At 51.5% G+C, this 139099-nt stretch overlaps 6 protein-coding genes, 1 long non-coding RNA gene and 1 pseudogene across 12 annotated transcripts; 2 read left to right on the top strand and 6 right to left on the bottom strand.

Annotated features, from left to right (window-relative positions):
* Nucleotides 1-13928: 13928 nt before the first annotated feature.
* Nucleotides 13929-17403, bottom strand: SOST (sclerostin). The gene is made up of 2 exons (XM_032849084.1): nucleotides 17104-17403; nucleotides 13929-14350 (listed from the first exon to the last, which is right to left on the bottom strand). Exons 1-2 carry the CDS (start codon nucleotides 17321-17323, stop codon nucleotides 13929-13931), a joined length of 642 nt encoding a protein of 213 aa, XP_032704975.1. The 5' UTR covers nucleotides 17324-17403.
* An 11102-nt stretch (nucleotides 17404-28505) lies between these two features.
* On the bottom strand, nucleotides 28506-39557 carry DUSP3 (dual specificity phosphatase 3). Its single transcript, XM_032849110.1, has 4 exons — nucleotides 39464-39557; nucleotides 38749-38908; nucleotides 35950-36176; nucleotides 28506-30160 (listed from the first exon to the last, which is right to left on the bottom strand). Exons 2-4 carry the CDS (start codon nucleotides 38871-38873, stop codon nucleotides 29955-29957), a joined length of 558 nt encoding a protein of 185 aa, XP_032705001.1. The 5' UTR covers nucleotides 38874-38908; nucleotides 39464-39557; the 3' UTR covers nucleotides 28506-29954.
* Nucleotides 39558-40364, bottom strand: LOC116862049. Its single transcript, XR_004381585.1, has 3 exons — nucleotides 40248-40364; nucleotides 39991-40042; nucleotides 39558-39588 (listed from the first exon to the last, which is right to left on the bottom strand). It is a non-coding gene; the product is annotated as an uncharacterized LOC116862049 (long non-coding RNA).
* An 84-nt stretch (nucleotides 40365-40448) lies between these two features.
* On the top strand, nucleotides 40449-53329 carry CFAP97D1 (CFAP97 domain containing 1). The gene is made up of 7 exons (XM_032849111.1): nucleotides 40449-40627; nucleotides 41143-41213; nucleotides 41485-41603; nucleotides 41985-42108; nucleotides 42871-42927; nucleotides 43430-43558; nucleotides 53162-53329. Exons 1-5 carry the CDS (start codon nucleotides 40504-40506, stop codon nucleotides 42925-42927), a joined length of 495 nt encoding a protein of 164 aa, XP_032705002.1. The 5' UTR covers nucleotides 40449-40503; the 3' UTR covers nucleotides 43430-43558; nucleotides 53162-53329.
* Nucleotides 47333-47739, bottom strand: LOC116862044 (annotated as a pseudogene).
* MPP3 (membrane palmitoylated protein 3) lies at nucleotides 50967-75913 on the bottom strand. The gene is made up of 20 exons (XM_032849109.1): nucleotides 75839-75913; nucleotides 75450-75526; nucleotides 74521-74583; nucleotides 74208-74326; nucleotides 73878-73955; nucleotides 72462-72542; nucleotides 72082-72219; nucleotides 68361-68442; nucleotides 67111-67196; nucleotides 65654-65728; nucleotides 62623-62819; nucleotides 60551-60615; nucleotides 59173-59193; nucleotides 58639-58680; nucleotides 57176-57340; nucleotides 56992-57072; nucleotides 54541-54634; nucleotides 54249-54357; nucleotides 52628-52750; nucleotides 50967-51278 (listed from the first exon to the last, which is right to left on the bottom strand). Exons 3-20 carry the CDS (start codon nucleotides 74543-74545, stop codon nucleotides 51102-51104), a joined length of 1758 nt encoding a protein of 585 aa, XP_032705000.1. The 5' UTR covers nucleotides 74546-74583; nucleotides 75450-75526; nucleotides 75839-75913; the 3' UTR covers nucleotides 50967-51101.
* A 13796-nt stretch (nucleotides 75914-89709) lies between these two features.
* CD300LG (CD300 molecule like family member g) lies at nucleotides 89710-101376 on the top strand. Of its 4 annotated transcripts, none has more exons than XM_032849067.1 (8): nucleotides 89710-89823; nucleotides 90768-91103; nucleotides 93758-93859; nucleotides 94756-94840; nucleotides 95535-95647; nucleotides 97330-97382; nucleotides 100495-100584; nucleotides 101097-101376. In XM_032849067.1, the coding sequence occupies exons 1-8, from the start codon at nucleotides 89781-89783 to the stop codon at nucleotides 101208-101210; spliced, it is 936 nt and encodes a 311-aa protein (XP_032704958.1). In that variant the 5' UTR covers nucleotides 89710-89780; the 3' UTR covers nucleotides 101211-101376. The 4 variants fall into 4 exon arrangements, with proteins under 4 accessions (XP_032704958.1, XP_032704955.1, XP_032704957.1 ...); XM_032849064.1 differs by having other exon boundaries at nucleotides 94585-94840; XM_032849066.1 differs by lacking the exon at nucleotides 93758-93859 and having other exon boundaries at nucleotides 94585-94840.
* A 10004-nt stretch (nucleotides 101377-111380) lies between these two features.
* Nucleotides 111381-137137, bottom strand: MPP2 (membrane palmitoylated protein 2). Of its 3 annotated transcripts, none has more exons than XM_032849025.1 (13): nucleotides 137018-137137; nucleotides 134481-134544; nucleotides 129398-129516; nucleotides 119305-119457; nucleotides 119025-119174; nucleotides 118447-118674; nucleotides 117595-117726; nucleotides 117375-117480; nucleotides 117223-117291; nucleotides 116835-116996; nucleotides 115757-115959; nucleotides 115242-115370; nucleotides 111381-113951 (listed from the first exon to the last, which is right to left on the bottom strand). In XM_032849025.1, the coding sequence occupies exons 2-13, from the start codon at nucleotides 134509-134511 to the stop codon at nucleotides 113775-113777; spliced, it is 1659 nt and encodes a 552-aa protein (XP_032704916.1). In that variant the 5' UTR covers nucleotides 134512-134544; nucleotides 137018-137137; the 3' UTR covers nucleotides 111381-113774. The 3 variants fall into 3 exon arrangements, with proteins under 3 accessions (XP_032704916.1, XP_032704918.1, XP_032704915.1); XM_032849027.1 differs by lacking the exon at nucleotides 137018-137137 and adding an exon at nucleotides 135430-135467; XM_032849024.1 differs by lacking the exons at nucleotides 134481-134544; nucleotides 137018-137137 and adding an exon at nucleotides 131076-131173.
* Between the last annotated feature and the right edge of the window lie 1962 nt (nucleotides 137138-139099).

Here is a 139099-nt window from a genome sequence, read left to right as displayed (position 1 = left end):
TATAGCCCTCTTTTGGCATCTCTTCATTGCATGATATTCTAGGAGTCTCAAAAATGGTAGGTAAATCAGGTTTTTCCAGTCTTTGAGAAGGCATCTTCTAAGTTGTGAGATCTGAGGGGTGAGTGCGATCCTCAGACCGGAAGACAAAGCACAAGGTCTGCAGCCATGAGGACTCAGGAAGAGGTCAGGGAGGAAGGGACAGGATTGAGAACACCAGGACTTGGGATTTGAACAGGACTGGGTACACTGAGTGGGGGCCTGGCCCCAGGATAGGACACAGTGCACTAAGGGGCAGGGGGCAGAAGACCACAGCCAAACCTTAAGGAAACCATGGCCCATCAGCTCAGTGGCCCAGGCAACTGTTAGGAATAATGGTTAGGAAGCCCCCGCAGCAACATGAAAAATGCTTTTAGGGGCACCTGGTTGGCTCAGTGGGCTAAAGCCTCTGCCCTCAGCTCAGATCATGATCTCAGGGTCCTGGGATCAAGCCCTGCGTCGGGCTCTCTGCTCGGTGGGAAGCCTGCCTCCCCCCTCTCTCTCTGTCTGCCTCTCTGCCTACTTGTGATCTCTGTCAAAAAAATAAAATAAAATATTAAAGAAAAAGAAAAATGCTTTTGTTATTATGCATAAGGCATCACTTTGTGGATTTCCAACACATGTGCACGGAGGAAGCAAGACTAGAGAGTTACACCTAAGTGCAAGCCATGCTTGTGTTGACTGGGAGGAGTGGAGTTGTGGCTGGGTTTATTTGCTCAGTATTTTAAAATAAAATAATGGCACAAATCAGGAATCACTGAGTCCCAATCTCATCCAGCAGCGCTCGGACCCGTTGGGAGAAGCCCAGGGCATGCCAAATACCCACAACACGGCTGAGAAGGCCTGGGAGGGCTGAGGGTCTCTCTCTCTCTCTCTCTTCCTCTCCTGGGGCCCTGAGCCACCTTCCGTGGGGGACCAGGCAGGGATTAGGGACAGATGTTGAAGCTGGCAAGGCCCGCCTGTGTGTATACCAGCTCATTCTGGCTCCTGTCCCGGTTCTAGTACCTTCGAGGTCCATCTGAAGCAGCCTTGAAGAGGGTCGCACCCACCCCACACGTGCCCAGTTCCCCAGCCAATCAGGCCCAAAGGGCCTCCAGGAAAGTGTCTTCCTCACTGCTGTGCTGGGGAAGGAATCTGCTTCTTGCTCTAGCGGCTCTGGAGACTGGCACAGAAGGTCCTCAGAGCACGGGCTGCTATGCCGCCCCATGCGTGGGCCTGAGCCCACCAACCACCCACTTAGCTCTTCTAAGCATTCCTGGGAAGGTAAGGAGACTTTCTCGAGGTCGAGGCATTGCTGGGCCTCCGTGTCCAGACCAGGCTCCTGGCAGGGCTCCACACCTCATCTCTACACTTATGCCCACAGCCTCCTCCCTGGCGGTCCGCCTTCAGCCCTTCAGGGAATGTGGGAACATTTAAATCCCCTAGGATTTAAAAGCCCCTTGAGGGCTTTCAGTGAAAGTAACATATGACCTATAGGGACTTACAGATATTTTGACAGTAATTATTGTTAATAGATGATGCAAATGTCACTGATTTTTCTGTTAGAAGAAACAGAGGTTTCTTCTATTAAAGAATCCAATTTAAGCTATAAAAAACAGATTCGGGCCGGTCAGAGTCAACCTGGTATGGTGGACTGCCTGAGTCAGAATCACTCGAGGCGGTTGGTTAGAAAAATGCAGATTCCTGGGCTCCGCCCCAGAGCCACCAAACCAGAATCTCAGGGAGGCGAGGACTGGGAACCTGAAATTTTAACAAAGTTCCCAAGGTCATTCTGGAGGACAGAAGTTGAGTGGCTTCTGGACCTGGCTCCCTGGCCAAGGCCCCGCACCCCGAGCCAGCAGGCACGTCCTTGTCCCCAAGAGACTCTGAGATCTGGGGATGCAGAAGACACAGCAGGCAACGGGGGCTGCATTATGGGTTTGTGCCAAGTCCTCTAGGAGCACAGGGTTGGAGGGGGGTGTAAATCGTTCAGGGTCAGGGCAGGGGTAGGGGGCCGAGCAGAGGAGGCTGAGGAGCTGGGTGGAGGAGGCTCTGTGCCCTGGTTCCCTTAAACTGAGAAAAAACACTTCCCAGAACCCCCTTCTCCACAGGGGCCTGCAGCAGAGCTGCTCAGAAGAGGAACTTCCAGAAGATTTGGAAAAGAGAAGAGAGGCAGCACCACGGCTCTCAGAAGGTTATCTTCCATGGGTACTGCCAGAGACAGAGGCGGGGGTGTCCCGCTATGCCCGCTTGTCCTTGTGCTCCTCTGCTCCCTGTCCTGCCACGGGCCTTGCTGAGCAACTGCTGCCACAGCCTCTCCATCGGCTCCCTTCCCGCCGCCTTGGCCAGCGGGACACGCTTGGCTTCTCAAATTTCTCGGCGAGCTCCAACTTGTCACTCATGGCAAGACTTTCTCTGATTGCCCCAGTCTCCTTTCAGAAACATCACCGATTTCAGCTCATCCCACATTTGGGTAAGGTCTAATGCCTGTAATAATTCCTTTATTCCCATATGCGTGGCTGCCCTGGCTGGACCCTTTCCAGTCCTTATCACGAATCCCTTTTCAAGAGCAGAAAAACCTTCTTTGTAACCATGTCTCCCAAACACACACACACACACACACACACACACACACACACACACACACACGCAGCTTACCTGGGGCAGATCTCTTAATAGCCAGGGCTGAAGAAGGAGAGGTCCCTCTCACCCCCACATGTTAGGACAGCTGTGCCCTCTTTCGGGCCGCCTGCCAGGAGGAGGGGGAGGTGACCCGGTCCTTCCGTGAGGCACTTCCTCGGCTTCAGGTCCTCTCCAGGAGTCCTGGGGGGCTGTTCTCTGGTTTGGACTTCTGGAAAGCCATCAGGCCTGCTCGAAGACAAGATCGGACATCAGGTTGTCTAGGGCTCCTCTTTTCCCCCAGGGGCCTCTCAACTCAAAGCAGTTTCCCTCCAGGGAGATCAGATCTTCCCCGGTGGAAGATGGTTCAATTCATATCCTTCAAGTCTGGCTGCGCCTACGAGTCCCAAGTCACAGGATTTTCAAATCAGGGTCTTTCTTCTCCGCAGTCCTGAGCGTGACAGCCAGCCCTCATCCTTGGGATTTGGCAATGAAAGAGCACCGGCCGTAGCAAGAGCAAACTGAGGGAAACTACAACCCACCGTGAGAATACCACGGCGGCGGGGCGTGGGGGAGGGGTGGTGGTGTTGCGGTGGGCGGGGGAGGGGGGGTGCTCGGAGGGGGCTTCCAGGAGGACGTGATGCAAACAGAGGCGAGAGCAGCAGGTGAGGCAGGAGAGACTTTCAGGTGAGGGGCGAGCGGCATGAGAGCGGGAGGTGGGAGACAGCTGGGGCTTCGGGGAACAGAATGGGGCCCGGTGAAGCACCTGGGAGGTGTCCAGGCAGCGGGAAGAGAAGGAGCAGGAAAGCTGGGAGGTCTGATCGGGTCTACCCCAGGGCCTGGCCAAGGTGAGGGCTCACCATTCTGGGACCACAGTGTTAAGCAGTGGAGGAGCAGAATCAGATTCTGCTAGAAGACTGGCTTGGAGGAGGTGAGACCAGAGGCCAGAGAACCCTAGAAGCCAGGATAAGGGCAACGTGGCTGAAGCAGGGAGAGGCACTGGAGAGAAATGAGGGCATTTGAGGGACATTAGGCAGCTGGAAGGAGGGAGAAACCACGTACATACATGGTGATTGGTGGGTTGGATGCAGGGGTCATGGGGGGGCAGGAGGAGTCATGGGATCTGGCTGGAGTCCCTGAAGGGTTGCAGGTACCCAACTGGTCAACCCTGAGAGCAGAAGCTTCAGTGTGAACAGTATCGTTAGTAGAATCAAGTCTTTAGGGAAGGCACGATCATCAGAAAAAAGGGAGAAGGCGGTGATTGAGGGAAGGGAAGCATCTCATGCACCAAGAGACTAAGAACAAGAGAAAAGTTCAAAAGAATTTTCCAGGTCTCGGTTCTCTCACCCCTGCTCCAGGAAGGGGGCCACGTGGGCCAACAGACGTGATATTTCAGTGACACCTGCCCCGGTGGCTTAACCGTGTAGCAGGGCTGGTGGCCGCTTCCCCTTGCTGGTTCACGAACTCGGTAAACATTTATGAAGCGCTTGCTGTGTGCAGGGCTCTGTGGCCTCAGCACTGGGCACACCGTGGGGAGAAGGTCCTCAGCCCCCGCCTGACAGAGCTTTTGATGGGGCAGCAGAAGCAGACACGACATGACACTAATACAAAGTGACAAATCACGAGAAGCGTTGGGAAAGAGAATAGCGGGGTCCTGTTTCAGAGGGGGAGAGGTCAGAGGCAACGTCTGAGCCAAGGTTGGAAGGCAGAGAATTCAGGCAGAGTGTCCCAGGTGGTGGGAAGAGTCTCGCCCTACGGGTGGTGCTTTCGAGGAATGGCAAGAGAGGCAGTGTGGGTGGAGGAGGGCCAGGGCTGGGTGGGAGCTGGGGACTCCGACAGTGGGAGACCGGCTGGAGAGGAGGTGGGGGCTCACTGTGCAGGGTTTGGGATGTTTTAGCAAAGTCGGGACCAAATGGTATCTCGGGGTCCTTGTCACTCCAGGTTTCAAGGACATTGTTCCTGTTCCCACCCCTCCCCCCGCCGTCATAGCAAGCTCTGGAGTCCACTGAGAAGAGGGGGCACTCGGACTCCTAAAACAGGTGACCCAGAAGATGCCCCTCGGTGCCCTGCACACCATCTAGTAACAGTTGTAGAAAAGTTCCCCCTTTTAAATTCAACTTCTCTTCACCAAGCTGACCAGGGAAAAATTAGTCCCTACAAATAAGGGAGAGTCATTATCTTAAATTGAGGCTGGTTTCTAAGAAAAAAGAAAAAACCCAAATGCCACTGGCCAAAACCTCACCCCCACCCACCCCCAGCACATACGTGAGGACAGTGGCTCACCGCCCTCCTTGCAAGTCCAGGGCTCAACACGGGCCCCTGTGTAAAGGGAAGGAAACAGGCAGAGGAAGGAAGGCCAGAGATTAGAGAAGCTGACAGATGTACATAGCCTCAGAGGAGCCACGCTGTCCCGGTGCTCCTCCCCAGGGAGCCTTTCGTACCAAGGAATCTGGTTGCCTGAATGAAAAATGATATCATTTATTTCTTTAGTCAGAGCTGAGCTGTTTCCTTCAAACATAGAAATAACTTAACACTGCAACACCAAATTGTTGGCCAAGTGATAGAGATATCTGTAATTTGGGCATTTGGTAACAACCTAGGTAAACAGCCAGGGACTTGGTTTCTTGGGAGGGGCCCTGTTCCCTGCAACAATGAGACAAAGCTCAGAGGGACTCAGACAGAAGGAAAGCTTTTGGAAAAGATGTTCCAGAGCTCTTGCTTGCTGCCGAGCTCCAAGGAAGCTGGACTTTTCCTTCCTGCTGCTCAAAGCATGCTTCACTGACCAAATGCCCGTTAATTCAACAGATATTTATGGAGCACTGACTGGTGCGACCTGTGCAAAGGCACTGGGGCTACAGATGTGCAAAAGCTGGGGCCCTGCCCTCAAGAGACTCAATCCAGAGGGAAGGCAGCCAAGTTCAGCCCATGTGGCAGCCACTATGAGGAAGTATTCCCTTGGCACAGCAACATTTGACTTGACTTGGAAATGAAGAGGACTTTCCAGGCCAGAGAAGTGGAAGGAGGGTGTCCTAGATGGAATGAACAGCAGGTGCAAAAGCACAGAGGCTTCAAAACTACTTAGACTCTTTGGAAATTAAAAGAAATACACTATTGCAGGGAATAAAGTGCTATAGACCACTGGCGGTCAACGGTGTGACTGGACAGGTAGGCAGGAACTAGATCACACCTCTGTGAGCTACGGTGTTCAGAGTTTATCCTTTAGGTAATAGGGAGCCAAAGAGGAACCTTGAGCAGGGAAGTGATATGATTAGATTTTTGTATTAGAACACTCACTCCTTTCTGTTCTGAAAAAACTCTACCATACATCATATTAGGAAACTAATGCATGCAACTTCTTTACAGCATTGTTGGTGACAGTGAAAAAGCAGAAAACAAAATAAACATCCAGAGGTAGAAAAATGGATAAACAAATCATGGTGGAATCATACAATTTAATAGGACTCAATAGTTAAAATGATCCGCATGGCCAGATCTTAAAAGCATAATTTTGAGGGATGCCTGGGGGCTCAGTCCGTTAAGCACCTACCTTCAGCGCAGGTCATGATCCCAGGGTCCTGGGATCAAGCCCCGGAATCTGGCTCCCTGTTCATCGGGGAGTCTGCTTCTCCCTCTCTGTGATATCTGTGATATCTCTGTGATATCTCTCCCTCTTGCTCTCTCCCAAATAAGTAAAAATAAAATCTTTTTTTTAAAGCATGATTTTGAGTAGAAAAAAAGGTGAATTTTAGAATATGTATGGTATGGTAAAATGTGTATAAAATTTAAAACCACATGTCTATATATTGTTATAAATAATATATATATAGGAAAGCATAGAAACATGGATTTTGCTTCTGAAGAGTGAGGGAAAGGCATGAGGAAGGGGAGAAATACAAAGAGAAATTTATCCAGAATATTCTATTTGTTTTTACGAGAAAAGAAATAATGGAGCAACAACGCTAAAACAGTAAATTCCCTGCATTTAAAAAAACTTGAACTTTGTTTTTTTTCAAAACCAAAGATCCATCTGGAGGTGCTATCAAGGATAGGGGAGAGACTGAGAAGGGACCTAAGCCAATCTTGTTGCCTCCAGCCAGCTCTCCTGATTGGAGGAGAGTTGGGGGTCAGATCCCAGGAGCCCCCAAGAACAACGCACAAGGAAACATTTCCACCCCCACCCTTGGTCACTTCTAGCCTCTGGGCAGAGCTGATGTGCAGTTCTGGCCTCTTGTCTGGTGTCTCTGGAAGACGTGGGGCTCGTTCTTGTCCAGACCTGGCCACCATTCTGATCTGATGTGAAGCACGGTTCACAGTCCCCGGATGCCAGTACTGTTCTTGGACACCTGCTAACCAAGGGGGCAGAAACAGGAGGCGCTTAGAATACCTGGGAATATTTGACATTGTATGCTCAGAGTAGAGATAGTGTGTGTGTACATGCGTGTGTGTGTGCATGTATACATGTGTGACTGCATGTGCAAAACCGAGGAGCAGGGTGAAAGCAAACCTTCTAGAAAGGGGTTTGCAGTGCATTCTGGGACTTGATGGGAATGTTCTTATACAGTTCAGAAATGTAAGAATGAATCTTTCCAGAAGGAATTCACTTTTAGACAACTCCTTACCATTCAGATCTCCATCCCCTGACCTAGTGGGAATACAACAAACACGTCTATGCATCCACACACATTTATGTGTCTGGGCTAGAGCTGTGCCAGAAAAGAAGAATTGATACATTTATGTTCCTGCTTTCCTGGGCCAAGCTAATCCTTGCTTCCTCCCCAGCCTGGATTTTGTGGGCATCCAGTAAAGAAAACTGTGACTTTTCTGCAATTACGTATAAATTTCATGACTTAGGTGTATCCTAGAAGGAATACATCTGCCGGATGCCCACAGCCTCACTTAAACGAATCTATCATGCTTTTTTAAAAAAGTTAATTTATTTGACAGAAATCACAAGTAGGCAGAGAGGCAGGCAGAAAGAGAGAAGGGGAAGCACTGCTCCATCCCAGGACCCTGAGATCATGACCTGAGCCGAAGGCAGAGGCTTTAACCCACTGAGCCACCCAGGTGCCCCTATCATGCTTTTGAAGAACAAAGGCATCCATAGCTACATAATGAACAATATGCAAATCATTCTTCTCTGGGAACCATCCCTTCATCTTTAATATACAGAGCCAGGAGAACATACAAAGAGAGACTCACTCTCTTGTACACACACACACACACACACACACATACCCACACACATGCACGCACACCCTTCCCCACTATAATTATAATTATCATGCTGGTTTCCAGATCAGGGGTTAATAGCCTTAGCCTGGAGACGCCTGAAAGGCACCCAAGGCAATTAGCGGTGTCCCTTCTTCACCCCCTACAGACTGTCAGAGCCTTTGCACTCGCTGTCTGCTTTCTAGCCCATGCATCCCCAGGTCCCTCTGTGGCTCACTCTCTCCCTGAATTTCGGTCTCAGCTCAAGTCCTACCTCCTCAGGGAGGCCTGGCCTGGCCACCTCCAAAACTCTCTCTCCGCTTACCAGCTGTATTTTTTTTTCCCCCGGAACTTTTCACTCTTGGGATTACGCTGTGCCTTTCTTTGTTATTCAGCATATGTCTCCCTGCCGGTCCTAGACCACGAACTTCATGAGTCCCATTCATCATAGCCATGTGCCCAGAGCCTAGGGCGGTGCCTGGCGCACAGCGGGCATTCTGTCCATACAGATGGATGGATGAATGAGCACACCCTCTTTTCCTCTCCATGCCTACCTTCTCCTTCACCAACTTCCTCTCTGGCCCCATCTCTCCTGCCTCCATCTTAAGCCTGCTGGCAGGATCAGCCCTTGGGAAGCTGTAGGGCTGGTGAGATCCGCTTGCTCCTCTCCTCCTGTCTGCGGCCCACCCTCCCTGTGAGTATCTCTCTCCCACCTGCAGCTGCCACCACCAAGCTCAGGCACCTCAGATGATTGTAGGGAAACTGGAGAGTGGGGGGAGGGGGAAGGAAGATTGTACCAAAAGCAGGGCTGCCAGGTCACAGGGTAGAAGGTCATTCGGGTCATCCTTTAGCACCCAGCACCCAGCTTCTTGCTTTTTCCATAGGAGTCAGCACTGCCCTAGTAGGGATTCAGTCCCCTTCTCGAGCTACCGGAAGCCTCCTCCCTCCTGCCCCGATTGACAGTGTCTGACCCCATCCCAGCCGCCGCCTCTCTCTCCTTCCAGGCTTCTGCTTCTTTGTGCAATAAACTTGGAGCGGGAGAGCCAGCTATGTGCCAGGTCCCAGGCCAGCCTCGCCCCAGCCCACCGGGTGTGCATCGCCTTGCTTCTTTTCCTCCACTGCCTCTCCTCCCTGCCCCTCCTCACCGGGCAGCCTGCGAAGCGCAGCTCAGCCGGACCCTACCCCCACCACTACCTGGTTCCCCAGAAGCCCCCCCCCCCCCGCCTCAGGTCTCTACCGCTCTGGTAGAGCCAAATGACCACATGCTCCACAACGGTATTTTCCACCTGACTCCCCAGCAAGGTTACAAACTGCTGGAGGGGAGGAGCTGTGTCTTACCCTCAGAGACCCAACCTACAAGGACCCAGGCGAACCACTGCTTTTGCTAGAAGCCGGATAGTCCCCTCCCTCTTCCCACCTTCGTCCACGCGTCCCAGTCCATTCCATCCACCTAATCCCAGAGCAGAAGAAATCCGGAATACATTGAACACCGATGCAATCACAATGCGCCTTAGACACGTACTGTATGCTGGGTACTGGGGGTACCCTGGTGAGCGGCCACAGACCCAGAGTCCCTGTTTTTCGGCGTCTCAGAGTTGGGGTGAGGGGAGAGATTTATCGAACACTTACAAGAATGAGTCTATCCCTGCGTGCCTATGAAGGTGAACTCTCTGGAGGGACAGAGCCTTGCTCAGAAAAGATGAAGCATGGTTTGGCTGGTCAGGGGAAGTTGACACTTGGCTGAGACCTGGAGGATGAACAATAGACCTCGAGGAGGCATGCAGGGGACATCCCAAAAGGGCCAGCACCTGAGTCCCAGCCATTCCACAGAGAGCTGTATCTCTTACACCTGCAGCTATAAAAGTCATGTAACTGACTGATCGAACAGGGTATTTTTGAGAGTAAAAGCAGGAGTTATTAATAACTTCGATGGGCCAATAGGTGTCGGTGTCTGGACAAATCGGGCGCCTGGTTGCATGAATTAAGAGTGACATTCTCCCTGCTTCCTGCCACTCTAGCGATGGAAGGCACTTCAACCCTGGTCAGAGCTTCTAGAAGCCTGAGTTTTTGCCTGCCCTGGGACAAGGGAGAAGGTCCCAGAGCTAGAACCAGTGATCAGGAACGATCTGCCCCTGCCAGGGAACAGGTGGGAGGTGGGCGGGTGGCACCAGTTTCTAGCGGCATTGACTCTGAGCTTGGTGTGTGAGCTCCCCCAACTCCCTGGTGGCCCAAGTCCTTCCCACTTTAGGACAGGCATGGACCTTTGGGTCCCTGTGGTTTCTTCGAATTTCTTCTGCTCTACCTCCTTAAGCAAAGGTGGCCTGATTGGTACTTGGTATATAGGGAGAGCCTGATGCAGTGTGTGTGTGTGTGTGTGTGTGTGTGTGTGTGTGTGTGTGTGTGTAAGAGAGACAGAGCCCTGTTTCCCTCTGCCCCTCCGTCTGTCTGACTCTCAAGACTATTAATACAAACCCCATGTCTGGCTGAGCCACGAGAACATGAGCTCCCCACAGCAGAATGCCACCCCTCCCGGCTGAGCCTGTTGTCTGTTCCGTTTCTGATCGGCGCCAGGCTCATAGACCCCATGTAGGTAGAATATAACTTTCCATAAATAACCCTTAGCCCGACCTACAATTTAGGCTTTGGTTTTTTTTTTCCCCCTACGTGGTAATGGGATTATAGGCTGGGCTGATCCCTCCTGGGTCTCGGGGTCCCAGAAAGCAGACCCTAGGTGTACCTGGGATTGGGCATTGCTTGGGATTCCCAGTTTCCTCCCCATGCTGCCTGGCCCATGGTGAGGACTCAGTACATGTTGAGGAATGTGGCAGATCAAGTCTCATGCCCTCACGAAGACAGCCATGCACCTTCAGCCCCAGTGCCTTTGCTCGGGCCACGCCCCCCACTCAGAACCCTGTGCCACCTTCTCCACTGGCCAAACCTCTAAGCAGCTCCCACCTCTGTGAAACCTTCCTGAAGTGTTTCCCCTCATTCCTACCACAACGTGGATTCCTCCTATGCTTGATCCCATAACACTCTGTACAATGTGGCCTGATGACTTGCCCATGTGCCCACCAGGTTGGGGAGGCTTGAATGAGCGTCTGAGCAGGAATGGAGCCCACATCAGGCTGTGGGCAAATGCTTAACCCCTAGATGTCCCAGTTGCCTTAGACCCAAACACAAGCCTGGCTCCAGAGCCCGTGTCTCCATCCACTGGACCACAGGGCGTCTGGGGGCTAGACTGTGTATCCATTTCCTACCTGTTCTCACTCCCAGCTCTGAGACACTCCTCTCAGTGCGTGGATTCCCTGCAGGCTCTCGCTGGGGCGTCCTCGGGCTCTAGAGACAAGACACCCATTGCCAATGGGGCGTCCTCGGGGTCTAGAGACAAGACACCCTTTGCCAACTATCAGAAACTTGCTGGTGATGATAAGGAATTGAGGAGGGATCATTGGGAGTTAAAGTGAAAAGCCCTTGGGGCTGGGGGGAGTGCTTTGGGGTGGGGTTACCCCAAGAGGGGCTGGACTGGATTCAAAGCTTTGATTCATCTCTCCCTGTAGTGACTGAAGAGTAGCTCTTGTGTGTCAGGCAGTGTCCAGCGCTGTGAGACACCTTGGTTACACAAGACCGAGGGAAGGACAAGCTGCTGTCCCTGCTCGTGATCTTCCATTCTCACCAGGGAGGCATACAATTCATGCTTGAGAAAACACTTGACAGAGCCCCCCGGGGAGCTGGAACCGAGTTGTATGTGGCTTGTGTCGCTCTCAGCACTAAGCAGGGCTTGGCTAGGTGAGAAATATGATCGGTGAACCAGTATCAAATGGAAGACATAGAATCAGAAACTGAAGTCATGGCAGGGACAAAGGGCCTGGGGCATCTGAGGAGAGCTCAGCCGGGTTTGCAACATCCCTGGAAGGTTCAGATTCAAAGGTGTCAAGGAATATGAACCCTAAAACTAAAACAAGGAGTCATTGGGGTGGTCTTTAGAGGTGGGGGTAAACTAAGGCAGAGATGAGTGTAGCAGCGGAGTGTGGCCACTTGGGAGTCGGAAGGAAGTTTGGTAGAGCAGGGTGGGGGTGGGGAAGGGGACTCAGGCAGGGAAAGGCCTCTCCAGTCAGGCTGAGAAGCCGGAACTCAATCCTGGGCAAGGAGGAGCTATGGAAGGATTGTGAGTAGGGGTGTGGCGCAATGAGAACGGTGTTTCTGGAAGACAGTGTGGAGGGCAGGCTGCTTGAGGGAGACCAAACTGAAGTTATGACAATGGTTGCGGTGAAGGAATGAGGTCTAGGTTTGGAAAGGAAGGGACAGACATGACTTTTCAAAGGGAGGACATAATTGCCACAAGGGCCCCCGTGGCACAGTCAAAGGTGCCTCCAAGGTTGAAGTCCTAGTGACCAGGAGGAGAAGGATGTTAACTTTGACTAAATGACTGTGTGTGGCTGACAAAATGAGACCACATCCTCTCTGAAATGATTCATTGTCTTTATTAACAATGCCTCTGGATTCGGAGAGAACAGACTGGTATTTCATAAAGCAATATTAACATGGTCATTTCTCTACAAGAAAAACTTTTGCATAAATAACTTAAGTGCGAAAATAAATACGTAACTTAACTCTTTTTAAGAACCACGACTCTCATTCTTGTGGACAAATCCCACATGAAAGGATTGCAAAAAACGACCAGCCCAGCAGGCTCTCACATGGTCTGTGCTTCTGTTTAAAAAAAAAAAAAAAAAAAAAAAAAAAATTTAAACAATGAAAAACTACACAGAAAGTAAGAGGTGTCTGGAAATGACTTTCAGAAAGATTTTTGGATGACAGCTAACGGGCTTTGCGGGTTTTTTTTTTCAGCATATGTACAGCGCTTGTAATTTTTCCCCAAGTAATATTATTTTAATGTAAGATGCGCCACCACCGGTAACAGTAGTAAGAAGCTACTTGCTAGACAGAATCATGTCTGTGAGTGCTAGGCGGGAGGAGACACCTCCAAAGGGATCTGCTGGTCTTTGAATGGGGGGCTGGCTGTTCCTTGGGCCTGGCAAGCCCAGTGTCCTGGGACTTCAAGCTTCTCTGCAGAAGGTGACTTTAAAACATGGCCATGGTGGGAGATGCTGTTCTTTCGGAATAGGGGATTGATTCCTGGCTGCGCTCCCCCCGCCCTCCCCAGCCTTGGGACCTTCTCCTTCTCTACCCCAATTGCTGGTATCTTTTCTGCATCCTTTGGGGTGGAGTGGTGGAGGTAGGCAAACATCTGGGGAGCCCAGGCTGGAAAGAACGAGCTTCTTCCAGGAGCTTGTCAGCCCTAAAAAGGACTCCCCCCACCACCCTTGTTTGGCTGTCAGATCAGAGGATTACAGCTCTGAATTCTAGCCATGACCATGACCATGGCAGTAATCCAATCCAATCCCTCTCTCTCTCCTTTGCCCATTCAAACGGCACCCAAGGCCTTGGAATCATGTGACAGTAGATTCCTCGAGATACAAATCCCAGGCCCACCTTCATTTTCCAAAGAGGAAATTGAGGACAGACTCTGGACAGAAAGGGAAGAGTGTGGTCCAAGGTCATCCAGCAAGTTAGTGGCGGAGTCCAGACTGGAAATCCTATCTACGGACCCCAGTCCTGGGTTCTTGGCACAACAAAGCACTAAAGGCTTTAGGAGGGGGCAAAGAAGTGGAGGAGGAATCTTAGCGAACTTTCTTAACCAGTCCCCGGACTCTCATCCCCCCCATCGCTCCCTTAGAAACCCTGGGCGGCGAAATGCTTGCTTTTCTGCCGTCCTCTGAAGTGGGACCAGCAAAGGTGGGCGGCCCCGGTAGGCGGGGCTGCGTGGCTCAGTGTGTGTGACTCTCAGCGCCGTCCCCTGCCCTGCGGGATCCCCCCTGGGACGCAGGGGAGTGGGGGTGGGGAGGCTCTGCTGGCCCCCCTCCCCGAGATCCGCAGGGCCTGGCTCCCTCCTGCCGGAGCCCGGAAGGTCTCCGCCCCCTGCCCCGGGCTGCAGACATTTACAAGGAGATACAAACAGACCGCGCGCAGAGGGCAGAAACCCCGACGCCCGGCTTAGGGCGCGGGTCGGGGAGCGCGGGCGGCCTCTAATAGGCGTTCTCCAGCTCCGCCTGGTTGGCTTTGGCGCCCCGGGCGCGGGGCCGCGGCTTTCGGCCCTTCTGCGGCCGCGCGGCCTCGGGCCCGAAGTCCTTGAGCTCGGACTGGTTGTGGAAGCGGGTGAGGCGCTTGCACTTGCAGGAGGCCACCAGGCGCACTTTGCGCGCGCGCGGCGCCGCACCCCCGGGGCACAGCAGCTGCACCCGCTGCGCGCGGTAGCGGTCGGGGATGCAGCGGAAGTCGGGCCCGCTCGGGCGCCACCACTTGCCGCGGCCGATGGCGTTGGGCAGCAGGCGCGCGGGGCCGCACTGGCCGGAGCACACCAGCTCGGTGACCGGCTTGGCGCTGCGGCAGGGCCCGTCCGTCACGTAGCGGGTGAAATGCAGCTCGCGGCAGCTGTACTCGGACGCGTCTGCGGAGAGAGGGCGCGTCAGGCCAGGCGGCCTCCTGCACGCCACCCACCCCGCCCAACCCGCCTTTTCCAAACCTGCCACTTTCCAGCTGCGTTTGCCCAGGTATTCTGGGGCTGGTGGAAAGACCTCTGGCCCACCCTTTCCCCCTAAAACTTTGGAGCCAAGTGTCTGTTGGGGTTCAAATACCAGCTCCAACGCTGTGTGATCTTGGGCAAGTCATTTAACCTCTCTGTGCTTCCTATCTGTAAAATGGGTTTGTCCTGAGCGGTTAGGGAGTGAATCTATGGCGTATATAACGCAGGGGCCGCGGTGAGTATGTGTCAAGAGCTGGAAGTACTGGCTTTTATTATGTGTTCTTCTCCAAAGGGGTCTTTTTCTTCCCCTATAAGTCACACCGTGACGCAGAGTGCCTGGTCTAGGCAGAGCAGGTGCTAGCCACACCCTCTGCATGATGGCCTTGGCTTCTCCTAAATTCTTTTTCCAGCCACTTGGGAGGGTTGGTGAGGGAATGGAGAAAGGAGTAGGGGTTAATTGAAGGGAATAAATCAGGGCAGCTGCTGCGGAGGAGAGAGATGGAAGAGGAGGTGGGGAGAAGTCATTAGACTTGAAAAGAGCCAAAGACTGCTTGTCCAGCCCCCTCATCATCACAGAGGACCAGGAAGCCTAGAGAGGGAAAGGTCCTTGCCCAAAAGGCAGAGCTGGGTGTCCTCACTGCACTTTCCTGGGGCCCTGGCCCCTCTGGGTTCCTATAAGAGTGGAAGCTGTGTGTCTGAGCACCCACGTGGGAGGTTGGGGTGGGGGCGGGGCACAGGGCTGCCTCTCACTACAGTTACTTCTCTATCAGAGGGGATGGAGCTCTGTCTGAAAACCTATAGGTTCAGCTGCTGCAAACACTTACTAAGCACCTCCTGTGTACTAGGCATGCTGCTGGGCACATCTCTTTTTTTGTGCCATTTTAATGAATCTCTGATGGTGGCCCAGCCTTGCTCCTGGGTTGGGGTAGGGACGGGGGATGGGGAAGATTGTGCTCTAAGGTCGGGCTTGGTCCCCCGAAGACACTTTAATCAACTCTCCTACTGTGGGCTTAGACAGATGGGAGCTTTTTAAACAGCTGGTCCTCATATGAACATCTGTCTGTCACCCAAGGGGATGAAAAACAGTCCTGGGACCAAAAGCAGAGAGAAGGCCAAGAAGGCCAGGCCTCCACTCCCCAGGCCCCGGAGAACTAGCAGAGCAGGGGAGAAGTGGGTCTGCCTTCCTCCACTGGCTGACCTTCTGGTTTCTGGGCTGGCTTTCTACTCTCACCCTTGCTCCCAGGCTGCAGGGGGAGTGTGTGGGGGTGGCCTGTTTGCCAAGGGAAGGAGGCTCTTTGGGCTTTCCAAGAATAGTACCCCACATCAGGCACTTCTATAGAAGGTGACTTTGTTTTGAGCTTACAGCTTCCTTGGGGGCCTGCGGCCTCTCCTGGGAGTCCAGGGAGGTGGGTATTTTGTATTTGGACTCCATAGAGCCCAGGAAGCAGTCCCTTAAGCTTAATCGACCTTGCCTGGGGCGGGGGGTGGGGGAGTGGCAGGGTGGTATGCTCCTGCCCTCCCTTTTGAAGACCTGAGGCCTTCAAGTCTTCAGGCGCCCGGTGAGGCTGCCCCCTTGGCAGAGCCCCACATTCCCAGCTGGCTGTGGGACAGGGAGAGATGAGATGAGGGGGTCTGGGCAGTGGACTCCTCTCCCACCCAGACAATGACTGGAGGGCAGTGAGGCCCTCCCCAAGAAGTGTCATTCCGGCCCCACCCCCAGCTGCTCCTGCCAGCTGCTCCAGCCAGCTGTGCACACGGCCCCCTAGGCTTGTGCGTGCAGACCTGACCAGAAGCCCAGATGTGCCCTCCACGAGAGCCCTTGCCTTGTCACAAGGGTCAGGCTCCCTCCCTAGTAACGAGGCAAGGCTTGGACCTGGGGACAGATGGGGTTACCTGCATCCACTGCCCGCACAGAGGATGCTACCTTCCCTCCAGGGCCTGGACAAGCTGCTACCCAGGTCAGACTCTGCCTACAACTTCCCGTTCCTTCAAGGGCCAGCTCACTGGGAAGACTCGGGGAGGCAGGAGTGTCCTCTTCCCATTGCTTTGTGGGGACTTGCTCTGGCTCTCTGTCCCCAGCAGCCCCCTCCAACCCCACCCCCCGTCTCCCACCAGGGCTATCTTGGCATGGGATCAGGCTGGGGCCAAATCTCAGCTCTTCTATTCCCTACCAAGTTCACATCTGGAGCTTTTGTTTCTTCACTTTCCAATTGGGGGTTCACCTCCGGGGGCTCCCCTGCGGTGGATCCCCAAGGTAGGGTTTAAGTACAACCTGGGTAGAGCGTCTACCTCCAGCAGGTGCTCACGGATGGGAGGCTTCCTTGCCTGGTTCCCCGTCCAGGGATGCCAGCGGCCAGACCCTTCTCCTGTCTTCTCAGGAGGGGATTCTTGGAAACTGTCTGCCTTCGGAGGCTCTGAGCCGGTCCCAGAGTTATATTCTCACCACCTCAGCATCCTTCCTGCCCCAGGCTCCTGTTGCCAGCTGCCCCCACCCCAGCCTCATGCCTCCTGAGCTGGAACACCAAGGCTATGCTGGCTTGCCACCCTCCCCCTGCCTCCAGGCAAGGCTGTCCCTCCATTAGTGCTGACAACGGGGCGGAAGGTCTACCCCAGGCTTCAAAACCTTCCAGAGAGCCACCCGTCATGTGAAAAATGCTCTCCTCTACCCCCATGCATACCTTTGGTCTCAAAGGGATGGTGAGGGGGCCTCCCTCCGTTCTCCGCCCGGTTCATGGTCTTGTTGTTCTCCAGCTCTGGTGGGGGCTCCGGGTACTCGCCAAGCTCAGGGATGATTTCTGTGGCATCATTCTTGAAGGCCCGCCAGCCCTGGCCCTCCACCACTCGGAAGGCCTCATGCACCAGCAGGCAGACGAGACACAGAGCGAGAGAGAGCTGCATGGTGCCAGCCAGAGGAGGGCAGCCTGCCTTCCAGTAGCACAGGCTCTGTTCCCTAGCCTGGGACACGTTTGCCTTTTTAAAGCCCCTTCTGCCTGATGCCAACCAATGAGGACAGGCTGGGGCAGGGCTGGTCCCACATTTCTCTCAGCCCAGTGGGAGGGAACAGGGTGTGCTCACAGCAACCCCTCCCCAAAGACTTCCCAGGCACAGCAAACTCCCACATTGCTCTGGTGCTCCTAGGTGACCTAGAGAGAGGGGTGTGTGAAGCGAGCCTGCCCTCCAGCACCTCCCACGTGCAGGCAGCTGCGGTTTTCAGATATCAAAATGAGCTCCAGCTCGTAATCTTTACCTCCTTGGTCCTCTTGGGCTTTCTCAAAAACAAACTGTGGACCAGCATCACAAAGAAAACGATGGCTCTGAGCCCTCCACAGAGCTAAGCCTCGCCAAGTCCCTTTCTCAGGCCAAGTTCATTTGTTACCCCAACAACAAATGGCCCAAGGTCTCTATCTTTGGCCTCCACAGACCGAGGCAGAGGCAGAAGGAGGCTTTTTAAGAAATCTCACTGGTCCCAATTCCATGAGGTTCAGCATTGGTTATCCTGACCAAGAAAGCCCCTTATTGGCAACCCTCTGGAAGGCAAGAGAGAAAACTGGAAAGCCATGAGGAGGGGAGGGCGTCTGCTTGCTCGAGGAGGCGGGATTCTGGTTACAAGTCCAGGATGAGCAAATCAGCGGGCACTGGTGATGGAGCCCAAGAAGATCTTGGGGCTTCCGCGCACGGTGACAGGCACTTCTTGGCCAAGACACTCACTCCTGCTTGCAGACGCATGTACCAAAGGCAGTCATTTCCCTGGCCAGGCTGTGGTTAGGAATGGAGAGCACAAAATCCCTTTTCTTAGCAAAAGCCAAGGCCAGAATTTTTACTGCTGATTCTTCATCTCCTCTTTTTTTTCTCTGGTCTCTAGTCCATTAAGACTAGGGTCTCTAGTCCTCAAAAAGAGCTTTGAGTCTTATATAGAAAACCTTGCTGGTGTATGCTTGGGACGCATTCCACGAAGCCATCCCAGGTCCGGCTAGCCACAAAGAAACCAAAAGGAACTACCACCTTGGCCCCGGAGCAGAGCGAGGGGAGGGGTAGAGGTACCGGGGAGGAAGGTTCACACCCGAGGTGCAGGAAAAGAAAGGAGAGCCATCAGAAGATTTCACTGCCGGTGAAGGAGGAGGGGCACCGGACTCCTGGACCTAAAGGAGGCAGGGAAGAGGGCTGTGGCCCAGGTCCCCTTGGTATTTCCACTGGGCAATGAATCAGCACGCCCCACCTGCAGAGCCTCGCGGAGGCCTTTGCCACCTGCCTTGACTTGTAAGCCGCTGTGTCCATCTGAAGCCGTCTGTCCCTCCTTTCCACCATCCATCACTCCACACATAAATGCAGCTGCTCTGACAGTTTTACAAGCCAGACAGAAGTCCCTGCAGGAAGGGCCCTCTCTGATACCTGCTTCCTAAGTCAGCTTCCTTCGGGGCAGACAAAAACAGCTGTGCCCATTGTTGGACGTGATCTATCTCTCCCAACAGAGCCCGTGGGTGTTGTGAGAAGCTGGCCCTCTGCGCCCCCTCCCCTTGTCTCTGACCCTCCAGCCCCCTTTTCCCTTGCTCTGGAATGTGGACCATTAACCCGATCATGGCCGGACAACTGCCTTCTTGCCTCAGATTTGGGAAAAGTGCAATTCCGAGGCCGGAGACTTTGAGCGGCCGCGATCTGGACGCTGAAGCCCCACCTGCTGGTGGAAGGGACAGACCCAACCGCCTGAACCGGAGCCTGTGGGGCCCATCCCCGAAGCGCTGCTGCCCTCTGCTGGAGACATAAGGAAGAGCCAGCGGGGGGAGGATGGTGAAGGGTTTTATTTCATTTCATTGTTTTATTTGGAACTGAGGTCTTTGTTAAAAGAAAAAAGAGAAGAATCCAGTGGGTTTGAACCCATGAAGTGTGTCCATCCTTTTGAATTATTCTCTGCCAAGGTATAGCCCTGCTCTTCCCAGAACGGCTCACAGAGAACCTGCTAGGATATCATCTGCTTTTTCACTTCATGCTAATCCAGTTTTATGTTTACTCAGTTTGAGAGCTTGTCATCGTTCAGAGTTAAACCCCCGGGGTTTTAGCTGACATCTGTTGCGGGTACGTTAGGTTATTTCCAATGCTTGCCTAGCCTCAGTAGGGATGCTATGAATGGATTCCTTGTACAAAGTAATTTTTTGAGTTAAACTTTTGAGATCATTGTAAATTCACATGTACTTGCAAAGAATAAAACAGGAAAATTTCATGTACCCTTGGCCCAGTTACTCTCAACGGTAACATCTTGCAAAACTGTAGTACAATATAACCAGGATATTGACGTTGGAACAACCCACCAATATGCATGTACACATGCGTGTGTGTGTGTGTGTTTCAGTCTATGTCACTTTATTACATGTGTAAGTTCTAGTATCCAATCACAGCCAAGATAAAGAACAACTCTGTGACCATGAAGATTACTCTTGTTTTCTTTTGATAATGGTATCTACCTTCTTCCCATGCCCCCTGCATCTTCTCCCTTCACCCATGATACCACTAATCTGTCATTTCAGAAATGTCATATAAATGGAATCAAATAGTATGTAACCTTGTAGGTCTGGCTTTTTTCGCTTCACATGAAGCCCTCGAGATTCATCTTAGTTATTTCATGTATCAACGATTTGTTCCTTTTTACTGCTGGATAATATTCCACCAAATAATTAAAAAAAAAAAGTTAGGGTTATTTCCAGAAGTGAACAATGGGTTTGGGAGGGTGAACAGTTGGCCGTGGTTTGCAGGGTTGTCTCCCAGAAAGCTCAGCCAGGTCCCTGGTCCCACCAGTGACATACAGGTAGACGTGTGCCTAAGTTGGCTGGGGCTGCCAAAACCAAGTACCTCAAACTGGGTGGCTGGAAGGACAAAATTGCATCATCTCATAGTTCTGGAGGGCGGAGCAGTGAGATCCGAGTGCTGGCAGGGTAGGCTCTTTGTGCTCTCTGTGTTTCATGCCTCTGCCCTCGCTGCTGGTAGCTTTACTGGCAATCTTTGGCATTCCTTGACTTCTAGAAGCTTCCCCCAATCTCTGCCTTCATCTTCACAGGGCATCTTCACTTGTCTATGCCTTCATTCCCCCTTTTTTTTATAAGGACCTCAGTCATATTCAGTTAGGGCCCACCCTAATGACGTTGTCTTATCTAATTATATCTGCTACAACCTTACTTCCAAATAAGGTCCTGTTCTGATGTACTAGACGTTAGGATTCAAGATATGAATTTTGGAGGGGCACAATTAGCCCATAGTGGTATGTGCCTCCACGTGGCCAACGCTGGGTTTGGGCTAGAAATCTTTAAATTGCATTTAATAATTTAACAGTTGTACCTAGCAAGGTTGCTGTTCTACATGATGATTTGCTGGTTCTCCTTTCTACCAAGCTGCCTGTTCATATGTCCATTTGCTAAACATTTCATGAAGCGAGACCCCAGCCCCTCCCACCAGGAGCTGTGAACTGATTCGCGCTCCCCCTCCAGGAACTCCTGTACTGGGAAAGAAAACAATTCTTCAGCGAAGAAAGGGGTTAGTGCCACTGAGGAAAGGTTCAGTTGCATTTTTTTTTTTTTTTTTAAGGGACAGGGTGTTATGCGCCTTCAGAAAGGAGAGCAGTGTCTTCTGCCTGGGGTGGATCTGGGGCTCTGACAGGAAGATATGGCGTTAGGACCACACTTTGAAGGACAGGTCAAGTTTGGAAAGGAAGTTATGCTCCTTTGAACCCTTGGGATTCTAGAATCTTTGATCTCTAAGAAGCCTCCAGGGGCATCTCTCTACTTGCTTCTCAAGCCATCTGTCTGTAGTTCATGGGAACAGAGGGCTCCCCTTATGGGCTACATTTCTACACACACTTTGCTCCCACAGGTCAGGGTAAAAGGGAGTATCCGGATTTGGAGGGCGATCTGTTTATAAGCAGTTGTCTGCGATAAGGGACATCCAAATCACCCTGTCTTTTTTTTTTTTTTTTAAGATTTTATTTATTTATTTGACAGAGAGAGCACAAGAAGGGGGAGCGGGAAAGGGAGAGGGAGAAGCAGGTTCCCCGCTGAGCAGAGAGCCCAATATGGGGCTTGATCCCAGGACCCCCTGGCATCCTGACCTGAGCACCTGATCGATCCGAAGGCAGATGCTTAACCAACTGAGCCACCCAGGCGCCCCAATTCAGCCTGTCTTTGTTCAGAATTGAGAGCTTGTTCCATGGAGAGTGTTAGTGTCTTGGCACAGGTGGAAAGTGGAACTCTTCCACTTGTTCATTCAGCAGCTTCTGGGACAAAGCAAAGAGTCTCAAAGAGCACTGTCTCTCTCACACACACACACACACACACACACACACACACACACGCTTAGAATGGGCTAATGGTTCCCCCAGCCCTAGCAAAATTGTGCTTCCATGTCCTTTCCGGTAACCAAGCCCTCTGAGGTGGGTCCCAGCTCATCCCCAACCGTCATTCAAGCTACCACCCTCTGCCTGGAGGGCCCGTGTCTGCAAACCCGAAATAAAAAAGTATTCGTGAGACTTGTTAAAAATGGTAAAGATGAGGGGCGCCTGGGTGGCTCAGTGGGTTAAAGCCTCTGCCTTCGGCTCCTGTCATGATCCCAGGGTCCTGGGATCGAGCCCTGCATCGGGCTCTCTGCTCAGCAGGGAGCCTGCTTCCTCCTCTCTCTCTGCCTGCTTCTCTGCCTACTTGTGATCTCCGTCTGTCAAATAAATAAATAAAATCTTTAAAAAAACAAAAAAGGTAAAGATGGGCACATAATAATTCTAAATTCTAAATACAATCATTCTAAAGATACTTTGTTCTTAATGCATCAAATTTAGATGATGTGATTGGTTTCATATTATTTGACTTTAATGACAATGTTCTACTTTATTTGTCCCATATCTTAGGTTGTCCTATCTTTTTGCTGGTTTATGTCATATATGTCAGTGATTAAGCCAACTAATTCTCCATAACTTGTAGGCATCTTTGATATGGTATCTTAATTCTTTTGTAGATATGGAGATGTGTATAGAACTATATTCTAAAGCTCTACAGTGAGGACAAATGGATGGACAAAGAATAGTATTGTTTAGTTTATTAGGTCATAGTTCTTGATTAATTTTTTTAAATTAAAGATAGCATATGAGTAAGTATAAGTATCTCTTTCTACCAAAGAGATACTTATTTTGATATTAGAAAAATATTTTTATTTTTTCTAATATTTTATATATAAAAATATATTTATATATATAAAATTTTATTTTATATAAAAATAAAATAAAATAAATTTAAAATTTTATTTTATATAAAAATATATTATATATTTTTATTTTTCTAATATTTTATATATAAAAATATTTCTATGTGTCTGAAATTGAAAATTTCAATTTTCAAAATATACAAAAATAAACATGTTCAAAGCAAAAAAAAAATGGTAAAGATGGGGTGCCTGGGTGGCTCAGTGGGTTAAAGCCTCTGCCTTTGGCTCAGGTCATGATCTCAGGGTCCTGGGATCGAGCCCTGCACCGGGCTCTCTGCTCAGCAGGGAGCCTGCTTCCCTTCCTCTCTCTCTTCCCCGCCTCTCTGCCTACTTGTGATCTCTGTCAAATAAATAAATAAAATCTTTTTAAAAAATGGTAAAGATGACTTTGCTCAAGGGGGGCCTCTGGGGATAGGAACCTCTGCACTGGGGTCTTGCACTGGCGGAGAGAGACCCGGCTCAGCTCCAACCACAACAGGAAAGTGGGAATCTGTAGCCCAGGAGCAGGGTAGGGTCAGTGGCCAGAAAACTCCTAAGAGGAGCAGGGAAGGTGGAATAAACCAATCCAACCTGATGCCTGCCGAAGGCAGCCCCTGGCCCTCAGACTTCACCTGCAGGATGGTGGGGGTGAAGAACCCGATTTGATATTGAGGATGATCAGATGTGGAAGTTGGGGGGATTCTGGCTTAAATGGGACAAAAAGGACACAAACACAGAAGTCCAAATGTCGGGGCCCAATTGAAAAAAAGAGAATGAGTAAAGTCTGGCCAAAGAAAGGCTCTGTCTCCCTGTGTGTTTGCAGACTGACTTCCCTCTTCCAAGCCCAGCTGTGCCTGCCCTCTGCTCTCCATTCTCCTTTTCAACTCTTCTCTTCTTTCTGCCCTCCTGCCTTTCAGGGAGGCTGCCCCAGTGCTCCGTGCACCGGGAACGTTCCACTGGAAGGCCGTCCTATTCATGGGCTTTCAGACTAGGTTTCTTAGAACTCCACATTTCCACACGGATGTCTTATGGTTTTAAAAAGATGGGGCGCCTGGGGACACCTGGGTGGCTCAGTGGGTTAAAGCCTCTGCCTTCGGCTCTGGTCATGATCCCAGAGTCCTGGGATCGAGCCCCGCATCGAGCCCGCATCAGCCTCTCTGCTCAGCAGGGAGCCTCCTTCCCTCTCTCTCTCCGTCTGCCTCTGTGCCTACTTGTGATCTCTGTCAAATAAATAAAAATCTTTAAAAAAAAATATATGGGGTGCCTGGGCGGCTCAGTCCATGAAGCATCCGACTCTTGATTTCAGCTCAGGTCATCATCTCAGGGTTGTGGGATCGAGCCCTCTGCTGGGCTCTGCCCTCAGTGGAGTCTGCTTGAGATCCTCTCTCCCTCTCCTTCTGCCCCTCCCCCTGCTCGTGTGCATGCTCTCTCTAAAATAAATAAAATCTTTTAAAAATGAATAAAAATATATTAAAATACGTACATTTCCATTACTTAAAAATATAATAAAGGAAAGAAAGGAGAGAGGAAAACAAACCACAAGAGACTCTTAGTGAGAGAGTTCATGGAGGGAGGTGCTTGGGGATGGGCTAAATGGGTGATGGGTAGTAAGGAGGGCACTTGCTATGATGAGCACTGACTGTCGTATCTAAGTGATGAATCACTGAATTCTACTCAGAAACCAATATTGTACAGTATGTTAACTAAGTAAAATTTGTTTTTTAAAAGATTTTATTTATTTGAGAGAGAGAGAGAGAACACAAGCAGGGGGAACAGGAGAAGAAGAAGCAGACTCCCCACTGAGCAAGACCTTGGAATCATGACCCGAACCAAAGACAGTTAGATGCTTAGCCGACTGAGCCACCCAGGCACCCCCAAAGTAAAAGTTAAATAAAAATAAATAAAAATATACACACACACACACACATTAATTAAATGTGGTGTGTTTCCAATTTTAATGAAACGGAGACCACCCATTCATTGCGTTGCCTCTAAGTTAACCCATTTTAGTGTAGACTTCGAAAACAGAATCTCTGTGCATTTGAACTTCTTATAAATGGGTCATCGATTCAGAAGGCCATGGCTCAGGGACTCTTTCTAAAAATTAGGCTTGGGCAAGCCACCCCTATAAAATTATATATATATATTTTAAAGTCATCTCTACACCCCAGCGTGGGGCTCAAACTCAAGACCCAGAGATCAAGAGTTCCACACTCCCACTGAGCCAGCCAGGCAGGGCCCCCCTACCCTCCACCCCCATAAAATTATACAAGAAGCACAGAACAATCCTCCTTAGATTTGAGTACTGGGATGTATTTGACACGGTGCCATCATAGTAGACAACAAAAATTAAGAGGATATTAAGCAGACAAACTGCAACTGTTATTCCTAAGTGTCATTTCGACATTCTGTGCTCATTAGAGCAGCCTGGACCTCTGAAATTAGAGTATACAGAAATCACAGCACACCATACACAACGGAATGCTAAGTAGCTAGTGAAATGAAGGGTACTTTAAGAAATAACTATCTGTTGGGCACCTGAGTGGTGCCCAGTTAATTAAGAAATAATTAAGTTATTAAGTTAATTAAGAAATAACTATTTGGATTTTTTTTAAATTTATTTGACAGAGAGAAAGAGAGCACAAATAGGCAGAGAGGCAGGCAGAGAGAGAGGGGGAAGCAGGCTCCCTGCTCAGCAGAGAGCCCGTTGTGGGGCTTGATCCCAGGACCCTGAGATCATGACCCGAGCAGAAGGCAGAGGCCCAACCCACTGAGCCACTCAAGCACCCCGAGAAATAACTATTTGTTAAGCACAAAAGCAAAGTGCAGAACGTTTTCCATGGAGATCTCTAAATGCACACGTTCACGAATGGGTACTTACGTATGCGTGGAATTTTTCTTCTTTTTTTTTTTTTAAGATTTTATGTATTTGTCAAAGAGAGAGACACAGAGAGAGCATGAGCAGTGGGGAGCAACAGACAGAGGGAGAAGCAGGCTCCCTGCTGAGCAAGGAGCCCGATGCGGTGCTCAATCCCAGGACCCTGAAATCATGACCTGAGCTGAGCAAGGAGCCAGATGCGGTGCTCAATCCCAGGACCCTGAAATCATGACCTGAGCTGAAGGCAGACACTTAACCGACTGAGCCACCCAGGCACCCCAGACAGAGTTATTTCTGTCGGGGAGAAAAGGCACCCAACTCTCTTGAGATTTTTTTATCAGAGAAAAAAAGCCAATGCTTATCATAAGGGAGATAAATGCTAACAGCAGAACTGAAGGCATCTGGGGGCAGGGCTGTGTTTGGGGGCTGCCCATTTGTAGGACCATTCAAACCCCAAATGCCACCTAAGGGCCCACCCAAGGGCCACCCAGTCTCCTACTTTCTTAGGAACGTAAATCTACCTCCCTCATTTAGGATGGGCCTCTCTAGTCAAGATTATTCCAGTCAATTATCCCTCAAAAAAGCTGCAATCTTTTAGAAATTAAATAAATAAGAAGATTATTCCCATCACGGGAAATTTCTGGTAGTGGCAAGATGTTTAGCCAACATCTATTGCGTAAAACTAATCATCACAGGACTGAGAATGAACTCGGAAGGGCTAATTTTTAGATGATACTTATTTTTGAAAGTTAGAAAAAAGCAAACATAAGAGCATCAGAGAAAATCAGCAGAGATAAGAAAGACCCAAAAAAGACCATTTCTATGTACTGTAAGACATTTATTTTGGTTACAGTTAGTGTTTTAACACTGATTTGTGATACAACAGACGTTAAACTCACTTTCCTTTAAAATCAATGTTAATACCTGCCCCTTTTCTGTCCAGGAAACTCACACTTTCACAGTCAAATTACCCTGAAAGCTGACAGGAGATAAATCAAGCTTCCAACCACTCTGCTCTCTCAAGCGGAGAGGGCCTCTACTTCCAATCAGGATAAAGTCTTAACTTGGTAAGACCAACACTGTTGGCTCTTCAGTGGTTCTTGATACTGCCTTTATGGCAGAAATCTCCTGCGAGGAAAGTGCATATCTTCCTATTTTAAGATCAGTGCTTATTTGGATTAAAACATTAGCATCTTAACATTAACTTGTGACACAAAAGGCACCAACATTCCCTTTCAAACCATCCATCACCATGGGTGGAACACAGCGCCACCTGCTGGTCACCGTATTATTACATACCCTATAATTCCCAGGTGGTGGTAAATTCCAGGTGGGGATTCTCAGAGAACCCTATACAGTGTCAGAGCCAAAGGGACCTTAGAGGTCTTCTAGATGAGTCCCCTTGTTTTGACAGATGGTGGTTTCTGCTCTCCAGATAACTCAGAGTGGCAGAGAAACAGACCAGCCTGTGGAAAGTGTACTGCTTTTAGATTTGAGAAGAAAACCATCTGGTGCTCTAATTTGACCGAGGTGGGGGTCTGCTAGTCAAAGAAAGGGATCAGGTCACGGGGGAGGGTAAGGGCACCCTGAGTTCCTATTCCATCACTTCCCAGGGGTAGAAAGCCGTCCAGAAAGCAACCATGGGCAGCTGGGCACGTGCTGGCTCTTACACCATAGAATTTTATTTTACTCAAAAATTAGGAGCTAAATCTCATGACGTAAAAATAGGGTTTCTGGGACCAAAGACTACCAAGAAATCCCCGTTATCAGCATAAAAGTAAGTGCCCAAGTAAAGGCAGTAATTTTCCCAGTGGCCTTTTCTCCCTCAGGCCCCCACCAAAAAGCCTTCAAGAGGTCCTGATTAAAGGAGCCTGAGTAGCTAGCTGCCCCGTCCCATGGGGAGACCACTGCAGAAGGGCAGGAGGAGGCGCCCTTCCCCCCAGTCCCAGAGCCTCTTCCAGAAGCAGAAGGGAAAGCTCCAACTTAGGGATGCTATGTGCTTCCTGGAGTAAGAGGCACACCTTCTAACCAAATCAGGGACCCAGGCTTCTTGCTTCCTGTTCCTGGAGCGGGGATGGGCTTGTATCAAATCCCTCCCACCCTCTTCCAGACCCCCGCCCCCCCCATGGCACCCCAGCTTGAATGGTTGTACTCCGTCCACAAAACTGGCTCCTAGGCACACCGGCTGGGTCAAGGGCGTATGCCTGGCCCTGGACACTCCGAGGGGGCTCCTTTCTTGATGGGGAGCCTAGTATGGGACAAAAGATTCAGTTTCAGGAAGCAGCAAACCTGAAATCTTGCCTCGGCTCTTCCTCAGAGCTGGGAAGGCCTGGGCGCCCTGCCCTCGGTCAGTCTGAACCCCAGTTCCTTTTTCTTCAAAGGTCACAATACACGAAGAAGCTCTGCCAACTGGATAGGGTTATTGGAAAGATCAAGTTAGATCAAGTGGGATGGTTCTCGGGAAACTGGAAGGTGAGGTACACGGGTTAGAGGATGGCCATTTCACTGAGGTGGGTTTCTGTGGGCGGTCCGGTCTCTGGGAGAGACCACAGCTCCTAGTTTGTTCGATGCGGCTGAGGTCACAGAGGAAAGTGACCGTCCAGACCCCGCGCTCTGGACCTGTGGCGGGAGAGGCCACGACACCTGGGAGTGAGGCCCTGCGGCACCCTGCTTCTCCTCGTCTAGCCCGACGCCCCTGGTCAACTCTGAAAAAGGCACATTCCCCACCTCGACAGGTGAACGCTGCCTGAATTTCCATTTACAACGGAATTTTGAAGACTCGACAAAAGTCCTTGCTTTTTCACTCTGGTAAGACTCCTGCAAATCCTTGCAAGGGATCCTACCACAAATTCAGGTTTCTGGGAGCTTGACACACCCGCCAGAACATCACCCTGCATGGGTCTGGGTCTCAGAAACAATAAGAAAAAGTTAAATTCTGCAAACTTTTCTAAATCTCTGTGTGCAAGGAGCTGGGGGAGGGCAGGTGGGTGGGTATGGCTGAGGACCACCTCTCTGCTGTTGGGGAACCTGAAGACGACAGGAATGCATCCCTTTCCATGGCAACAATCACTCAAAATCCTAACACGACTGTTTTCAAAACAAAACTCCTATATTCTGACACATGTGTGCACATGAGGGACCATCATCCTTATGGATGACTAACGTCATCCTTAAATTAGTCCTTAAAAAAAGGTGGCTCTGGTTTGTTTGTTTGCTCTACCACCAGTAAAGTCTCCAGTTGGAGGCTCCGCTGTGTTTCATTTTGGCCCGGCTGAGTCACTTTTGCTCCAAGGGCTCCGGGATTGTTCTTGGCACCACAGAGCCCTAAGACCCACCTAGAAGTGGGCGGGGTGAAAGCCTGCTCCTCCATCCTCTGGCTGTGTTTCTGAGACACACACTCCCCCTCCACACCCACACACGCACCCTCTAATTGGCCAACTTCCTCCTTCTGTCCTTGGAATAGCAACAGAGACAAAAAGCAGTTGGCATGAGCGGCTCGAGCTCGCCCACACTATAATTCAGGACAAAACCTTTGTAATTCTTCAAATGGTGGGGGTTTTAAATAGGCTGGAACTTCAACACCCTGTTTTCTCAAAAACTAATAATAATAATATAAAATAAAACCATGCCCAAGGCATCACTCTTCTAACAATCCAAGTGACTGAGAGCAGCGGTCCGAGAGAAATATTCCAAAGCAGCGGATTCTGAATGCAAGCCTTCCAAAGATTCTCGCATTCTAGATACTGTGGACTGACTGGAGTCCTCCGGAGGAATGTCTGCCCACCTGACGGCCTCTTTGTTTGGGTATCTTTAATCCTACTGAAATACTTAAAATGCAGTCTCTTCATGGGAATTTCCACCCACTAACAACTGCTGGCCGGGGGGCCAGCTTCAGCCCTCAAAATGCGAGCCTCTGCCTATGAACAGCTGGGATGAGCGGGGAGGAGGCAGGCAGGGTGGGGAGAGGGGGGCCTGTGTTTGCATAGTTCCCTTACAGGGCTCGAGGTGCTGAGGTCCCCACTCAGGAGAGGACCCAGGGTGCATGGTAGGGAGCCGGGGAGGGAGGCAGGGGGCAACAGAGGTCAGGAAGGGCCCCTGGGGGCATCTCGAGCCTTTCACTGCCACAGACCTCCTGCCTTGGGTCATCCAGGAGAAGCATGCATGTCACAGACCTTCCCCCTCTGCGCCCCCACCTCAGGGAGAGGACATCATAAACTACAGGCACAGGACACACCAGGGAGCGACAATGCCTTCTTTAGCAAGCTTGTTTATGTGCTCCCCAGGGGGAAAGTGGCCCAGGGCTGTGTTGGGACAGACTTGTGGGCAAGTGCCTGGTGATGCTGGGAGCAGGGTACACTGTGTTTCCTAAACATGGCGGCTGCGGACACCTCGACCAGGGCCTCCCCGGCCTGCCTCTAGAGAAGAGGCCGAGGGGGTGCCCTAGAGTTTCAACTTCCCCTCCTTGACTAGTTTGTCATTGAGCTGGCACAGCTGGGCCAGGAAACCATCGTTGGGGCCAATCTCACGATTCTGCCTCACGATGCTCAGGGCAGACTTGACGTCCATCTTCTGACGCATCATGAGGTAGGCGATAACTAGGGTTGGGGAGCGGCTGTAACCTTCCCGGCAGTGGACGAGGACCCGGCCTGGAAGAGAAACAGGGGCTCGTGAGCTGGAGCTGGGGGCTGTCTGCACACAGCCTGACTCAAGTCCCAACTCTTCTGGGGGAGCACTGATGAGTACCCAAGACGCCATTGTGCTGTGGGGCGGGGAGATACGTACATAAGCACATCACCCTGGCAAACTGTGGGGCAGTATGTACTCAAGTGGGACACACGCAACCCCTACGGCCCAGCGGGGATGTACACACGTGCCACAAAAGACACGCACCCAAATATTCTGAGGGAGGCGCTGTTCCTAACAGCTGGCAGCTCCCAGAGGCCCATCAATGGCAGGACAGATCGCTAACAAGAAGGAGGGTGCCTGGGCCACCCAAGCGCCCCTGGCTTTGATATTTCAATCAAAACCAAAACACATGGGACACCTGGGTGGCCCAGTTGGTGAAGTATCTGCCTTTGGCTCAGGTCATGATCTCAGGGTCCTGGGATCGAGCCCCAAGTCAGGCTCCCCCACTCAGCAGGGAGTCTCTGTTCTCCCTTTGCTCCTATCCACTCCGCTCATGCTCTCTCTCTCCCTTGATCAAGTAATTAAATAAAATCTTAAAAAAAAAAAAAGAAGAAAACACAGAAATGACCCAAAGGTCCACCAGCAGGTAAACGGACAAACTGGGAAGACTCGTCAGCATTCAACGGGAAAGGCCACACGGATGGAACCCCCAGTGACGACGAACACGGGGCGGGGCTGAGAAAGCGAACCCGCCGTGTCGTTCCATTTATACAAAAGTCTACAAAAAGTACACTCATGTCTGGTGACAGAAAGCAGAGCAGTGGTTGCTTGGGAATGGAAGGCAGAGGGAGCAGACGGGAGAGGTCACTGAGGCGCCTGAGGAATCGCCAGGGGTTGGGGGCACGACAGGCAAGCTCACTGTCGCCCTTGAGGTGCTGGTTTCACAGGTGTATGCATATGTAAAAACGTCAAATCATGGGTTTGAATATATGCGATTTGTTGAATGTCAATTATACCGCAACAAAGCGGTTTCAAAAACATAAAAGGAATATCTGTATCAAATACAAACACAGGGACAGAAAATCAAAACACACAAACAGAAACACCCTCTCACGCCCCCCCTCCCGCCATGGCCCATGAGGCCCGACGCAGTCCGGCCCCCCTTCTGCCATCATCTCCTCCTCTCCCTCTGTCCCTCCAGCCAGCTGGCCTCTCAGCCTGCAAAGCTCTTTTCCCAGGTGTCTGCTCCCCCAGTCCTCTCTACAGGCATAACGCCCTCCCCAGCCCTTCTCCTCCTCCCTGTTCTAGTGCGCCACCCTCCCCGCCGCCCCCCCAACAGGCCGGAAATCTTCTTCACTTGTTTGCTGTCCCCTCCCCTAAAATGGGGAAGCTCCACAAGGCAGGGCTGTCCATCCGTTTTGCTCCCCGCTGTATCCCCAGCACTTGGTGAAAGGAAGCATCAACCAGTCCCACCACATTGCATTTCCACTGGGGGGGTCCCTGGGAGCCCCAAGCCTTGGCTTCTCTCTGCGACCACAGAGCCTTAGTTCACCACCCCTCCCACCACAGAGCCTTAGTTCAGGTCCTCATCACCCTCACCACAGCCCCCTCCACACCTCCAAACCCAGCTCTCCCTCTACCCCCATCACCAGCAACCCACACTCCACCCAGCAGCTGGAAGGGGCTTTCTAAAATTCAAATACAACCTGTCACCCTTTTCAGGGCTTCTAGTCTCTAACGCATGGCTTATAAGGCCAAGTGCCCATGGCCCAGATACCTTCCCATGCTTTTCCCCACCCCTGTGCCTCTGCACATGTCATTCCCTCTACCTGGAATATATTCTCTCTCTTGGCCACCTGGCAAACTTCTACTCATTCCTTAAAACCCCAGTTCAGGGGACGCCTGGGTGGCTCAGTGGGTTAAGCCTCTGCCTTTGACTCAGGTCATGATCTCAGGTTCCTGGGATCCAGCCCTACATCTGGCTCTCTGCTCAGCAGGGAGCCTGCTTCCCCCTCTCTCTCCGCCTGCCTCTCTGCCTACTTGTGATCTCTCTCTCTGTATCAAGTGAAAAAAATAAAATCTTAAAAAAAAAAAAATACCCAGTTCAAATATTTCCTTTGTCAGCACAGGGATTTAGAACCAAAACCTTTGGGGCACCTGAGTGGCTCAGTTGGTTGAGGGTCTGATTTAATTTGGGTTCATGTCTGAGGGTCATGAGACCAAGCCCTGCGCTGAGCCCTCCCCCTACCCCCACCCCGGGGGCACATGTGCACACAACTCTTTCTTTCTCTCTCAAGTAAATAAATAAATACAACTTTTTTTGAGAGAGAGAGAACACTTGAAAGCCGGTGGTGGGCGGGGGAAGTGGCGGGGGAAGAGGAAGGGGACAGAGAGAATGGGAGAGGGGAAGCGGGACTCCTTGCTGAGCTCAGAGCCAGAGGCAGGATTCAATCTCCAGAACCCGAGATCATCATAACCTGAACCGAAACCAAGACTGGGACACTCAATGGACTGAGCTACCCAGCTGCCCCAATAAATAAATCTAAAAAAACAAAAAACAAAAAAGAAGAAAAAGGGGCGCCTGGGTGGCTCAGTGGGTTAAAGCCTCTGCCTTCGGCTCCGGTCATGATCCCAGGGTCCTGGGACAGAGCCCCACATCGGGCTCTCTGCTCAGCAGGGAGCCTGCTTCCTCCTCTCTCTCTGCCTGCTTCTCTGCCTACTTGTGATCTTTATCTGTCAAATAAATAAATAAAATCTTTAAAAAAAAAAAAGGAAAGAAAAGAAAGAAAAAAAAAACCTTGAAGTCATGTGAATGTGGGTTTAAATGTTAACTTGCTGGTTGCGATGGTTACAGGTGTCAACTCAGCCTGTCTATGATGCCCAGCCGTCTGGTCCAGCACTGGTCTAGAAGGTATTTCGTGGATGTAATTAACACCAACTATCAATAACTATCAGTTTCCTTCAGTAAAGGAGACTGCCCTTGATCATGTGGCTGGGCCGCATCCAATCAGTTAAAGATCTTAAGAGCAAAAAGTGAGGTTCGCTGGAGATGAGCTTCTGCCTCGAGGCCGTAATAAAGAAGGCCCGCCCGAGTCTGCAGCCTCCCAGGCCACCCTCCAGATTTCAGACCTGCCAGATCCTACAACCGTGTGAGCCAATTCCTTAAAATAAATAATATCTATTCTTCTCTAGGTTCTATCTTGCTGGCCGGTACACTGCTTATGAACTCTACGACCCACTACCCCCCACACGCCTCCACTTCCTCATCTGTGGTCATAGTACCCATTGCGCAGTGTTGTTGGGGGATTGAAGGAAACGTCCTATAAAGTCCTTAGACCAGCGCCCAGCATACAAACTAACTCCTAGCCAGCAAAAGGAGTTGTCTGGCGGAGCCCAGTACTTTCTAGGACAGCAGCCTGGCTCTGGGTCCCTCCCGGCCACGCACGGATCTACCCTCCTCCACCAGACCGCACGTGCCTTAAGGGCAGACTGTGTGGGGTACTGATTTTTGGATATCCTACAACTTCTAGTATGCACTTGGTGCTCAATAAATGTTGGCTGATTAGCCAAGTGGTTGAGTGTCCACCCATGCTTCTATCCTGCCATTATTTTGAAGGAAATCTGGTGGCCCAGAGTCAAACAGAGTTTCTTCTGTTCCTATCACCCTCTGCTCAAAACATGACTCAATTCTCCCCATGCCTCCCATGCAGGAAGGAGGACCTCGCCCGCCCCTCCCCTGCCCATTCTCTCTCTAGCCAGCATACCCAAAGGGTGTGGAGAGAGGCTTTCCCTGCCCAAGCTGTGGTGAGAGAATCCTTGCGGAGCCACTGCCTCACCACCCGGAACATACTCAGCAGCCCAGGACTCCCAGAGCCGATCAGGAAGGGGAAGGTTCGATTTCCAGCCTTCCAGGCCCCACCCAGACGCCCTTCCTCCCTAGAGGCCTCCCTTGATCCCAACTGGAAGTGACTGCTTCCTCCTCTGGGCACTCCTGGCTCTTCCCACTTCTCCAAAGTGATGGGGGGCTGGCTCCCCCGAGCAATGCAGCCTGTGGGAGGCCGCTGTGTTTCTGTTGGATTCACTTGGCCAGTCAATCTTAGAAGCATTTACACTTGGCTTGACAGCCCATGGAATTCATTTTTGTCACTCCCTCAGTAATTATCTGCAGCGTGTCTGCTATGGCCCCAAAGCTACCTTACGTGCTGGAGGGACAGACAGGAACCCCGTGGATCCAGCCAGAGGGCAGGTCTCACACAAGAGAGTTTGCCAGAAGACAAGGTAGGGAGAGGCAGAGAGAACTTTCCAGACAGCCAACTCAGCCCACGCTGCCTCCCGCTAAGCCGGGAGGTCACAAAAATTCAAGGTCTGTTCCTAGTGGGATGGAAAGGGGAAACAGAGTCGGAAAGCTCTAAGTTTCCCGAGTGGCTGACCAACCCATGTACAAGAAGAGCAAAATCCATCCCCTTAACTGGGACCCTCGTTCCCATCTACATGGGGACTCCGTACAGCCGGAACAGAGGGGGTGACGTACATGAGACCATGAAGGACCACAAAGGGCCTGACAGTAAAGCCTACAGATGCCCCAGGTGATCACACCTCCCTCCTGAGCCCCAGACACACGATAACCAACATCTAGTACATGCTGTTCACTGGGAATCATTCGAAGGGGAGGCTGCTGGGCCCAGGAAGCAGAGACAGGCTGGGAGCAAGGGGACACGGGGCTCACCTCCCCTGCAAAGGTTGCGGGTGGGGGAGGAAGAGGCTGGGAGAGGCAGCTTGAAGGTAAAGGCAGTCCTTGAGAGGAACAAGCTATAAGCAGAAAGGGCAGGTGGCCAGGGCTGGTCAACTGATATCTGCCCTCTGCATTCTAGGGTTTGCCCCCCAGGGACGGCCTGCCTGACTGCCAGTGCCTCAGCAGTTCCCCCTCAGTCGCAGATGTGGGAGCCCCAGGAAGCGTTTAGAAAGTGGCTGGAAGATGTGGCCTATGGGCCATCGCCTGCTGAGCACCAGCCTAAGCCCAGCCATGGCGGCCCCATTCTCCTGGCCAGGCATTCCATGTAAGCCAACTCCAGCCAGTGAGATCTGAGGGGGAACCCCACTGAGGATTTCTGAGGGCCCTTCTACTTGATGTTCATTTTTATTTATTTACTTATTTTTAAGATATTATGTATTTATTTGAGATAGAAAAAGCACAAACCGGGCCAACGAGCCGAGGGAGAGGGTAAAGCAGACTCCCTCTGCCAATCAGGGAGCCTGACATGGGGCTGGATCCCAGGACCCTGGGATCATGACCTGAGGCGAAGGCAGACGCTTAACTGATTAAGCCACCCAGGCACCCTCCTACATGCTCTTTAAGAAAGGGAAGAAACATGGGGACGAGATGGCTGCCTGGTCTTTTGCCGTACTTTGTCCTGCTGGGATGTGGTGACTGGGTCTGCCACCACCATCTTGGGACCATGAGGGGAGAGCCCAGAGGGTAGCAGAGGGAGGGAGGGGGAAGCACCTTGTCCTGACACGGCCACTGAATCAACCAGCCCCAGAGCTCCTTTACCTCAGCACTTCTCATCACAGAAGATAAATTGTTACTGCTGAACCTATTTTGGGGGCACAGCGGGGAGTGGGTAGAAATGAACTCTCAGCCAAAGTCCACTCAAACACCAGGACCCCAAGGCTGCCGCTGTGAGAAACGTTTATACATCTTGGGTAACGTGGGGCCTCTTGACAGAGAGGAAGCCAGTAGCAGGCCTGTTTTCTAGAGAAGTCCGGTCAAAGCTGCCTTGCCTTGTTTCCTGGCCCGCAGGTGCCTTACCATTCTTTTGAGCCAAGGCCTGGTCGATGAAGTCTGCAGCCCTTTCAAAGTAGGCGCTGAGATTGAACTCCTGCGTGTCGTTGGCCTTGATGCCCAGGTAGGTGATGCCGGAGTCCTTGTAGAAGTTGGCATTGGTGTTGACATGCATGAAGGACCTGCCCTCCGCGGCATTCAGCACGTGCGTGATACCTAGTTTCTGCAGCTTGGGGATGTCTTGAGCCACAGACCTGGACAAGAGACAGCGGCAGGGGATGACTCACTCACCAGCTGGCAGCCCAGGGGGAGGAAGATGGAGAAGATTCTAAGTCTCCCGGCAAAGCGAGGAACCCTTGGTGCTCGGCCCCTGCCAGCTTCCCCTCATCTTATGAGCCACCTCCCTCCCTCCAGCCGTATCTAATTACCAGCAGCTTCCCCAAATAGCCGGGGCGGTTTCATGCCCATGTCGTTCCCTCTCTTTGAAATGCCCTTCTCGAGCTTCTCCGTGGACAGACACCCTCTCATTTTTCACCACCCTCTGCAATGTATCCTCATCTCCCCTCCACCCCCAGTGTGGCATCTGGCTTCCTACCCTGTGGTGGGGGGGGTAGCCTAGTGGGCTCAAAATGGGCTCTAGAGCCAGACTGCCTGCGTTTGAATCCAACCCTCAGACCTACCATCCAGGTAACCTTGAGCAAGCCACTTAACCTTCTGGGGACTCAGTTTCCCTGTCTGTCAAATGGGGAGGCTACCCCTTGGGGTGGCCTGTGTTACACGAGTGGTCCTATAGACAGAGCCCAACACTGTAGTCCGTGCTCTTCTAATGCCTAACTGTACTTCTTTGTTCTGAGCCCCTCAAGTGAGTAACCCACTCCACTGCCCAGCACCTGCTATCAGCATCCGGTACTTAGTAGGCGTCAACTGACTACGTAGTGAATCCAAGAAAAAGGAAATCAGCACATCTGAGGCAGCCTCCTTCCTTGGATCATAAAATACGGCAGCCCCTCCAGTCCCCCAGAGGGACCCTTTCTGACACGGAGCACCAGCCACATCTCTGAGGCTCTCCTGGGTGAGTAAGCACTTGGGGACCCAGTGGCGCCAACTCTGGGGGTTATAAAACATTTGATCTCAATAGTCAAAGGGCTCCTTTATGTCATCTCCCAACAACGTCCCAATTCAGACAGCAGTTTATACTTTACAAAATGCCTTCTCTGACAGGAGATCTCGTCTGCCTGAAGCAAGCCCTGGCCTTGAATTCTGGTCCCACTGGACAGCGGAAGGATGAGCTGCGGGCTCACGCAGACAGCCGAGCGGCGAGCTGGGAGAAGGCCCAACGCCAGCCCTGTTCTGTCTCCCCCTCACTCTGCCTGTCATGTTCACATCAACTGCATATCCTGAGTTCTAGAAAATGAGGCTCATACAGGCTCCTCTCTGCCGTGTGAGCCCTGATTTGATTCAGGGGTTCCCAACAGGCAGGGAGCATGAGGCGCTCCATGCTGAGCGCACCCCCTCCCCAAACACACACCCCTGGCCAGGTCAAAGCCAGATTCGTTAATTGGCCAGGGGACGTGTTTTTCTATAGTGGCCATCGGCACGGGCCACTCTGGCTGCCACCAGACATTCACAAGCTCAGTTTCCACTCAGGAAGTGGAGGCAGCTCAATGTGCCCAAGTGCCCTGGAGAGCAGGGTCTCCGAGGGAGCCAAGGCCACTTGCTGCTTCGGTGTCAGGACAGGGCGCTATCCTCAGAACTTTGCAATTTCCTGGGCCCTTTGGCTGAGGCTCTGGGACTGTTTTAGCTGTCCCTGCTCACCAGGCTGCACATGGTTGTAGAGCAGTGATCGATTCTCTGAAGGTGAGCTCCCATTCGCCTCCCTTCTCCATTACACATTCAACAAATGCACCATTACCATTACTATCACCGTGAATGCACACTCAAGTGCCTGACACACAGTAGGTGCTCAATATGGTGAATGAATGGACGGAGTAGATGAGATTGTCCCCCATGACAGTGGGACCTGCTTTAGAGGCCCTATTTAGCCCCACGATGACCCCCATTTTTGTGGCACCCTTTAGCAGGATAAGGAAGCAACAGGTACAGGATAGGGGATACAGACATGAACGAGACATTGACCCTGTCCTCACGGTCCCTCAACCACCCTGTGCCACCATGTCCTCCAGGGTAAAAGGAGAGAGGGGAGTTAATTCTGGGTTTCCAAAATGCAGACCCTGGCCCATACAGCTTAGGGCCTTGGTAAATCAAACCCTATCTGTTAGGCAGGAGAAGGAGCGAGGAAACCCCAGCCCTGCCCTCCGGATCCCTCATCTGGAGTACTTCGATTCCCTGATCTGGTCTGCCCAGCCGGGGAAAGTTCCACGCCCGATTTGTGACGTCAGCCGGTTGCCATGGCAGCGAGGGCAGACATTCCGCGGTGACCTCACTGCAGAACCAGGCAGCTGTCACATGACGCGCGGGCTGGAGACCGGCCGGGTGACAGAGGGCCACCTGTTAGGTGATCACGGTGGCCCGACCCCGCCCAAGGCCGAGCCCCTAGCGGGTGGCGGCTTCGGGCGGACGCCAGGCTGGCCGAGCGCCCCGGAATCCGGGCCCCCCGCGAGGGGGAGGACCGCGCGGGGCCGGGGCGGGGTCTAGCCCCTCCGCCTCCCCCCGCGCGGGGGCGGGCGGCGACTCCAGCCCCTGCCCGGCCCCCACGGTGTTCCCGGAGGTCGACCACGCCCCACAAACCGCCCCCCCCAACCCCGTACGCCCGCGACGCCCCCACCCCGGCTTTCGGGTGGGCGGGGCGCCCCAGCGGCGACTCACGCGTTGCCCACGTAGATCCTGGGGGTGACCTCGTTGCAAGGCTGGCTCGGTAGGCTGTAGCAGCCGCTGCCATCCGACAGCAGGTCGTTGAGATCCTGCACCGAGAGCTCGAACGGGCCCGACATGGCGGCGGCCGGGCCCTGCACGCCCGGGCAGCAGCCTGCGAGGGGAGAGCCGCCGGGTCAGCTGGGCGGGGGCTCCGGAGCCGGGACCCGCCCCGTCCCGCCCCGGAGGCGGGCCCGCCGGGCGCGGGAAAAGGCGGAGCGCGGACCGCCGGCGAGCTCAGCTCCCCGCAGGGAGGCGCGCCGCCGGGGCCCGAGAGGACGCTCCGGGGACCCCGGGCCTGCCCCCCCTGCCGGCGGAGGTGGCGCCACCCCGGTGTTTTAGGGGGTCCTCGGTCCACCCCCAGCTAAGGGCTTTTCTGCATCATTATAAACGGGGAAGTTCTGTAACAACTTTGGATTAAACGCAGAGCGACATTAAATGTTCCAAATGAACGGGGTACGCACAGGTTTAGCTGTTTTTGCAGTTTTAGCGGGACACCCGGATTCCGCTTGTGAGCTGACTCTGCCTGCTGCGGACCAGCGGCATTGACATCCCGGGGAGCTCGTCAGAAACGCGAAGTCTCTGCCCCAGCCCCGCCATGCTGAATGAGAATGTGCATCTTACAGCCCGCCCTCCCGCCCCCCCCGCCGCCTCCCCCCGCGATCCTTACAAAGGTTCAAGTTTGGGAAGTCCAACTCTGAGGCACATTTCTTCCAACATTTATCCAGCTTCAAAGCTTGGACTCTGTGCAACCAGGCTTCGCGTTCTGACCCTGGCAAATCAGCCTCTTTGAGCCTGTTTGTTGGGGGAGGAGAATAAATGGGGATACTAGTAGCACCTAACTCCTAGGGTTGTTTGAAAGATTAAATGTGACACCAAGGAAATCGCCCAGCACTGTATAGTGAGCACCCAGTAGGTTTCTGCCTCTACATCAGCCAATGCCGTGAGCGCCCACTAGGTGCTACTCCACCTGTACTGGCCTGGAAACCATCAGGCTCCTTCGCAGCCCTTCCAGGAGCAGCTACCAGCCCACCATGAGCCGTGATCGCGTTGGCAACCCCTCATTTGCTGAAATCCCACTAAAAGCAGAAGACAGACTCCGTCTTTCCCCAGTGCGGATGGCAGACTCCCGCCCCAAAATGCAAATGTCCCGGGAGTTTAGGAAACCCCCCACCCTAGCCCAGCCGCAACACGAACTTGGTTCTTGAGCAGCCGAGCAGCCTGTTGCTTTGAAGTTCAGATTCTTCATCTGCAAAACGAAGAAATTGCATGAGCTTCTCACTAAGGCCATCTTTCACCTGCCCCCATAAGCTTGGGGTCTCCCACCTCCAGAAGATCCATTGTGGTGGAGACTCCTGAGCTTACAGCTGAAGGTGTGTGAAGGAGCCTGGACTTCTCCATCCCCACCCCCACTTCCCACCGGGAGCCTTCCTGCCCCTCCCAGCACACCACACCTTTTCCCCCTGCTGTTGGGGGCATCCACATGCCAGGCAGGTTCTGAGTCTTGTCCCCCATCTTGATCTGGACCTGTGTTAGCCTTCAAACAGAAGTCCAGGGATAGCCAGGCACGCTCTGTCGCTCCTCTTCCTTCTCCAAGACCTGTCCCTGATGTCATAACGGGGTAACTATGACAGCCTGTCGTGGGGACAGCTAACTACCTCACAGAGGAGCCTGGGTGCCTCATTTCTGAAGTGAGACTAGGAAGAGAAGATGAACAATTCCCTGGATTATCTAGCCTACCCTGTAATCGTCTCTAATCACAGACAGAGCACAACCTTCAGGAAGAAACTGGACTTTGGCCACTATGTATTTCATAAGAATAGAATACAAATAGGTATGTGGACAGTTGGCGGGGGGACATCTGCGATTAGGGGTTCTGGAACGCTTGGCCTCAGAGAGATTGGCAGTAAACCAGACCACTACTGGCTTTGGGATGATATGGCCTTATCAGTTGGCTTGGGTCAAGAGGGCATCGGCATCAGTGACATTTATCTCCCAGCAGGAGTTCAGTGGTTGGAAACGCTCACTTAAACTCTTAAAGCCGGAGTAAGCTAGAAAGAGGCTAGGACTCCAGCTCCCAAAAGGCTAGTCATACTGGGAAAGGACGCAAAGGATATTTATCTCTGTTTTACTTGTTCTGGCCCTCACGTTCTGTTATTTGTGCTACAAACTCTTCAAAGATGTCCGTTTGGGAAATTAAACTAACAGAAAATCCCTAAACTGGAGTAAGGTCAGAATTCAACATCGTCCTGTTTACTAATGGGGGGCAGTTGTCTAGAACGGGAGCGGGTTTTCAAGGCGGCTAGGAGGACCCCTCAGCAGTAACGTGGCTCTCTTTTACCCTCTTAGTGAAGGCGACCGTCGACACAAAACCTCCAATGGCACACACACATCACATTTTGAAACTCAGCAAACTACAGGTATTGGCTCTTACTGTCTGTGGATGTACTTTATTGATTTTTTATCTATGTCCCGAAGAGGTCCGGTTTCCCAGAGCCTCGTAAATACCCTCCTCATCCAGAGATTTGCTAAGACTCCCTGCCCTTTGCGCACCAGCCGTCCCTGCGCGCTCCTCCCAGTCTCCACTGCAGCCCTCGATTTGCCCCTTTCCCACCATCCCAGAGGAGGGTAATGCAGAGTGCCGGGGTGTTGGCTGCTGTCACCACGGAGGGGGGCGCGGTTTCTTACCAGGGTGAACAGAAGCGAATTGACAAAATTGAGTATGAAAACAAACAACTGTGTCAGAAGATTGCAAATGCCCATCGTGGTCCTGCCAAGGTGGATTGCTGGAACGAGTATCTTTCCAAGAGGTAGTGTTCTTTCTCCTCCCCTGTGTTTGGGAAGTCAGTCGACTTTCCCCCTAGTCGGGTTTTAGTGCGAGATTCTCCTGAGCAGGAGGTGTCCTAGAGAGAAGGCATCTTGATGGGAGACCAGGTTAGGGAGAATGAGAACTCTCCAAAACAAGGTCCGAGCTGCACCCAGACCAATAGAGTAGAACATCAGGGTTGAGAACCACTGATAGGAACCTGCCAGTGTTGTGTACAGACCCCAGAGTGTCGTCTAGTTCAACAGGTGTAGGGGGTCTCAGGGCTCAGCGGGAAGCCCTTAGGCAGCCTGGGTTTATGACCTCACGACTTCATCCAAGAGGGGAATTTTTTTCTCCAGCCATCTCAGGATCTTGTGTTTTTCAGCTTAAACAGAGAAACAAGGAACCGGGAACTCGTGAGAATCACCGTGGAAAACCAGGGCATTCTGAAGAGGCTTGGTGATCGCAAACCCTACTATGACCGCAGGTTGTCCGAGATGGACTGGCAGGCACGTGGCTGCTCTGTGCGCCTCCCTTGCGCCTGCACAGTGCATCTGTGTTCAGAGTAGAGTCAGTCTCAGAAGGCATTCCCTAAGCAGCTAAAGGAGAAGTCATGCAAAATGCAGCAACTGGTAAAAGAGAAACCACCCAGAGCAAACAAAGCTAAGGACAGGAGGGGCGCCTGGGTGGCTCAGTGGGTTGAAGCCTCTGCCTTTGGCTCAGGTCATGGTCCCAGGGTCCTGGGATTGGGCCCCACCTCGGGCTGTCTGCTCAGCAGGGAGCCTGCTTCCCCCTCTCTCTGCCTGCCTCTCTGCCTGCTTGAGATCTGTCAAATAAATAAATAAAATCTTTAAAAAAAAAAAAAAAAAGCTAAGGACAGGAGCAAACCATCCAGGAGCTAATCCATTTGCTCCCTGGGTAGCAAAGCTGCCATGTATCAGTTTCAAAAACTATCTAGTGGCATCTTCCCTCAAGCTTTAATTCATTAAAAAAAGAATGTACAAGCAAGGAGGAGGAAGGGTACATGATTCAGTGTGCAGTTGATTTCCTTCATTTAGGAACCAACTTTCAAGAAGGAAAAAAAAAAAGGAAAAAGCCTTCTGTGGTGTTTTTTTTTTCTTTAAAAAAACAACAAACAAACAAACAAACAAAACCCACTCCCTGACTTTTGTCTGTAAGCCTTCTCTAAGCCAGCCTTAGGAGCTAGACCTCCAACTTTAGCCCCAGCCCCGTGGCATTGACAAAAATCTTTCTGATTTTTCTCCTTCAAGAATTCAAGGCGCTATATCAAAAATACAACAAGATATCTTCTCTCCCGAGATGAATAGGTATGTCTTAACATGGCTGCTTCTAACTGGGAAATAACAGTGATCACGTTTGATAGCAAAGCCCTAAGAGCCATACAGATGGAGCACAAGGGACCCAGTTTTAAGGGGATGGATTTTTGCCCTTCTGTAATATAACAGAACTTAGAGCCCTCTGTTTCCTCTCTCCAAAAGAGTAGGAAATGGCTGGCTTTTGTCATCAGCCTTGAGTCTTTCCATGAGTCTAAGGGGAAGTGATTTGTTCCAGTAAAATATAAACAGGAGGTCTCGTGATTTTCATATTGGGCGAAAGTTACATTACAGGTCTCTGTCACTATTCACGTACTATTATGTTAGCATTTTGTATTATTTAACATTATTAGGAATGACTAAGTTGTGTGTGTGTGAGTGAGTGTGTGTTTTGCCCCTGGGGAGAAAGATAAATGGACACTCAGGCTCTCCAAAGTATAGTTCCATATAACTGATGTTTCTCCATTTCTCTCCCTCTTTTCTCCCTGAAAACAGGGTTACTCACCATGGAAAAGATACAAAAGAAAGCCCTAGGATTTCTTAGCTGCTTAGAATTTCAAGACACTCCTAAGTGGCTGAATGCTTAATCTTAGGATGCTACAATAAAGCTTGGAACATAAAATGAGTAAGTTACATTGAAAGTATGTAGCCAAAGGCGTTAAGTCCCATCCCAAAATGGAGACAGAGTCGGGCAGGCAGAAGGCAGGATGCAACAAGCATTTTTATTTGGGGCTATAAAAAGGAGTTTCTATGAGAGCGTAAGAGAGAGAAATACCTTTTTAAAACACACGCCATCGTCAGCATCCTAGAGGGGAGGAAGGTGGGGTAAGATGACCCAGCCCTAAGTACAGCTCTGTCAAAACGGAAAACAGAAGCACGTGATAAGATTAAGGTTCAGACAACACAGAGAACAAATGCCATTAGTCTCTCTGTGAATACACAGCATTGGAAAAGAATGCTTCATTGAAGTTTCCGTGTACTCTGTTCATTTATAGGGAGCAGCAACAGTGAAAGTGTCAAACACATCTCAAAACATAGGCAAGACAACACAGCTTGAGGGTTGTGACTGGTTGTGCTGGGTTTGAGCCTGACATTTTAAACTTTTTATGGAGAGAGGGTAGACCTTAAGTGTTCTCATCACAGATAAACTTTTTATTTTAAAATAATTAGATTCACAGGAAGTTGCAAATAAATGTTCGGGGGTGGGCATGGGGGTGGGGGACTTCTGCACCCTTCACCCAGCCTCCCGCAAAGTTAGCACCTGGTATAACTGTAATATGATATCAAACCAGGAAGCTGACATTGGTGCAATCCATAGAGTGTATACAAATTTCACCAGTTATGCATGCACTGGTGTGTGTGTGTAGCTCTCTGTAGTTTTATCAGATGTGTAGCTTTGGGTAACTAGAGTCACATTCAAGGTACATAGTTGACTGTACCATCATCAAAAGACTTCATGGTACCACCCCCCCTTTATTTTTTTAATTTGACAGACAGAGATCACAAGTAGGCAGAGAGGCAGGCAGAGAGTGGCAGTGGGCGGGGCGGGGGGAGAAGGAAGCAGGCTCCCTGCTGAGCAGAAAGCGGGGATGTGGTGCTGGATCCCAGGACCCTGGGGTCATGACCTGAGCAGAAGGCAGAGGCTTTAACACACTGAGCCACCCAGGCGCCCCATGTACCACCCCTTTTAATGACAGCTCCCCCTTCCTCCCATTCCTAACCCCCGGCAGTCACTAATCTGTTTTCCATCTCTGTAATTATGTTATTTCATGAGTCTTACATAAATGGGATCATGTGGTAAGTATCCATTCTTTTGAGCCTGGCTTTCTTAAATTCCATCTAATTTCCTTGCGATTCATCCAAGTTGTGTACATCAAAAGTTCATTCCATTTTTACTGCTGCGTAGTATCCCATGGCATAAATGTACCAGGTGTTTTGGAACCATTTAACTGTTGGAGGACATTGGGGTAGTTTCTAGCTTTTTTGACTCTTATGAATAAAGCAGCCATGAATATTTGTTACAAGATTCTGCCTGAAAATAAGTTTCATTTCTCTGAGAGAAACACTTGAGAGTATAATCTGGGATGAACCCTTGAGAGTTGTATGGTAAGCCCATTTTATTTTATTTTTAAAGATTTTGTTTATTTATTTGACAGAGAGAGAGATCACAAGTAGGCAGAGAGGCAGGCAGAGAGAGAGGGAGGAAGCAGGCTCCCTGCTGAGCAGAGAGCCCAATGATGGACTCGATCCCAGGACCCTGGGATCATGACCCAAGCCGAAGGCAGAGGCTCAACCCACTGAGCCACCCAGGTGCCCCTGGTAATCCCCTTTTAAAAGGAACCACAAATCTGTTTCCTGAGTGGCTGTACCATTTACATTTCCACAGTGGATGAGTGATTCCATTTCTCCACATCCTCACCAGCATTTGATAGTTTTCATTTTAGCCATTCCGATATGTGCATGGTGACATTTCCTATGGCCCTAATTTGCAATTCTCTGGTGATTAATGAAGTTGAACATCTTTCATAGGCTTACTTGTCATCTGGATATCCTCTTGTGTGAAATGTCTGTGAATGTCATTTGCCCATTTCCTAACTAGACTGTTCATTTTTTTAAATATTGAATTTTGAGAGTTCTTTATATATTCTAGACCAAATCCTCCGTTGGATATAGGACCTGCAAAACATTTCCTCCAAGTCTGTAATTTGTTTTTCCTTCCTCTTAACAGAGTCTTTTGTAGAGCAAAGTATTATTTTTATGTCATCCAGTTTATCAGTGATGAAACTGTTCTGTGTTTTGACCATATCGATAATCAATATCCTGGTGACACTGTGTCATAATTTTGCCATGTGCTACCCCTGGGGAAATGGGGTAAAGGGCACACAGGATCTCTCTCTATGTTATTTCTTACACCCATGTAAATCTCCAATTATCTCAAAAAGTTTAAAGAATAAACATATGTCTGATTATAAATTCATTATTCACTGGTTCCAGTTGATCTCAGTTTGAGGAATCACCTTCATCTAGATTCTTCTCTAGAGATACAGGTTAGAAACCTGGGAGTCATCCTTTACTTTGCTCTCTCTTTCTCCTTCTCCCTGAGTACATAATTTCTTTTTTTTTTTTTAAATTTTTAAAAGATTTTATTTATTTGAGAGAGCATGAGCAGGGAGAGGGGTAGTGGGAGAAGCAGACGCCCCCCTGAGCAGGGAGCCGGATGCAGAACTCAATCCCAGGACCCCAAGATTATGACCTGAGCCAAAGTCAGACAATTAACTGGCTGAGCCACCTGCGCGCTCCAGCTCTGCCTACACATTTTCAACCCAGCACTCGTACCACTAAGTGTCTGCATATGCTATTGTTAATTATCCCTCATCTGAGAATGTCTTCACTTCCCTTTCGTTCCTTAAGGGTAATTTCATCGCATATAGAATTCAAGATTGACGGTTCTTTGCTCTCAGCACTCTATAAATGTTGCGTGACTTCTGTCTGCCTCCATAGTTTCCTTTATAAGAAATACTGAAATAGAACTCAAATTGGTGTTCCTTCCTGGTTGTTTCTCCCTGTTTTTCAGATTTTTTCTCAGTCTTTAGTTTTCAGAAGATTAGTTATGATGTGTCTTCTTTGGTCTTAACCTACTTGGAGTTTATTGGCTTCTTAAATCTGTAGGTTTCTATCTTTCACCAAATTTGGGGAGTTTTCAGCCTAAAAAGTATTCTTTGAGTACTTTTCAGTTCCACATTTCCCCTCTCCCAGGATTCCGATTTTTCAAACATTGGTCTTTTGTTATTGTCCCTGATCCTTGTCTTTTTTTTTTTTTTTCCCTTCCAGTCTGTTGTTCAGATTGAGTAAATTCTATTGATCCGTCCTTAAGCACTCTGCTTTGATCTTCTGTCATTTCCATTCTACTACTGAGTTCATCCAAGTTTTACCTTTCACAATAATTTTTCATTTCTATAATTTCCATTTGGTTCCTTCTCGTAACTTCTATTTCTTTGCTAAGATTTTCCAATTCAAGAGAATTTGCAATTGCCTATTGAAGCATTTTTATTACAACTGCTTTAAAATCCTTGAGATAAATTGTAACATCTGAGATAAATTCTAACATATCAGTATTGGTATCAGTTGATTGTTTTTTCCTTACATTGTTGTTTTTCTGGTTTGGGGTATGATGAGAGATTTTCTATTGTATCCTGGACTTTTGGGTTATTATGTTAGGGATCTTTTAATTTTATTTACATCTTCTAGTTTAGCAAGTAGGAGACCTGCTTAGGTGTAGTGCATTGTTTTTGATTTTTTTATGGGCTTTAGTTCCAAGGGAAGTTCATTTCTCTCTCCTCTTTCTTTTTTTTTAGTTTTATGGTTTTATAAACACAAACACGATATGCATATAAGCTGTCTATGCGTTTTCTTCACTGTGCCACCAGGCATTGGGATTGGCATCTCTGATGGCCAGCTGGGCTGTTCTTTCCACCACGGCTTTGCAGTTCTTGGAGGAGACATCATGACCAATCTCTGCACAGTGAGATTTATTGCCCATCAGCAGCATTTCAGTCTCCTTGATGATGTGGACTAGGGACTTCCAGAAGCCACTGGGCAGCATGTGTTCTGTTTCCCTGTTGCTCCTGTAACCAATGCTGGGCATCAAGATCTGGTCCTTGAATCTTCTGGGCACCATACTGTCAATGTCTCTGGGCTTCCGCTGGTTGCGCTTAATTTTGACGTGCCAGTCTGACAGGTGCCGAAGAACTTCTTGGTCCTCTTGTTAAGCACCTCAGGCTTCACCAGAGGTCTGAGGGCAGCCATGATGCCGAGTAAGATGGCTGCCACCAAGCCAGGCAGCCCTGAGGAGGAGACGGCAGTGCGATTTTCGGACCCCTGGCAATATTGTTCTGGCCTGTGTTGTTCTGTGGGTGCTGCTAGGGTTCCCGCTCAGTCCCTGCTGGTGTCTTCTGTGGTGTCAGAAGGTGCTTCCTTGGATTGCATGGTATTGCTGAGCCGCCTTCTGGAGAGGGGCAGGGAGACACCGGGCTTTGCTGCTGCTGGGAATGAATTGGGCCACTTGCTGGGACCCTGGTGTGAAACTAGGGTGGGGGCTCCCCATAGGTCTCCACTGGGCTCCCTGTCCTTTGGCAAAGAAAGTAAGCTTTCCTTTGTTTTTTTCCTTTTTTCTTGTTTCTCCCCCACCTTTCTTGTCTATGTCTATTGGTGGTTCTGGGTTGCAGGCCCTTCAGAGCTTAGTCCAGGGTATATGACAGATGAAAAGAAAACCCAGGAAACTCCCCACATTGTTGTCCCTCAAGTCCTGAGGTCCCTAGCCAGCCCACCATCGTCTTTCTGTCTTTTTTTTCTTTTTTAATATTTTATATATTTATTTGGGACAGAGGGTACACAAGCTGGGGCAGGGGAAGGAACAGAGAAGCAGGCTCCCCGCTGAGCACAGATCCCAACACAGGACTCAACACAGGGCTCGCTCTTAGGACCACAAGACCATGACCCAAGCCAGACACTTAACCTACCGAGCCACCCAGCGTCCTCCCCCACCCCCCGCCACACACACACACCAAACCATCAAGCTTTCAGGGTCCTTTTATCATTGTTTTTAAACTTCCAAGGTTTTCAGTGGTACTTAGAGAAGAAGGAAAATGTGATTCTACACCATCTTGTTCTGAAACCACAAGCTTGACTTTTAAAGGAAGCAATAGATTGAGACTATATTCAAAGGGCAGGGGAAAAAAAGTAGAGGAAGAAATTGCCCCCCATCAACTCCTCCAGAAAAATGCTGCTTATTGGTTCTGACCTGGATGACTCACGACGTGGCTTTGGGCTTGTGCTGGTGTATTGTCATTAACTAAATCACCGAGGGCTGTCGCCTCAGTGTGCATAATCCCTGTGACTGGGGCGGGGGCATCGGTGATGGGACACTGGGTAAATGGATGTAAAATTGTGAAAGGCTACACTCTTGATGTATGTATTCAAACATGCAAGGATAAAAGCACGATTGGTTGACGTTGATCCTCGCTAAGCACTACCTGAAGGATGGATGGTTGTAACTTTCTTAAAGCCCCCTCTTGCAGAGATTGGAAGGGATGGCAGGGGAACTTACAAATTGCTGGATCAAGGATGGCAAACAAGATTAATTCACTTGCTCATTCTGCCCAGTTGATAACTGGATAACTTTGTCCTGAGAGATCCCAAAGCCGTGCCTCGATTCAGCAGGCGTGTCATGTTCAATGAGTCCCATCGGCCACGGATATGAGAATGGGCGGTGGCAGCAGATATGCCCCACCCACTGAACATCCCCAATCTAGAAGAGTCCTCTAGAGCCCACATTCTTCTTGTAGACACAGAGCTTACCCGAGTTTAAAGGCCCATGGGGGGAAGAAAGCTGTATCTTGAGGGGGTGTGTAATAAAGAGATTTCTTGGTGTGGAGCCCCAGAGCTTTTGCCAAGATTTTGCCCAGGGGTTCAGAATGTATGTAGTTCTAGCTGAAATGGGACTGGGTGTATCATTTACACACACCCCACCACTATCTATGTGTAAACAAGTGTGTGTGTGCGTGTGTTTTTTAACAAGACTTTTCCGCTTTTTACAAACAGTATAAATACTTTACAAACAACCTCTGTCTCTGGGGCCCTACCCACTCTACTGTCGCAGACGAACAGCAGGTAACAGCTTATCTCAGGGGCAAGGAAGTTACTTGGATGGGAAGTGAGGCAGGCATCCCACTTCCATGCCCTGCTTCGTGATATGCACGAAGAGAATTATTACCATTTTATCTGACGATTGCGTAAAAATATTACAAAGCCAAAAACACCTGTTGAGTAAAATGACAAAGGGAAAAAAAAAAAAGCCAACTGGTGTTCAACACCTCTGTTCGTACACTGGAGGAAAACCCACCCTAATGGGATTTTGCTAAGAGTCGGTTAGTATCTCTCAAGAGTCATTTTGACTTAATTGTTTTCAGCCTCAGATCCTGACTTTAGATCCTGGCTCTCCCATATAATACACACAACTTTGTACGTGCCCTTCACACTTTAGGGCAGTTGTCCCAACCCCCACACCCCCCCCCCACCTCCACCCCCACTGCTATTTGGGAAAACTCGAGACTCATTTCACTTGAGGATTTATGCGTGGTCAGTGCAAAGAAGTCCTTATCCTTTTGCTAGAAAGATCTGAAGAAAGAGATCCTGGCAGGTGGACCTACCAGGTTAGTGAGCTAGAAAGTTGCAAAGGTGGCTTTGGGTGAGGATACAAAATGGAAATTCCTAAAGAGGCAGCACATCTTCTTCCTGGCACTTTGCCCTGAACCTGCCCCCCTTTACTTCTCATGAGGGAAAGAGCTTAGCATGTGTAAGCAGCTTCTTGGCAGTCTCAGAAGTTACTGCCACGCTGAATTTTATTGTAAATTCAAGCTATGGTGAGAAGGGCGAGAGGGACAAGGGATGGAATGGAAAAAAGCAAAGCCAGGGCTTAAGGTTAGAAGTCTGAGGGGATCTAGAAAGGGGACAAGCAGCCTCACATTCCTCCAGAGTCCCTGAAAACACCACCGTTATCATACAACAGCACAGAAATTCACGATAATGAAGTGTGCCTTAATCTTCAAGAAAAAGTTTGTGTGTGTTTGCTATTTAAGAAGGCAGAGAACCAAGTTTCCTACTGCCAAGCAAACATGATCACAAAGGTTAAAACCAACATTTTAGTGCTCGAGGGCAAGGGAGCTTTGGTTGCAAGGAAAAATCTCCGTGGGTAAGGATAACTCCATTTCTAGTAAAGCTGAATCAGTGAAGCATCCCTCTGTTTATCATCTATGCAAATCCGTACCTTGTAAATCCGTCCCCCCAAAAGACAGTGGCTACATAACTTCTATATAACTTCCAGGCAAAGAATCAGGGTCAACTTGCTTCTGACACTTGAGTGAATGAAATGTTACTTTGTGATACATCTCTCTTCAATTCACATTCTCTGCTCCAAAGGGATGCAATGAAAAACAACAGACAAAACCAGTAACGGACCAGACTCCACACACATATTCTTCTGCACAAGGACGTTTATGGAAAATTCTGCTCCTCTCCACACTTCAGATTCCTTGATGGTAGCATGGGGGAGGGCTGGACGAGGGGGTCCTCCTCCAGCTCCTCTCCAACCCAGATGTTCTAGCATACAGTTACCTGACCCAACTAATAGGCACCCAGTGAGTGTCCTTGCCCAGCTTCTCCAAGAGCGCTCTGAGCTGGCTGTGGGCGCTCTGGAGGTCCTCCTTCACCAGCACGCTGTCCACCAGATGCCCGTAGTGCTGCTCTATGAAGGCGGCGGAGGCGGCCATCTCTTGCTGCTCCTCGTCCTGCAAGGAAAGGGGCCGTCATGGAGCCACTGGGTCGTCCTCCCTCAAAACAAGAAACCTCCAGTCTTTTTCTTGGGCGGTGTTCTCAGGTCTTGCTTTTAATGATGGGTGGGTGACTTGGGCCCGTGAATAACCCGTGGCATACACAAGGAACAGAGAGTGGTGATAACACCCGATCACACGTCCGATAATGTGGCCAGGAAGTAGACACAATCCTTGTTTGTCTTCTCAAAATATCTACTGTTAGCTTTTAGGACCTGTTAACCTCACCCATGACATGGGCTTTGGGTGGACGCTAATTCTACATCTGTGTGTACAAATAATGTCAGTATCACACTGGAAGGTATTTCCAGAAAAGGGGGTACCCTTGTGTTGCGTGTCAAGGCGGTTAAGTCATTATGGCAAAGAACTACAAATACTATTAACTATAAGCAAAGCAAGTATTTCTGGAATCAGCGAGGGGGAAAAGAAGGAGGATAAGTAACTCTCATGCCCTCTGAATTCAGACTCCTAAATTCATCACGTAGAACTTAATTCTTCTTGCCATTTCCTCATACCAGAGCCCATTATGAGCAAAGTAGCTAGAGTGGAGTTCTTTACAAAAGTGCTGGGACAATCCTGACCAAACACCATTTCCCTGGGGTCCCTGACTTCCTTCATCAGACTGCTTTCCTGGCCCCTAACACTGAGGGACAGGTAGCTGGCGAACCCTCCTTTGCACGGCCTGCATAGGGTTTGCTTCTTTATTCAAAAACACCTCGAAGACGCAGAACCTCAAGCAGGTAGTTGACTGACGGTTAGCTTCTGCCTTCTCTCTTGTGCTCACAGAAATTCAGTGCTCTCACAGTGTGGGGGAGCCGTCCTCCCCCCAAAAGACCCACATTCCAAAATATTCCCTCCTCCTCCTCCTCTTCTCTCTGTTGCCATCAGCCCCAGGTCCCAACTTCAGCAAGAGCACTTGTGGGGTCAGAATATAGGTTCTAAAGGCCTAGGAAAGGGTTGGGCATGCTGCCACAGAGATGGGAGAGACTGGATGTGAAGCTGGTGTTTCAATTAAGAACGACTGGGGTGTGGCCTGGGAATTGAACAGATCAGTGTGATCGAGTCTTTGACAGATGTCCCCTATTTTCTGGGAGGATCCTTCTGTGAAGGAGTGAAGGGTGGGGAGTGATCCCTGTCTAAAGCGGGAGGAACTTTCAGCTGCCCTACTTGGGCTTTCCAGTGACCCGACCATCTAAGTCTGGCCAATAGGCAAACGGAAAGACAGTCCCGTGCAGAAGGTACGAGGACCCTTAGGCAGCTGTCATGAGCCCTTTCAGGCCTTCAGAAATGATCCACTTTAAACTTACAAGTGGGGCTGCTGTGTCCTCACAAGCAGGGGACATGGGTGGTATCTTCCTCTTCTCCTGAATCGCAGGCTTGACAAATATAACATAGGGCTTGAACTCTGAGGTCCTCAGTTGTTGCAGTGCCTGAGAAAGAAAGTTCAAAAATATTACACATTTGAGAAATATTTTATTATGAAACACTTTCTGAATGCTCCGTAAGGGTGTGCTGTATCTCAGAACCTCAGGGGCAAGGGTCCTGATCGCATGGTCTAGTGACAATGGACTTCCACTGGGCAGACCAGCTGCTCATTTTCCCGTCCTCCACTTTGACACTGGACTTGGCCAGGTCCCAGAGGCCCGCTTGCTGAGAAGGAACGTTCTGAAGCCCCGGTTCCAGGTGTTGCCGTCTCTCTTAGCTCTGACCCCACAAGCTCTGATTAACCTACATATGCCCTTCTCCACGTGCCCCGTCCTGATAGAAGATTTAATGTGCAACTCTTATTAGTCAAACGTCAGTTTGGACTACACTAATTCAAAATATGTGTTATCACACAGGCCTCCTTATGATATTCAGAGAAGAAAAGGTTTGCTAAGCAAATGAAGAGACTAAGAAACCATTTGAAACAAATGGTACAGACATTAGAAGCTTTTCAATATGCAAATCATCCTGTTAGCGCCCATGACCTATAACGTTAAGTGCCTCAGTTTGGAAACACTGGCATTAAACGTATATGTACACTCTGCAGCCCCCCATTCAATAAAATCACTTTTCAGATAAAATTTTGCAATTCAGACTTTTAATTTTGATGATCAACACTCAGCAAGTCCAAATGCGAGAGGGTTTTTCCTTCATAAACATAATGTGCTTTTTGGACTCTGTCTCAAGCCAACTCCTGTTAAATAAAACCTACACCTTCTAGCATAAAATCAGAGCTCCATTTCTATAGAGGAAAAAAAGAAAAACCCAGAGTGAGTTCAAAGCTTTGCAGTTTTTGTCAAAGACAAGGTTAAAAAGATGCTTGAGCCCCCGTCAAACACACGGTAGGCAGGGCACGCAGAACTGGAAACAGGTTGGAAGCCCTTCACAGGGTCACGTCTCCTTCCCTTTTCCCTTTCAAACGGCTCTCTGGGTCGCCTCTCTCTCAGTGATTCCCTGAGCCGCTGACTTGACTTGTCCTTGGGGGCACAGGGGCGGTATCCTGGTACAGGGAGCTGGGCCCCGGCACCCACCCGTGCCCTGGCATCTAACTCCGTCCTATCGTCAGAGACCAGTGGTGCCCATGCTACTGCCTGGTCCCCTCCACGCAGAGGCCACGACCCCAGGTCTGCAGGCCACTAGGGGGTCTTGGAGCATCCTCCAACGAATGCCATTTTGTGTATACATGTGCACGTTTCAGGCTGCAAAGCTTTCCTTAGAAACTCAAAGAGAGACCTAAGGAAATTTTAACATCCGGTCCCTTGGACTAAAAAAACCTTAGATGGAGGTCAAATGTTCTGTGTAATATACAGCTCCCTCATCTCACGATCCCACGACCCTGAGATAGGACCAGAGCTGAAATCAAGAGTCAGACTCTCAACCGATTGAGCCCCCTCATGGATATATTCTGCCAACAGAAAACGCCCAACTGGCTCAGAAACTCACGTCCGGCTCCACGTCCACCAAACACACTTTGTTTTTGGCCATCACCTCCTGAATGGCGTCCAGACTGGTTCCATAGAGGTTTTCCTTATATTCGCCATGCTCCAGAAACCTAAAACACCACCAACAGGCCTTCAGCTCCTGAGTTTGCCTAAATTAGCAGGCAAAGCTGGATGGACTTTCCACCACCACTCCTCTCCCGCATCCCCTGCCTTCCCAAAACCGCTCCCAGAAGGCCAGGCGGAACACCAGCCGGGGGCCCCCGAGGGCCAGCTGGGCCATCAGGCCCACGCACCTGCTGTGATGTAAGTCGGCCTCGAACGCTTGCTTAGAGACGAAGTGATATTCCAACCCCTCCTTCTCATGGCTCTTTCGGGGCCTGGTGGTATCTTTGAAAGAAAGGAAAAGGGAAACAGGGCAAAGAGATGTCACCTCTCAGTGCATGAGAACAGCAGCGAGCCTGGGTCTCCCCTTCCCCTCCAGAGCTCATTGCTGTTTTGTGAAGGAAACCAGCACACCCGTTTCTCAGTGTCGCTGGGGGGCAGGCACACTCCGCGATGTGGGAAACGAGGCCTCTCACTTTGCAGGGGAGGACAACTGAGATGGAGGGAGATCAAGCCCAAGCTGGGGTGTGAGCTCTGTCCCATGCCAAGTGTTTGCCCCTAGTGGCCCCGCTAGATGGCCTGGCCAAAGTGGTGTTGGTCGTTAAGAAATGCAGGAGGGATCTCTAGCCCTAACTGTTGATTTCCTCCTCGTTTTCCTTTCTGCGAGCCATGGGGCCCCTGCTGGCGGCCTTTAAATCCTTATTCAGTGACTTCTCATTTCGAGAGCAGAGATGTGAAGACAGACAGTCCCGTGACGGACAAGATGCGGTTTAGCAAATCTGGCTTTCATACAACTTAGCGCAAATCAGGCAGCACTTCTCCACTGGTTTCTGTGATAGAACTGAGACGTGTACTTCGGGGGAAAACTAGGTCCTTCCCAGAAGGAGAGCACGCATGAAGGATCACGTTGCTCTTTTCTAGAGCATTCCACAAGAAACGATGGGGGTCCTGAAGGACAGAATCTTCATGACCTTGGGGACCAACCCGGGACACTCTGTGCTCAACATGTGGCATCTCTGTCCCACGCTGGGGAGAGCTGCTAGGGTCACTTTTCTGATCATGTCATTCACTTGCTTAAAAACATTTTATTCACCACCGATAACATTCTAAAGACCTTAGATGAGTATCTCCTCCCACATGATCCACACTAGCCACCCCCCACCCCGTCCCTAACGCTGCGACCCTGGGTCACACCTCCATCCCTTTGCACAACCGGATCCCTCTGTATACAGAACTATTCCTTTCTTCCCTGCCTGGAAAACTCCTATTTATGCTTCAAAACCCAGGATTAAAGTCATTGCCTCTCTGAAGTGGGAAGCCTTGGGAAGCCTTCCTCGACTCTTTCAGGTCCTAAAAGCAAGGGGCGGGGGGACGTTCACCTATCTGTGGGGTGCCTGAAGCGGGTAGGCCTGACCAGCCATGTACCCCTGCCCCGGGGGATGGATCTGGAGGTTCTGAAAGATGCACATATGAGCAGCTTCCACAGATCCTGCAGGTTTCAGTCCACCCTGGAAGGCAGTGGCCCTCGGAAGCCTACCTCCCAGGTGCATCAGAGGTGTGTCGCTAGAATGGCTTCTGGAGCCCTGCTGCCTCCTGCCCATCCCTGCCATTTTAGATAGGGCTCCGAAAGACAACTCTGACAACCCACAGACTGGGGTATGGGCCCTGAGGCCCAGGGGTCTGGTAAAAGAAAGGATTGGTAGCTGCCCTTAAAACACTCTGGAAAGGTCTCATTGCTGCCACCAGAGCCTTCCCTTTCGGTGACTACCAGGTGCCCACACTGCATCCCTCTGAGGCCAGAAGGACTAAGGGCTCCAGAAAGGGAAAGGACAGCCAAGGACAGGAGTGGCAGGCTTTGTGCGGTCTCATCAAGGATGTGACTGGACAGGCTGCCTGGGTCTGAATCTTGGCCCCACTACTTCCCAACTGTGTGACACTGGGCAAGTTACTTAACCTTTCTGAGCCCCAGCATCTTCCTCTGCAGTATAAGATGGTGATCAACCTTCTCCTCAAGGGTATGGGGAGGGCTGCCCAAGCCCCTGCCCAAGCCACTGTCCATAGAAGCTCCCAGACCCTTCGTTCCCCTCTTCTGCATCACATCCAGAACCAGGGCCTCCTGCCCCTCAGTCTCAGCTTCCACAGCTGCTCCTAGCCTCAAGAACTGGCAGGGGTATGAGCACTTTGGAGGGCACCCAGCCACTCTGATGGCCCAGAAGCCGGCTACAAGGGAGTGCACGAGCAGTCTCAGAACTCACCAGGCTCCCAGCTTCTCTGTCCTACTCTCTTACTCAAACAGAGGGCGGGGGCTGTCAGAGTCAGAGTCACTGTGAAGAGGAAGCTGGATCGTCCCCTTGGTGCCCAAGGTTGCTACTTTACCTGCAGTGTGCTCTAGAGCTATTTCCCATTCCAGGAAGGAACGGAGAAGATGGTCCTCCAGCTTCTGACTCAGAGGGTCCTAGTGGACCCCTGGAAGTGGGTTTCTTATCATGCCTAGGTCCCATGATCTGCCCACAGCAGGCAGTGCCCATCGGCCCCTCAGACCCGAAGTAAGGATTAGGATGGATTTGGGGAGTCAAGTCCCTATGAACTCTTCACACACGGGTGTGCACACACAACCTCCCCCCCACCGTGGGCCTCCTTACGTGGAACGGCGACGCCAAAGTGCTGTGGGTTCTCTGCCACCACCTTCTGCTTCAGCTCATGCAGTTGGGCTCCTAGAGATCCTGGGAAATGAAAGGAAGGCTGACCAGGGTCCCTGCTGAGCTCCCTCCCCACCAGTCCAGGAGGAAACCCGCCCACTCCTTGGAAATGCAGGCCCTCACCTACCAATCAGAACCACCAAGCGGGGCCGTTCACCAGGCTGGTGCTGGTACCTGGTTACCTCCTCGTAGGTCAGCAGCTCTGGAGACTCCGCTCCTGCACACCCCTTTCCTTCCTGGGGGCTTCCCGGTCTTTCCCTTCGGCCCAGCCGGAAGCTTCTCCGAAGACCAGCTTTGCAGGAAGGGCGGGGAGAACTGTGGCATCTTTCCCAGGATCTCCCAGTAAAGACTTTCTCTACCTGGCCACACCTCGAAGGGGGTGCTGAGTCCCACTGGCCTCTCCCAACCACCTCCTGCTACAGGAAGGGGCTGATCAGGATGTCTAGTAAGATGAAGAAAGGGTGACCATCTGGCCTCCAAATTTAGGGTTCAAGGTCACTGTTTTATTTAAAGATGTTTATTTGTAGAGAACACAGGGGGAGGAGCAGAGGGAGAAAGAATCTTAAGCAGACTCCACGCTGAGTGTGGGGCCTGGCACAGGACTCGATCCCACGACCCTGAGATCAGGACCTGAGCCGAAACCAAGAGTCGGACACTCAACTGACCACGCTACCCAGGCATCCCAATCCCTGTTTTATTTAGCACGTGGCTGACTTTGGCTGGGTCATCACCTCTCTGAGCCTCAATTTCCATATCCATGAAATGGGAATACAAATCTACAAGGGCAACATGTGGTCCTGGTTGGCGGGAGGCGGGGGGGTCCTGGATCCGGGAAAATGCTCTACAGGGTATTACTGCGGCAACTGGCCAAATTTTAATATGAACAATGTATTAGATGATGGAACTGCTTGCATGTTAAACTTCCAGAATTTTAATAACTCCCCTGGGACTGTAAGAGAATGTTTCTGTCCCTAGGGAATATATACTGAGGCATTTGGGGGTGAAGGGACATGATGGCTACAGCCCGAGTCACAGAACTCAGGAAGAAACCGTGTACGTGTGATAAAGGGGATGACAAGCAAATAGGGCAAAGAGTTCTGGGTATAATTCTTGCACCTTTTTGGTAAGTTTGAAATTACTTCAAAATGAAAGGTAAAAAAAATCTCTGCCGGTCTCTAAGGCCTTTAAAAAGACCAAGCAATATAAAAGCAGCAAAGGACCTTTGGAGACTGGTAAAAGGCTGGTAGAAGGCTCCGTCACTGAGTGGTGGTGGTGGTGGTGGCACACACGGACTAGACCGTGGCTGAGACTGTGATGATAAGAGATCGGTGGTAACGGAGTGCTCCACGTCCCTTCCCTGACAGAGCTCTGCTCCCAGAGGGCTGGGTGGAAGTTGGGGAGATCCCAAAGCCTGGGCTGGTCAGCCCCCCTCCCCTGGCTGACAGAGATGAAGGGGAATGTGGGTCCCCCAGGCTTGGCTGCTCTTGGAGCTCAGATCACCCTGCCTCTGTCTTCCCCTAGTCCAGGAGCCCACGGTTGGCTTTGCATAGGCAGGGCATGGGGAGCTTGGGGACGAGGCCCGATACTTACCCACATAGTGTCCTTTGAGGTACCCTTCACAGTCACAGGTCTCTGGGAACCAAACAGAGAGAGGCAGACAGTGAGCCTTGCTGGACACATATTCTGACCCAAAGGGACCCGGCTCCTAGGTGGCCACGAGGAGGCCACTGGGATGATGTCTCGTGGGGGGCGGGAGAAATGCCACGTCCTGGCTCTCCAGGAAACCAAGTCCTTCTGTTTCACTCAATTCTCCATGCTTAGGCCCCGAACAGACTTTGCAGGACCCGGCAGGAGTTCTGGGCCAGCAGGCCCCTCTGGATTAGGCTCAGTGTGCAGGAGGAGGGGACAGTCACTCGCCCTGTCCCCCCTTCCTATCTCCTGCCTCCCACCCAGTCAGCATCCGGTGGGGGCGAGGGGGCTATGTGCCGGGTGGGCAGGGAGGAGCTCTGTTCCCTGCAGCTCTTTACACCTCAGGGCACGGGGGGTGGGGAGGAAAAGAAGCCCCTCTAGCTCCAGACAGTCTACACTCTTGTCCGGGTGCACAGGGGATAAACACCAGCCTACCTTTGTCACAAGGCTGATCATCTTCGGTTTGCACAAAAGACAGATGGAAGAGCGTTAGTGGAGGGGAACCAGGAGGCTCCATGGCTGAGAGGCAGCCGTGGCCTCGTGTGCACAAGGAGCCCTCCATCTGTCCCCTCTTTCTTTCCTCCAGCAAACCTGTGATCCGAGCTGTGGTGCATTATGAAACCGAGCCTAGCTCTCATTAGTCTCCCCGTGTGTGTCTCATTAGTGGCCCAAAGCAAGCCGGTGCAGCACTGGCGTGAACAGCTCCAAGACCGATTTACTCAGCAGCCCTCCTGCCTTGAGAGCTGGTCTGGAAGACTGGCCGTGGGCAGTGGCCTCCAGCCAGGGAGCAGCTCACCCCAGGATGCCTGCCATGGGGCCGGGACCTGCTCTCTCTTTTCCGGGGCTTGAGACGGGCCTGGTCAAACTCAGGTGCCGGAGGATGGAGCGGTGCAGAGCTGGGCGGTGCAGAGCTGGGCTCCCAGCCAGCTCTGCTCTGGTCACCTGACACCCCTCTGGGCCACTCATTTGGTTCCGAGTCCCCCCTCCCCGCCCCTGCCTGAGCCTGAGAGGCCGTATCGTGGGCAGCTTCGTCTCTATACAGGGCTCTAACCTGGAGGTTGAGGGCACAGGCCCTCTGAAAACCTGACCCCAGCCCCGCTCCCTTGACCTCATGAGCCTCCATTTTCCCACGTTGGAAAAGAGGATGTCCTGACTCCACTCCTTCACATTATGATGACTGAAAGGCAAGGTGGTAGGTGAGTGTGTCTTCTGAAGGTAGGGGCTGCACAGGATAGGGGGGCCAGATAAAACAGAGGACCCTCAGTTAATTCTGAATTTCAGATACACAACAAATAATTTCTTAGCATAAGTATGTCCCAAATATTGCATGGGCTATACTTATACTAGAAACCCATTTATTATGTATCTGAAATGCAAATTTAACTGGGCATCCTTTATTTTTATTTGCCAAATTAGGTGCTAACATGGGATCACTCGCAGCCTTCTCCACTCCTGTCCAGCATCAGTGGTTCTAAAACTGTCAGGATCAGAGAGCCGCTCGGTAGTGGACACTCTCCCAGAGAGAGAGAGACACACACACATGCACGCATACATACACACAGACATGTCTGCACGCTATTTTGGAAGAGGTATTTAACATGCCCCCGCGTATCATCTATGGGTCCCAAATACAGTAGCTCCTCCTCAGAGAATAGCTCCCCCCTCCCTGACCTACTCCAGTTTCCCCTCCTGCCCCTGGAGGCCTGCCCAGCTCAGATGGGACCCCTGGTGCCCTCTCCAGTCCAGTGCTTGTTTCTTCGGGGCACAAAGCCCCTGAGTCCTAACCCCAGCCCATTGCTGCCCATCTACTCACAGGGAGGCTTCCTGAGGCTCTGGGGGCTTGGCAGGGTGCCGGTGGCTCTCCGGTAGCTTAGTCGCCTATGGGGACACAAGGAGATGGGCAGGCCCATGAGCTCAGCCACAAAACCAGTCAGAGAGAACCTTCTGGAAAACTCAGAGAAACCAAGGCCTGGATTGCACAGGTGGGTGCATCCTGGCATTCCAAGGGCCTCCCTCCACAGTCAGTGGCCATGAAGAGAGACACTTTCACAGAAGCTCGTTGGTTCACAAGCTGGAAGAAAGCAAATCTCCTGCTCTAGAAGTTCCTCCAGCCCAAGACGGTCACACACGGGGATGGGGCCCACGCCACACCAGTGATTGGTGGTTGCTTTCCTAGGGCTGATTCTCAAGGAAGGGAGGCCTCTCGTTCACTCTCACCCAGCCTCCCTAGCTCTGGGGACGCTGGGAGATAGCACAGCAACTCCCAGGAGAGTTGAGGGCGAGAGTTACCCTAATTTAGCCCCCTCCTCCCCGTCATCGGGGAGCTCAGCCAGACACATTACCCAATTTGATCATCAGTGGCCAGGCAATCACCAAGGCCTCACCTCGGATCTGAGAAAACACCCAGGGCTCTTGGAGGGGTCTAGAGTCCCACATTTAAATGCAGCTAAAGAGCTCTCCCCCGAAGACCCAGGAAGCCCAAGATGCAAGTGGGTCTGAGGTTCCTGAGGAAAGAGGGCAAGGGTTCTCCAACTTCAGCACCTTGGAACCATCTCTGTTGGAACACGGAGCTCAGGGCCGGCCCCTAGAGTTTCCGATTCAGCAGGTCTGGGGAAGGGCTCAAGGGTTTGCATTTCTAGCCAGGTCCTAGGGGATGCTGACACGCCTGACCTAGGGACCGTGTACGGGGGTTGGGGGCAATGAGGCAGATGACCCCTGACATCTGTCGCTGCAGCATTCCACACCCCAAAAGATGGAAGAAGGCTACAAGAGAGGCCATGCAGGCCGCCCCACCCTCCGGGCCAGCATTTACACTTCTGGAAATCTATCCAGAGGAAACCATTTGAAATAGGAGGAAGAGTCTCCTGAGCAAGGTGATGACTGCGGTCTCGTCGCAGCGGAATGGTGCAGACAGCTTAAAAGTACAGCCACGGGGAAGGAGCGAAGTCACCCAGAGACGCCTCTGCGCACACCCAGGTGAGGCCAAACCCTCCCAAGATGCAACGTCACAGAGCCCAGCGCCCTCCTCCCCCAGAACCCATCACATTTCCAGAAAGCGTCTGAACCACGTGTGACTTTCAGGCTACACTCGTCAGCTCCTCGGTGGGGCGGGGCACAGAAACCATCCTCGCTGCCCGAGAGTGCACGGTCTACTTTTTGATGGAATATCATAGAGCTATTAAAAACCACACAATAAAGACGAGGTAATAATGTGGGAAATGCTAAAGGCACCATGTGAAGGGACACGGGACACATGCCCCCCCACCCTGCCCTGGCCAAAAGCATGACTTCCCATTCTTTCTGCGTCTCTCCCATAAAAAGCACACAAAGGGGGCGCCTGGGTGGCTCAGTGGGTTAAAGCCTCTGCCTTCGACTCAGGTCATGATCTCAGCATCCTGGGCTCGAGTCCCGCATCGGGCTCTCTGCTCATCGGGAAGCCTGCTTCCTCCTCTCTCTCTGCCTGCCTCTCTGACTACTTGTGATCTCTGTCTGTCAAATAAATAAATAAAATCTTAAAAAAAAAAAAAAAGCACACGAAGGACATCTATCATGATGCCTCGATGGTGGCGAGGCTTCGGGGACTTTGTTTTCCCTCCTCCTCCTCTTCTGTAATTTTATATTTTATTTTTCGACTTTCTCTAAGTACGTACTATAAAACATACCCGCGTTCAGTGACATCATAGATTTCCATACATGTATTTAAATTGCCAACGGCCGTCAGCGCTGGTTAGAACACAAGAAGACCGACCACAAGGGGGATGGGTACTTAACCTAGGCCACGACACACCGCTCGCACCTCTGGCTGGCGCTCCGGCCAGGTACCCACGCCTCTAGCCACGCCACAGCTGCACCCCCGCCCGTCCCGACAACACACCCCAGACCCACCTTTCCTGGAACTGCTTGGAGGGGATGAGGCCAGCTCGAAGGTTGGTGTCCCCTACTCGCTTGGCCTGCCACCACGTGGGATCGTCCTGGCTGACCACCTCCAGAACCTGCCTCCGCTGGAAGGGCAGGCCCGCCTCCTGGCAGGGGATGGCCCGGTCCTCCCGGGGGTCATAGTGGAAGAGCGCCCGCATGAACACCTGTGGGGGGCGTGAACACAGGTGTGTCTCTGCCGCATCAAAGGCCGGAGGACACCTCTCATGGGCCAGCAGGACGGGCAAGCAGCCTCGAGGACAGAAGGCCAATGGTTTCCTCTTGTTCTTCAAACCTTTTTGAATATTATAGTCGGGAAATCCATCCAGGTTCAGAAAATTAAGAGATGGGCCCCTCTATCTGAATTTCTCTTTCCAGCCTAAGTACTTCTTTATTTACCCAGTCTGCTGTTCTTGGAGCAGCCTCTTAGCATTACACAAAGCAACAGCTAGGCCTAGGAACCAGCATGATTTTAACAAAAATTTTATTTTTTGATATGCTGACTGTCCCTAATGAAGTCAGTGGCCATCTGTTAAATACGTGATCTAGACGCTTTGATGAGAGCACGGATACCAACAGCATGACTGTGACTGACTTCTCGTCACCACTCTGCAGTGGGCGACTGATGTCTACTTTTTTTTTTACAGCTCACCCTGCCTCATCTACCCCATCCTCGGCCACCCCCAGCTCTTCCCTTTACACTGAAGTCACCCCTCTAGAGAAGATGGAATTTGTCACACTTTCTTGTCCTATAATTCAGTGGATGGATTTATTTTATTTATCTCTATGACCAGACCACTAGGGCCCAATTACTTTAACAAACAGGAAAAAAAATAAAAAGAGTTTTCTGAGACAGATCTAAGTCATATTCTTTTATGTGTCAACCAGAAAAAAGATTCAGTTAGGGGCACCTGGGTGGTTCAGTAGGTTAAGCGTCTGCCTTCAGCTCAGGTCATGATCCCAGGGTCTTGGGATCGAGCCCCAAAAAGGGCTCCCTGCTCAGTGGGGAGTCTGCTTCTCCGTCCCCCAATACCCCTCCCCCTGATTGTGCACACGTGCGCGCTCTTTCTCTGTCAAATAAATAAACAAAAATCTTTTAAAAAGAAAAGAGTCAGTTAGATAAGGTAAGAACTTTCTGGCCAGATATTCTGAGAACAGACGTTCTCACCCAGCCACAGATGTTATCAGGGTCCCAGGCACTTGGATGAGGGTATAATCTTATGTGGCCATCCCAGCTCAAGCTTCTGGATCAAGAAGAAATATTTAGGGAGGATGCGCTAAGGGACAGGTTACCCATTTTCTCCAGGAAAACCATGTTTTCTCCCTGTGCCAAATTAGAACCTGCACAAGCTGTCTATGGAGATCATATTAGCATATCCAAGAAAGAACCAGCTTCCATCAGGTAAGAGTCTATACTAGGCAAGCCCTAGGGTTCAATCTAAGTGAGCAAAGAAGAAACAGCCACACAGAGATGATGTCTTTGTTTGCTGTCAAAATCTGATATCCGAGACATTGCCCATTATTGATCCCCAATCACCAAAACACTTGTCGACATCTACTCTGTGCCAAGTGCTGTGATGTCCCTTCTCTTCCTGCATTCCGGGCCCAGAGGCAGAGGCTGGGAATCATCTTTCTTTAAAGAAATGGGCATGCTTCCTTCCATCTGTTGAGGAAAAGTATGTCCTGCCTTTCCTCTCCTTTCTGCCCTGGTTGCTAGTTCAGATCCCAATTTATTTGAAATCAAAGCAATGCCCTCTCTTGTCCTCTCTCCCACCACCTCCACTCGGGTCAGAATAATCTCTCCCAGAGGCATTTTACAAGAGCCTCCCTAGCAGGTCTCCCTGCCTCCTGTCTCTACCCATTCCAACCCCACCCCTGCCACATGGTCACCTGGGAGCTCCCACATACCCCAGGGTCTCACCATTTCAGTGTCCCCCCAGCCAGACCTCCAGCAGCCAGCCCTGGTGTCTCTCTGGCCAAGGGCTTTCTCTGGCCACTGCTCTACTCTAATGCAGCCAGCAGGGAATGCTGGGAATCCATACCCGGATACAGCCTGGCAGGAGTGGGTGCCCAGATTTCTCCAGCTCCCCTGGCTCTTGGGTGGGAAGACACATGTCTATGTGGGATCCCCGAGTTCCCACCGGGATGACGCACACTTTGTTGCACTCACTGCCTTCCCTTCCCTGGGGGGTTTCCCGGGGTTACCTCCAAATGAACTACTTGCACTCGGAATCTTCATCTCGGGGCTGGCCTCTGAGACCTCAAACCAGGCCGGGATTATGCCAGCACCCTTAGGAAAGCATTCAAGGCCATTCAGAAGATAGCCTTAACCTACCTCCCAGCACAACACCTCCAGAGCCCGACTACGGTGCTCTCACCAACCCCCCGAATGTACTCCTCTCCGCACCTCTGAGCCTCGGTAGATGCAGACCTCTGAGCGCGAACTTTCCGCCTCCTCTTCTTCACCATCAATGTCCTACTCACCTTCACCTGTCTCAAGCCTCACTTCCAGTACCCCTACTACCCAATCCCTTCCACAGTGTCCGTGACTCTGCTCGGAACCTTTCTGAAACACTAGCACTAATCACATAGCAATGAAACACCTGCTCCCCGGCCTCCCTCTCTGAACCAGGAGTCCTCAAGGCTACCAACTGTCCCTGTCTCCAGCATCTGGCAGAGCGCCCGGCACAGAGGAAGTGACCAAAAAAGGTAGGCTCACCAAAGAATTAAGCAAATGGCAGTTACTTAATTGGTCCTGAATCCAGCACATTTGGTACTTTCTCCTCTTCGTGGCCTTGATTTTCTATTTCAATTAAAATAACCTTGTCTTTTATTAGTAAGCCACGTCAAATCCTGTTTAGAAAGAGGCAGGTACAAATAAATGAATCACAGTGTGACTGAGTTCCTGTTCTCTACTGAGTGCATGTTTGGAGAACCAGACATGTGATCTCTTCCAGAACGACTGCTTCAAGGCCCTCCCCCACCTCCAACCCCTCCATACCTTGCTGTCCTTTAAACGGTCCTCCTCCTGGGTGGCTGGAATGATTTTCAGGGTAATGGATCCTTGGGACTGAGCCTGAGAGGAGAGAGTTTGAAGCTTGCCACCTCCCACGTCTAACCCTCACCCTCAGTGAGTTCAAGTCTTCCTGCCCTGATCTGGAAACTCACGTTCAGAAGGAAGTCAGACACACCGCCTCCCCTGTGGGCCACCCTCCCAAGGCGGCTCCCATGAATTAACTAAAGCAAAACTCGAAACCCAGTATCCGCCTTGTCATGGGACAAAGGGACGTGGAACTCTGAATGAGCACCAAGGACAGTGCACACACTGAATTCAGCCTTTCCTTCCCTCCTGACTTCTAGAGCCCACAGGCCACCCTTCCTTTCTCTTTTCTCAGGGTTTTTTCATAACCAAGTTCAGTTTCACTTCTCTCCTTTGCTCCCATCTTCCCCATCAGGCTCTCCAACCTCAGGTTACCCCTACCTTGCCAGGGTTTCCCCTTCCCTCTATCTGACACAGACCCTGCATCTCCATGGGGGGTGGGGGGCACAAGGCAGAATGTGGTCCGCCCATGAGAGCACATCTGGCCCAACAGTCTCCCCGAACCAGCACTGCCCTAAAACACAAGGAGCCCGGGGCCTCGAACCAGGGAAAGGGCAGGGGGCAGGGGCAGGAAGACCAAAGGAGCCTGCCTGCAACCAGGGGTCACAAACAGTGGGGTTCCCTCTCTTCAGATCGGCCTATTTCTGCCCCCTCCTGAACCACCAGAAACTAGCAGAGAGGGTCGTGTTGAGGGAGAAGGATAAAGAAGTGTTGTGCCTGAGGATAAAGACAAAACTGTGACTGGATTGACAACTGCAACTTAAACTAGTAGAATGGGTTCTGGAGGTTGTTTGCGTCCCAGCACTTAAGACAGAATCCCCTCACAGACAGGAAGTGCTGTATCCTTTTCCTGATGTTTACATCCTGATCACAACCACACACTGGAGGAGGTACGCTCCTCCCTGTTCCTACTTTCCAGGAAAGGAAAGTGGAACCCAGGGGGACCTAATGGGAGGCCCAAGGCGGCCCAGCTGGAAAGTAGTGGAGGCAGGATTTGAACCTAGGACCAGCTGACCCCCAAAGCCCTTGTTCTTGGTCCTTCCTATACCGCAGCTTCTTTTTCCATATTCCTCAGCCCATCGGAAGAGGAGGCCCTTTTGAGGGCATGTCGCAGAAGGGGCCTCGGGAAAGGGAGTGGGGCTATGCTGAAGAGGTCTGAGAGGCAGGTGGCCTGGGAATGCCACTCTTCCTGTCTCCCACCCCAACCCTGGGCGTACTGCAAAGCCACTTTGCCTGCAACCTCCTCATGAACACAGAGACTGAGGCAGAATCCTCCCTGGCTCCTAGAAGTACCTTGTTTGGGTCTCCAAAGACCACCCCCCACTTCCCCGCTGCCCTGGGACACATGCAGCACGGACCAGAATCTGGCTGATCTCATCAGGGCGCTTATGCAGGACTGTGATTCCATTCACTTCTCGGAGCTCATCTCCAACGTGGACCAGACCTAGGAGACACAGGGGCTGCCCATCAGCACAGGAAGGGGCCCCAGGCTTGGGGCACCACTGGAACCCGCAGGAGGAGCCCACCACACGCACGGCAGACTCAAGGTGTGAAGACAACCGGCAGGCCCGGATCTGGCTGAGTCCTACTGTGCGCAGGGTGCCCCACTCAGCATTGCAGCCTCCGAACTCCCCAGGGAAATCCCTGGTCTGCAAGCAGCCAGCTGAGACCCAGAGCGAGTACGCCACTTGCCCAAGGCCACTCTGCTAAGATATAATGGAACCTATGTCCAAACACACTTATTTTGGCATCGAAAGCCTGATTCTTTCCGTTATAACCTCTGTTTCTTTAAAAATATCATTAACTCTTCACCTTCCTGGGTTAACAGACATACTCTTAGAACGTCTTTCTCAAATCCCAAGAAAACTTAAAGGTGTCGTCGAGAGTATTAAACACACATGTCCACTGGCCTCTGCTCTAACAACTGTCTCTGCCCACGAGGCCATAATTGCTCGTCAAAGAGAAGGCCGGCAGCATGGGCAGCCCCCGGAAGGCGGTCAGGTGTGCAGGATCTCAGGGGTGGCCCCTACACCTGCTGAATCCGAATCTGCATTTTAACAAGGTGCTGGGGGGAGGGTCGGTGTTTGTTAGTGTTTGAGAAGCACTGGTCTCCACAGGAGTGATCCCGGGGCTTTTGGGGTAACACCTCTCCCCACCAGGAGGTTTGCCTCCCAACCGAGTAGTTGTTTCACACAACAATGATTCTCCACCTGTTTTCCACCCAAACAAATCTGGGGCATGAACACCCTTTCCTCCATAAGAGTGACAACCGGGGTGGCGGGGATGGGTGTCCCTGCTCCGCAGTCAGGAAACCCGTTAAGCCTGTGCTGTGGGTTCAGCGACCCCAGTCCTCAGCGAGGCCAGTGCAGGAGCCCAACTGACCAACCCTAGCATTCTCCGTGCCTGAAGTATGTTCAAACAATTATAATTTCTACCAGGCTCGGGAGGGAGGAAGAGAATTCCAGGCCCACTCCCGAAGAGCAAAGCACATCCTAAACAGAGGACCAGAGAGGAGAAGCAAAGGAGACTCATGGCCTTGGGGCGGGGTGGGGGAAGGCTGGGGCACACTGGCTGTCGCCTCCACCAGGCCACCAGGGATGTCACTCACCGCTGCGGTCTGCCGCGCCCCCTCGCATGATTCTGGCCACCACGACAGCCCCGGAGTGCTCATCCCGCCGGATGGTGGCGCCCTGCATCGGAGACAGAGCAGGCAGGCTCTTCAGAGGCAGCCCCAAACCTCAGACCCTCCCCGTCTCTGGACCCCATAGAGCCTCCCCGTCTCTCCATCACCCCAAAGGGCACATTAAGGACAGCCCTTTCCAGCGCTGAGGACGCACGAAACCAGCCTCTCATGTTGATACAGCACAGCGATCCCCACATCTCATTTTGGGGATGAAGGACAGGGGGTCGGTGAAGGTCAGCATCCCCAAGGTCGCCCAGCTGCGAAGGCATGAAGGATTGTGGGACGCTGAGTCCAGGGCTTGTCTCTCCTATCATAGCCCTTGTCTCTTGGAAAGACATTTAATAATAACGCGGTTGCAAATTCTAAACCTCTAATCAATCACAGAGTACCAGACCCTCTGTGGTTGCCGAGAGGCACCAGTTATGACCAGCCAGAGCTTTGGGACCAGAACTTGGCCCGTGGAGCCCAGCAGAGATGATGTCTCAGATGAGAGGTGCTAACAAGCCCTCAATTTCGTGCACCCCGCAGGCGGGACCGCAGCAGGCAGGGCAGCAGGCGGTGATGCACTGCGCTCCCGTGCTGCACGGCCCTGGGTTCGAATCCACCTGCCACTCCCTGAAAGCATGCAGCCTTAGCAAGGAAGCCCCTTATCTCCTCTGAGTCTGCTTCCTCTGGGGTGGGGGACAGCATTTAACTTCCTGGGGCTGGTGCACGGATTCTATTGGGTGATGCGGGCAAGTCTCAATTATGTTGCACAGCCTAAGTGCATGCAGTAAGTGCTCAATAAATGTTAACCTTTTATTATTGGCTGTTACTGCAAACATATGGGCACGCTTGTTACTAACTCTGTTTATGTCACCTATTTGAAGTCTACAGGACAAATACTGCTGGAAAGAGAAATCATCAGCCAAAAACCCCATGGTATCTTGCCCCCAGACCTTCAAACTTTCCGGCATCTCCATCCATCCTGTCCTCCTTTCCCTACTCTTAGCAGAGTGGCTCCTCCCATCTGGGCTGGTGCCTCTGTCCCCTCCCTCCCTCTCTGGCAGACTCAATACTTGCTCCCTGCTGGCTCCTCCTGGCTCCAAAAATACTATCACGTCCCCCTCATAAGTAAAAAGCCTGCCCCTCCCTCCGGCAGCCCCCCATCTCTGCTCCCTTGGAGCAAGCACCTGCTTCCTCTGCCTCTTGCCCTCCAAGTCACTGCCACTTGCACCCTCGAAGACAGCAGCCACCGCACTGACCGCCCACCAGCTGCCGGCTCCCACACACTCTCAGCCTTCTTGCCTCTGCCTCCCGCCTGTCTGCCTCCAGTGCCCCCCACACTTTGGGACCCTCTCCTAGCCAGGGCGCTGGTGACACCCCTCTCTCCCGGGTCTTCCCAGCTGACGATAGGTCTCCACGGCCGGGTCCTCCTCTATCTGCCTTTCGGATTGTGATGAAAGGGGCAGGATTCAGACCCGGATCCCTTCTTGCCTCACTGTCTGTTCTCTACCTATGTGGTCCCAACCTCTCAGGTGTGATCTGAACCCCTCCCGGGTGCAGGCAGCTGCCAGATCTGTGTCTCAGAACAATTATCCCTCCACTTCCTGGAAGCCTCTGCTTTTGCGTTCAATGGGACCTAAGCTCCATTCCTTGGACAACGGCCACAGTGCCCACTAGTCGTCCCAGCTGGACATCTGGGCGCTATCCTGGGCATCCCCCCTCCCCCCAGACTCCTGCCCAAACCAGGGCAGTCACAAAGTGATACTAACCTTTTTCCAACATACTTCTTGCATTTCTCTTCCCTGTTCCCACAGGCCCAGGTCAAGCCCCCTCTCTGGACCTCCCCGTCAGCTCCCCACCTTCACACCAGTCCTTCGCGTCTGGCCTCACTCTCCGGGCCACCTTCTATTTGGCAGCCGGGCGATCTTCCCAAACCGCAAATCTGATCATGTTATTTCTTCTGTAAAACCTTACAATGGCCTCCCGCTGCCCTCAGGAACAAGCTGTGATACTGTGCATGGGCCATCGGCATCTCCCTCTGGTTCTGCCCCACCTCCGTCACTCCTAACCACAAACTTGGCTTTCCACATCCGCACCGGGAAGCCCAGAGCACCTTGAATATGACAGAGTAGGCAATGAGCTAGACAGGAGCAGGGAACAAGTGTTTTCCCACTGATGAAAGGGTGGAGGCCAAGTTCCAAACAGCCAGGACAGACCCCAGGGGATACGCCCATGTTCTTCCCTATGACCAGTGCCTTATAGTAACCTAGAGCTTCATTGTAATACATTTACATTGCGGTTTTAACCCCTTATTCTGTCCTCCCTCACCCCTCCCCCAGAATGGCTACCAGAACAGGTCAGACAAGGACCATATGGGGTCCAAAACATCCACCCCCAAACAACAGGAGTGCCTTAGATGACTGGCTGCCTTTGGCAGAAACCAGCCTAGCTATGACCCATAACTTATTCAAACGTAAAAAGACAACCCTGATCTCCCAGTGTCCCATCTCCAGAGTGTCCTTTCCCTTAAACTGCTATTAAACCTTTGCTTGCTCCAGAGTCTGGTTCTGAATTCTTTCTTGGCCAAAATCAAGAACCAAGGCCAGGACACAGGACTCTCCGTTGACAAACAGATCATGCTGTTTCCCTTACCCTGAATTTGCTCGGGTCATTCTACTGTGTGGGGTGCTCTTCCTCTCTCTTTTCCTCCCGGGAAACTTGTTCCTTTTCTTGGAATTCAGCCTGGGCATCACCTCTTCCAGAAAACCCCCGTCACTCTCCTGTGACCTCCCAGAGGGCAAGGACTAAGTCTTCATCACCTCTGATCTGCAGGTGCCCAACACGGTGCCTGGCACACGGTATGTTTGCTGTGTCAATGGATGCCTGCCCCATTTTGCAAGGGGGGAAACAGAGAGGGCAGGGAGCTCCCCTTCCATTTGCAAAAGTGGTTTAGCTGAGGGCTCTTGCTAAAAGGTGAAAATTCAAAATGCCAGCTGAGGCATTCTCTGGGGCAAGCAATCAACTCTCAGACTTCCTCCACACTCCCCCGTGTAATAAACAACCCCGTCCCTTTGCTCTGTAAATCAATGCTGCACTTGGCCCAAAATCATAACAATCTGTCAGCTGAGGAGAAGAATGGCTGCTGCCCAGTGCTCCCTCAGTATTCAGAGCAGGATTTGGCCAACTTTTCTGTAAAGGGCCAAATGTAAATATTTCAGGCTCCGCAGGCCACACCGTTTCCGTGGTAACTATGCCACATTGCCGATGCAGCGCAGAGGCAGCCACAGACGATACGTAAATGAACAGGCATGGCCTCATGCCAGTAAAACTTTATTTACAAAAACTGGCAGTGAGTTGGTTTTGGCACTTGGAACCTAGTCTGCCAACCTCTGATGGGGACCGTGATGATCAGGGCTGCCCTGTACAGCTGCGCAGATTATGTACTGCACAAAGGAGCTTGGCTACAGTCAAGGGAGGCTGTGTACACCCAGAGAAAGAGGTACCCTGCACACAAAGATGTCACGGGGACTACTGGCAGCCCCCAATACAGCTGCCATCACTCACTCCGGAGACTTTGGCGTGGAGGGGGGGGGTCTCTTCCCAGTTTTCTGGGTGGATGGGAGATGGAAGGGGTGGGGAAAGAGAGGTGGGTGTCACATACCAGGGGCTCCTTGTTCTTCACCAGGCGGACAATCTTCACTGATTCTTCATCAAAATCCTCATCAATATTATCAGGCAGAGGGGGAAGAACGGGGTCGAAATTCTTTTGGGCTACGGTGTCATGTACCATGAGCATGGCCTGTCAGGAAAGCAAGAGAAGTGACGGGCCAGCCCCAGAGCTCCCAGGGGTCAGGGGGCCTTGGCCGAGCAGTGATTTGGGGGTCTCAGGTCGCATGCCAGAGAAACCACCACCCAGACACTGGTACTGAGGACTCCCCCACTCAGAACTCTCCTTTCCTCAGCCTCCCGGCTGAGCGCTCCCCAGGGCCCCCACCCCAGGGGGACATGAGCTGCGTGGGCAGGCAGGGACTGTATGACTACCCTGAGGTGGGGGGTGGACAGCAGCTGGAGCAGCTCCCTCTCGTCGCTGTGCACGGAGGCGGCCTGCAGCTCCTCCATCACCTGTGGAGGAATGAGGCAGAACGTCACACGTGGCTGCCCAGGCTTTGAGCCTGCTGGGAGTCTCCAGGGAAAACCCTGCTTCCTGAGCTTTGGACCCAAGGGTCCTCGAAGGAATGGTGACAGCACCCGAGAGTGCATGGGACACTCAGCCGCCCCAGGGCTGACACTCTCAGGGAAATCACAGCCCGGATCAGAAGAGCCTGAGTAGCTCACGTGCGCTACTCCTACTGGGAGCTAACTTACTAAGCCCTCACTAGGTGCTATCTGCTTCATGAGGACAAATTCTTTTTTTTTTTTTTAATTTTATTTACTTATTTGACAGAGGGAGAGAAATCACAAGTAGGCACAGAGTCAGGCAGAGATAGAGAGGGGGAAGCAGGCTCCCTGCCAAGCAGAGAGCCCAATGCGGGGCTCGATCCCAGGACCCCGGGATCAAACCCACTGAGCCACCCAGGCGCCCCTCATGAGGACAAATTTCACAGTAAACTCAACATAGCAGCTATTCTCATCTTGCCATGAGACGGACGAGAATGACACAAGAGAGACTGAACATCTTGGCCAAGGTTGAAAAGCCAGGATTTGAACCTGGGTCTGTGTGGCTCTATTATCTGTGCTCTCACTGCTGTGCTATTTTCTAGATGAAGAAACTGGGGCTCGGGGCGGTTGAATGACCTGCGGTAGGTCCCAGAGCTGGTAGGAGAGGCAGTGCCGAGCCTGGGAGCCTGAGAGCCTAACGCGCTCCTCATCACGTCACATAACGCAGAAAGGAGGGAAGGTCTGTGCCCACGCCCCGCCAGGCCATCTCCTGGGGTTAGGTGAGTATACCCAGAAGCTGGCCTTGGCAATCAACTTCCCAAACCATGCAACATAGAGGGCAGGTCCGCGGGAAGTTAGGAAGCATTCCTTTAAAAAATAAGAACCCAGAGCCAGTAGAGGCGCACCACAAGTCACGTGACCCCAGGACTTTGCACTGGGCCTCCCCAAAGCACAGCACAAGGCGACTGTTTGACCTTCATGTCACCAGACCTCAACAGTCTGGAACTGCTGATATGATTCAAATGTTCCCATTTCACAGCGGGGGGGGAACAGACTTTCTCGGGAACACACAGTAAGTGGGCGTCCTCATGTCCCTGTGTCCCTTGGCCCAATCCGGGGCTCACAAGTCCCTTTTTGAGCATTAAGAAGCCCAAGGAGGAGCAAGAGGAGAAGCAAAGGAGATGTCTCTTCCCCCTTTGGGCTCCAAGCCCCTATGTCCCCGACAATCTAAGCAATCGTGATGGAACCCTATGGAGTAGGAAGGGGGGCTAACAACGTAGGGGAAAACCTGGGGCTTACATCCTCAGCAAGGGCCACAGCGCTGTGCAGAACAGGGGTTGGACTTTGCCTCTCGTAATAGCGAAGCTTCTCGTGAATCTGCAAAGACAGCCAGTTTCAGGCGGGGGACTCCCAAGTCAGCAGCCCAGGTGCACCAGGGACACCCCACAGCCTGCCCACGAGATGGCCATAGAGTGGGTCACGGCTGGGTCAGCCCAAGAGAAAGCCACCCATAGTGGGCCAATGAAGACCCTCCCGGGGCAGGGGAATGGTTAAGATGCACTTGGGGGCCTCAGCCAGCTCTGAAAACCTCTAGAAACCCTCAGCAGATGGGATGAAATGGGGCTTTACCTTCATTAAGTAACTGAGGCTTTTTTCACTGAAAACATCCCTCAAGAAGCCCATCTCTTCCTTGTGATTGGAGTCAGGTCTGAGCTGAGAAGTCAACAGTGCCAGGGTCTCATGCAAACCTGAGAAGAGGGTAAGAACACGAAGTATAGCCCATGCCCTGGGTACTTCTGGTTCCGTGGGACCCCAAGGGGATCCTGCAGTGTGGACACTGTCTCCCCAGGCTCTATCTCCTAGGGCTCTCCAGCAGTCCCTGGGGTTGGTGGGCAGGGTCTTATCTCAGCGGCTTCGGGCAGGCCCCGGGAAAGGCACTCACCGGAGTCCTCCGACAGCACGGGCATGTCTCTGCCGCTCAGCTCCCGGGCTCTGCCTGCAGATTCTGGGAGAAGGAGGGTAAGTGGGGTCGATCCATATTCATTCAACCAACAGGGTTTACACGCCTGCTGTGTCTGTCCATGACCAATTTGGGGACAGAGGGGATGGGAACAAATAACTCTCCGCTTGTTTTTGTTTGTTTTTTCATTTGTTTGTTTTCAGAGAGCAAAGAAAGAAAACTAAGACTTGCTGGCACCCCAGATGTGCCAAGCACTCTGCTGAGAGGTTTCATATGACACTTTTCTTAACGTGCACAGAGCCCTGAGGAATGGGCGCTAATATCCCCATTTTGCTGATGAAGAAACTGAGGCTCAGAGGCGTTCAGTAGCTTACAGTTCAGAATCCATACTCTGGTGGCCTTTCCCGGATGGTCTCAAAGGTATGAGGTGGCCCCTGCTTACAGGGGGCGCTCTGTTCTGTGGCACCCCCTGTGCCCTCTTCCTGTAGAGAGGCCCTGCTCAGGTCCCTTGTCCTCCACAAGTCCCTTGTTCACCTTCAAGCCTCTGGTCATACCTTCAGCAAGTACCCATCTGGGCCTGCAAGCTTCCTCCTTCCCCACCGCCCCCAAGTCCCAAACTGAAGGCAGTACCCCCCAGAACAGAGTGCGAAGAGGTGGAGAAATGAGTCGGGTCTCCACTACGCAGGACTGGGCAGCCCTAGCTCAGGAGCCCCTCCCCCCCCCAGCCCCCCAACGTGCTCTGCAGCACGTGGACCTCAAAAGTCCTCCTTCGGAAGGGGACAAGGAGAGTAATGATTCATTCATTCCGCAGAAATGGAGCCAGACCTGCGGCGCGGAGCACCGGGGACACCAAGATGCGAGAGAATGGTACTGGGCTCTCCAGCCACCGCACCGCCCTCCGCCAGACTCACCCTCTGGCTCCTTCTAGCTGTGCCCCCTCTCCCGCGAGGCGGCCAGGCACAGACTCCAGCTCGCTTTCGGAAGAAACCTGTGGGACGAACAAGGAGCGCGGCTGGCCGAAGGGACGGCGAACCCCGGGGGCCGCTTGCGGGAGGTGCGGAGGAGACCCAGCGGCGGGAAAGGAGCGGGGCTCACCCGGGTGGGAGGGGGTGAGCGCGGGGAGGAAGGCCGGGGCCGAGGGGCGGGGACTCAGCGCCCCCTCCCCCAGGCGGGGAGCTCGGGGGGGCCGCGAGGCCGCCGCGCGCACGAGGGGCGGGGCTCGGCGCCGCCTACCCGCCCCCGCCGCGCCCCCTCCCGCCGCCTCCCGGCTCCTGGGTCGCTTCCCCGCGGGGGTTCCTACCTGGGCGCTCCGGGATCTCCGTTCCGCCACCGGGAGCCGCGCGGGTGCCGGAGCCTCGGCAGCCGCTGGCTCCGCCTCCCCGGCCCCTCCCTGTCTCGGCCGCGCGGGGCGGGGGTGGCTGAGCCGGAGCGGGCGGGGCGCGGGAGGAGGCGGGGGAGGAGCGCGGGGAGCCTGGGCGTCCGGCCCCGCCAGTCCTCTGCGGACCCGGGCTCGGCTCTCGGGCCTCCTATGTCCCCCGGCCTGGGGTCCACCCACCGAGCCCCCAAGGAGCCCTCCGCCTCTGCCTGTGTCCTTCTACGCGGCCCGCGGCCAGCCTTGCCTCTCCCCCGCCACCGCCCCCCGCACATGCCCCACCCCCGCGAGTTGAAGGCTGGACGCTTGCTTCACGTATTATTCAATATCGCAAACATTTATGGAGCGCTCTGCAAGTACCAGGCACTGTGCCGGGGGCTGGGGCTTCAAAGACGACCAAGACAGACAACCTGGATTTGAGGAACTCGCGTCCCGGACGGGGACCAGTCGGAGGCGAGGGCGAGGGGCTGTAACAATGCCGCGTACTGGGAAAGATTTATCGGTGCCCTGTGCCCTGGGGGCGCGGGGAAGGGAGGGAGGAGAAGTCGAGCTGGGGAGACCGCCTGGCTCAATTCTGCCCTGGTGTAGGGGGGTGGGGCTGCGGAGCGGGGGCGAGGGGCGGGGAGAGGGAAGGCGGCTTGTACACCGGGGCTTCTCCCGGGCGACGGGCTCTGTGAAATGGCCGTGAAGATCACTGACTTTTATTGTGCTGTCTTCATGCCCAGGTTCTGCTCAGATCACTTTGCATCCCATTAGCCCCTGAGATAGACACCATTATTATCTGGGCTCCGTAATTGAGGAAACGAAGGTTCAGGGGCGGAAGATGTGTCTGGAAGAGAGGGCAGAAGAAGCTGCTGCGTGAGTGAGCAGGTGGCTGTGGGTATTAGACAGTGAGGAGTAAGCGACCGAGTTCCCTCCGCTGTCTCCCAGCAGCCCAGACCGCGGCAGCCCCACTCGTCGGGAGTGGCGGACCTTGAGATTGCGTCTGGGAGTGAGTCTAGCATATTCAGAAGACGAAATGAGTTCCCAGGACCCCGCAGTCTGCAGTACAAGGGGAGGCTGTCAATGGCAGAGTGTGTCAATGTGATATTTCCCCTCCTTCATCAAAAATGATCTACACCAGTGCTTCTCAGAATGTAATGTGCCTGTGAATTACCTGGAGGTTGCATAGGGCTAGAGAGATGCTGGATTTGGCATTTCCAACAGGCTCTCAGGTGACCTGATGCTCCTTGTCTTGGGGACTTACTTTGAGTACAGAAAAGACTGCATGAAACACATTTTTACTTGGGAGCTTAGTGTTGGAGAGATACCTAGAGCCCTCCGATATATGGTCAAATGATTTTTTTAAAACATTTTATTTATTTACTTGACAGACAGAGATCACAAGTAGGCAGAGAGACAGGCAGAGAGAGGAGGAAGCAGGCTGCCCCCTGGCAGAGAGCTGGATGCAGGGCTCAATCTCAGGACCCTGGGATCATGACCTGAGCCAAAGGCAGAGGCTTTAACCCACTGAGCCACCCAGGCACCCCGGGTCAGATGATTTTTAATGAGCGCACCAACAAATGATGCTGGAACAACTGGATATTCATGGGAGGTGGGGGGGGGACTGCCATCCCCATCTCACACCACACACAAAGGTCAATTTAAGAGGGACCATAGTCCAAAACATAAACTTAATTGATAAATCTTCTAGAAGAAAACATAGGAGACTATCTTCTCAATCTTTTGGTAAGCAAAGATTTTCTTAGAAAGGACATCAAAAGCAAAGACCCTAAAAAAACTGATCAGTGGATCTCATCTAAATTTAAAACTTCTGTTTATCAAAAAATGCTGTCAAGAAATAGGCAAGCCACAAACTGAGAGAAAATATTCGTAGCAGATATATCTGACAAAGAACCCGTATCTGGAATAAAGAAATCCTGCAACTCAATAATAAAAAGACAAACAACACGGCCAACCAACAAACAAAACCAGGCAAAAGATGTGAACACACACTTCACAAAAGAAAATACATAAATAGCTAATAGGCATAAGAGAAAGTGTTCATCCCATATCATTTGTCATCAGGAAATGTAAATTACAGCCATCAGCAGGTATCACTGTGTGTGGAGCAAAGAGTTGCCAACTGCAGCTCTCCAACTATTATGTGCCTCTAACATGGTACCACCACTTTAGAAACTGTTTTGCATCTACTTTGAAAAATTAAACACACATCTACTGTGTGATCCAGCAATTCCATTCCTTGGTATCCATCCTAAAGAAATAAAGCCATCTGGCCACAACAGCCGTATAAGACTATCCAATGCATCTTTATTCATAATAATCAAAAATGGAGAACAACCCAGATGTCCTCCAGCAAATGAGCGGATGAACTGTGGTATACCCACACGGTGGTATATTTGCTCATCGTTAAAAAGAAACGAGCTACTATTCATGGGGCGCGTGGGTGGCTCAGTCCTTAAGCATCTCTGCCTTCAGCTCAGGTCATGGTCCCAGGGCCCTGGGATCCAGCCAAGCATCCCATCAGGCTCCTTGCTCAGCAGGAAGGCTGCTTCTCCCTCTCCCACTCCCCCTGCTTGTGTTCCCTCTCTTGCTGTCTGTCTGTCTCTCTCTCTCTCTCTCTGTGTCATATAAATAAATAAAATCCTTTAAATAAATAAAAAGAAACAAGCTACTATTCAAAGAATATCCCCACTATGCAACAACGTGGGTGAATGTTAAGATATATTATGCTGAATGAAAGAAGACAGAGAAATACATGCTGCGTGATTCCTGGGGTGTTGTGATCTTGATGCTGTCACTGCACTCAGAGGACTTGACTGGTTCAGAAACCCGGAGTATTATTACCATTATGCATATTAGTTAAATTACCCCAGAAGAGGGAGAAATAGGAACAGACCCATTTCAATAGAGTAGAGTGGTTGGCTTCTCTGGCTGACTCAGTCAGTAGAGCATGTGACTCTATCTCAGGGTCATGAGGTCAAGCCCTATGCTGGATGTGGAGCCTAGATAAATTAAAAAAAAAAAATAGAGTAGAGTTGTTAAAAAAATTGATCCCTCCGAAAGCACTGGATAGTTGTGCAGGAGAATTCAACCAAACACTTCAACAGGTATCCATACCTCTTCTAAAACATAGAAACAGAAGGAAATCTTCAAAATTCTTTTTATGAAGTAAACGTAGCATTGAGATGAAAACCTGTGGGAGAAAGCAAAAAACAAAGAAACCCACCCCACAACCTATCTCACTCAAGGAAAAAAATCCTGAAAACTGTGAGCAATTTTACCAGGACACCCAAAGAATACTACACCATGATTAAGTAGGGTATATTTTAAAAAAGGGCTTGGTATTTGGAAATTTAATGGTTTGCTATTTGGAAATTGACTACTGTAACTCCATATAGAGTAATCTATGAATAGAATAAAAAGGGGAAATTAATATTATCTCCATAGATGCTTCCATACATGATTTTTTACAAATATCTTTCAAAAATGAAGGTGAACATAGGTTAAAAGTTAAACCTACGAAGGTTAAACATAGAATTACCGTATGATCCAGCAACTCCACTCCTAGATATGTACCCGAGAGATGAAAATGAAAACACAAAAGCCTGCACAAGAAGGTCCAAGCAGCATTATTCGTGATAGCCAAAACGTGGGAAAAAAAAAAAAAAACAACAACCCATGTCTATCAACTGATAAATGGATACCTAAAACGGGGCATCACAATACAATGGAATAAAAAGAAATGAAATAATAAAAAAGAAATGAAGTCCTGATATGTGCCAAAAGAGCCTCAACACGTGAGGGTAAATGGAAGAAGTCATTCATAAAAGACCACACATTGTATGATTCCATGAGTATGAAAAACCCAGAATAAGCAAATGTACAGAGAGAAAGAGATATGGTTGCCTAGGCTGGAGGAATGAAGGTGAGGGATGAATGCTGATGGGTACCAGCGTTCTCTTTAAGATGATGAAAATGCTCTAAAATTAGATTATGGTGCTGGTTTTACAACCGTCTGTTGAATATACCAATCCCTGTGAATCTACTAAAAATTCCACTAGTCAATCTCTGTGTATACTAAAAACCATTGAATTGTACACTTTAAATGGAAAGGTTTTATGATATGTTAATTATATCTCAATAAAGTTGTTTTTTATAAAAAGTCAATGGACGGCAGCCTCCAAATTATAAGGGATCATCAGGCTGCATTGAAAAAAGCAAAGTTAACTGTATGCTAGCTAGAAGAAACTCACTTTGAATATAAAAATACAGATGTGATAAAAGAAAATGAAGGAAAAAAGATTTACCCTGAAGATACTAATTAAGAAAGCTGAAGTGACTACATTAATGTCCGGCAAAGATAGACCTCAAAACGAGGAATAGTGCCAAGGAGAAGGGAGATATTTTATAACGAGAAGGAATCAGTTGGCCAAGAAGCCATGTCAGCCCTAACTGTGCGTGAACGTTATAGTTGAACCTCAAGGTATCTGCCATTACCACTAGAGTTATTTAACACTGCTCTGGCTGTGGTGGCCAATATGTTTGGATGTATGGGGGGAAAAGAGCAGCATAGGGTGCCCGGGTGGCTCAGTCAGTTAAGCATGCCTTCAGCTCAGGTCTTGATCCTAGGGTCCTGGGATCGAGCCCCATGTCGGGGTTGCGGGGGTTCCCTGCTCAGTGGGGAGTCTGCTTCTGCCATTCCCCCTACTTGCACTCCCTCTGTCTCACTCTCGAATAAATAAATAAAATCTTTTTTAAAAATAAATAAAAATTTTGGGGCCCCTGGGTGGCTCAGTGGGTCAAGCCTCTGCCTTCAGCTCAGGTCATGATCTCAGGGTCCTGGGATCAAGCCCCACATCAGGCTCTCTGCTCTGCGGGGAGCCTGTCTCCCCGTCTCCCTGCCTGCCTCTCTGCCTACTGTGATCTCTGTCTGTCAAATAGATAAATAAAATCTTTAAAAATAAATAATAAAATTTTTTAAAAATTAAAAAATTAAAATAAATAGAAATAGAAGTCCTGAGGAGATAAAGAGAGCAGAATACGCAATTCATATTACAAATTCGATGACTTTTTTATGAACAGAGACAAATAATTATAAAGTATAATGAAAGAAAAAAATTACATAATAAGAGAGTAACCAAAAGATTGAATACTTATTGATGTATGGGGGGGACACTTAAAAAACTGGTAAAACACATATACAACAAATGGTAACTCAAAAGATTCAGAAAAGGATAGCTTAATGTCATAAAATCCTCTCCAAACCTGATGTAATCGCAATTGAAGTATAAAAAGGATCTTCAGGGGCGCCTAGGTGGCTCAGTGGGTTAAGCCTCTGCCTTCAGCTTGGATCATGGTCTCAGGGTCCTGGGATCGAGCCCCGAATCCGGAGCTCTGCTCAGCAGGGAGCCTGCTTCCCCCTCTCTCTCTGCCTGCCTCTCTGCCTACTTGTGAAATCTGTCTGTCAAATAAATAAATAAAATCTTTAAAAAAAAAAAAAAAGGATCTTCAGAGGAAACTTAAAATGCTACCAAAATTCAGGGCACCTGGGTGGCTGAGTCAGTAAAGTGTCTGCCTTCAGCTCAGGTCATGATCCCAGGGTCTTGGGATAGAGCCCCACATTGGGATCCCTGTGGGGAGCCTGCTTCTCCCTCTGCCTGCTACTCCCCTTGCTTGTGCTCTTTCTCTCTCTCTCTCTCTTTGAAATAAATAAATAAAATCTTAAAAAATAAAATAAAATGCTACCAAAATTCATCGGAAAAATGAGCCTTGGCGAGCAGCAGGAAAGTTCTAGAAAAGGTTATAGGACCAGGTGGGGTGGTGTGCCAGGTGCTAGCCCCATCTGATATGAAACATTTCTGACACGAAAACAACTTTTTAAAGTTTAGTTCTGAAGAAACCATCAACAGCTAGACAAATAGAACAGACCAGAAAGTGCAGAAATAATCCTCATGTATATGGTAATTTAACTTTTTAAAAAGATGACATTATAAATAAGTGTGGGGGGAGGAATTACTAAAAAAAAAATAGTGTGGGGACAACTAGCTATTCCGTATGCAATAAGGAAAAAAAGAAAGCTGGATCCCCACCTCACTCCTCACACCAAAATACTTCTCCAGTGGATTTATTTTTATAATCTTGGAGTGAGGGAAGGCCATTCTAAGCTCAAATCTAAACCCAAATCTATAAAGAAAAAGATCCATGTGACTAAGTAAAATGTAAACACTTTTGGACAAAAAATATTATTTGTAACATGGGAGGATATGGCATCCTCTATGATCAATATTTAAATTCCTTAATTTACAAGCATTCCCATAAATCAAAAAGGTAGGGGAAAAAAAGGAAAATGGCTAAAAAATACTTCGCTACAAAAGAAAAAGACACAGTCAATAAACATACAAAAAGATGCCCAACTTGACTCAAAATCAAAGGATTCTAAACCAAAATAAAAAGTGATGTAGGTCCCTTTTCACCTACTAAGACACAAAAATGTGTAAGTTTGTTGACGACTAATGCGGTCAAGGATGTAGGGAAATCAACAGGTTTATATTGGAAGGAGTGTTAATTGGTGCAAACTTTCTGGAAGAGCATTTAGCACATTATTTACCAAAATGTTTATATGTACCTGTCCTTTAGCCCTGGGGATATTTGGGGAAGCAGGCTGGAAGGAAAAGTAGGCAGAGAGAAAGAGAGGGATGTTTGGGAGGAGAGCTGGGGACAGGCTTGCACCCCAGGACAAAGAAGGTGACTCAGGGCACAGTTGGCCAAGATGGGCAGGCGAGGGTGGTATCCCCGGGTCAGGGCTTGGTCAGGATGCAGCGAGAGAGGGAGAAAGCAGACCGCTGAGCAGAGTCCAGTGCGGGCGGGGCTCTATCCCAGGACCACAGGATCATGACCTGAGTGTAAGGCAGACACTTAACCAAATGAGCCACCCAGGTGGTTGGAGTCTATCTTTACAGGCAGAGGGGGGGAGAGGAAGCAACTCTGAAAAGGACAGAATGCCAGTGATCCTCAAAGAGGTGAAGCAAAGAACCCTTGAGACTACAGGTCTGCCTCCCTTGGTTTGGCACTCAGCCCAGACACAGAAGGGAACAGGGAATCATTCCAAGAGGGGAAAGGGGCTCCTTCCCACACAAGCATCAAGAGGGTGAGAAGAAGGGTCTGAAGAAAGGGCGATTTTACCGCTCAAGGAGAACCAGGGAAAGTACTTGTAATTGTTTTTTTTTCCTGATAACTTTTCCTATTTATTATTTTTGTCACTCCACCTCAAAAACACAGTTTAGGTTTGTGAAACAGGACGGGCACACAGGAAAGTATGTGAACAAGACAATGTCCCAAATCAGTGAAAAGTGAACACTCATGGAGACACCACGGCGGGGGGGGGGGGGCACCGCCGAGGGGAATACAGGTCCCCCCTCCCCGCCAGCATATATAGTAATTACTTCTGCTTTCTGGTTTTACCATCTAAATGTATGTATCCCAATACAATACCATTTTTCTGGTCTGTTTGTAAATTTTCTAAATGGAATCATACAATGTGTCTTTTGTAAGCCTGGCTTCCTTCACTGAGCATAATCTTTTATTACTTGTTGAAAAGACCGCTCTTCCCCCTCTACTGTACTGTGTCTCCTGTCCCCCATCAGCTGTCCATACTCTACCTCCTTTGGACCCAGGCAAGAGGGGCCCATGCCCTGGGCTGCCAGCTCTAGCAGCCCTATTAGAAACACGCACACGGGGCACGTGGGTGGCTCAGTCAGTTAAGCATCTGCCTGCAACTCAGGTCATGATCCCAGAGTCCTGGGATCGAGCCCCACATCAGGCTTCCTGCTAAGTGGGGAGTCTGATTCTCCCTCTTCCTCTGCCTCCTGCTTCCCCTGCTGTGCGCACACTCTGTCAAATAAATAAAATATTGGAAAAAAGAAACACACACACACCCCATACAATGTGTCAAAGAACATACCGCATGTTTCATCACATTTGGAAACTTCTTTGCAATTATTTCTTTCAAGACTGCCGGGTCACATCTTCTCTCTTCTTTCTCCCCAAGTCTCCAGTAAACTGTATTCTAGACATTCTCACTTGATTCCCCATTTCTCTTACCTCCTCTGTTTATCATCCTTTCCTTTCTCGGTGCTTCCTACCAGATGGTTTCTTCTGACCCATCTTTCAGTTCACTGTGACTGTTTCAGCTGTGTCTGATCTAAACCTCATGCATTGGATTCAAGTCTTCATTTTCATTATCACAGGTTTTTTCAGTCTTGGAATTTTATGTCGTTCTTCTTCAGATCTGCTCTGTCATTTTGTATATTTTCCACTCGTCTGCCCAACATTTCAAGCTTGACTTGTACTGCCCTGAACAGAGTAAGAATTCTTGTGTTAAGGCTGGTCCTGCTATTTTCAACATCTGGCACTTCCATGAGTCTGTTTCTGTGCTCAGCTACCTCCGGGCGGTCTCGCTGATGGAGTCTTGTCTCCCCATACAGCTGGTTGTCTTCGACGGTATATTGGATTGGATTTGCAAAAACAATTTTTACAATAACTGGAGACTCAGGCTGATGCTATTTTCCTCCAGAAAGGATTTTGCATTGGTATCTTTGTCTGGATGTAGGAGTAGGGAGGGTGTTACCAGAACAGGACCATTTTATTTTTAAAGATTTTATTTACTTATTTGACAGACAGAGATCACAAGTAGGCAGAGAGGCAGGCAGAGACAGAAGAAGGGAAGCAGGCTCCCTGCCGAGCAGAAAGCCGGATGCGATGCAGGGCTCAATCCCAGGACCGTGGGATCAGGGCCCGAGCCGAAGGCAGAGACTTCAATACACTGAACCACCCAGGCGCTCCAGAGCAGGACCATTTTATTTTTATTTATTTTTATATTTTTAAAATATTTTATTTATTTATTTGACAAAAAGAGAGATCACAAGTAGGCAGAGAGGCAGGCAGAGAGAGAGAGAGACACGGGGAAGCAGGCTCCCTGCTGAGCAGAGAGTCCAACGTGGGGCTGGATCCCAGGACCCTGAGATCATGACCTGAGCCAAAGGCAGAGGTTTAACCCACTGAGCCACCCAGGCGCCCCGAACAGGACCATTTCAAATTCAAGTTTAAAGCTTGAAGCTTTCGGAGAACCTAAATGGTAGGAGGCTGAGTGGAAAGTCCACAGTGGCCTCGTTTTTTTGCAGTTGATCCTTCTCCCAAAGTGTAGCCCTTTGTGGTTCCAGCCTAATGTGATAAAAATACATATACCACATTCCCCACTCTCGGAGGGCCATAGACTCCTAGCTTATCCCCTCTGAGGCTGCTTCTGAATCAGTACATATTCTCAAGGACAAAAGCACCTTGCACACTCAGCTCCTCTTTCTGGGTTTCTCTTTGCAGACCTCAGCCTGGTAACCCCTCACACTCATGTTCACTCGTCACTGATTGCTTAAAAAAATAAAAGAAAGAAAGAAAGAAAAAGAAAAAAGAAAAACTTCTATTGTGAAACAACTTTAGATTTACAGAAAAGTTGGGAAGATAGTATAGAAAATACCTGAACATCCTTCACTGCGTTTCCCCTAATGTTAACATCTTGCATAACCTGATACATTTGTTGCAACGATGCAGTTAACCTCTGTACATTACTATTAAGGAAACTCCAGACTTTATCAGGATTTCACTAGTTTATCCACTCATATCCTTTCCCTATTTTGGGATCCAATCCAAGGTACCCCATTACTACATTTAGTTTTCAAAGATTTTGCAAAGATTTTAAAATATATGTCTGTTTCATCCCACTTCTGATGGAAGATGGTCTTAATCACCCCGTGTTCTGGGCCGCCCTCCCCCTTCGTCTCACCATCCTTCCTAGAACTAAAAAGTCCATCACTGAGTCAACATAAAAATCTCAAAAGGAGTTTTCAGATTTGTTTCAGGGGAGGAGATGGAAAGATTGAGTTCGCAAGCGGCTGGGGCTGTGGGAGCCATAGGTGGGCTAGAGAATGGGATGTGGGCGAGAAAACGACTTCTCCTGTGGTTTCAGCTATGACACAGCAACAAACAAACTGTAAGATCTCAGTGGCTAAACACTTGGAAGTCTGTCTGTGGCTCACACCAAGTCTGCTGCAGGCTGGGGAGCTGTCGGGGCGGCTTTCTCCCAAGCAGTGAGTCAGGGATTCAAGTAGGCTTTTCCCAGCCTGTGGCTCATCGCATCTTAGTGGGGGACATTTCATTCCCCCTCCTGATGTTTCCTTCCAAGAAGGGAGAGGCCCACTGGCATAACACCCTCGGTGTCTCTCTCCATGCCTTCGATTACTGGCTTGATGAACTTGGAAGGAGAAACAAGGCATGACTCGCCCAGCTCTCTGTTCTTCTCTCTCTCTCCTGGGAGCTGGCTCGCCTGCGTAGTTCTCTATCTGGATGGTCTCTATGGCTGGGGTGTGACAGGGACAGCCCCAGCCCCACGGTGGAGGGAGGCCTGCAGTCTTCTAGCACTGTCTCGGACAAGTCGGAAAGTCGGCCTAATTCTGCCCACTCTGCTCTATCCAAAGCCATGTGAATGCACCTGTGCAAACACAACTTACACGATTTATACTTTTTTTTTTTTCATGAATTCAGTCATCCTCTAAAGTAGAAGCTCTCATCCCGGAGTAGGTTTGCCTCCTAGAGGGACATTTGACAATGTTTAGAGCCATTTTTGATGGTCACAATCAGCATCTAAACACCCTACAATGCGTGGGAGAGCCCCTCCTAACATAGAATCATCTAGCCCAAAAGGTCAGTAGTGCTGATGTCGAGAGACTCTGACCTAAGAGGGAAAAAATCACCATTTTCGATCAGAGGAAGTGACTTAGTCCAAGCAAGTCCAATGCAGATGGGAGCCAGACCGGAGTAACGGGCGAGCTGGGCTCTTGTCTGGCCAGATGTTATCTGCCCCAATAACAGACCTTGCTAACCCCCACCCCAAAGCTGGGTGTTCAGTTTCAATGCAGGTTTTCTCAGAGGACTCCAGGGAAACGTGAGAGTTCTCTCCCATTCTCCCTTCTCCCAACGGTGGTTCTAAGTCCTGGAGATTGTTAATTACCACCAGGACCTAGAAAAGTAGGGAGCAGCCTTTACTGTTACTTGCCTAAGCCAGCATCCACTGGGCTCTCCACTTCCTAGGGGTCTGGAGTGGCTGCTTCTCCCTGGGTCTGCTGCCCGTCCCATCGCCCCACCCTTGGCACCTCCAGGCTCACAGATGCCATGATGATGTGAGGAGGCCACCAGAGAGCCACAGGGTCAGGAGCCCTTTTGCCTCACTGCTCTCCTGTAGGAAGCAGGACACAAGTGCCCTCTCCTCTCAGATCCCCAAACCCATGGAGGGGGGAGGTCAATCCATTGCTCCTCGTATACCCAAGGGGGCAGGACTCGCTGCAGCGCCCACACCAATGCTTCAATCGAGACCCTTCTCCCCAACTCATGCACTGCTTTTGAACCTTATGATCTGTTTCTAATGGAGTCCTCAAGCCTCGTTCCCACCTAGGTGCAGGGCTGGGAGGGTAGAAGGAAGGACTTCGCAATATGCATGAAGGAAACAGGGATGATGCATATGGGACCCAAAACTGTCTTCATAAAAATACAATTTTGGGTACCACTTCCTTTACTCTCCATACATGACAACCATAAACAATATGACTCCTCGTACACTTAATTTTTAAAAATCACAGTACCATACCTGGACTGTAACAGAGGGAAAAATAATAAAAGGAAAACAATTTGTAACCAAATAACACATATTTCAAAATGTCAGTGCTCGGGCTCCATGACACTAGAAAACAGTGAAGTGTCAGATACTTGCCGCTGCTTAAAATAAATCACTTAGGATTTAAGAAAAGTAAGAAGATCAGAATTTATTCTGTAGAAGGACAAAAACAGGAAAAAGAGAGATGATGATCAAAGGCTACAATAAATATGATTTTAATCTGTGTTTTTAAAACGGCAAAAGCTGATTAACTTTTGATGTTTTTTTAAAAGATTTATTTATTAAAAATATTTTATTTATTTATTTGAGAGCGAGACAGAGATGGGGAGAGAGAACACAAGTGGGGAGGAGAAGGGTAAGCAGGCTCCCTGCTGAGCAGGCAGTGGGATGTGATCCCAGGGTCCTGGGATCATGACCTGAGCCAAAGGCAGACGCTTAACCGACTGAGCCACCCAGGCGCCCAACCTTTTGTAGTCTGTACATGTGATGGAATCAGAGCCTGGGGTCCCTGCTCATTCAACACCAGCAGTACCCCCTAATCATTATGAAATTGAGACACGTCTCCCCACATTGTCCAAATCTCACACACACATACACACACTCACACACACACACACATATTCGCGCACAAACACACATTCACACACACACTGCACACACACAATCTCCCCTCCCAGAACAACTGAGTTAATGCTTCAAATATTAACCCAGCAAATGAGAAAACTGTCAATTGTACAAGTAGAAGCACGTATGCTAAATGTTAACCCTGGTTTTCCAAAGGAGAAGGGAATTACAGGAAACAGTCCCATTCTTTTTTTATCTTATTTTTTTAACGTTCCTGAATTGTGTAAAATTTTGCTTGCAACCAGTATGAATTTTGCAATCAACCCCCCCACCCCCCACCCCCAACCACAGAGCTATTTTGAAAAACGATGTGTCAGGGCTCCCTCTAGTGTGCGTGTGTGTTCTGTTCCTTTAAAGGAGGGTTCAATTGGGGCGCCTGGGTGGCTCAGTGGGTTAAAGCCTCTGCCTTCAGCTCAGGTCATGATCCCAGGACCCCACATCGGGCTCCCCTCAGCAGGGAGCCTGCTTCCCCCCTCTCTCTGCCTGCCTCTCTGCCTACTTGTGATCCCTGTCAAATAAATAAATAAAATCTTAAAAAAAAAAAAGGAGGATTCAATTTTGTGATAAGAACTTGCTAATTCACTTTTTTAAATGCCCAGACAACTCAAGGTGGATGGGGAGACCCGGCCTTACAGCGTGGCTCGCAGGTGATTCCCGGTATCCCGCTCCGCCCAGCCCTTGGGCTTCCCGTCTCCCCTTTCGCAGCGCCTCCTGGTGACCAAAAGAGGTACTGCGTCCTCCGGGAAGCGACGGAGGAAGGGTGGGGGGCACTGCCAGAGGGACCCTGAACCTCGGTACCATTGACCACTTAGCAGTCTGGTAAAGCTTATGGGCCTCGTCTCGGAATAACCGTCTTTTAAATATATAAATATAAATATATATATATATATATATATATATATATATATATATATATATAAAAGAAAGCCAATAATGTTGAAGTGGTTATCAAAATATTTGTGAATGTGTGATATAGTAATAAATGGGCTTTATTAATGCTTTCAGTAACCAGCTCTAGTGGCAGGCCTGGTAACTAATTATTTTCCAAGTAGTGAGAAGCACATACGATATTTCAAGCTATCGGCGACTTGATGTGCCAGTGGCTGATTTTTTTGGTGACAAAGTCACAGATAATGCTAGCACAATAGAAGGAAAAAGATTAATCCCTTAAAGGTTAATAAAAGTATGTAATTTTTTCATTCTTGGACTGCCTGAATTCTTGGTCGGCACACAGGCCCTCTGGGAGTAGGCATGGTTAAGACCCCCCCTCCTCAAGGGGTACGGGTTTGGGAGAGGTGCTCGGGTGGTTTGGGGGGTGGAGAGGCGATAATTCCCGGTGGCTGGCAAGCGCGCCTAGGGTAAATAAAGGGAATGCAGAGGCGCCTCCCTCTGCGCAGGGAGGGGGACCCTGCGCGGCCCCTCCCCCCTTCATCCTCCTGTGCCTCTGGAGGAAGTTAAAGCCCCGCGTGGTTCTGAGAGGAGCTCCCAGTTTCCGCGTGTGCTCCTGCATGTCCAGCGCCCACCATGTGGGCCCTCGTCCTGGTGTGGGGCTGCCTCTTGCTCCCAGGTGAGATGGGGTGGGAGAGGGTGGAGTGGTGAGGGGATGTGGGGCTCATGCCCAAGCTGGCAGAGAGAGAATCTATCTTTCATTCTCGCGACCCACTGCTGCCTGATCCTTCCGGGTCCCACCCCTACCGCACTGGTCCTCATATCACTGGGGGGGGGGGGGGGGGACAAGCACTAGCTGTTTCTGGAACGCAGAGTCAGCTTTTCTCCCAGACGTCTGGGCTCCAAACCCTTCCTGGTTAGGTGGCTAGGAGGGAGGTTTTACCTCTCTCATCTTTATTTTCCTACTCTGCACCCAGCCTGAAGGCAGACAAGATACCCTGTACATGGTTGCCATGGTAAACTCTGCAAATATTTCTTGAACCTCTACTGTACCACTCACAACAACCCTGAGAGATAAGGCATTGTCCTGATTCATCAGTTCACGGGTCTACCTCTTTTTTTTTTTTCAACCTTTTAACATCAAATGTCAGGATGCAATTGTTCAAGTGACTGTGCTTTTTTTTAGTGGTATATAAAATTATGGTGTATCTTACATATGAGAGCATCTTAATTTCAATGTACCTGGACATTATCATCATCATCATCATCATCATCATCATCATCATCATCATCATCTATAGATGGGAAAACCCAGATACCCATGGAAGGCAAGCAACTTCCCCAGGGTCACACAGCTGCTGCGTGGCAGTGCTGGGATTCAAACTCCAGGCTGTCTGAATCTCGAGCTTCCCCATCACCACCCTTCTGTACGCCAGGTTTAGGGTGTTTAGGGTGTTAGGGTGTTAGGACACAGCAATAGCCCCCTCCCAGTCTCCCCTGGTGGGGAAGGGACCACCAGCCCTTCTGGGGCTGCCACAAAAGAGGGTGACTGAGGAGTCTGTTGGTCTTGACCATGGTACTTGGTCCTCGGAACTCTGACCTCCGTCCCTGCTATGGTTTCAGGTTATGGAGCCATGGTGGGCCCCAAGGAGATCAGTGGGTTTGAAGGTGACACAGTGTCCTTGCAGTGCACTTACCAGGAGGAGCTGAGGACACACCAGAAGTACTGGTGCAAGCAGGGCGGGTTCCTCCTGTCCCGCTGCTTGAACACCATCTATGCAGGAGAAGATGGCCAGGAGACGACAGAGGGCAGGGTGTCCATCCAAGACAGCCCCCAGACGCTCACACTCCACGTGACCCTGAGGAAGCTCACCCTGCGGGACTCCGGAAAGTACTACTGTGGGGTCTCCAAACTGGGGCGAGATGAGTCTGTCCTGGTCTCTCTGCTTGTCTTTCCAGGTAACACATGTCTCTGCTTCCCTGCATGGGGGACAAGTGATACAGAGGGGAGGAGGGACAGGTGGGTCGCTGAGCAGAGGCAGACCCTGTCTCCTGCTCATCAACAGGTGTAGCGCTTGTACCACCCTCCTGGGGCGGGGGGCGGTCAAGGGCTCAGTGAGATGATGCTGGTCAAGTGCTCAGCCGTCCTGGGAGCAGAGACGGTGCAGCATGAGGCTTGACTGCTCTTTGACAAGGTCATACCACGCAGATCTGTTAAACTCCCAGCTCAGTGCCTTTCCTCTTTGCCCCGAGGTGGGAGAGAGATTGCATGGGCTGGGGATGAGATATGCAGCCCACAGAATGAAAAAGCCTCCCTCTTTGGAGTCAGAACTATTCCTGAGGATTCCACAGCCTGGACCCACCATTGTGCAGCACCCCAGACCCGCTCCACAGCGCCCCCTAGCCGCGGCCACACTGGCCTCGCCCACACTGGCCTCGCGCTGCCTGTGGTCTCCGCTCTTCCTTCCCGCTTCCCTTCCCCAGATCTCGAAGCCCCAAAGGTAGGGGCGAAGAGGGCCTGGGATCGAGCCTCAGAGGAGCTCGTTGAGCTCAGGGACACTAGGGGACTCGGATGGAGCACCTCTCTGTATGTCCAGAACCCCACTGGACCTGCTGATCTGAGATGAGAGAAGCCAGAGAGGGCCTAGGAGAGTGGGCAACCCTAGTCTGCTGGCCAATGAGGGTGAGGCAGATCTCTGTATCCCATTTCACAGATGGGGGGGGGGGTGACAAGGCTCCAGAGATGAAATGATTTGCCTTTCTCATGGAAAGAAGTGATGGAATCAGGATTCAAACCCAGGGGTTTTTTTTTTCTCACTTTGGTGTCTGCTCTTTCCCTCTCCTGGCCGTATCACTGGTACCCTCCCCATCCCTGGGCCATCCCTGGGCCATCCCCACTGCCAGATCCCCCGACATTTGTGGGTCTTTCTTTTAATTCAAGGAGATAGAGCTAAGCTCACCAAACAATAACAGCAGTGTTGTAACCATACTGAACCTGTTCTGTTATTTAGAAGCTTCTCTGATCTCTGATTCTTATCAGTACTCAGACCTCCTTCTTACCTAGTGGGGGTCAATTTAGCTATATTTGAGGCTCTCTATTTTAAATTTTGACCTCATTTGTAATTGTTCATTCATGCATGATATGTGTGTTATTGTGTTATCCTGTGTCAGACGTTGATAACGTTTTCCTGATGATAGCTGGGATGTAGAAAATAAAGGCTAATGGCCATGGTGTACCTGTGAATGCTGAGCTGGGGAAACTCTGATCTGTAACGCTTGCCAGTTTCCGCGGTTTAAATGGCCCCCACCCTCCCCCATTTCCAGCCACCGATAGTTTAATGACCAGCTCACAGAATTCCTGAAAAGTGGACAGTCAGCTCTCCCGAGTCAGTGGGAGCCGTCTGCAGCCCATCATTGAGTGTGGCAAGTAAGGAGAATTTCTAGGAAGATGAGAACAAGACAAGAGTACACAATATCATTTCTTCTATTCCCCATTGCCTGGAGGGTCTAAGCCATGAAATACGACAGGATAAAAAAGTATACATATCGGATAGGAAAAGATACATACCGTTTATTTGTGCAAGATGTGGTCATTTCCTCAGAAAAATCAGAGGAAACCTGACTTCGTATTAGAACAGAGAATGAGGGATGCCTGGGTGGCTCAATTGATTATTCTTCGCCTTCAGCTCAGGCTATAATCCCAGGGTCCTGAGATAGAGTCGGGGAGTCTGCTTCTCCCTCCTTGCCTGCTGCTCCCCCTGCTTTGTACTTTCTCTCTCTCTCTCTGACAAATAAATAAATTAAATCTTAAAAAAAAAAAAAGAATAGAGAATGATGGGGACAGGGAGCGAGTCCCACATGGCACTCCAGCAAGGTGACAGAGGGGCACCCAGGGGCCGGGGGAGGGGGGCAGGGAGCTCGGCGGCTCCGGGGCGATTGGCCACACCACGTTTCTGCCCACTGTGCTCGGCACAGAGGCTAGGCATCTTGTCCTTGAGGGATCCCAGCCTTGCGGGGACAGAAAGATGTGTGTCAGGCAGAGGCGGAGAGGAGAAGCATGGCACACAGGGGAACGGTGAAGCAAAGACACGGTGGCGAGTGGGACGCTCACTTAATTGGGACTAAAGGCCAAGTAGGGGAATGAATGGCTGGTGTCCCAGAAGCCAACACAGGGAACTGAGGTCTGAGTCTGAAAGGCTTTGAAAGGCCTCTAAGAAGCTTGAGCTTCAGCTCCTAGGCCATGAGGGCCATTGACGGCTCTGAAGCAAGAAACGATGGGATCCAGTATTCCACACCCAGCTCTATATTCTAGAGACAAAACCAGTATTGGTGTGAAGAGTGGCACAGAAAGAGTAGGCTGGTGGGCAGCTGGGGAGCAAGGGAAGCTGAAGGTCTGAGCTAAGTGGGAGGCCAAAGGAACTGCAGGATGGGGAGACCAACAATCGACTAGAATCTTCCATCCGTGCCTCCTAAGTGGCTGGGGGAAGAAGGTGGTGGAGACTCTGAGCAGAGAGGTGGGGGCAGGGATGTTACTGGCTGCCACCAAGGCAGGACATCTGCCTCAGAGCGGTGGCCCTCACCTCCCCTGAGACCAGCCTCTCCCTTTCCCCTAGGTCCCTGCTGTCCTCCCTCCCCCACTCCCTCCTTCCAGCCTCTTACTACAAGAAGCTTCCAGCCCAAGGCAAAAGCTTGGCAAACTCAGCCCCCAGAATTGAGTGAGTGAATGGCTTTTCTGTTTCCCCTCCACCCCTCTACAAAGCTGCATCCCATGAGTGCCTGCCCATAGCCAGGCACTGCGCCCCGGGGCCCCCAGAGCCTAGGAGCTGCCTGTCCACGGAGGAATCGGGGACCCTGTGGGGTCAGGTCCCGCAAGGAGCAGCAGAGCCCTGGGAGGAAGTGCAGCCTGAAGGCTAGGCTTGTGTTCTGTCTGCTCTACCTCGGGCTGCAATGCTGAGCAGGAAATGTGGGGCCTCGGACCCTGACCTCTGGACCTGTCCCTGCCACCCTGCCCTGGGGACCCAGTGGCTGTTGAGGGAGGTCAAGGCCTGTTGAGGCAGAGGTGGTGAGGGTGGGCATGGGGCAACATGAGTGATAACTGGCCAGGACTGGGGGAGGTAGGGGAGGGCAGGCGGGGCTGTGTGTCCTGCATGGCCCGGGGATGGGTCGCGGAGTGGGGCAGGGGTGTGGCGACCCAGGCATCGGGCACAGGCAGGGGCTGAAAACTCTGCATGTGTGTGGGGTGTACCTGAGATCGGGGCAGCTTGCTCACGATGGCTTCCTCTAGGTCTCTGTTTGCTTCCTGGGGGGTCCTTTAGCTGGGGATGTGCTGAGAAGTTGGTCCTGGGGAGGCTAGGATTCAGGGGTCAGGGGTCAGAGGTCTGGGGAATGCTGGGATGCAAGGGTCTGAGAAGGTGCTGAGGCATTGCTTTTGGACTTGTAGCTTCTCCCGGTCTCCACCAAACAGTCACCACAGCCAAGCCGGGGAAGACAGGGGCCGAGGCCTTTCCGCTCATGGGGACCTCCCCGGCCCAGCACCCAGGAAGCTCCCCAGACACAGGAACATCTCCATACGCGGGGACCTCTCCTCACCAAGCAACCTCTCCTCATGCAGGGACCTCCCGCCCACCCACACAGCCGGACTTCACCTCCGCGGAGGACACCCCTTTGTCCCCCAGCAGCAGCAGCTCCGTGTCCAGGTGAGCCCACAGTGACCAAGGTCACCTTTCAGGCCATCTCCACAACAGGAGGTGGCTGGGAGCAAGTGAGGAGGACTTGGCACTCCTTCCTCTAGTCGGACACAGCCTCCTGTTGGGGCCGTGGCTAACAGCACAGAGGGCAGACGCAGCCCCCGTCCCCCCTCCTCAGGACCCTTGAGCAGTGGACAACCTACACTGCAGGGCCGGCACTCATGTTGCTCTGGACACACAGGCCCACCTGAGGTGAACGGTCCACGGTGGCCCCGGCCCCCACCTCTCTCCCCACCCCAGCCGCAAGGGCAGCCAGCCCAGTTTTGCCGATGCACCTTGCACTGGGCCCTGTGCCAAGCATGAACATGGGTTTTTTTCTTACCCAACTGGAGCCATGGCCTGAAGGATTGGTTCTTGGGGGTTGTATATAATCGCACTCCGTTGCTGACGGAGGCTTCCTGCCTGAGATAGCCAGGTAACCTGTTGCCAAGTTCAGACCCAGCTGAGAGTGTTTCCTGGGGTTAGTAGTGGGGGCTGGGGTCCCTCCCACTGGGACCGCCCAGGTGCTGTGGTTCCCAGTGCCCTCTGATCTCTTTGGGAAAGACAAGGGACATGGCTGGGACGTAGACGAAGAATGCTATGGTGTACAGCATGCCACTGTGATCTGGTGACAACTGCTGGGGTCCTTCTGTCTCGCCCACAGTGTCTCCATCCCAACGGTCCGCATCTTGGCCCCAGTCTTTGTGCTGCTGGCTCTCCTCCTGGCCGCAGGCCTGGCGGCCCTCGGCAACTATATTCTCCGCTGGAGGAAGGAAGGTGAGCAAAAGTAGACTCCAGGGACCCCACTGAGACCTGCAGTCCCCCCACCACCCCAGGGAGACCTTGGGGCTCAGTGTGTCCCTCCAAGATATGAGCATCGGGAGCCGTGTTCCTCCCTTTTGAGGGAGCCACAGGTCAGCCAACATTAGGAAAAAGACATTCAAATGTGCAAATGGAAAAACGGGGGCTCTTGGCTTGCTCCCATCTGTCCAAGCTCATCAATCACTTCTGTCCCTATTGATCCCAGCAATCCACATCCGACCTCCACAGGTACGGTTCCTTGTGTGACTACAGCAGGGGGTGGGGGTGGGAGTTAGAAACTAAGCCCTGAACAGGAAGGCTACTGGGGCCTCACACATACTGTGGGGTCTCGGGAGGTGCATAGCTCCTGGGAAGACTTGGCTTCAAGTCCCAGGTCTGCTACTTTTTAGCCGTGTGATCTTGGGCAAGTCCCCTACCTCCCCTGAGCCACGGCTTTTCTGGATCACAGATCTAGAATACAAGAGAACTAGAATGGAAATAGAATACGAGTCCAACAGAAGTAGAATCCAAGCCGCATATGTAATTTAAACTTCCCTAAAAGTCACATGAAAAAGGGTAAAAAGAAACCGGGGACATTAATTTTAATAATATACTTTTGTTAGCATGATCTATCCAAAACACGATCATTTCAACGTGGAAACAATATAAAACTATTCATGCTACATATTCCTCATCCTGCATTTTTCTCATATTGAGTCTTCAAAACCTGGTGTGATTCGGAGCAGTCGTGCTTCCGGGGTCAGTGGTTGAGTGCAACTCGGGGCTCCTCTGGCAGACAGTATGGTTTAAGAGGGGTGGCCGAAATACCAGCCAAAGGAGCTGCTGTGGGCTGGGCGTTTCTGTGTGGCTCATGTTGCTTTTATCTCCTCTAATGCTCTCAATACTGTGGCATTAGAAACTGCCCATTACAAGCGCCCCCATTTCACCGGTAAAGAAACTGAGGTAGAGTGGTTAAGCAGCTTGCCCTAAGTCTGCACAGCCAGGAAACGGTGGAACCAGGAAGACGTATGCCAGAACACTGCAAATTGGCAAAGTTGTCTTACTGCTCCTGGCCTTGGGTGGGGGAGGGCGGTGGTCCTGGGCCTGCCTCAGACTTTGCCCTGTGTGGCCCCCAGGAAGAAATGTCAGCTCTGCCCACGCCCCCAGCTCACCGCAGAGGAGTCCGGAGGAGCACACAGGGTGGGAATATTCCTGATGGAGACCTCAGAACTTCTTAGCCCCTTGCCTCTCGAATTGTGGTCCCCAGCTAGCAGCAGTGACATCCTGTGGAAGCCTGTTAAAAGGACTCTCAGGCTCTAGCCCCGACCTGCTGCAGGAGAATGGACACTTTCATACAATGTCTCGGGATCCTGGATGCACACTGAGGCTGAGAAGCAATGACCTTAGCTCATAGAATTACTTCCCCAGCCAGTTTCTGGCTCATACCGGGAGATGTCCGTGTTCCCATCCCCAAAGTCTGGATCATGGCTAAGGGACTGAGCCAGAAGTCCAAGAAGTCTGCCTGTCCCAACCTGTCTGCTCACTCTGGGAAGCCCCCCGGTCCCAAGTCCAGGGGGGCCCTTCCTCCTCTGTGGGAGCTCTTGCAGGCTGCTCTGGGCTGCTCCTGGCCTCAGGGTATGCCTGCCGGTCTCTTTCAGCTCACCTGGCCACAGAGACACAGAGGAACGGGAAGGTCCACCCCTCACACTTGGTAAGGAAGGCGGCCAGCCCCAAACCCCAGCTCCGATCCCTGTGGGGCCGGACATCGGGAATCCTGGGCCCTGTCTGTGCATCTCCCTACCTGCTTGTCTCTGAGCTCCACTCAAGGCTTGCTGCCCGTCTCTGGGGAATCTGTGTGAGCCCTGAGACCAGCCTTTCAGGGTGTGAGCCAAAAGAATGCCCCACCTCACCCTGAGTGCCCAGGGGGTTCGAGGCAGGAGTCTTCCCCAGGCCCAGCACCCTCTTCCCCTCTGCCTCTTAGAAGCAGAGACTGTCAGAGCTGGATCCTCGTGGTCTTTGGGAGGGCTGCAGGGTCATGGGCTCAGGACACAGAAGCCCCACCTCTGTCCCCCCACCTCTGCTGTTTATTGAGATGCCTCTACTTTATTCTCCTACACATGGGGACGGGAAAGGGGGGCTTGCCATGGCCTTCTTTCCTGGCGCCAGTGAAGACAAAAGACTTGGGCCTGATCGCCCTGGGGAGGGGCCAGGGCAGGAATGAGGTTCTGGGTTTTGGCTTAGGAAGCAGCTGTTGTTGTCTCAGGAAGCCCGGCAAGGCCAGAGGTGGTGGACAGGAGTGAGGAAAAGGTCAGAGACCCAGATGGGGAGGGGGGCTGCCGCTGTCCTCCAGAGCCCAGCTTCCAGTAGTGCGTCCTGGGGGCGTACCCTGCGCTCTAGAAGAGGGGCGGGGCCAGAGGGGAAGTCTCTGCTCTGGGAGGTCCCAGAACATCTCCCCTCTCTCCAAGCTGCTGCTACCCAGCCCACCCTGGGAAGGGCCGCCTGGGACTGCTTCCCACCTGCGCACCTGTCCCTGCCCCTGCTCACGTGGGAGGGGCCAGGAAAGGGCACAGGGCTATGGGCTGAGGGGTTGAGAACGGGGTTGGGCCCTTGTTGAGGGAAGGATGGAACAGGGTCTCCCGAGAGGATCAGAGACAAGACCTCTGTGAACACGGCCAATTGAGAGCTTTTGTTTTTTTTGGTTTATTTCCCTTTGGGCTTCTTTGTGATTTTTAGCGGGGGCTACAGGTGGAATTGAAACGGTTTGGGGTTTTCTTTGCCCACATTCCGGTCAAAGAGGGAAGGGGGCAGTCTGCTGGCTATGCCCTAGAGCCCCAGGGGATGTGAAACTCAGAGGGAAGTACAAGGGCTCAGGCCAGCATTTCCCTTGCCCACAGAGCTATTTCAAGATGCTCTCATTTTACTCTCTAATTGAACACCTACTGTGTGCCTGGGGCTTTACCTATGTTGCTGAATCTTCGTAACTCCTGCGTGAGTTCTCATGACCCCCTTCTTACAGAATAAGAAACAGAGGCTCAGAGAGCATAAGTAACTTGCCCCCAGAGGCCCAGCATGAAAGAGGCAGAACTGGGAAAAGGGACCCAGTCTGTGGCGCTGATAGCAGTGCCCGAGCTGCTGCTGCCTCGCCACACTGGAGTGTGGAGGGCTTGAGAAGTGGAGCCGACTGCTCGGCCCGCCTAGGCCGGTTCCCCTAGACTCAGAAGAAAGAGCCATCCTCAATCCGTGAACATGGGACAGCCAGGCCCCTGACTCCTGAAACAGGCAAGGGGGAGTGCTCGGCTCAGATTAGGGCTCAGCTCCCTCCTCCCAAAGCTTCCCTGAGTCCCTGCTTTTTCCCTAGTGCTTAGACTCAGAGGCTCTCCTATGTATCTCTATATTCAACGATCTAGAAAACGCCTCCTCACTTGCTGGAACAGGCTACTGGACCCACAATGGACATAGGGTAGGGGTCCTGGCCACTCCCTGCATGTGTGGTTTGGTCCCTGCCCCAGGAGAGTTCAAAAAATGCAGACACCCTTGGGTAAATGCTGCTTTCGTGGCTGCCGGTGGGCAGTGGTGGTCAGCCAGGGCTGGTTGGGGCCAAATCACAAAACTGTAAAGATGGGACTGATGGGGAAATGCACCTGACATCAGAGTCATCAGATCGAACCCCGGCTCTGCCATGTCCTCACCGTAGGCCGGACCAGGAGAGACCAGGATCTGTGAAATCTCCTTGCCCTCCCCCCATTCCCTCATCCCCTCGTGCCCCCAGCCCCAGACCCCTCAAGGAAATCTGCTCTGATTTTCATCTCATCCTGTAAGACTGAATGTGTCACCCGAGATGGCTCAAGTGACAACCTCTGCCTCGATCCCCTGCAGCCAGGGCAGTGATAGAAACAAGGGAGAGGGGCAGTTAGAGGACAAGGACAATGAAATGAAGGGAAGCGTGTGCATCACGTCCCGCCAGGATGGTGGGCAGGGATAGGAAAAGAACGTGGGTCTGAAGTGTCTTGAGTCTGAGTCCCAGCCCAGCTGTGTGACATCCGGCAAGTTACCTCACCTCTCTGAGCCTCAGTATCCCCATCTCACAGGGCTGCGGTCAGGAAATTGTGAGAGGAGACCACCAGTAGGTGTCCAGAAGATAGGAGATTCCTTCTTTGTCTTCAGTTCCTGTGGGGCCATGGGACTTGCCAGCCGGGACCCCTAAGGGCAGCTATGCCCTTGGGAGAATTGGCTGGGACCCTTGGCTGGCTCCAGCCCCTTCTACCCGGCTGCTGGCCCCAGGACAGCCCCTACTCGCTCTGGACCACCCGCCTCTCTTCCCTTGGCCTTGGCTTCCTTATCTGATCAAGGGTGGGTGGTGGCGCTCAGGCTTATGGTTGTAAAGAATTTTTCCTCTGCGGTTTGTTATTCGGTGAACCTTGGAGGTGTTCAGCTTTGCTTTCCCTGACCTGCGGAGAGCCAACAGCCTCCACATTCTTTCTGCTTTGAGGAGAGAGGTGACAATAATGAAAACAAATGAATCATTGCGGGAGTTCCCAGGTGTTGAGCGGTAAAACATGACCAGGAATATTCATTATAATCCCAAGGGAAAAATTCTTATCCCCATTTGACAGCTGAGGAGACTGAGTCTCAGAGAGGTTAGTGGTGTGCCCAAGGTCACTCAGAGATGCAGGAAATTGGATGGAAGGGCTCTGACCCTGCAGCCTGTGTTCCTCCCCTTGCCCACGCTCTCCCGTGGCTCCCTCCTCTTGCTATGGATCCGGGAGGCAGGGGACCATCACTGCTGCCAAGAATGGGCTCTGCTGACCAAGTCTCTGTTTCAGCCGCTGGAGTACACCGTGATCAACCTCGAAGGGCCCCCTGGGCCCCACGCCAGCCCCAGCCCGTGCACAGAAACCCAGGGCCTCAGCCAGGTGTGAACAGAGGTCTCAGGGGAGTGGGGAGGGGTGGGGGGAGGGTTTGGAGCCACCTAGCCTGGCTCCTCTCTGACAATTCAGGGAAGTCGGGGGAGGGGACTCTTTCGTCAGCATCCACTCGGAACATTGCCCCCTGAATCCGCCCCGCTACACGACCATAACTGCAGATGCTGGCCATTTCATTCAGGAGTCAGGACTTCCAACCTTGCATCCTCTTCTATCCCCATCCAGAAAGTTCTTGAACAGCTTGGTGGTAGTCACAGTTTAAAAGCGCTCTGGGCTGGCTGGATTCCAATATCTGCAGGCAAAAACCTGGCCTGAGGCCATGAGGAGGGTGTGGGGGGGCATGGATAATGCCTGGGGGTTCTGGGGAGAGCTTGTTAGTCTGTGCCCATTAGAGGCCCAGAACTGTGGAAAAGGCTGGGGTGGACCCAACAGCTACCTGGAGAACCCCCCACCCTGCCCCCGGCTGGGCTCTGCTTTTCAACCCCTGACTGTTGTCTTTCCAGACTTCAGAGGAAGATGAAGCCCCTTCCCAGGACCCGGAGGGGGACATGATTCCAGGGCCTCCCCTCCACATGTCCGGGGAGGAGCTTGGCTTCTCCAAGTTCATCTCAGTCTAGCACCAAGAGTTCCCTCCAAGCCGGTCCGCACTAACTCCAATAAGCTTTCCGCGACGGCTTCAGAGTTCGCCTGCCAGACCCTGGGCTCTCCTCCTGCTTGCCCAGCCTGACCCGGAAGCCTTTGTCAGCCCCCGAACCTGCAGTGGTGGCCTCAGTGGTGTCAGCGGGACCCTTGGACCTCCTCAGCATGTTCACATCCCTGGGGGGCTGGGGGGGTATGCAGCCCCCTCGGAGCTCGCCAGAGCCAGGCAAGGCTCAGGAGATCTGGTCTGAGTTTGAATCTACTACCAGAAATCCCCCGTGCCTGGGTGCCCAGCAAAAGACCCCCACCTACTTCTCCCTTCCTTCCATCCTGACTCAGCACCACTTTCTCTGGCATAAGTGGGCGAGGAGAAGAAAGAGGAGCGTGCTGGGAATAGACGGGGTTCTGGTTTCTCAAAATGTGACTGCATCCCAGTCCTTGAGGAGGCTGGTTAAAATTGTGCTTCCTGGGCTCTCCCAAGACCTACCAAGACCCTCTCTGTGGCTGGGCCCACAACTTTACATTTCTAACAAGTGTCCAGTGACTCTAATACTTGAGTTTGAGAAGCAGTGGGCTCAGGTTAAAGTCTACACTTGGTTTGCGGGGTCTTCCGCCTGCCCCCTCCCCATAGGGTCTGCTCTGCCTACGACACCATGACCCAGCTGGGAGCTTTCCTGGGCTGGTCTGAGTCCAGGCCCAGGTCAGGTGCCCATTGGAAGGCCTGAGACCCCGGGACTGGCAGGGAAGGGTTACTTTTCCTAGCTCCCTACCCAGCCATGCATCCCAGGCTTTGGAAGGAGGCTGGAGAAAAGCTTGGCTCCTTCCTTGTTAAGAAAGAGTTAATTGCCTTTGGGTTGGGGTTAGGAAGGGGTAGGAAAGCACAGGTGCCTGTGGGCATCTAAAAGGCAGGAGAGAGGGGACAGGGCAGGAACCTAAGAGAAACCTGAAGGTGACCCTGAGTCTGGACCCCTGGAGATTGGGAAGGGGGAGGGAATAGAATAACAGGACTGCTATTTTTTTCTTTTTCGGCTTTCTTAAAAAGTGAAGTGGGTAGTCGCTTGGTATACAAAAGTTAGAAACACAGGGGGGAGGAGAAGAAAACGCACTCAGGCTCAACCCCCACCCCCCGCCGCCCCACAATCCAGCTGCATTTTGTTGCGTTTCCTTCCCATTTTTTTTTAACTCTACATCGTTCGCTGGTGTTCTCTGACAAATGAGTTTGTATACACAGATTTAAATTCTGCTTTCTCCACTGAATTCTTTCTTTTTTAAGATTTCTATTTTTGAATCATCTCCACACCCATCGCGGGGCTCAAACTCATGACCCTGAGATAAGGGTAGCACACGCTCCACCCACTGAGCCAGCCAGGTGCCCACCCACTTAATTCTTAGAAATGTTTCTCCATGTTTCACCAAACTTTATATATAAAATGTGTATCAGCTCTGTGATATTTCCTCACCATTTGCTTCCATTTATTTCAATTCTCTCTCATTAGATATTTGTTTCTATTTTAGCTGTTATAAATAACAGCATGGGGAGTCTTCCCACAGGCTCAATTTGTCTTTTTTTTTTAAGATTTTATTTATTTATTTGAGAGAGAGAGAGAGATCACAAGTAGGCAGAGAAGCAGGCAGAGGGGGAGGGGGAAGCAGGCCCCCTCCTGAGCAGAGAGCCAGATGTGGGGCTTGATCCCAGGACCCTGGGATCATGACCTGAGCCGAAAGAAGAGGCTTAACCCACTGAGCCACCCAGGCGCCCCTTGGTTTGCCTTTGAAGACTTCTTGAAGGATTTGTGTGCGTGGAAGTGCTAGGTCATAGGGGGTGAACATTTCTGATGTTACCGATACCCATTGCTGAACAGCTTTCTGAAATGACAGAACCAATTTCACTCCCACCAGAGCCTTCCAAGCAGCCTTTCTCCAAGTCCTCACCAGTGTCTATATCTGTCTCCATGGGTATGGCGGGAGGAGGCACTCAGGAATGACCCTGCAGTGAGGGCCTGGGGGACTGGGCAAGGTAGAGAGGGTCTGATAGAGCAAGGGAAGCTCTCCAGAAAGTTCCAGCCACTGCCCCAGGTCCCCAGGGACAGGTGAGTTCCTCTTACCTTCTCTGGGTAGAGAGGGAGGGCAGGGTGTGAGCTCTGGGGTCTCTGCCCAGGATCTGGGTATAGTGTGTAGCCAGATGTCAAGGGAGGGAGGAAACATCAAGTTTCAGGTGGTGTCAAACGACCCCAAAAATTTACCCTGTGGAAAACCCTTCAGCTGGAGGGCAGTAAGAACTGGGACTGCTCAATGGGGAAAGAAGCCTCTTGTCCTCTCAACCTGTCACCTGCTGCAGCCAGGGCTTCCGGGGGACCAAGGGGCAGTCAGCCAGGTCATCCCACTACCACCTGTTGCCCATTTTTCGACAATGTGCCAACTGAACAGATCAATGTCTTTTGAGAGGCACCGCTCTCTCAAAGGCAACCTACGATTGGCATCCCTGGGATTCCAAGTCTCCACGATTTATCAGATACTCGAGTACCCTCCATAGACATTTGCTCGCTCCCTTAACGCCCACTGCTGCCACCCTGTGGGCCCAGTCACGCCCTCCAGGCAAGGTTAAGAAAGACCACTCCTTTGCCAGTTGTCACTTTGCAACCCCCCATCTTGAAATACCTCAGACCACTTTTCTACTTATCTCAGTATTCTGCAGTCTTACTCCTGGCCATGAACTCCTTATTTTCCTGTTTGCTGTAAATTCTTATATATGTGAATTCATGCCTGTCATCTGTTCTAGGCCAATCTCTTCAAATATTATCTGCTCTCCACCATTTTTAATCTTACCACGGACCAGAATTAAATTTTTCTAGGCCCTCTCTTTATCACTGCCGTATCTCTTAACCTCTCCTTCATATTTCCCTCCTCATCTCTGTTCTTTTGGCTATGTCATTTCTACCAGTTTAATATTTCTCAAACTTGGATATGCCTACAAATCACAGGGAATCTGTTAAACTTCAGATTCTGACTCAGTAGTTCTGGGTGATGCCCAAGAACCTGCATTTCTAACAAGCTCTCAGGGCTGATGATGCTGTAGGTCCAAGCACCATACTTAGAGGAAGAACTTTCTGGTTGACTAATCTCTATTCAGTTGTGTTTAATCGGATGTTAAACCCCCCAATATTGCTTTTTATTTTCATCCTTGCATTTTTTTAATTTTGAAAAGCTTTGGATAGTTCTCTTTCAAACCTAACTAGTCATTCTAGAGTCTGGTTGCTTGTTAATTTTTGTAATGCCATCTTTTATTTCATTAAATATGTTATACACACAGTTAGGTTACATTTTGTGCCAAATACCAAAAGTCCCTGGAGATATAAATACGCTGTTGTTTATGTTGACTGTCCCTCATGGCGATTTGTTCCTTTGTATTTTGTGATCTCACAATGTGAGCTCATCTATGGATGATTTCAACCTGGGGGGCTGAAAATTGAGGATACCTTCCTCCAGAGAGGATTTGCTTTTGTTTCTGTCAGGATCCAGGATACCAACTTGGGACCAAATTAGCTCCTTCCCAGATCCCTAATTTACCAAAATCTCAGGTTGTCCCTGGCTTTATATTTAATTTTCCAAATGTGATGTTAATATTGTCATTTGCCTTTTAGGATAACTCCACCTTTCCTGTCCACTCACCATGCCTCTTGGATATTTCCCTTCCCACAAGATCAGCAACACAATAAAACTTGTTTAATGTACAATCTCATTGTTTAAAAGCACACTGGTACCTTGATCACCATTCTGCATGACCCAGATTCTGACTCCCATTTCCCAGGCACTATGTAAGTCTCATAGGTCTTTGTGTAACTACAGAGAAAGAAGGAAGCTCTCCAAAACAGGATTGAGATTTCATTTCTTTCTACTCTAATGAGCAGAGACTCATGGAAAGATTTGATTCAAGTTAGAAAAAAAAAAGGAGGGTATTTCTATAATTGGCATGTGAGAAAATATAACATTCACAATCACCATATTAGAATAAATGATCATTCTTAAACTTAAATATATTCAGTTTAATCATAAGTTTTCTGCTTTTGCTCTTAATTTCCTCATATTGTCACAGATGAGATGGTCCATGGACCAGTGTTGGGGCAAGCTCTACCACGTGGTATGAGGGCAAGTTTATGGGGAACTACAGGGAGAAGATCTATTTCTGGAAGGAAGACCAAGCCCTAAAATAAAATGGGTGGGGTGGGGCTTACACACTTAGATAATTTGTGAAATTGTCAGGCATGGTGCCAAGACTTGTGAAAGTGAAAAAAGAGGGAAGACAAATAGAAGCCACATCCAGATGCTGGATGCAGCCCTTTCTCCTTCCTGGGCAAGGAGGACCATCAGAGAGGCACCACTACCATATCTGGTTCCCACAGTGCATGGGGGCTCCAGCATGGTGCTTTTTGAGGACATTTGGCTGCCCCTATGAGCTGGATTCCTGCCACCTGAGAGGTGTCCTTGGTTAACCAGGTTCAGTGGGCTGCTGTGATCATCAGATTTGTCTTTTGGGAATGTTCCACAGACTCTCCCTTGGGCTCAGCCTCACTTTCCAGTAGCTTTTCTCCCTGATCCCTTAGCATAAAATAATTTTTTTGTTTCCCCGGGAGAAGCATCCTGAAAATGGCTATCAATCTGTTATTTCACAACTATTACAGACATTGCTGAAATTACTAAGTACTTCAAAAGTTTCCTGTACTGGACGGGACCCATCCCAGGTGTGCAGATGTAGCTGGGAGTATTTGTGTGTGTGGCTGTGTTTAAAGTTTCCTACTATTGGGGCACCTGGGTGGCTCAGTTGTTTAAGCAACTGCTTTCGACTCAGGTCATGATCCTGGAGTCCCAGGATCAAGTCCCACATCGGGCTCCCTGCTCGGCAAGGGGTCTGCTTCTCCCTCTGACCTCTCTCCTCTCATGCTCTCTCTCTTTCTCATCCTCTCTCTCAAATAAATAAATAACTTTTTAAAAAGTTTCCTACTATTTACCTAACTAGTGCCAAATTTGCCTTTATCCTTTTGTATTATTCCAGAAAGATCCTACTTCAAGATGCTTCTAGGTCGTTTATCATGAATGCATGCTGAAGGCTAACTGAGCTATAGTAGTGAAAAAGGAAATTAAGGTTCTGTTCCTAACAGGTTACAGGGATAAGAGCTTACACATACACGGTCCACCTCCTCTGTGTGTAATAAGGAGTCACACTCTATCTTATGAAACCCTTTCCTGTTCAGAAGTTCAGAGACCACTGCCCAACTCATACATTTTTAAGGGAAATAAATCTCAACAAATGTACCTCAGTTGATTGTACTGGTTTCTTCAAAGAAATGATTTGGGGTTGACTATAATTGTACTAAGCCTTGTGCCAAAGGATAGGAAAGCTTGGTCTCTGCCCTCCAGGAGCACATGGTTATTGGGATCCAGGAGGCAGTCATATAGACAATGACCACGGTGTCCCAAGGGGGTATATGGTGGTACGTGGGGTTCTTGGAGGGTCACAGAGAAAATGAACGGCTGCATGGCAGGCACTTCCAACTATGGAACTGGGTCTTGGAAAATTTCTAAGAAGTTTGCTCAGGAAGAGATACCTTTGGAAAGCCATTGAGTCTCAGTGCACAGAAGGTGAGGCTGGGCATGTGCTGGCCCGACAGCCCATTTTGCAGAGAAGAAACAAGAGCTGCAGAAGGACAATGAAGCTGAGATCGGCTTCACAGATCCTCATTCCCTCCTGTTCTCTTGCCCTTCTTAGGAGAACAAAGCTTCCGTCTCTGCATTAAGTAAGTATATGAAGACACAACTTGGCCCCCAAGTAAGCCAAAAGAAGGGCCCTATTCTAGCCCGGCAATTCTAAGTGTCTTCAGTCTGGCCCAAAGCCAAAGTAGGCTGACAGACTAAGGACGACCGTTGTTCCCTTACTAAATTAAAATATTGTGAGTGGAAGGTAAGTGAGAATTAGGTGATCTGTGCCTTGAGCAGAAGCTCTGATTCCCGCCCTCACCTCTCACAGGCACACACACACTCAGGTGAGATTTCAGTAGTAGGCGAGGAAATTCAATACCCAAAATACCAATTGTTTTTCAATGTGCAACAAGCATTCATTCATTCACCTATCAAGAATTACCTTATTTTTGAGAATTTACTCCAGCATCATCGCCTCTTGGAAATGCTTTGTGATGTCTCCCACAGGTGATCTGATCAAGGAGCAGCTTCTTGGGTCTCCCATAACAGCTTCTTATTACAGCATCCTGATGGGGACTGTCGTCCTCTCTGCTCCCTCAGACTCTGGGCCTCTGGGTGTAGGGACTGTGCCCCAGTGGTACTCAGAAGATGGTGTTGAATTAATACTTAAGGTTCCATGCCATTATTTTTTAAGGAACTGGATGATTTATTAGAAGATGTAATGTGGGGCAAGGGGTGGGGGACCTTGTTCTCCATAGCAACCCCAATACAAAATACTCAACAAAACGCAGCGCATCTGTAATTAAACCCACTGAGAGCTATAACCCAAACTTTGAGATTTGACAGATCAATAACACTTCCAAAATATATTTTGTCAACTTATACATCTAGAAACAAGAAAAAAAATTAAATACCTCCTCCCTTCTCTAAAAAGAAGACCATTTTAACCCCTAAGAGTAGAGGAGAGGGGGGAGAATCTCCTTTGAAAGGAAAGAATTTTGTTTTATAAGAAAGTCACAGTGTTCTCCTGGGTATCAGGCTGCTGCTGACCGGAGACCATGCCAGTTTGACCAGTGCTGCTTGCCAGACAGGTGCATGGGTGACCTGGGCTGGAAGGAGACCCGAGTACAGGAGAGACAGACCATGGTCCTGTAGGAAAAGACTAAAGAGTGAGAATCCTCCCCAGTTAATGGCCTAATTTCATGCAATGCCAATTAGGATCCCCATAAGAAACCAGTGTGCTCTGACAAAATGATCTTAGAGTTCCCCTTCTAGGAAAAATTTGAAAAGTGTTACTGAGAAAAATATCACTGATCAAAAGAGTAATTGGAAACTTTCTTCACCAGATAGTAAAACATAGAAGTTTCTAAATAATTAAAACCTTGATAATAGCAAATAGATTAGATAAATAGATCAGTGGGGCAAAATAGATTGTCCTCCCTGCTCCCTTGCATGGCCTGCCCAGTGTCTCCCAGAGCTGTGGGCTCGTCATCAAACCCAGTCCTGAGGGAGGAGGGGCCAGAGCTGGGTGAGCTTTAGATAGTCGATGGCCTCAACCCCCTGGAATGCCTGGATCTTTCAAAGAGTTGAATCTTGGGGATGGCAAGATAGCCCACTCCTCTGCTCATGGTTCTGTTTCTTATTCCATGTTCCTCCTCCAACAGTGCCTTCCTCCCCTAAGGACACCGCACCCAGACTCTATCAATCCCCCTCCATCTTTAGGAGGCAGCGCACAGGGAGAAAGCCCCAGCCTGAGAACCAGGAGTCCAGGGGTTTGTTCCAGCTCTGCCCATGACTTTCTGTGTGACATTGGACAAAAAGCCCATCACCTCTGTAGGTCAGTTTCCCAACTACAATATGGTAAGAATCCATTCTGCCCTGCTAATCATATGCTACTGTGCCAGGAAGGAAAAATAATTTAAAAACAAAAACAAAACTGGTTGCTGAATTCCTTTTAGAAATTCAAATTTCTTTAGTAAGAAACTACCTTGATGCTAATTTGGGGCTAAAATGAGAGTTCCTCCGCTCGCTAGAGTATGGTGAAAATAGATGAGAAGTGGTTGGCAAACTTGGCTACACATTAAAATCACCTGCAGAATTTTTTTTTTAAAGATTTTATTTATTCACTTGACAGAGACACAGCGAGAGAGGGAGCAAAAGCAGGGGAGTGGGGGAGGGAGAAGCAGGCTCTCCACCGAGCAGGGAGCCCGATGCAGGACTCCATCCCAGGACCCTGGGATCATGACCTGATCCGAAGGCAGACGCTCAATGACTGAGTCACCCAGGCGCACCACTTGGGGAATTTTTAAAACACAAAACTTCCCAAACTCCACTCCTAGCCTGGCAGAGGCTGACTAGATCCTATTTCCTCTTCCTGAGCACCAAGGAAAACTACATTTCCCAGGCTCCTTTGCAATAATCCAGGGCCACATGACTAGGTTCTGGTCAATGGATGTAGGCCGACTGGCCTAGCCCATAATATCCCTGAGTAATTTCTGACCCTCTACTCCTCTTCTATCCCACCTGTGCAGCCTGTTCTGAAAGATGGTGGTATCAAAAATGGAAAGAGGCTGGATCCCTGAGTCTCTACCAGGAATGCCACCCACTTCCCATCAGATATGATGTGAGCAAGAAATTAATAATAAAGCTGTGTTGGAGGCCCTGGCTGGCTCAATTGAAGAGCATGTGATCTTGGTCTCGGGGTTGTGAGTTCGAATCCCACATTAGGTATAGAGATTGTTTAAAAATAAAAATCTTAAAATAAGGGGCGCCTGGGTGGCTCAGCCATTAAGCATCTGCCTTTGGCTCAGGTCATGATCCCAGGGTCTTGGGACTGAGCCCTACATCAGGCTTCCTGCTCCTCGGGAAGTCTGCTTCTCCCTCTCCCTCTGCCGCTGCTTGTGCTCCCTCTCTTGCAGTCTTTCTCTGTCAAATAAATAAAATCTTTTTTAAAAAACCTAAAATAGGGACGCCTCGGTGGCTCAGTGGGTTAAGACTCTGCCTTCAGCTCAGGTCATGATCTCAGGGTCCCCGCATCGGGCTCTCTGCTCAGCAGGGAGCCTGCTTCCTCCTCTCTCTCTGCTGGTCTCTGCCTACTTGTGATCTCTCTCTCTCTCTGTGTCAAATAAATAAATAAATCTTTAAAATTTTTTAAAATAAATATATAAATAAATAAAACTTAAAATAATAATAACAATAATAATAATAATAATAATAAACAACTGTGTTAGTTATAGTAGTCTGCCTTTCCAGAACTTCTGATTTAACTCATCTTGTGTAAAGTCCAAGCAGTTGTTTTTGTGTGTGTTTATTTTTTAACCCCTCAAGCAATTCTAATGTGCAGCCAGGATTGAGAAACCCTGGATTAGGACAAAAATACAAGTGTGGGGTCGCTAGGTATGGTCATGAAATATTCGTTTTTCCAAGGACACCCCAGAGATGGGAAGAAGGTTGTTCAAAATTGAGAGGAAGATGGGCACCTGGGTGGCTCAGTTCTTTCGGTGACCAACTCTTGATCTCAGCTCAGGTCTTGATCTCAGGGTCATGAGTTCAGGCCCCGAGTTGGGCTCCACACTCGGTATGGAGCCAACTTAAAAAAAAAGAGAGAGAGAGAGAGGAAGAGGGTGTAACAACATGGAGGGAGACAGGGGACCCCAAAGGGAAAGGTTGACCAGAAAAGTATTCAATGTGCTGGGAATGATCAGGGAATATTTCAGAGTTGGGGCATTTACTATCCAACCCTAAATTCTCATCAGACCTGTTAGGTGGGAGACATGAGTCCTTACACTGTCTCCACACCCCCAACAAAGTCCGTCCCATGCTCATCCCTGTGTAAGTGGATGCTTTGGGGAAATCAAAGGAAGAAAGCCAGTTCCACATTTGGTTGTTGCAGGGAGGAGGGAAAAGCTAAAGCTCCCAGCTGAGAATCCTCAGTGAACATTCTGAGCTCCCCTGAAGAATTCAAGGTGGGAAGGAAGGCTGATGCCTTGCCTGAGGGATTTCACACACACACACACACACACACACACCCATGGTGACATCTGGGTGACATTTCAACCAGCTGTCTATGGCTTGTGTTGTTGAGTGCCTAGAACCAACCCCAACATTAGCGCCGAGAGAGTCCCATGACATTTCCATAAAGGATAAACCTAAGCAGGACAGGGACTTGCTGAAAGCCACAGAGCAAGTTCTGGGTGAAGTGGAGTGGATTAGCCTTGGAGTCCCCGAGTCCCCGGCCCCCACGAATGCTCACAGACTCCTGGATACGAGCATTTAGAACAAGCATCTTCTGGTGATGGGGCACGTGGAATGGGGAGATGGGAAATTGTGGAAGACATCACTGGACACAAGTCACTCCGACTTCCATTCCAGAATCGTCTGTGCTGGCCTCCCCACTCTCACCCTGTACCAAAACCATCTGCCGGGCCCCAACCGAAGACAGACAGAGCCCAGAAGCCTTTGTTTTCACATTTAATCAAAGGAAAAGAAAGAAAACCAGTCAGAGCAAAAGCTCAGGAATTGGCTGAGGGAGGGGAGAGGGGAAGGGCGACAGGGCCACTGAGTGTGGACAGTGGGGGGCAGAGTCCTCATTATCCCAAGGTGCCCCAAATACAAGCGTCCAGGGAAGGAGGATAGGGTCAGAGAGATAATGTGATGGGCACACACCTGCTCCAACCCAGCCCTGGGCCAGGAAGTGAGTGGGGCTTGTGTAGGGGAGGTAGGACGCAGTTGAAGGGATGAAGACAGGTGAGGAGGGGCCCAGCCCTGCCCCCCAGGCATCACTAGAGGTGAAGGTGCCAGAAGCCAGAACAGCATCAGCGCAAGAGATCTGCCCAGCAGGGTCAAGTAGCAGCTCCTCGGCAAGGTGCCCAGCACCCTAGGCGGGGCTCCCCCACCTCCATCAGAGGATGATCTTTCCATTAGGGCACTTTGGGGGTTAACCAAGGGGAAGGGGCTGCACCCGCAGATCCTCCACTGCTTCTACTCCCAAGCACCCCAGGTGAGGTGGGAACTGGCAAAGGATACCACTGTCTCGGACCAGGAGGAGAGCAGCTCTTCCTCCCACTCCTGGTCCCCTTGGGCAGTGGGTAAGGGTGATGCAAGGAAGAGCTGGAATGAGGATAAAAAGAACACTGATGAAAGGGGAAAGAGGAGTATAAAGGTGACTGCATAGTGGATGCCAAGCTATGCAAATGAGATGGCAGCAGGCTTGACCTTTATATCTCATTTGCATATCCTAGGCAAATGCAAATGAGATCCCTAATATAATAAATATATTTCTAACTTTGTAATAAATATTCTGTTTCTTCTCCCTCCCCTTCCCTAGGAAATGGGCACACAGTGGTTCAGGGGCCAGCTCGGGCTGAACCTGCAGCGAAGACTGATCAGACACTCAGAGAACTGGGAAGGACAGAGGGGCTGGCTGGCGGTGGGGTTGATGGGGTGGTCCCTGCAGACAGGCTCACCCCAGACGGGGTCACAGAGAGGGACAAGGGCCAGGTGCCTGGGGAAGTCTAGTACGACATTCTTAAAAGGGATTCTCCTATCTTACACAATTGCCCTCCCCAAGGACTCGAGGGTGTCATATAGGATAGGGGGACACTAGGAGAGGGAGAGAAAGACATCGGGGGAGGGCCAAGGCCCTGGAATCTGGGATAAGGGTCTCATAAGAAATGGGGACTGATGGGGAGCCCCCAAAATAGGGCCCCAAAAAAGTGACCTCCAAAGCAGAACAACCCTTTGCTTCTCTTCTCCCAAAACCGAGACTCACACACACGCAAACAGCACAAACACAGACCAGGTGCCTCGGCCTGCGGAACTTAAGCTGCGCAGGCAGAAACAGTGTGGATGGCACCCCCTGGAGTTGTACAACAGGGAGCCGGCTAGAGCACAGACGTCCTCTGCCAAGCCCCTGTTCCATGGCCGGCTCGCAAGCTCCTCTCTGCACCCATCCTCGGTCCTCCAGGCACACCTGATGAGAGTGGGCCACCTGGACGCCCCGGAGGGACCAAGATGGACTGTGGTCCTGAACAGGGAGCACAGACGTGCCACCAACCTCCCCACCACCACCACCCCAGCCATGGTCAGCAGTCACAGGCTCCCTGTCACACTTCAGCTCACCCCTCCCTGCGCTGAGCCCTGCTGGGAGCAGAGCCGCCCTGCCACGGGCACATCCGGAGAAGTCCGTGGAGAGACTTCGGCAGTGAAAAGCTGTGCAGGAGGGAAGGACGGTGTGGGGTCCACTTGCGGGCGTCTGCCTCATTCCCAGGGAGCTGGGACCGCACTGCTCCCTGGCTGTGGCAGCCAGCTCAAGCTTTGGCTCCCCCAGCCTTCAAGAGGGCCCCAGGCGGGACCACTGCCCTGGACCGCCAAGCCTGCTCCCAAGGACGCGAGCCCGCAGGGATGAGGGGTGGGAGGAGCCCGGGAATGGAGTGGGCGTGGCCAGTCCGAGGGGAAAGGGCGGTTTGAGAGAGGTGGCCAGGGGCAGTGTACCTACTGGCCACAGGGCCACAGAGCAGCTTTCCTCTTCTCTGCACTGGGCATTATGGAGGTGACTCTGACACACTCCGGGGAACAGCCTGGCCCTCAGAGAAGGACATCCGGTGGCAGGGGGCATCGGGAGTGGGCAGCACCTGGGCACAGTCGTGCCCCATGAACACCCACCTCCTTGGCAGTGCGTGCATCTGTGCGGAACAGCTTAGGGCCGGCTAGGAGCCATCGTCACCCAGGGAGAGCCAGACGGCGGGGGATGAGAGCTAAGGACCAGGGCTGGGGGTCATGGCTGGGGGAGGGGATGGATTCAGGGTTCTGGGTCACAGCCCAGAGGGGTGCAGTCCCCATGAACAGTCTCAGTACACCCAGCTGACGGGCACCCACTGCGGCTCCGTCCGTAGCTTCTCCATGGCAGCCTGGAGCTCACGAAAGGTCCTCTCCAGGTTGGTGTTGACCAGGCTGAGGTCGAAGTAGTGCCCGTAGCCCCTTTGGATGCGGCTGCTCTCCTCCACTGTCCTCCTCAGGTCGGCCTCCTGCGGCACAAGGGACCCTCCCGGCCATCAGTGTCCCCACGTTCACCCCCATCGTCAGGGGGAATCGGCAGCATTCTCTATCTTTCCCCCTTCCCCAGAGCCCCCCCATATCAAGTATGAGCTCCCCAGCCTGAGGAGGCAGGAGCCCCTCCCCGCATGCCCCAGGGCGGCTCTCCGGCAACTCTGGACAGACTAACAGGTGAAAAGAAGGAAGGAAGGAAATAAACTTCAGTGAGTGCCAAGCAGGGCACACTAACTGCTTTGCAACCGCATAATCTTTACTGTGGCTCTGTAAGGCAGGACTCATTCGCCATTTCCAACAGAGAACATTGAGGTACAGGGAGGTCGCCTGGCCAGCAGGTGCACAGGGTCCGCCTGACTCCAAAGTCAATGCTTCCTCCACTCAGACCAGGCGCCCTTAACCCCCGCAGCCTGAGATACATCTCCCAGGCATGCCGTTACTGGGGCAACCCCAGGAACCACCACCCTACACCTAGTCAAAGCTGGGCAGCTGGCCAGGCAGGAATGCAGGGGGAACTTTGAATAACGACTTAAATAAGTCAAGGTGGGAGCTCTAGGACTGGCCCAGCTATGTCCCAGTGACCCCAGTTGGCTACGTTTGGGGCCAGGGGACTTCAGCCTGGAGCCCAGCCCAGGCAGCCTTTTCCAGGGCCTCAGCAGGACTCTGACCTAGGGCCTGAGAGCTGCAGTACCAGCTGTGGCCAGAAGATGGACCCCTGAGCCCAGAGTTCTGCAAACCCGAAATCTCCGCGGGAAGGGGAAGGCTGCTCTAAGCGGTACCTGGTGGGGAGGTAGGTGTCCTGGGGTCCTGTAATACCTGACTGGAAGCCTCCTCCTCCCTAATGCTAACTCATCCCTCCAACCAGACTTCCAGCCTCCAGCTTCCTCCTTCCCTTCAGCCTTTCCCTCCACTTACAGACACCCTCACACTACCTGGTCCATTCTGCCCACACATCTCCCACTGGCCCTCTGGACTCCCTTTGGTCAGCACTCTGTCCCCATAGAATGGATGGAGCTGTGGGGCTGGCAAAAGCTCCTGCAGCCCAGGCTAGCTATATCCCTGACTGTAAGACTTTGGACACTTCACTTCCTTGCCCAGACCTCTGTTTTCACATCTATAAAGTGGGAATCACAAGTCCAAACTCACTAATACTTCGGGTGGGCCCCTCTCCCCTTCCCCGATGCCACCTTCTTCCCCTCATCAGCCCCAGCCTGTCCTCTCCCCAAGGCAGCCACCGGACCCCTCCCAGCATACATGAGAGCCCTCACCGTGAGCTGCTTGGTGGACACCCCACTCTCCAGGGCAGCCCGGTTCATGGCCCGGAGGGTCTCAAAGTCAGGGGCCTCAATGAACACCACGTAAGGGACAAACTCAGCTGTTCTCAGCACTTTCACTGCCTGCAGGAAGAGAAGGGGATGGGGGAGTCTATCCCCACAGACATCCTAGAAGGTTGGTGAAGGATAACTGGGTGGGGGGGCCAGATATCTGGAAATGGTGGGGAAATGGTACCTGGCATCCTGGGACCTGAGTCCCGGAGATGAATGGTAGAGGAACCACTGGCAGGTGGCTGGGGTTTGGGACACCAGAGGAGGCTAGAGGAGTGGGGAGCCTGGGAGGCTGAGAAAAAGGTTCTAGGTGCGTTGGGTCCCTAGCAGGAGCTGAGGGGTTATATGGGGGGGCTGCTTGGGAGACCAGGGCCTGGAAATATATGGGGAGTATGTGGCAAGGCAGGGGTGGGGGCAGCAGAGTGCACAGAGGGGAAGTGGGCAGGCTGGGACCATACCTGGGGGTTGACATCCAGCACGCACACCTTGCCGGAGGCGACCACACCCCGGATGGAGTCGATGCGTGTGCCATACAGGTTGCCCTCATATTCGCCATGTTCCAGGTAGCGTCCCGCCCGGATGTCGGCCTCCATCTCCCCACGGGACACAAAGCTATAGCCCTGGCCTTCCCGCTCCGAGTCCTTGGGCCGCCGGGATGTGTCTGGGGGAGGGAGGGCCTGAATGAACACAGGCAGGCCGTGTGCCGCCTCAGACACACGTGTAAGTGTCCTACGGGAGCCACGCAGCCCAGCAGGTGCAGCCCCCCTCCACCTTCACTGCGCTGCTGCCTTCCCACACCCCGGGCCCTCGCCCTCAGCATTGATACCCACAGATGCGAGACATCCATATTGGGGGGGGGGCTCCAGAGTTCACTGCTCCAGCCCAGCGCTCACAGATGGGGGAGCTGAGGCCCAGAGAGGGCAATGGGCACCCCAAAGCCACCCACCAAGGTCAAGCGGATCTGGGGTCAGCACTCAGGTTCCTGCCTCCAGGAACCAGGAGCTCTGACCCACCCCTGCTGGTTCTGTCACTACATGAGGCCCTGTTTCACACGGGTTCCCAACAGGGTTTTGTTGTTGTTGTTATTGTTTAAGATTTTATTTGTTTATTTAAAAGAGAGAGAGTGAGGGCAAGGGAGTATGAGTAAGGAGCAAAGGGAAAGGGAGAAGCAGGCTCCCCCGCTGAGCAGGGAGCCCGATCCGGACCCATCTCAGGAGTCGGGGATCATGACCCGAACCAAAGGCAGATGCTTAACCGACTGAGCCCCCCGGCTGCCCCCCAACTGGGTTTTTAGCAAGTGAAACATGACAGAAGGAGAGGTAAGCCTTGCCCAGCCCACCGGGGCCACCGGTTCCACAGAGGGCATCCCAAACCCTCTCCGGCCTGCAGTTCCCCCATCACCCGCTGGGGGCGCACCCCCCAAAAGTATCACTTGACTTGATGACCTGCACAGGCCCACTCAGTGAATGTGGCCCTGGCCCCTAGGGCACTCCTGCCTCCTGGCCCCCCACCCAGCAGGGCCCAGCTCCCACTCACAAGGCACTGTGGTGCCATATCGATCCGGATCCCACATGATGAGCTTGTTCTTCAGGCTGCGCCGGCCCACTCCCTGGGCTCCGATCAGCACCAGGGTTTTCCGGCGGAAGGGGGGCATGCGGGCCACCTCCTCGTAAATGAGCAGCTCATGGCGGTCAAACTCTGAACACAGGGAGGGGTAGTCATCAGGCTACGCGGCTGGCATGGGAGGGGCCAGGGGCCAAGGGCCAAGGGGTTGGGGCCAGGGGCAGCAAAGAGAGAGTAGGCAGGGCCCACGGACAAGACTGGCAGCATCAGCACAGGGAGGGAGAACATGCGCACAAGTCCTTGGCGCCTGGGGAAGGGGCAGGCCGTGTTAGAGGACAGGGAGGGGGCCTCCAACACCCACCTGCATTCTTGGTAGTCAAATACATCATTCGCTTCTTTTTCTTTCCTGAAAGGCTGCCACACAGCGTCCCTGGCCACAGAGAGATGGGCGAGTGAGGCCAAGCAGGCTTGTGTCAGATCCCATACTAGGGGTTCCAGGGAGGACCCTCATACCTGAGGTGGGTGTCAGCTCCAGGTCCCGTTTGACAAAGGCTTTCCGCTTCTCCTCCAGCAGCTGGCTGGGGATGAGCCCAGCGCTGCCCCCTTCCACATGGCATGCCTGCAAGGGATATAGGACAAAGACCTGCCCGAGTGAGAAGACACCTCCCCAGGCCCTCACCTCGCCTCCCACCCCCCACCCACGCCACACCAGGAGACAGACACGGAGCCGCACCTGCCACCAGTTAGCGTCATCCTGGTTTACAATCTGCAGCAAGTCCCCAGCACTGAAGCGCAGGCCCGCCTCCTTGCAGGGGATGAGGCTGTCTCTTCCGGGGTCATAGTCAAAGTGGCATTTCACAAATACCTGGGCCAGGGATCACAGAAGGGTCAAGGGAAGAAGGGAAAGCTGGAGGGCAGTACCCTTCTCAGACCAGCCCCCCACCACTTCCCCCTCCTGAGGGTGGGGGAGTGTCACACAGTCCCCTGTCTTCTCCCTACCCTCACAAAGATGCAAGAGGCTTAGGCACCCCAGACCCACCCAGCCACCTCCCTGGGACCAGCCTCCCTTTGTATCTAGAACAAAAGGATTCAGAGTGATGGCGTCTCTGCTGGGGTGGGGTGGGGCATGGACCATCCACTAAGGAGAAGGCGGGATCACTGGGGAAGGGACACAATCCTGGCGCATAAACCAGGATCCCTTGGTCTACCCACACCCTCCGCTTGGCCCAGGGGGCTCTGGCAGATGACTGGAGAGCCCACAGGAGAAGATGGACAGAGCAGCCAGACCCCCACAATCCACCAACCAGGAGGCAGCCATACAGGACGCGTGGCGACCCGACGTTGCGCATGCGCGCACCCCGTTCGCATCTGTAGGCGCAGGGCTGCATCCACACGGGCGCTCCTGTGGGCACCCCAGGCCTTAAATGTGCACCCATCCCTTGCACATGTGTATGAGTGCCCACAACTAGGGCCAATGCACGAGCATGCAGGAGATGGGGCACTCTCACTCCAGGGATGTCACCCGGATGGCTGTCCCTTGGGCCTGAGGCTGGCGGGGAGAGGGGAGCTTGGTGGAGGGACCCACCTGGCGGGGAAGATGGGGCTCCTGGTAGCTGGGCAGGATCTTGAGGATGACGCTGCCGCTGGCAGTGCGCAGGAGCTCCTGCAGCGCACGGGGGTCGCTGCCCACCGGCTGCCCATTCACCTCCTTGATGATGTCGCCCACGTGCAGCAGGCCTTGCTGAGCCACCATGCCGCCATGCAGGATGCGTGCGATCACCAGCTCGCCGCCCTCCACGCGGAACGTCACACCCTGGGGGTGGATCGAGGGCCGGTATTATGAAGGGGCTCCCAGGGGCTCCAAGCCGGAATCTTCGGATGGGTCTCCTAAGCGCCCCTCCAGTCCCATCCTCACCCCCTTCTATCCCGGCCTCGCAGAGTCCTCCTCTTCCAACTCTGCCCAAATTCTTCACTCAGGGGGGCATTCATGGAGGGAAAGCAGGCACTTTCTATGCGCAGCTCAGGTGCACAGGGTCTGTGGACTCCAGGAGCTGCATGGGCCCATCTTCCTCTTCGGCCCTCTCCTGACCAGATTTGGTCCCCACCTGTTACTCTCAGTGCCCCCTGCAGACCCCTAGCCCCAGCCCCGCCTTGCGGCCTCACCAGATGCTCTCCAGCTGTCTTGCGGATGCCCACCATGCGCACTGCGTCAGGAGGTACTGGCTGGTTGCTGAAGGTGGGGTCCAGGCCAGGGCTGGGGGGTGGTGTCTCATAGGTCTTGGAGGCCACAGAGTCGTGTGTCTCCAGGAGAGACTGTGGAGGTAGTGGAAAGAGGGCAAACATGAGACAGTGTCCCATGGTCCCTTCCCATCCCTGTGCTAACGTCCCGCCAGCCCCCTCCCCGCAGCCTGCCCCAGCCCCCACCCCGGCCCAGGGCCTGAACCTGGAAGTGGGGCTCCTGGAGGATGCGGGCCAGCTCCGCGGCTGTGCTGCTCTGCTCTGCCAGCTGGGCCAGGTCCCGGAGGATCTCCTGCACGAGCTCTAAGTTGTTGTCCCGCACTGCCTCCAGCTTGGTCTCCTCCAGCCGCTCATGGGCCTGGTGGGGGGTGGGCAGAACAGGTGACACCTGAGGATCCCCAAGAAGCCTGAGGTACCAAACACTGTCCCCTACCTGCTCAGATCCTGACTTTAGACCTCAACCTCTGCATGGCTTCTGACACCAGCTTCAGATGCTCGCTCACCCAGACACAAGCACACTCACACACACACAGACATGCCTTGCTTTCCCCTTTCTCGCCCCAAACGATGATGAGGACCCAGTTTATAGAAGGAAGAATACAAGCCCAAACGTTCATTCCCATCCTCTTGTCACAGAGGGCCATCAAAATCGTCAAGCTGTCCCCAGTCCCCGGGGACCTTATAAGCCTGTGAGTTCAAGGACAGCTTTTTCCACATGAAGGCACGGTCTTGGACATCCTGTAGCTGAGGATGAGGAAGCTGGAGAGGTGGAGCAACTTGTTCAAGGTCACAGGGACCCAAGCTTGAGTTTCCAGACTTTCAGGCCAGTGCTCCCAGGGAGGGAGGAGACAAGAAATCAGTACAACTGACCCTTGAAGAACACGAGGGTTAGGCACACCAATCCTGCACCATCAAAATATTGCTATGTATGGGACATCTGGGTAGCTCAGTCGTTAAGCGTCTGCCTTCAGCTCAGGTCATGATCCCAGGATTCTGGGAGCCCCGCATCAGGCTCCCTGCTCAGTGGGAAGCCTGCTTCTCCCTCTCCCACTCCCCCTGCTTGTGTTCCCTCTCTCGCTGTCTCTCTCTCTCTCTGTCAAATAAAAAAAATCTTTTTAAAAAATTGCTGTGTAACTTTTGACTCCACGAAAACGTACTGATAGTCTACTGTTGGCTGAATTCTTATGGATAATATAAACAGTTGGTTAACCATATCTTCTATGTTATATGATTATATACTGTATTCTTACCATAAAGTAAGCTAGGGAAAAGAAAGTGTTAAGAAAATCATAAGGAGGAGGAAACATATTTGAGTCACTGTACTTTATTTATTAAGAAAAATCCACACGTAAGTTAACTCACAAGTTCAAACCCATGTTGTTCAAGGGTCAACTGCCTACAGTACCAGGAGAGGGCCCTGTACCTATTTGTCCCTCTACCAACCCTGGGCTCCTCGACAAGGTGTTGCTATGAAAAAAGGGAAAGGCAGCTTTCTCCAGGGACCAGCCCAGCCGGGAGAGTCATGTTAGTTGGGTCAGGAAATAAGGAGTGCCTGGTCAGGGATATACAGGAAGACTTTTTTCTCTCTGAGTCGTTTGAAAAAGAAGTCACCTCACCCCAGAATCATTCAGCATACATCACCTAAGAACAAACAGGAGATCTGCCACATAAACTACAGTCCTGTTATCACACGCAGGAAGTTCAACATTGAAACGCTGATATAATATAATCTAGTAGACAGTCTCTATTTAAATGTTCACTGTTGTCCCAAACATTTTCCCTTATAGATTCATTTCTGTGGGGGTTTTTGTTGTTGTTGTTGTTGTTTTGTTTTGTTTTTGTTGTTTTGTTTTGTTTTGTTTGTCCCTGATGGGCAATATCAACAAGGACCAGGTGTTACATTTGGTTGTCCCATCATTTTATTCCCCTTTAATCTAGACCAGATCCCAATAACTTTTGGTCTTTCAGGACATTTTTAAGTTCAGGCAAATTGTTTGTAAAATGCCCCACAACTGGATTTTCCTGATTGTATCCCCATGATTAGACTCAGGTTAGTCATTTAGGCAAGAGCTCTACATAAGCGATCTTGTCTCTTTCTCACACCTTGAGATCCTGTGACTATTCTGCTCCCCAACAATCTTTCACTGATGAATTTAGCATTCATTTATGACCCCTGCCTAAGCCAATTCATTTTTTTAAAAGATTTTATTTATTTATTTGACAGATCACAAGTAGGCAGAGAGGCAGGCAGAGAGAGAAAGGAGGAAGCAGGCTCCCTGCTGAGCAGAGAGCCTGATGTGAGACTCGATCCCAGGACCCTGAGATCATGACCTGAGCCGAAGGCAGAGGCTTTAACTCACTGAGCCACCCAGGCGCCCACCAATTCTTTTTTTTTTAAGGTGAGGAGGAAGGGGCAGAGGGAGAGAGAGAGAATTCCAAGCAGGCTCCCATGCCCAGAACAGAGCTGGACGTGGGACTGGATCTCACTGAAATCAAGAACCGGACACTTAACCCAACTGCACCACCAGGCCCCCCTGTCAATTCTTAAATTGGGAGTTGCAAAATGGTGCTTTTCTTTTTTTTTTTCTTTTAAAGATTTTATTTATTTATTTGACAGAGAGAGATCACAAGTAGACAGAGAGGCAGGCAGAGAGAGAGACAGAGAGAAGCAGGCTCCCCGCTGAGCAGAGAGCCCGACGCGGGACTCGATCCCAGGACCCTGAGATCATGACCCGAGCCGAAGGCAGCGGCCCAACCCACTGAGCCACCCAGGCACCCCAAATGGTGCTTTTCTAACTCGTTATTCCTTTCTACATTTATTAGTTGGCTTTCTATAAGAGAGAGCTTGTCCTTTTCCCCTCTTACCCCTCTCCCCATAGCCCCCTCTCTGCATCACTATGGATTCTTTTTATCCTGTGCTCTAAATCATCACCATCACTATCTTCTTTTTCTCAATTTATCCCCAATTTGTGCAGTAGGAGCCCCCAAACACACCTGCGTCCTTTTGACATTTCCCATCAGTCCTTGAGCACCTTCCTCCTTCTGCCACGGTCTCATCCTATACTTTCCCTACCCCAGGTCTGGGCTCAGCAATTTCTCCAAGGAGCTCAGATTCCTTTTGGCAAGGAATGGTATTTAGAAACCAAGATCTGGGCAACTGGTGCTCATTCCTTGTAGGGTGTCACTTATAGCCATTAGTCGATACTGATTATTCCAAATAAAATCTAAGTCTGCAAGATTTTCCTCATCTTCCCTCATTCCATATTTATACCTCCCATTTAAGTATTTAAATAAATAGTCACAGGCGCCTGGATGGCTCCGTGGGTTAAAGCCTCTGCCTTCAGCTCAGGTCATGATCTCAGGGTCCTGGGATCGAGTCCCGCATCGGGCTCTCTGCTCAGCAGGGAGCCTGCTTCCTCCTCTCTCTCTCTCTCTCTCTCTCTCTCTGCCTGCCTCTCTGCCTACTTGCAATCTGTCAAATAAATAACTAAAATCTTTAAAATAAATAAATAAATACTCACATGTGGCTGTTGGCTACTGTATTAAGAAGTACAGCCTTGGGGTGCCTGGGTGGCTCAGTGCATTAAAGCCTCTGCCTTTGGCTCAGGTCATGATCCCAGGGTCCTGGGATCGAGCCCCGCATCAGGCTCCAAGCTTGGCGGCAAGCCTGCTTCCCCACACACCCCTGCCTGCCTCTCTGCCTACTTCCAATCTCTAGCTGCCAAAGAAATAAATAAAATCTTAAAAAAAAAAAAAAGGAAAAAAGAAGTACAGCCTTAACCTATACCTCACTTAGGGTATACAGTCAGAATATTATGAGCAAAAGTAACTAGAATTAATTCCCTTTTCTATATGGTTATGTTAACAATCTAATAGGTGGATGGATTCACTTACGCACACTTCGTTTCAGAGTTAACTTTTTTCGTTCTTTTTAATTTATTTGTATTTTTGGAATATGCACAACATTTACATTGTTCAAATTTTAAATTTATATAAAAAGTAAATGGAAGGAAGTCTCATTTCCATCCTCATCCCTTCCACCTTATTCACACACACACTAGAGGAGATCATTTTATTAGTTCCAATTTATTCTGTTTCTTTTCACAAAAATAAGTACAAATTTCTCTTTTTTACATAAAAGATAGAACACAATACCCACTCTTTGATTCCTTGGGGTTTGTTTGTTTGTTTAATTGGCTTGGTTTGCTCTTTGGTTTTTTACTTAACAATATGCCCTGGAAATCACTCTTTGCTGCTACTTGCAGACCTTCCTTTATTATTATTATTATTATTATTATTATATTTTAATTACTGCATTTGACTCACTGCATGACTGGAGGACCATAATTTATTCAACCAATCTCATGGGTATTTATATTATTTCTAATATTTCACTATTGCAAATAAAGCTGAAGTGAAGAAACTGGGGCAGCTGATGTCTGTCTATAGAGAAGTCTTCCATGTAAATTCCTGGGTCAAGCAGAAGACACAGGTTTGATTTTGTTAGATACTGACAACCCCTTTCCATCGGCCTTGGGCCACTTTGTCCTCTCCCCAGCATCAGATGAGAGACTTTCCTGAAGCCCAGCCTGGACCAAGTGCACAGCTAGCTAAGGGTGCAGCCAGTACTTGAACCCCGATCTGTCAGCTCCTGATCCATAGCCAGAAGCAGACTGCAAAGGCAGAAACTCCACACAGCCATTTCTTAGAGAGCTTTTCCTTCTGCCCTCCATGCCAACATCTCTGATCATGGCAGGAGATAGGGAATTCTCATTTGAAATCTAGGCTCATAATTAAACAGCTCAAATACTGAAAGGAGTCCCAGAGAATGGTGTGCCAGAAGGTAAAGTCACTCCTCCATCTGGAACTGATGATGTGATTTGCTTTGGTCAGTGGGACATTAGCAAATGTGAGGCAAGCAGAAGCCTGGAAAGTGCTTGGGACTTGGGGCTTGTCCTCCCCTGTTGCTGAGACTGCCTTGCGGAGTACCCTGGGCCCCCTCCTAGAGGACAAGAGAGCACGCCATCATAGACCTTGCAGCCTTCCCAGCTGAGACACCGGCCACGTGAAGGAGAATGTCCTAGACCACCCTGCCCCAGATGAGCAGCCCAGACCAGCAAAACCACCCAAATGATCAAAAAGATCATGAGAAATGAAACATGGTTGTTTTAAGCCACCAAACTGTGGGATGGTTTGTTACTCAGCAGACGCTGACTGATACATTGAGCTCCTCACCACTGTAGCTTCCACTTGTCCTGTCCCCTGGTCAGAATCTCTATTTCAGGGGCGCCTGGGTGGCTCAGTGGGTTAAAGCCTCTGCCTTCGGCTCGGGTCATGATCTCAGGGTCCTGGGATCCTGTGCAGTAGGAGCCCCCAAACACCTCTCTCTGCTCCGCGGGGAGCCCGCTTCCTCCTCTCTCTGCCTGCCTCTCTGCCTGCTTGTGGTCTCTATCTGTCAAATAAATAAATAAAATCTTGAAGAAAAAAAAAAATCTCTATTTCAGTGACCTGCCCCCTCTCCTTCATTCTTCTAGGACCCTGTCTTGCTTTGTCAACTCTCACCCTGGCCTTATCACAGGAATGAAGTCTTCCCAGTGAACTCCGGCCATGGCCAAGACTGCATTGTAACAACTCCTTATGGTTTGAAAAACACTTCTACACCCATGACTTTCCCCAACCCCACCATGTCTCTGAAAGAGAGACATCATTATCCCCACTTTTCGGAAGAAATAACTAAAGGTCAGAGAGGTTGTCAGACATACTAAAATCACACAGCCAGCCAGTGACTCTTCTGACTCCAAACCCTGTGTTCTTTCTACCTCATTTCATATGGATTAGATCACAGGCCTCCCAGCTGGCAGATGTCCCCACTGGTAACAGTTCACCTGAATTTCTGAACGTCACCTGACTTGGATTCCTCTCTGTTGCCAGAAACACCTGCTGCTGGATCCAAGTCAGCCTTCCCAGATGTCACCTACTGGCTAGGGCTGCAGCTGTCATCTGCAACCAACCCCATGGATTTATGATCTGTTGGCCAGATTTGACTTCCCTCCAGAGCCTTTCCTTCTGGATTTGTCCCCTGAGGCCCTTCCCCTCCCTGGTCTTGGATCTACTCAGCCCAGCCCCTCCCACACTGTCTGCACAGCCCCAGCGGAGAGAGGCAAGTTCCACTCCACAAGAGTAAGGGAAGGGGATTAATAGCTATTATTAATTCCTGCTTAACTATTCCTGAGTTTATGGGCCACTTCACCAAGAGAACCAAGGTTTTACCGCTGGATCTTTTTATAACTGGATCTGAGTACTTACATTTGATAGGTTAGAAATGTGTCTCTATACATATAATCATTAAAATTGATGAGGAGTACAAAGTAGGTCCCAATGTCCAAAACAAGTCATGTTGTCAAGTCCAGATTGAAGAATGGAGAAACTTTACCTTTTGGTGAGGGAAGTGACAAAGGCCCACTGCAGAGGGTTACACGTACAGGGATAAGAGGGGTTCTTACTGAGCTCAGATCGTCTTTTTGGAGATGCACTTCTTGCTTGTCTCACAGCTCAATGGAGAGAAGTCACAGGGTCCCCCTAGCCCGTCAGCCTCTTACTGGGAGTCTCAGTATTGAAGAAAGGTCCACACCACCTTCTACTGTGCTTTATGCATCTGAAACCATCCTGGGAATCTCCTGGGAGGAAATTCTGACCAGCTTATCCCCAAGATGAATTCTGGAAAAGGGAGTTTATGTCTACCGCCTGATCTGGCTGATTCTAGGTTAGGCTGTACCGGGAGGTCCCGGGGCAACAGATTTGGACCCCCTCCAGAGAACAAACTCTCCAGCAGTTCATTCCCACAGCCTTAGCGCTGTGTCGGCTTCTCAGTGATCACGCCATAGATCCTCATCAAAGCAAAGACAGATGACTGAGTGAGTGACAGTCATCCAGCCAGCAATCCCCTCACTGGAGAGCTGTCCAGTGGACCAGACAAAGACACCGAAGAACACCACTGAGGGCAATCATGCTTTGGAGGGGCACTTCCAACCCCTAGATTCTGCCTTCCTGAAAGCTCCCTCTTTCACTGGCTGTTTTACTGTAGAGGCAACATCTAACAGGACCCAGAGGTGACATGGTCTAATAAATTCTACTCTGAAATCAGCTTTGGCAGGTTACAGGTGGAGGGGGTCAAATTGTGTATATTCAGCAATGCCACTGCCGTGTGTCCACCCTAGAGAGACTCTCACACATGTGCAGAAGCAGAGGAATTCAAGGACGCTCCCCACAGCACCGCTCTGAATAGTGGGGAAATCAACAAGGTACGTTCTTATACCTGTCTCTCAGGAGAACCAATAAATAAATACACTGGGCTCTATTTCATATATTGGAACACCACACAACAGTTAAAATGAATCTATACGGGGCACTTGGGTGGCTCAGTCCGTTAAGCATCTGCCTTCAGCTCAGGTCATGATCTCACGGTCCTGGGATTGAGCCCCACATAGGGCTCCCTGCTCGGTGAGGAGTCTGCTTTTCCCTCTCCCTCTGCCTGCTGCTCTCCCTGCTTGTTCTCTCTCTCTGTCAAAATAATTTTTTAAAAAATAAAATAAAATGAATCTATCTGTATCTACATCTATACTTATGTCAGGAATCATGTTACTTACATAAACTAGAACTCTCCCAAACCTAAGCGGCTCGCGCTATCATTCCATTAGAGAACATTTAAAATCCCATATCCTAGGGATGGATTGTGTACATCTGAACACATCAGTAGGCAAGACAGGCAAACATTCAGGGGTGGGACGTCATCCACCTCAAGCCAGGGGTCACCTGCGGGGATGGAAAGCAGTGGAAATGGGACCAAGGAGGGGTACCAGCGGCATCACATTTCTTCTTTCTTATAAAGACATAGCAAGAATGCAAGAAAGTGGGGTCAGCATTCCCATCCTGAAGATGATACTCAGAGGGCTGTTCGTTTTTTTCCTACACTCTCTGCATTCATTCATTGAGCAAATATTCCGTGAGCACCTACTCTGTGCAAGGCACTGTTCTCAGCCACCCGGGGACACAGGCAGACATGCCCCCCCTGCTGGAACTCACACTCTCTTTGTTTGAAATGCTGGATCCCTTATTTTTATTTTTAATCCATGAATACAATCCTTGACCACTGAATGGAAAGCGCTCTGCCTTTCTCCAATCCCCTCCCCCACCCCGCCCCAGTCTACTCAGTTTTCTCCTCCCCAGAACATTCCACTTTCACCTTCTGCCATTAGCAACCTCCCTGGGTCTTCAGCCATTGCATGCATAGTGTGACCAGGCTATGTCCCGGGGACACAGCATCCCCTGTGCAGCTCTCTCCCTCCAGTAGGGCCTGCCCCCCCTCCACACCCCATGCTAGAGCCGGTCACAGCCATCCTGTGACAGAGTCCCCATCTCCACCCTGTGGGAAAGCTGCCACCTGGCTACCCTCTCCCACTGGTCACCAACTTCCTGGTCACCCCACTGCCGTTCCCTGAGACCCTGAGACCCTGAGCACGCCTCGGTCTTGTCCCACCCCGATGCCTGCCGTACCCTAGATTCCAATGCCAGCTACATGCAAACCTTCCATTTCTGGGCCTTTTGCATATTGCTGACCTCCCTGCCTGCTGCAGCTACACCCTAAATTGTCATGTCATCCCCCAAAGCCGTCCTCCTTGGAAATCTCCGACCTCCCTCTCTCTGAACTCTACTTTCTCTTCCAGCTACCCACTCTCTCCCCAAACACTTGGTGACCTCAGAGAGCCCCCAGCCCTTCACTCCATTTTCTTCCTGCCTCTCTCCTGCCAGTCCTCCTCCCCATCCCTCCCAGTGATACTCTGAGCCACCTCCTCTCTCCTGTCTCCTTCATGCTGTCCCCTGCATCTCAGCCTTCACAGCCGACACCCAGCACAAACCAGGACCAAAGCCGCACCCTTTACTCCCAGCATCCCAGGATTGAATCACCCCCCGCTTAGAAAGTCAGGCACCTGCCATGGTCAGTCTGGGGCTCTGTCAATCCTGCTCCCCGGCTTTGGTGGGGTCCCTCTCTCCTCCCTTCAGTGATTAGTTGAGTCTTCATTTCCAAATCCCCCAATTCAACCCTGATCCCTGATTTCCAGCATACAACTGTCCCCCCTTTTCTGGAAAATCTGAGCAAGTAGACAGAATTCCCTGCAACTCCATTGCCTCTACCCCAGGAAAGGGGGCACCCTCTATCCACCCCCACCCCTCCCAACCCTGCCTCTGAGCCTCAGACTCATACCTCTCCTGCGCAGAATCCTGAGTGCCTTGTTACCCCCACACCTCACCTTCCACACCCAAACACCCTGCCAATTCACTTCCTAAATACTTCTTTCATCCTCCCTTCCCTTAAACCCAAGGTTTACCACAAGTCTAGCTCAGGGTCATCCCCAACTCCTGCCTTTCCTGCTCCAGCCATGACCCTCCAACCACCCTCCATGGGGCTGCCAGAGGGATGCTCCGAAAATGTCCATATCCTATCATCAAACCCCCGCTTGAAACCCACGAAGGGGTCCATGTCATTTACAGGACAAAACAGGACATAACAGGACAAGGCCCAAGCTCCCAGCACAGCTCCCAGTGCCCTCCACAACCTGAGAGCATGTCTGCGGCTTACACTCCCTGCCTTAGACCTGAAGCTTCAGCGTCACACCTGCCCTTAAGTCCCTTCACAAACCTCTGGCTTTTTCTCACCTCTGTTTCTGCTCAAGCTCTTCCACTGGCCCCAAATGCCCTCCCCCTCCTCCTCAGTCTTTCAGATTCAGCTCAAGGGGCCCTTCTTCCAGGAAGACTTCCCTGGCTACCCCAGACCAGGTTAGACATACGCCCTTCACATTCCCAAAATGCCTAGCGCGTCTGCCTCTAGCAGAGCCACTATCAAAATGCTTAATAACTTTCTCTCCTAGTGAGTTTCTCTCCCACCTGATGCACATGGCAAGTGACCTTAAAAAGACATCTGCACAAAATGCCCAAAGGCAGAGGGGATAGGCAGGATGAACTCTTGAATATTCCAAGGTACAGGCACCAATCACACCCCCCCCCCAAGCTGGCAGTCATCCCATCCACCTGGGCATGTCCACACTCTCACTGGCCAGGCATGGGACTGCCCACCACCTGCTGTCCTGCAGACTCATGACCTGGGCAGGGATATTCTCATAGAGTCCCTCCACGGGGGGGTCTTCTGGGCCACATGCCCCTTTCCCAAGCACCCTATGGCCAACACCCCATAAACTCCCTAGGCACAGTGCCCTCATGCCCACCTCCCTGGAGCACTATACCTTGGCCAGGGATCTCACTATGGGACTTTCCATAATGCCTCGAAGGAAGATCAGGTCCAGTTCTGCAGCCCCCGTGGCATTGGGGAGCGATCCCAGGTTGTCCAGGACTTGCTGCATGGCTGGGGAGAAGCAGCAGGTGATGAGACACGGGAACTAGTGGGACACCAGAGCAATCACCCCTCCTCCCCCATGTCCAGCAGAAGATGGCCCCTCTCCAGCATCCCCTCCCCCCTGCCCAGCTCGGGCACTCCCGGTCCCTAAATGTCTAGGGTCTAGGGCTAGGGTCTAGGGGACAGGCAGGGGGACAGTTTCCTTGAGCTGGTCTCTAGGCCCTAGATAATGCTAGCCTAGGCAGGTGGGAGGGTTTGGGAATCAGTATATGGACTCTGACGTGGAAGGAGGGGAGAAAGGGAAGCACTTGTCAGGTTCCAGGTTCTGCCCTGAATCAGAGAGCCACAGACTCTTCACGTGATCTCTGGATGGGCTGAAGTCCCAGGACTCAGCCACCTGCACCTAGGGGGCTCAGGGATAGGAGAGACAGTACTTGGAGCGTGTCCCTGAATGCGGGCCCAGAGTCAAGCAGGCAGTCATGCAGGAAGTCAGAGCCTGTACAGTACGCTATACAACAGCAGCACTAATTCTGCATGATTTTTCAAAAGTCATGGTCCCTCACTGGCCTCAGTCTTTCCCTCCTGTAAAATGGGTGAGTGGAACTGGACAGTGTCTACAGGCCCTTCAGCTCGGTCAGAGAGTGATCTATTAACGTTGAGAAGTTAATATAGATCATAGGAAGCCAAAGCTATGGCCCAGAACATCGACAGGAGCTGCGGAGACAGGCACCTGGGGGAGCTGTGGGTGCCAAAGGGCAGATATTAGACCAAGTCAGTCCAGGGATCAGCAACCCCTCAGCCTGCCAGGGGACATAACCGAGGACATGAGAACACCTGACACAGCTATGGCAGTGGCTGCTGAGATCTGAGGTGGGGCTTGTCTGTATGCACCCGCGGAGATGGGAGCTCCTAGCTGTGGCAGGTTCTGGGGGGGGGAGGAAGAAAGAAGCAGAGTGTGCCCAGCTGCGGGCAGAGATGGGCAGGGGGTATCATTACTCTGCCACCCAGCCACCCACGCTTGCATCTACATAACAGAGCTCAATCCATGGAGGGGGGCGGACACAGTCCCTGGCTCCTCTCACCACTCTTGTCAGAACCCCCTCCTCCAGGAAGGAACAGGGATGGGGAGGAGGGGGCACTGAAACTGGAGAAGCAGACATGGCTCAGGGACCCCCCTCCACCCCTCCTCCTCCCCACCTTCTCCAGAAACAACATCCAAGCCCGCCCTCTAGATCCTTCCTGCCCAGGCCTGGGCTTGGTATTGATCAGACACCTGCAAGGCCTTTAGAGGCCTCAGAAAGAAGCCAGGGCAGGGACCCTTCCCACTCTGCCAGGGTATCCTGGGATCCACCCTCCCCAGCCATCCTCACCTACAGATTCACAAGCCTGTCAGCCTTGGAGGAAGACAGAGCCCGGGGGAGTGAGAGCCCTCTGCCCAGGCCAGCTCCCTTAGGTTCCCGACGGCCTGCTCCCAGGGCCCCCTCTCCAGATGCCCAAACCCTGAGGAAGGAGGGTAGATGAAGGGGACATCTCTCCCCCCGCAGCCTCCCCACCCCACCTTTCCCTACCTTCCCTCTGGAGATCGGCTTCCTCAGAAGAGCCCAGGGATATACCCTCCAAGGAGGCCCCGCTGCCTGGGCTGCCCGCCATGGCTGTCCCCCACACCCGGCTCGGCTCCAGGGCTCCACGAGTAGCCTCTACACAGCTGTCGCTGCTCTGCCAGCCCAAGGGGGGCCGCGCTCGAGGAGGCGGGACTCGGGGGAAGCGCCAGCTGCGAGATCAGCCAATAGCAAGGCTCAGTCTCCCTGACCGCCTTGCTGATTGGCCAAAGCCCCAACGAGAGCAGCCGGGTGGGGAGGGGGTGGTGCCAGAGCCGAGAGTCGGGCGGTGGCAAAGAGTCCCGGTCCTCCCGGAGCCTCATCGCACCTCGCACCAGTGTTCGCACCCGCAGGGGTCCGGAGGGGGCGACTGAGGGGTGGTTTGCGGGGCAAGGGGTTAAGGCTGCCGCCCCTTCAGAACCGAAGCGGTGCTCAGAGACCCCCCTCTCACAGCCCAGCTGTGGGAAACCCAAGGCGGGGTGAGGATTTGGCACCGGCTTGTTCCCGCCCCTCTCTTCTGGAAGTCTCTCCTCTAAAACCCGCATGCCAATTCCTCCTTTTGCCCTCAGACCTCTACGTTCCTTCTCCAGGCCCAGTTTCCTTTACAGTGACCCCCTCAGAATCAAAGGAAGCCCCCGAGAATGACTCTCAGTCCTCTGCAAGGAGCAGGGGCACCACTGTGGCATGGGACAAATACCGCAAGCCCCAAATCCCTCCCCCACCTGCTAGCCATGGGGAGGGAGGCGTGGGGGAGGTGGCGGGAGAAAAAGGAGGGGGAGGGAGCGGCCTCACAGTCTGACCCCACAACGCAGCAGTGGCCCCTCCCCTCCCCCATCTCACATTGGCTCCTCCCCTTAGGTTAGGGATGGTGCCTAGTGGGCAAGTCAGGCATCTTGGAAGGGAAAAGGTGAGGATGCATTCTCGCAGCAGGGACCACGGTGGACAGGAGCATAGAACTTGGCAGTTACCCCAGCCCAGTGCCTCCATTCCTCTGATACCCTGTACCCATGAGGACACCACCAGCTGCGGCTGCCACCAGACAGCCATTCCCAGAGGAGTGGCACCAGGTCGAAATGCACCCCTGGTTGCCATGGCAGCAGGAGGGATTACACACCAGGACATTAACCCAGGGATGCAGGAGAGATTTAAAGGGACAGCTTCACCTCAAAACAGCCCGCTTTGATTCAAAGAAAAGAGGGAGTCAAGTAAAGAGGACAGAGTGGGCAGGGCTCCAGGCCTGAAAACTCCAGGGGCAAGTTCTCTGAACACTCAGCCCATGCCATGGCCCACATATCCCCCAGCCTGTCTCCCACCCTCAGGAAAGGGCCCCTCCACTTTACTAGAAGGAGAGGTGGGTCTCTCTGCAAGAGTACACTCACACCGTCTCCCCTCCGCAATGACAATGGCTGTGTTGAGCCATAGGGAAGGGAACTGTTGGCTTCATTCTGCAGGTCACAAGGCTGGAATCTCCCTGGGAAGGGAGCGGGGAGAGGGAGGATGACCCTGACCTCAGAGGTGGGTGACTCTGACCACAGCTGCCTCTCTTATCAGGCCTATGGGAAGTGTAATGGCCACCAAGTTAGAAGAAGTAAACCCATCATCGGATTTTTGAGGCTGGGAGCCAATTCAGCCTAGGGTGGGCGCAGGGAGGGCTGCCTGGAGGAAGGGCCAAGAGGCTCATAGCTTGGGTCACACATCATCTCTTTACAGAAGAAGAAACTCAGGATCCAAGAGGTTAAGCAGCTTGTTCCTATCCTCCTTCCTTTGGATACAAGAAGGCAGAAGTAGCTGATGACATAACACCCAGGGGATCAGGGGCCCCAGGGGTCCTCAGAGGAAACAGGCACATTCCCTCTTCCCTTGTCCCTGGCCTCCACTCCCTGCCTGGTCCCCACTGCACCCCCATCATGCCCCCATCAAGTGGCCTGCAGCCAGGGAAGTCAAATTCTCCTCCCTCTACAGCCCTGCCAGGCACTATTAATGGGTTTACTGGGCAGCCCCAGATTGAGAGGCCTTTAACCACAGGCTCAGAGTTGGACTTAATTAAGCCCTAAGCAGCTTACAGTGAGGCCCAGGCAGACCGGAGCAGGGGAAGAGCCCAAGGGGCTCAGTATACTGGACACAAGGTGGGGAGCACTGAGCCCTCCAAGGCCACCAAGGCGGGGGGACATTAGTACAGTTCCTCCACTACATGGAGAAAAGGTCTTTCTGGGTGGAGGTGCAAGGGTGTCACAGTTTAGGGTCTGGCCCACCCACAGCAGCCTTCACTTTCCTAGTTCACTTTCTCGAAGGGGAGGGACAGGGGAGTTGTTCTAACCAAACTGGGAGGCCCAGAATATCTTGCAGAGGCAGCAGCAAGGCCTGGAGCAAAGGAAGGGACTGCAGGGGCAGGAGGCACCCAGGCAGGGAAACATCAGACAAATCAGAGCAAAACCAGAGCTGGCTGCGGTGTGAGGGCCCATAGCCTCCAGCATAGGGAACTTCATCAGGTAGGGCCCTGACTGCATATGGGGTCCATGAACCCCCAGAATAGAATACAGATTTTGTGCACAGAGAAGCGTCTGTCTATGAGGAAGGCCCACAGCTGTCATCAGATTCTCAAAAAGAGATCCGGGACCAAGAAAAGTTAAGAACACTTTTCTTATCCGATCACATCATCTTACAGATGGGAAAATGTAAGTCCTAAAAAAAAGACCCAAGGTCACAGGCTCACTGAGATCATAACCCAGCAGCACCCCTTAACAACTGTGCATACCCCTATCAGGAATATACTTTCCGACTCACAGCTTTAGAGTGTCACATCGACCTCTTTATAGGAGAAGAGACACAGCCTCCAAAAGGCTAAGAAATTTGCCCCTGAGGCTTCCTAGCTCATCTGGGCGACCCACTCCCTTGCCCCACAATCTCCCAGAGAAGCAAGTCCAGGCTTCCTCAGCTGGCATTCTCCACGTGCAACTCCGAGTGTCCCAGGACACAGCTCCAAGCCCATCCCTGGCACAGGCTGCTTCAGTCCACTGATCTGGTGGCACCAGGCTGTGTCCAACCCCCAGCCATCCTCCAAGGGCCCCGGTCCTAAGGGCCACCTCACCAATGAGCCTGGCCCCAGACCATTGCCCTCCGAAATACTGGGCATCATCTCTGGCCCTCCAAAGAGGTGAGTTGAGCTGTGTCTCTGGCCCCACCCTTGAGCAGGTGCAGCAGAGCCTTGGAAGCCGCCCAAAGGAAAGGCTGAGTGGCAGAATGGAGCAGTGGTGGGGGACAGTTCATTCTTACCGGTGACTGTGGGAGTGCCTGACTGCTGCTCTCCAGCCTCAAGGCCCTGCCTGGCACTCTCCGAACCACTGATACAAACGGACATCCTCAACCCTTTCTTACCAGACTCAGAGTTGGTGGCGGCAACTGGCATGGTGAGGTCTTAGAGGGCTCTGAAATGTCTCTCCTAGAGGAGGGGAGAGAAAAGAATGAGAAAGCACAATGGCAAAGCAATGAGGGAAGGAATTAGGAAGAGCCTCCCCTCGGGATGGGGGCATTCCCCAGAGGCTGCAGGATCCCACAGACCTGGGAGGCAGGAAGAGCAGATATCACATGCCCCTTTCTCCAAGGAGGAGGGGAGGAGGTTCAGAGAGGTTAATTGCTTTGCCCAAGGTCATGAAGCTAATAAAGAGAGCCACATGGAACACCCAGGTTTTATGACTTAAAAAAAAAAAAGTTTCTGCCTGCCATTTGTCCTTTATTTCTTTGGGGGGTGGTCTGAGTCCAGAATCTGAGTCAAAAGCAGGAAAGATGGGCATTCCCAGACTGTAAGCTCCATGAAGTCAAGAACTACACCTGTTTTATTTTGCTTCTGGATCCCAAACCAAGCTAGTGTAGGTGCTCTACAAACATTTGTGTGTCTGGCTGGCAGAAATGAAGTCATACTTTCCCGAGGCCTCTCTGACTTCCACTTTCTCCATTTGCCCCTTCTTAGTCCAGAGCTGGGACAAGAAAATCAGGGGGCTCCCTATTCTCCAGGGGAGGGTACAGGGGGGATACCCACTACCCTTCTTCCCTTTGCCTTCCTGGGCACTTGCTACTGGAGAAAACCCTAATTCCCAGTTGCCATGACAACTAGAGGCAGTGGCTCACAGCAGGGGTGGGGGAGAAGAGGGAAGTAGCTGGCAGTGCCCACTTTAGGACCAAATGCCTGCTGGGCCCTGGGGGGCAGGGAGTCACAACTTCATCTCCCCCTAAAAAAAAGGATTCTACCCAGAGGGATCATCACCAGGTTTTAAGAAAACCCTCTCTCTAGTCCCATCCCTTCCACCCTCAGACCAGAGCTGGTCACCTGAGCTCAAGTGGCAGAAATCACAAAGGTTGTGGGATGACTCGCCTTCTTCCTGGACCCTCCCCTAAAGACATGAAGAAAGGTGTTTTCAGGGAAAAGAAGGGCACCCTCTGTCAGGCTAGCACCAAGGCTGGGAGAAATGCCCAGGCTCTGCTGTGCCAGCCAGTGCCCTGTGCCCACCCCTGCTGTCCCTATGCCTTCCCTCCTGCCCCATCCAAGGTCCTGACCACCTGGAACCTGGAGCCTTCTCCTGGCTGATGCTGTTCTCCCTGACTGTCACTGGCAGAGCAGACCCCAGACATCCGCCTTCCTTAGAGACTGGAAGGTGAGAAGAGGCAGGGAGGATCCTGTCCCCTGGAGTCTTGCCCAGCCTGCCTGGGTTTTTCTCTGGGTAATCAGTTCCCACAGCCTCGGCTAGCTCTTCCCCACCCCCACCCTGGCCTCTGGGAGGGCGGGGCCTGGCTTGTGCCCACAGGAGAACAGCAGTGCCAGGCAAGCCAGTCTGGCTACCGGCCAAGGCCCGGGGCTCAGGCTTCGGGGAATGCGCACCTCGGCTTCCAAAAGCCTGGGCCTCGGTGTCCCCTCACCCCTACTCCCAGACTATTCACATTATCCAGGGTCAGCAGGTGATGCGGACTAGGAGCGAAAGGGGGAGGTTTCCTCCAACGTCCCTCCCACCCACCCCTCCATTAATACCCATACAAAGAGATGTTGGAAGAGAAAGGTCTGACAAAGGCGCTTTGAAGACCGACAGGTCGTGGGGAGGGGTAGACAGACAGAGGGATGGGGGCGTCCAGAGACGTGCGGACCTGCATGGACAGACAATCGGATAGCCCCCGCCCCGAGAGCCGGGCCCTAAGTGGCTGGGCGCTAGGACCTGGCGGAAGGGGGGCGTGTTGCGAGCCATCAAAGGAGGCTCTTTGCGAGCGCGCCCGAGGGAGACCAGGGGATGAGGTCACTGAATGGTGTCCCCCCGCCCCCGTCCTCACTCTCCCCACCCCCCCGCCTTAGTTGACCTAACTTTCTGACCCCGGCTCTTCTCTCCTGGCACCGATCCCCTCTCAGGTCTCCAGACCCTAACCCTGGCCCCCGGCCCCGACCCGCCCCCCCACTGCCTGGAAGGGGAAGAAGCAGTGCCCCCCTTCCCAGGACCCCCTCCCAGGGAAGGTTGAGGTGTTGGCCTCCCAAGGGGTCCGGGGGGGCCACCGGGACCCACGCAACCTCTGTCTCGCGCCCCCAACCCCCGGAAGCGCTAACAGCGCTGTTCTTACGTAATGCCCGGCTCCAAAGTCCCCCGAATCCGCACAGCCCCCGAAGAGGCCTCGCGGATATCGGAGCCTCGCCACCAGCTCTGTGCCCGATGTCACTTTGGAGCCCTAACCGCTCCGACCAGCATCAAAAAGCAGCGGGGTTTGATTTCTCTCTAGGAGCCCCCGAGAAAGGAGGGTGGCGGGCGGTGGAGAGGGAGGGGACCGGCCTGAGGGAAGGGGCCCGGGGAGACCCGACCCAGAGAATAGGGTTGTGCCTGGACGACGAGGAAGCAAGGGCCCTGAAGTGGGCGCTGGCCCGGGAGTCGGGGGGCGCCTACCTGCGCCCTGGCAGCCCCTAGCTCGTTGCGGCTCCAGCGCAGCCCGGCGCTCCGCGTTTATTGCTTGTCAATCGCTACCCAGGCTCTTAAAGCGGCAAGGCCTCCTCTGCGCGAGGGGGCGGAGACGGAGAGGCGAGAGGAAGGGAGGGGGGCTCTGGATGCCGAGGGAAAAGCCGGAGAAAGTAGTCTTTCCGTGCAGCTAGAGGGTAGGCGGGGAGATGGTGGTTTGGGAGAAACCGCACAGCCTAAGACCCCCTGCTCGCTTTCCACTGGGGGAAGCCCGAGCTAGGACCCGTACCCACTAGCGTCCCTTGGCGCCCAGCGATCCCTTAAAAGGGCGATGGTGAGCGATTACTCCGCTCCCTTCTCTCAGTTTAGAGCCGCCTTTCAATTCCAGACCTGCCTCACCTTTCCAGGTTATCCCGTTTCCCAATTGGGAAAAGGAACCGGAGGAGTTGAGAGAGATCCCCTGGGGCAGGAGACCCATTCCCATAGGGTCTCAGGCTCAGGGGGCGGTTTGGAAGGACTCCAATGGGGAAGAGTGGGATCCCAGACTCTCTGGAAGAAGACGGGGGAAACGTCTTTGAGAGGGAGTTGGAGATCTTATTTTAGGTCCGGATCAGAGAACAGGTCCATACCCCTGTTTAGGGAAAGAAGTAATTCTCTATCCTTCTTCAGAGTCCCATCTCAAGAAGTAAAGTAAAGTGTTAAACCCAGTTAGATGTCTGCCTTCACCAGGCTCTGCTCCACCCCAGACCTGCTTGTAAAAGATAGTGTCTGGCCTTGGAATGCTTGTAGGTTCAGCCTGGAGACCATCCTTCGCTCAGACAGCCTAGCATATGCGGGCCAGCCCCAGCACTTCTCTGACCTCGGTGTCCCCCACCCCTTCTGTCTTCCAGAATATGCAGAGATCATCCCTCTTTCTTGCTAGCTGAGCCCATAAGACCAGAAGTGGACCTCAGCACCTGGCTGGCTCAGTCGGTGAAGTCGGCTTTTGATCTCGGGGTTGTGAGTTTGAGTCCCACTTCAGGTGTAGAGATTACTTAAAAACAAATTTATTGTTGTTGTCGTTGTTACCTAGGCTCCAAGTCCATCATGAGGGCTTGAACACACGACCCTGAGACCAAGAGTAGCATGCTCTACAGCCAGGCACCCCCAAAATAAAATCTTTTTTTTTTTAAAGAAATAAAAGAAAGGAAAGAAGGAAGGGAGGGAGGAAGGGAGGGAAGTGGACTGCGACCTGGAAACTTGCTTGGAAATCTCAGAAATGGGTTTGACTTGGGAATCCATCCTGGAAGTGGAGGACTGGTCCCTGGGACCCCAAGAGACTCAGTTCACCCCTGAGCTCTAGAGGGCATAAATTTGGGTATACAGATATAGGGAAAAGCCATTAAAAAAAAAAAAAAAAGCCATAAAACCTTTCTGCTGAAAGGCCTGGCGCTTCCTCGCTCTCCCCGCCTTACTGTAGGAGAAGCGACCCCAGATGGTGGAGATTGGAATTGCAGGTTGTTTCCAACCCGAGGTTTGCGGGAGCACACTGTTTCCAACCCTCTCCCCAGCCCTCAGACCAGAAGATCCACCTAATTCAACTCAGGAAACAAGCCCGCTTCCCATTATGAAGGCTACTCTCCAGTGTCACCTGTCCATCTCTGGGCAGAGAGAGAATCACTCAGCTAATTACGTTTGATTGGCAAGTGGGAGGATCTTGAATCCCTCTGAAATATTAATTACTTCTTCTCCATCAGGCAACTCTTAAGCCACAGCAATCCACAGCAAACCTTCAATTCCATTCAGTATCCCCAAGACAAGGTGGAATCCCAGATTCTGGACCACTAGGGAGGTGTAATCCAATTTTATTCTTACAAACTGCCTTCCCCACCCACACTCCCAGTAACTGTCAGTCAACGAATATCAAGTATCTCTCTAAAAGTGCCTTACAGAATGCCAGCCCCTCACATCTTTTCAGGACCCTTCCAGCTGATAAATTGTTTGATTCTCCCAACAGCCCAGTGAGACTCCGATGTGAAAGAAGGATTTCTTCGTGCAGAGTACCATGCTCCCATTCTGTTTCAGACAAGGTGA

This window comes from Lontra canadensis, unplaced genomic scaffold, assembly GCF_010015895.1.
Source record: "Lontra canadensis isolate GAN:19392208 unplaced genomic scaffold, GSC_riverotter_1.0 scaffold218, whole genome shotgun sequence".
In the NCBI taxonomy this organism is placed as follows: domain Eukaryota; kingdom Metazoa; phylum Chordata; class Mammalia; order Carnivora; family Mustelidae; genus Lontra; species Lontra canadensis.
The sequence above is the reverse complement of the archived record's forward strand: the minus strand, read 5'-3'. Positions and strand labels throughout refer to the sequence as shown.

Coding starts and splice junctions, on each gene's coding strand:
- SOST (XM_032849084.1), bottom strand. CDS start 17,323: ATGCAGCTCTCTCTCGCTCTGTGTCTCGTCTGCCTGCTGGTGCATGAG. Junction 14,351..17,103: donor CCATCCCTTTGAGACCAAAG/GTATGCATGGGG, acceptor CTCTCTCCGCAG/ACGCGTCCGAGTACAGCTGC.
- DUSP3 (XM_032849110.1), bottom strand. CDS start 38,873: ATGTCGGGCCCGTTCGAGCTCTCGGTGCAGGATCTCAACGACCTGCTG. Junction 36,177..38,748: donor AGGATCTACGTGGGCAACGC/GTGAGTCGCCGC, acceptor TCTCTTGTCCAG/GTCTGTGGCTCAAGACATCC. Junction 30,161..35,949: donor GGCCTTGGCTCAAAAGAATG/GTAAGGCACCTG, acceptor TTTCTCTTCCAG/GCCGGGTCCTCGTCCACTGC.
- CFAP97D1 (XM_032849111.1), top strand. CDS start 40,504: ATGAACAATTCCCTGGATTATCTAGCCTACCCTGTAATCGTCTCTAAT. Junction 41,604..41,984: donor AACGAGTATCTTTCCAAGAG/GTAGTGTTCTTT, acceptor TGTGTTTTTCAG/CTTAAACAGAGAAACAAGGA. Junction 42,109..42,870: donor TGTCCGAGATGGACTGGCAG/GCACGTGGCTGC, acceptor TTCTCCTTCAAG/AATTCAAGGCGCTATATCAA.
- MPP3 (XM_032849109.1), bottom strand. CDS start 74,545: ATGCCCGTGCTGTCGGAGGACTCCG. Junction 59,194..60,550: donor GAGCCTCAGGAAGCCTCCCT/GTGAGTAGATGG, acceptor TGCAAACCGAAG/ATGATCAGCCTTGTGACAAA. Junction 57,341..58,638: donor CCTCAAAGGACACTATGTGG/GTAAGTATCGGG, acceptor CTTCCTGCAAAG/CTGGTCTTCGGAGAAGCTTC.
- CD300LG (XM_032849064.1), top strand. CDS start 89,781: ATGTGGGCCCTCGTCCTGGTGTGGGGCTGCCTCTTGCTCCCAG. Junction 94,841..95,534: donor AGCAGCAGCTCCGTGTCCAG/GTGAGCCCACAG, acceptor TCTCGCCCACAG/TGTCTCCATCCCAACGGTCC. Junction 95,648..97,329: donor TCTCCGCTGGAGGAAGGAAG/GTGAGCAAAAGT, acceptor GGTCTCTTTCAG/CTCACCTGGCCACAGAGACA.
- MPP2 (XM_032849024.1), bottom strand. CDS start 131,157: ATGGCGGGCAGCCCAGGCAGCGGGGCCTCCTTGGAGGGTATATCCCTG. Junction 117,727..118,446: donor AGCCCCATCTTCCCCGCCAG/GTGGGTCCCTCC, acceptor TCCCTGGCCCAG/GTATTTGTGAAATGCCACTT. Junction 116,997..117,222: donor TTTGACTACCAAGAATGCAG/GTGGGTGTTGGA, acceptor CCCTGTGTTCAG/AGTTTGACCGCCATGAGCTG.